The sequence below is a fragment of the Malania oleifera genome, chromosome 13, assembly GCF_029873635.1.
Source record: "Malania oleifera isolate guangnan ecotype guangnan chromosome 13, ASM2987363v1, whole genome shotgun sequence".
Taxonomy (NCBI): Eukaryota; Viridiplantae; Streptophyta; class Magnoliopsida; order Santalales; family Ximeniaceae; genus Malania; species Malania oleifera.
This window is the reverse complement of record NC_080429.1, coordinates 28,145,901-28,264,406: the sequence shown is the minus strand read 5'-3', so window position 1 is coordinate 28,264,406 and position 118,506 is coordinate 28,145,901. Positions and strand designations below refer to the sequence as shown.

The 118,506-nt window shown below is 36.8% G+C and overlaps 1 protein-coding gene, 1 long non-coding RNA gene and 1 other non-coding gene across 10 annotated transcripts; all 3 read right to left on the bottom strand.

Moving 5' to 3' along the window:
• Positions 1-35,869: 35,869 nt before the first annotated feature.
• Positions 35,870-36,065, bottom strand: LOC131147058 (U2 spliceosomal RNA). The gene has a single exon (XR_009134588.1). It is a non-coding gene; the product is annotated as a U2 spliceosomal RNA (small nuclear RNA).
• A 1,191-nt stretch (positions 36,066-37,256) lies between these two features.
• LOC131146296 (uncharacterized) lies at positions 37,257-64,193 on the bottom strand. 5 transcript variants are annotated; one of them, XM_058095790.1, is made up of 14 exons: positions 64,039-64,182; positions 63,491-63,596; positions 63,176-63,320; positions 62,301-62,358; positions 62,075-62,193; positions 61,896-61,988; positions 61,525-61,785; positions 60,146-60,372; positions 59,120-59,335; positions 58,667-58,826; positions 57,760-58,311; positions 57,559-57,665; positions 37,693-38,018; positions 37,257-37,619 (listed from the first exon to the last, which is right to left on the bottom strand). In XM_058095790.1, exons 1-10 carry the CDS (start codon positions 64,131-64,133, stop codon positions 58,716-58,718), a joined length of 1,431 nt encoding a protein of 476 aa, XP_057951773.1. In that variant the 5' UTR covers positions 64,134-64,182; the 3' UTR covers positions 37,257-37,619; positions 37,693-38,018; positions 57,559-57,665; positions 57,760-58,311; positions 58,667-58,715. The 5 variants fall into 5 exon arrangements, with proteins under 5 accessions (XP_057951773.1, XP_057951770.1, XP_057951775.1 ...); XM_058095787.1 differs by having other exon boundaries at positions 37,257-38,018; positions 57,559-58,009; positions 58,192-58,311; XM_058095792.1 differs by lacking the exon at positions 57,559-57,665 and having other exon boundaries at positions 37,693-38,770; positions 58,192-58,311.
• Positions 64,194-81,306: 17,113 nt separating this feature from the next.
• LOC131146307 (uncharacterized) lies at positions 81,307-90,152 on the bottom strand. 4 transcript variants are annotated; one of them, XR_009134300.1, is made up of 3 exons: positions 89,717-90,152; positions 83,613-83,676; positions 81,307-81,712 (listed from the first exon to the last, which is right to left on the bottom strand). It is a non-coding gene; the product is annotated as an uncharacterized LOC131146307 (long non-coding RNA). The 4 variants fall into 4 exon arrangements; XR_009134301.1 differs by lacking the exon at positions 89,717-90,152 and adding an exon at positions 84,703-84,739 and having other exon boundaries at positions 83,568-83,676; XR_009134302.1 differs by lacking the exon at positions 81,307-81,712 and adding an exon at positions 82,795-83,263 and having other exon boundaries at positions 83,568-83,676.
• Positions 90,153-118,506: the final 28,354 nt, after the last annotated feature.

Genomic DNA, 118,506 nt, shown 5'->3' with positions numbered 1-118,506 from the left:
AGGATCTCGCCAAGGATCATGAAAGAAGAGGAACAGGGGCTCGGGTTATCGTCAGAATACCGAGCATCAGGGTTCTCAGATGAGTCAGTCAGGTGATCGTTGTATCAGGTGCCACAAATGGCATAGCGGTGAATGCTAGCCGTTTGGAGTTAACTGCTACAACTGTGGCCAGTCAGGTCACATGACTCGGGATTGTCACACACCAAAGAGGGGGTACGCCTTCTTTGAGTCAGAATCGGGGAAGTAATCAAGTATTCCGGGGAACATATGAGGCAAACACAACTCCGACAAGGGTGTACTCGCTTATTCCAATGGAAGCTGAGCATGCGGGGAATGTGGTGACAGATACTATGATGTTACTTTTAAATAGAGTTGTGATTTTATTTGATTCGAGTGTGACCCACTCCTTTATATCTGTTAATTTTGTGAAATTGTGTGGGGTGGAGACCCAAGTCATGGACGAAGAATTGTCTGTAGCTACACCATCTGGGAGTGTATCCTTCTGTATGAGGATGTTAGAAGACTGCCCTATGGTAATTCAGGGAAAACTGCTACCGGTGAATCTTATGGTATACGATATGTTGGGGTTTGATGTCATATTGGGGATGGATTGGTTATTCTCCAGTTATGCTGTGATCAATTGTCGTAGAAGGGTGGTAGTGTTCAGACCCCCTGGGGAGCAGGAGTACGAGTTTATGGGATCGTTTGTGCGTTCGACGCCACAAGTTCTATCGGCACTACGAGCGAGAAAGTTACTCTTGGACGAATGTCAAGGTTACCTGGCTTGCGTGAGGGAACCATCGCAGGATGAGTTGAGGCTCGAGGATATTCGAGTGGTTAGCGAGTTCCCGGATGTGTTTCTAAAAAATTTGCCCCATTTACCTCCGAATCGTGAGGTGGAGTTCGCGATAGAGTTGCTGCTTGGTAAAGCACCGATCTCTAAAGCTCCGTACTGGATAGCTCCAGCAGAATTTCAAGAGTTGAAAGAGCAGTTGCAGGAATTACTGGACAGGGGCTTCATTCGACCTAGTTTTTTGCCCTGGGAAACTTCGGTTCTATTTGTGAAGAAGAACGATGGGTCGATGCGCATGTGCATTGATTATAGTGAGATCAACAAGGTAACTGTGAAGAACCGTTACCCTTTGCTTCGTATCGATGATCTCTTTGACCAGCTGCAGAGGACGCAAGTCTTTTCGAAAATTGGCCTACGGTTAAGGTATCATCAGGTGAGGTTCGATCTGAAGATGTTAGGAATACTGCTTTCCAAACCAGGTACGACCACTACGAGTTCTTGGTCATGCCTTTTGGGTTAACGAATGCTCCAGCAGTGTTCATGGATCTTATGAACATGGTTTTTCATGAGTACCTAGATCAGTTTGTAGTGGTGTTTATTGATGATATTCTGGTATACTCGAGGAGTTCGGAAGAGCATGAAAGTCATATGAGGTTAGTACTACAGATTCTGCGGAAGAAGAAGCTGTATGCTATACTGAAGAAGTTTGAATTCTAGTTGAATAAGGTTGCATTCTTAGGCCATGTGGTGTCTAAGGACGGTATCTCAGTTGATCCTAGTAAGATTGAAACTGTGGTCAACTGGGTGAGGCCGAAGAATGTGCAGGAGGTTTGGAGTTTTCTAGGATTAGCGGGCTATTATCGTCAGTTTGTGGAAGGGTTCTCTAAGTTTTTTGGGCCTCTGACTTGATTGACCAAGAAGGGGGTGAAATTTGAATGGACCGGTGAGTGTGAGCAGTGTTTTCAAGAGTTGAAGCACCGGCTGGTTACTACTCTAGTTTGGATCATTCCTTCTGGGGATGGCGGTTTTGTGATTTATAGCGATGCGTCTCTAAAGGGCCTGAGATGTGTGCTTATGTAGTAGGGTAAGGTGTAAGAACCCGAACCATGATATATGAGTTTAAATAAATAAGAGAGGGGCAAATTGAAAATTTAGCATATTTTGTTGACAAATCCAGGATTCGTCAACGAAGTCCATGTAAGTCTCGTCGACGAAGTTCAGAGGCTCGTCAACAAGGAGAAGCTGAGATATTTCAGGAAACCGGTGATATCAAGATTCATTGATGAATCGACTATCTCGTTGATGAGCTGTCTATATGACCTCGTCGATGAGGACGCCCGAGTCAAAGGGCTATAAATAGAAGTTTTATTACTTCCAAGCTAAGAAAACTCAAATATCTTCTCTCTATCTCTCTAGAACTCTCCCTACTCTCCATCTCTCTAGATTTCTTCGCCGGTCATCGCGATAATCGTAAATCTGAAGTTATCACGAGGATCGTGAAAGGATTCTCTACAAAACCTACGGATCAGAATCTTGTTTCAGAGATTTTCGAGTTTCGACTTAAAATCGAGGTAAGGCTCGGTTTTCTTTTCTAATTCGATAGTTTGGTAGAGGATGAGGTTGTGAGTATCTTCTATACTATGATTTATAGGTTTTGGAACTCGATTCACTATTTAGGGGCCTTAGAGTTTGGGATTTGTTATTTGGGGGAAAGGTAAGGGGAATTGTGTTTATATCGGTTATTTTTTAAATCGGACTCAGTAGAACTGCGGTTCACAGTCCTGTGTGTGTTTTGGCTACTCATTTGGGGGAATCTAACGGGGGGAAACTATGGGTTCTTCATGATTACAGTTTTGGGAAAAAGGGGGCAACGAGCTGCATCCTTAGTTTTGTTGAAAACCAAATATATATGTTGATTTATACTGTGTTATAAGGATGGCCGTGCCTTGACTTGTTTTAAACTGTATGTGTTTGAAAAACCATGATTTGAGATTAGCAAATGGGTGTGGTTTGTTTGGTTATATAAGCATGCATGTGTGTGATTGGTTGAAATGCTAGTAGGAACGTGGTTCCGAATTGTTCCAGGTACTGAGAGTGTCCGGCTCTATATCCGAGGGCGTATGAAATCGCTGGCCATAGATTGGCAGAGTGTCTGGCTCTATATCCAAGGGCATGAGCTTATTCTGGCAGATCAGGCCGAAGGGTGTGGATCCACCAGTTTAGCGCCGGTACAATACCATGGGAGTTAGGGACTAGCCATGTGCCGGTGGCGCTGTATGCGAGTTGGCTATGGGCCAACGCTGTATGTCGCGGGCTGGCTTCGGGCCAATGGGCCTGACAACATCGGGATTGCTGATCATGTATGTGTGTGCGTGTTTGCATTGTTGTGAAATTAGTACTAGAACTGCATTTAACTGTGTGTATATTGCATCATGATAACACTCAAATGCCACACACCGATATAAGTTGTATTCTTCCTTACTGAGAGGTGTCTCACCCCTACTGTATGTACATTTTTACAGGTCCTTTGAGTAATTGGAACTAGCGTCCTTGTGTCAGGAGCGTAGTGGCCGGTGTACTGCGGATAGCGCTTAGGTAAGTGCTAGGATTTTTATTTTGTGGGTTGCCAGTTTGGGATATGTTGGGCACCCGTTTGTACGTTATTGATGGAACCTTGATTCTGTCCTTGTATAGACTCTGATGTGGCAGTGTATGTATATAGAATGACCGTATTTACGTTGCATATATTCTGTTGTATTTGGATGTGTATAGGGTGCCTGGAAACCCCATGGGGTTGGACAACCCTCATCCTTGTTCTGTATCTTGGATGTCCTGTATGATACAAGAACTGTTTGGTTTATATTTTCACCCCTAGATCCCATACCTAAGTTCGGGGCGTGACAGCCTGGTATTAGAGCAAACCAGGTTGTTAGGTCTTGTAGACTTGGTTAAGCTTAGTTGTGAGTACATACCAGAGTATAGGATGTTGGATATGGGTAGAGTTGGTTGAGGGTTGTTTGGTTGCTAGACCGAGATTTTTCGACGGTATTCTGTGTTTTTCCTAGGATGACGATTCCAGTAAAAGTAGGGTAGATCATTGATGACTTCCATGTTGGTGCGATAGGACAACCTGGATCGGGCAGGGAATAGTTAACACGATTAGTTGTTGATCATTGTGTTAATGGTACGTGTTGTAGGGGGTACTGATAGATTTCTATTGTGCTGCAGAATGGAGCCCAAGGATAATGACTTGGGAAGTGGCTCCGAGGAGATTGCGAGTGATGAGTCTCCTTCTATGCCTCGAGGTTTGACGAGGCAAGTGTTACGGGAGATAGAGCGAAGTGTGAGGAGACGCGAGTCTCTCCTATTGCTGCGGGGTGCATCATTGAGAGGTTCACATGCATGCATCCTCCGACGTTCTCTGGAGGACCTGACCCAGCGATAACAGATGATTGGGTGGAGAAGACTGAGAGGATCTTGGAGGTCCTGCACTGCACGGATAAGCAGCGAGTCCTCTATGCTAGGGCGGCGGGTCAATGGTGGACTACAGTGAATCTTCTGGAGAAGCAGAGGGGTGGTCCTAAGGTGATGTCATGGAGCCGTTTTAAGGAGGTGTTCTTCGACAGATACTTCCCGGCTTCTGTATGTGATGCGAAGGTGGATGAGTTTTCTACTCTCACTCAGGGGAGTATGATGGTGCAGGGGCATGCGGCTCGGTATATAGAGCTATCCCAGTTTGCACCGTGTTTGATCTCGAGCGAGTATGAGAAGACTCGGAGGTTCGAGAAGGGCTTGAGGAAGGATATCCGCAGATTGGTGGGTATGCTTCATATCCGCGAGTTCTCGGTGTTGGTAGATAAAGCCACGGTGATTGAGACCGGTATCCAAGAAGACGAGGTGGATCAGGAATTGAGGAAGAGGACAGTACCTTCTAGTTCTCAGACAGGATCTCGTCAGGGATCGTAGAAGAAGAGGAACAAGGGCTCAGGCTACCGTCAGAATATCGAGCGCAAGGGTTCTCAAGGGAGCCAGACTAGTGGTCATTGTACCAGATACCACAGATGGCACGAGGGTGAGTGCTGGTCATTTGGGGGTAACTGTTACAACTGTGGCCAGCCAGGTCACATGTTTCGTGATTGCGTGCACCGAAGCGAGACGTGCCTGCATCCAGTGTGAACCGAGGGAGCAATCAGATACCTTGGGGAACCATTCAGATGAATATAGCTCCAGCCAGGGTATACTCTCTTACTCCAGCGGATGCTGAGCATGCAGGGAATGTAGTGATAGGTACCTTATTATTGCTTTCAAATAAGGCTTATGTTTTTTTTTATTCAGGTGCAACCCATTCTTTTGTATCTGTGAATTTTGTGGGACGGTGTGGGGTTGAGACCCGAGACATGAATGAGGTGTTATCTGTTACTACGCCATCTGGGAGTGTATCTTTCTGTAGGAAGATGTTGGTAGACTATCTAATAATAATTCAGGGGAAGCTGCTACCGGTGAATCTTGTGGTATACGACATGTCAGGGTTTGATGTTATACTAGGGATGGATTGATTGTTTCCCAGTTATGCAATGATCGACTGTCGTAGGAAGGTGGTAGTTTTTGGACCTCTTGGGGAGCAGGGGTATGAATTCATGGGATCGTGTGTGCGTCAAGCACCACAGATTTTGTTGGCACAATGGGCGAGGGGGTTACTCTTGGACGGGTGTCAGGGGTACCTAGCTTATGTGGAGGAACCAATGCGGGATGAGTTGAGACTCGAGGATATTCGGGTAGTCAGCGAGTTCCCGAATATGTTTCCTGATGATTTACCCGGTTTACCTCTGGATCGTGAGGTGGAGTTTGCGATAGAGTTGCTGCCTGGCAAGGCATCGATCTCTAAAGCTCCGTACTGGATGGCTCCAGCAGAACTTTAGGAATTGAAGGAACAGTTGCAGGAATTACTGGACAGGGATTTCATTCGACCTAGTGTTTCATCTTGGGGAGCTCCAATATTGTTTGTGAAGAAGAAGGACGGCTCGATGCGGATGTGCGTTGATTATCGTGAGATTAACAAGGTGACTGTGAAGAATGGCTATCCTTTACCTCGTATAGATGATCTCTTTGACCAGTTGCGGGGGACGCGGGTCTTTTCGAAGATCGACTTGTGGTTAGGGTATCATTAGGTGAGGGTCAGATCGGAGGATGTGGCAAAGACTGTTTTCCGAACCAGATACGACCACTATGAGTTCTTGGTCATGCCATTTGGGTTGATGAATGCTCCGGCGGTGTTCATGGATTTGATGAACAAGGTTTTCTATGAGTACTTGGATCGATTTGTGGTGGTATTCATTGACGATATTCTGGTATACTCGAGGAGTTCGGAAGAGCATGAGAATCATTTGAGGTTAGTATTACAGATTCTGAGGAAGAAGAAGCTGTATGCTAAACTGAAGAAGTGTGAATTTTGGTTGAGTTAGATTGCATTCTTAGGCCATATGGTGATTGTTGATAGTATATCAGTTGATCCTAGCAAGATTGAAGTTGGGGTCGACTGGGTGAGGCTGAAGAATGTGCAGGAGGTTCGGAATTTTCTAGGACTGGCAGGTTATTATCGTCGGTTCGTGGATGGGTTCTCTAAACTGTTTGGGGCTCTAACACGATTGACCAGGAAGGGGGTGCAGTTTGAGTGGACCAGTGATTGCGAGCAGTGCTTTCAAGAGTTGAAGCACCGGCTGGTTACCGCTCCAATTTTGACCATTCCTTTGGGGGATGGTGGGTTTGTGATTTATAGCGACGAGTCTCTAAAGGGTTTGGGATGTGTGCTTATGCAACAGGGTAAGGTGGTAGCGTATGCTTCTCGGCAATTGAAAGAGTATGAGAAGAATTACCTATGCGCGATTTGGAATTGGCTGCTATTGTATATGCACTGAAGATCTGACGATATTATCTGTACGGGGTGTAGTGTGAGATCTTCACCGACTATAAGAGCCTCAGGTATTTCTTCACACAGAAGGAGTTGAATATGAGGTAGAGACGGTGCCTTGAGTTGATTAAGGACTACGATTGTACGATTAGTTACCACCCAAGGAAGACTAATGTGGTATCTGATGCGTTAGGTCGGAAGTTAGAGCCTGCGGCTGTATCGGCAATTGTAGCTCAACATCATACCAATTGGGATCTGGAAAGCCTTGGCGTGGAGTTGGTGTCTGGTGATCATCATGCTTTCATTGCTAGCTTGGTGATCCAGCCGACTTTGTTTGAGCGTATAAAGGCCGCGCAGGCTAGTGATGCAGAGTTGGCAGAGGTTATGGAAAAGGTACAATAGGGACTGGCTACAGAGTTTAACATCTCTGAGGGAGATGTGTTGAGATTTGGGACTAGGTTATGTGTTCCAAAAGACGATGAAATCAGAAAGACGATTCTGAAAGAAGCGCATCGAGCAAAATATATACGGTACATCTTGGTAGTACAAAGATGTATCAGGACTTGTGCGAGACCTTCTAGTGGTCTGGTATGAAGAGGCAGATTGCTCAGTTCGTGGAACAGTGTTTGACGTGTCAGCAGGTGAAAGCTGAACATTAGAGACCAGCAAGGTCGTTGTAGCCTTTGCCTATTTCGGTGTGGAAATGGGAGCATATTTTCATGGATTTTGTGACCGGATTGCTGCCAGCACTTCATGGCCAGAATGCTATTTGGGTGATCGTGGATAGATTGACGAAATCTTCTCATTTCATACCGATGAAGGTGGGCTATCCTTTGAGTAGGTTAGTAGATATGTACGTGCATGATATTATGAGAATGCACAAGGTACCGGTGTCCATTGTGTCAAATCGGGATCTGAGGTTTACTTCTCGATTCTGGACGAGCTTGTAAGAGGCGTTGGGGACGAAGCTTAATTTTAGTACAACGCTCAACCCCCAGACTGATGGACAGTCGGAGAGGACGATACAGATCTTGGATGATATGTTTCGATCTTGTGTGTTAGATTTTGGTTGTAGCTGAATACAGTTTATGCCACTAGTAGAGTTCGCTTATAATAACAACTTCCAGACTAGTATCGGGATGGCACCATTCGAGGCTTTGTATGGTCGGAGATGTCGATATCCTTTGTGTTGGGATAAGGTTGGTGAACGTCAGGTGTTAGGACCTGAACTCGTGCAGCAGGTGTCTGAGAAGGTGGGTTTGATCCGGGAGAGAATTAGAGTGGCTCAGAGTCAGCAGAAGTGTTACACAAATGTTCGCCGCCGTGATTTAGAGTTCGAGGTGGGGGGTAAGGTATTTTTGTGTATCGCTCCGATGAAAGGGGTGATGAGATTTGGGAGGAAAGGCAAACTGAGCTCGAGGTATATCGAACCATTCGAGGTACTTGAGCGAGTAGGTCCGATAGCCTATAGGATTGCACTACCCCCAGCACTCTCGAGGGTCCACGATGTGTTTCACGTATCCATGTTGAGAAGGTACGTGTTGGACCCATCATATGTTATTAGCTATGATGAGTTGGAAATTGGGGATACTTTAACATATGAGGAGAAACCTGTTCAGGTTCTAGACCATAAAATTCAGAAGTTTAGTACCAAAGAGATACCGTTAGTGAAGGTATTATGGCAAAACCATGACGTTGAGGAAGCTTCTTGGGAACTGGAAACGGAAATACGCCGGAAGTATCCACAGTTGTTTTAAGTATTGGTACATATCCTACTTTGGGTTGGGATAGATGGTTAGTTGTCGGGAGTGTGAATATTGTGAACTCCTAAGATAGTTTATGTTGTAACCACGGTATTCCTTCGCCATAAGTGAGGGTGTGTATGTATGTGTATAATGGGACTACATTGTAGTGGTCGCCAGTTTTCTCTGGAATTGTATGTATGTGTTCAGTTATATGTATGAGTTGTGAATGAGAGATGACAAATTTCGAGGACGAAATTTTTGTAAGGGGAGACTGTAAGAACCCGAAATAAATAAGAGAGGGGCAAATTGGAAATTTAAAAGATTTCGTCAATGAAGCCAGGATTCGTCGACGAAGTCCATGTAAGTCTCGTCGACAAAGTTCAGAGGCTCGTCGACGAGGAGAAGCTGAGAGATTTAGGGAAACCGGTGATATCAGGATTCGTCGACGAATCAACTATCTTGTCGATGAGCTGTCTATATGACCTCGTCGACAAGGACGCCATTTCGTCGATGAGGATGCCCGAGTCAAAGGGCTATAAATAGAAGTTTCATTACTTCCAAGCTAAGAAAACTCAAATATCTTCTCTCTATCTCCCTAGAACTCTCCCTACTCTCCATCTCTCTAGATTTCTTCGTCGGTCGTCGCGAGAATCGTAAATCTGAAGTTACCACAAGGATCGTGGAAGGATTCTCTACAAAACCTACGGATTAGAATCTTGTTTCAGAGATTTTCAGGGTTCGACATAAAATCGAGGTAAGGCTCGGTTTTCTTTTCTGATCCGGTAGTTTGGTAGAGAATGGGGTTGTGAGTATCTTATGTACTATGATTTGTAGGTTTTGGAACTCGGTTCACTGTTTAGGGGCCTTAAAGTTTGGAATTTGCTATTTGGGGGAAAGGTAAGGGGAATTGTGTTTATATCGGTTATTTTTGAAATTGAACTCGGTAGAAATATGGTTCACGGTCCTGTGTGTGCTTTGACTACTCATTTGGGGGAATCTAACGGGGGAAAACTATGGATTTTTCATGATTACAGTTTTGGGGAAAAGGGGGCGACGAGCTGCATCCCTAGTTTTGTTGAAAACCAAATGTATATGTTGATTTATACTGTGTTATAGGAATGGTCATGCCTTGAATTGTTTTAAACTGTATGTGTTTGAAAAACCATGATTTTAGATTACCAAATGAGTGTAGTTTGTTTGGTTATATGAGCATGCATGTGTGTGTGATTGGTTGAAATGCTAGTAGGAACGCGGTTCCGAATTGTTCCAGGTACTGAGAGTGTTCGGCTCTATATCTGAGGGCGTGAGCCTATTCCAGTTGATTAGGCCGAAGGGTGTGAATCCACCAGTTTAGCACTAGTACATGCCATGGGAGTCGGGGACTAGCCATGTGCTGGTGGCACCGTGTTACGCTGGGTGGCTACAGGCCAACGCCATATGTCACGGGCTGGCATCGAGCCGATCGGTGTGACGACACTGGGATTGCTGATCATGTGTGTGTGTGCATGTATGCACTATTGTCAAATTAGTACTGGAATTGCATTTAACTGCGTGTATGTTGCATCATGATAACACTCAAATGCCACACACCGATATAAGCTGTATTCTTCCTTACTGAGAGGTGTCTCACCCCTACTGTACTTACATTTTTACAGGTCCTTTGAGTAACTGGAACTAGCGTCCTTGTGTTAGGAGCGTAGTGGTCGGTATACTACGGATAGCGCTTGGGTAAGTGCTAGGATTTGTATTTTGTGGGTTGCCATTTTGGGATATGTTAGGCACCCGTTTGTACGTTATTAATGGAACCTTGATTCTATCCTTGTATAGACTCTTGTGTGGTACTGTATGTATATAGAATGACCGTATTTCCACTGCGTATATTTTGTTGTGTTTGGATGTGTATAGGGTGCCTGGGAACCCCACGGGGTCGGAGCCTCATCCTTGTTCTGTATCTTGGATGTCTTGTATGATATAGGAACTGTTTGGTTTACATTTTCACCCCTGGATCCCATACCCGGGTTCGGGGCTTGACATAAGGTAATAGCATATGCTTCTCGGCAACTAAAGGAATACGAGAAGAATTACCCTACGCATGATCTAGAATTAGCTGCTATTGTATATGCACTGAAGATCTAGCGACACTACTTGTATGGTGTACAATGCGAGATTTTACTGATCACAAAAGCCTCAGGTACTTTTTCATGCAGAAGGAGTTGAATATGAGGTAAAGACGATGGCTTGAACTGATCAAGGACTACGATTGCACCATCAGTTATCCCTCAGGGAAAGCTAATTTGGTAGCGGATGCGTTGAATCGAAAGTTGGAACATGCGATAGTATCTGCAGTTGTAGCTCAGCACCACATCGGACGAGATCTAAAAAGTTTGAGTAAAGAGTTGGTGTCTGGTGATCATCAGGATTTTATTGCTTGTTTGGTGATCTAGCCGACTTTGTTCGAGCGTATTAAAGTCGCGCAAGCTAATGATGCAGAGTTAGCTGAGATTGTGGAGAAAGTGCAGCAAGGATTAGCTGCGGATTTTAACATCTCTGAGGGAGGTGTGTTGAGGTTTGGGACCATATTATGTGTTCCGAACGACGATGAGATCAGAAAGACGATTTTGGAGGAAGCACATCGTTCGTTATATACAGTACATCCGGGTAGTACGAAGATGTATTAGGATTTGCACAAGACCTTTTGGTGGAGTGGTATGAAAAGGAAGATTGCTTAGTTCGTGGAGCAGTGTCTGACGTGTCAGCAGGTGAAGGCTGAACATCAGAGGATAACAGGGCCGTTACAACCCTTAGCTATTCCAGAATGGAAATAGGAGCATATTTCCATGGATTTTGTGACCGGATTGCCGCCAACACTTCATGGGCAGAATGTTATTTGGGTGATTGTGGACAGGTTGATGTAATCTACTCACTTCTTACCGATGAAGGTTAGCTACCCTTTGAGTAGGCTAGCAGACATGTACGTGCATGAGATAGTTAGGATGCACGGGGTACCGGTGTCCATTGTGTTAGATTGAGACCCGAGATTTACTTCTCGATTTTGAACGAGCTTGCAGGAAGCACTGGGGACGAAGCTTACTTTCAGTACAGTGTTCCACCCCCAGACTAATGGACAGTCAGAGAGGACGATACAGATCTTAGAGGATATGTTACAGGCTTGTGTGTTAGACTTCGATGGTAGCTAGATATAGTTTATGCCACTAGTAGAGTTTGCCTATAACAATAGCTTCTAGGCTAGTATCGAGATGGTACCGTTAGAGGCTTTGTATGGTCGGAGGTGTCGATCTCCTCTTTATTAGGATGAGGTTGGTGAACGTCAGGTGTTAGGACTTGAACTTATGTAGCAGGCATCTGAGAAGGTGGGTTTGATATGGGACAGGATTAGATCGGCTCAAAGTAGGCAGAAGAGTTACGCGGATGTTTGCTGCCGTGAGTTAGAATTCGAAGTGGGGGGTAAGGAATTTTTGAGAATCGCTCTGATGAAAGGGGTGGTGAGATTTGGGAAGAAGGGCAAGCTAAGCCCGAGGTATATCGGACCATTCGAGGTTCTTAAGCGAGTGGGTCCGATAGCCTACAGGATTGCACTACCCCCAGCACTCTCGAGGATCCACAATGTGTTTCGTGTATCCATATTGAGGAGGTACGTGTTGGATCCTTCTCATGTTGTGAGTTATGAGGACTTGGAGATTGGGGATACTTTAGCGTACGAGGAGGTACCTATTCAGATTCTAGATCGTAAAGTTTAAAATCTTCGTACTAAAGACATACCGTTAGTGAAGGTATTGTGGCAGAATCATGAGGTTGAAGAAACTTCTTAGGAACTGGAAACATAGATACGCCGGAAGTATCAACAATTGTTTTGAGTATGTGTGTGCATTACCCTACTTTGTATTGGGATAGGTAGTTAGTCATTGGGAGTGTGTATTATTGTGAACTCCTGAGACGGTTTATGTATGTAACCACGGTATTCCTCCGCCATAAGTGAGGGTATGTATATATTGTGATGAGGTTGCGTTTTAGTAGTCGCCGGTTCTTTTTAGAGTCGAGTATTTGAGTTCGATTTTGTGAATGAGTTCGTGAATGAGAGATTGCAAATTTCAAGAACAAAATTTTTTGTAAGGATGGGAGGTTGTAAGAACCTGAATCGTGATATATGGATTTAATTAATTAAGAGAAGAATGGTAAATTGAACAGGCTTCATTGATGAAGCTAGGGTTCATCGAAGAAGGCCTTATGTTGCTTGGCGACGAAATGCAGGGGCTCGTCAACGACAAGAAGTTGAGGGGTTTTAGGAATCCGAAAATCTCAGGCTCGTCGACGAGGTCACTGTCTCGTCAAAGAATTATCTTCAATGCCTCATCAACGAAGATGTCATCTCGTCGATGAGGGCGGTCGAGTTAAAGGGCTATAAATATCCATTTTCATTACTTCTCAGCTAAGAAATCTCAAATCCTCTCTTTATCTCTCTAAGAACTCGAAATACTCTCTCTCTCTAGATTTCTTCGTCGTACGTTGCGAGAATCATAGATCCGACGTTACCACGAGGATCAGGGAAGGATTCTCTACAAAATTTACGGATCGGATTTTCATTTAAGGAGTTTTCGGGTTTTGGCTCGAAATTGAGGTAAGGCTCGGTTTTCAATTCTGTTTCAGTAGTTCTGTAAAGAATGGAGTTGTGAGCATATTATGTACTGTGGTTTATAGGTTTTGGGAACTCAGGTCACTGTTTAGGGGCCATTTAGTTTGGGATTTGTCATTTGAGGAAAGGTAAGGGATTTAGTTTATGTCAATTATTTTTTAAATCGGACTCGGTAGAACTGTGGTTCACGGTCCTGTGTGCGTTTTGGTTACTCATTTGGGGGAATCTAACAAGTAAAAATTATGGATTTTTCATGTTACAGTTTTGGGAAAAAGGGGGCGATGAGCTGCATCCCTGGTTTTGTTGGAAAACCCTAAATATATTGTGATATAATATTGTGTTATAGGGATGGTCGTGCCTTGACTTTTTTAAACTATATATGTTTGAAAAATCATGATTTTAGATTACCAAATAGGTGTGGTTTGTTTGGTTATATAAGCGTGCATGGTTGTGTTTTGTTGAAATGCAATAGAAACTGAGTTCCAAATTGTTCTAGGTGCTAAAAAAGTATCCAGCTCTATATCTGAGGGCGTGAGTAATCGCCTGCCATGTTTGGCAAGAGTGTCCGACTCTATATCCGAGGGCGTGAGCCTTACCGGCTGATCACCGAAGGGTGTGGATCCATTAGTTGTACCGGTACTATGTCATGCCCCAAACCCGCAGGTGGGTCTTAGGTGTGAATTTAGTAACCTAACCTGTCTCTGTATTAATTTAAAACATACATGATACAGTACAAATGGAGGGTCCGACCCCGTGGGGTGAACGGATGCCCACATACATACACACAACCATCCATACTCATCCAAAATACGCAGCGAAATACGGTCTTTTATACATAAATAGTATCATACCAAAGTCTATACAAACTAGGATATACATTCCCATAATACAAACATACCCTAGGTGTCTACAAAACCATCCCGACAACCTGGATACCAAAACTCATACCTAACAGGTACTAGCAGTAGTTTCGGCTACCCGAAGGACTTGAAAAACATTTATATATATTCGAGGTAAGACACCTCTCAGTGAGGGAGAAAACAAGTTATATCAGTGTGTGGCATACCAGTGTTATTTTATATACTTCATAACACTATAACATACGATACAGTTTGAAACATTTCCATACAGTTTATACATATACATACAGTTCTATACAGTTCCAGTATTTTCACAAAAAACCATTCCAGTACGTGCGATACCCAAAACATACGATCAGTGTTGTCACACTAGTTCGCAACTACACAAGGTCACCTTATCTCATAGCGATTACATTGCTACATACGCAACTACGCTGTGACGACCGAGGTCCAATAGTGATTACATTGCTCCATACGCAACTACACAAGGTCACCTAGTCTCACATCGATTACATTGCTACATACGCAACTACAATGCGATGACTCAAGCCCACAGTGATTACATTGCCACATACGCAACTACACAAGGTCACCCAGTCTCACCACAATTACATTGCCACATGCACAACTACGCTGTGACGACTTAGGCCCACAGAGATTACATTGCTACATACGGTGTAGAACACACCCTTCGGTGACCAGCCGGAACATACTGGTGATATTTCACACCCCAGATATGGAGCCGGCCACTCTCGTCCACGATAGTTAACCGATACATGGCTGTTTTACAAATCTCTAGAATCATTTTGGAACTCACGTTCCTATACATTTCAGCGTACAGTAATTAGCCGCCCCATAGCTATTTTATAAATACCTGGAACAAATACATACAACCATACATAACACACTTATTTGATTTACGAAAAATCATTTCGTTTACAATTTCAAGTATACAGTTTATGCAAATATGGATTACGGTCACCTCAATAATACATTTTTAATGTAACAAACAGTTTTCCGAACAAAGCAAAGATGATACCCAAAATCCCCAATTTTTCCCGAAAACTATAACCCAAAAATCCCACATTTTTACCTGATAGATTTTCCTAAATAAGTAGCCAAAACATACATACGATCGTAGCCTACAAGCTTAGCGATCCTGATTTCAAAAATAAACTGATATAAACAAAATCCCCTTACCTTAACTCGAATTCCAATTACAAACTTTATGGTCCCCAAAACTACGAACCGAGACTCCAAAACCTACAAATCATAGTATAGTACATGCTTACAATCCATACTACTACACATATACGAAATCAGAAATGAAAACCGAGTCTTACCTCGATTTTAGCCCGAAACTCGAAATCCCTCAAAATGAGATTTCGATCCACTAGAAACGTAGAGAATCTTTCACTGATCCTCGCAGTAACGTTGGATTTGCGATTCAGGTGACAAACAACGAAGAAAACTAAAGAGAGAGAGTGTAAGGAGAGTTCTAGAGAGAGGGAGAGAGTGCTTGGGGAAACTTAGCCCCAAAGCAACCCAAAATATCCTTTATAACACCTTTGACCCGAGGGGATTTATCGATGAATTGGTGTCCTCGTCGATGAATTCTTCACTAGCCTTGTCGACGAATAGCAGCCTCATTTGAGCCAAATATTCCAAATTTTCCTGGGCCGGCATTTACTCGTCGACGGGCTTCTGAATTTCGTCAATGAGAAGCCTTCAGTCTTTGTCGATGAATTACGGCCTCGTCAACGAAGTCTGTGAAATTTCATTTTTACCCCTCTTTTACATAAAAAATTCATATATCACGGTTCGGGTTCTTACATACTATGCCATGGGAGTCTAAGACTACGCCATGTGTCAGGGACGCCGTGTAATGCGGGCCAGCTTCGAGTCGAAGGGTGTGATGACACCGGGTTACTTGATCATGTGTGTGTGTGTGTGTGTGAAAGCACTGTACAGGAACTGTTTTGTGAAAATACTTGAATTGCATTGAATTGTGTATGATTTGTGTCATGATAACACTCAAATGCCACACACTGATATAACATGTATCTACCTTACTGAGAGGTGTCTCACCCCTTTTATACGTATATATTTTTCAAGTCCTTCGAGTAACCAAAACTAGTGTCCTTGTCTGGGAGTGTAGTGTTCGGTGTACTGCGGACAGTACTTGGGTAAGTACGAGGACTGTGTTGGTTGTCTTTTGTGGTTCTGGTTGACACCCAGGTTGTATTTTGTATTATGGAACTCTGACTCCTTTTGTATAGACTCTGGTATGGTACGAAGTATGTATAGAATAACCTCTTTCCGCTGTGTATATGCTTTGTATATGGATGTGTGTAGGGTGCCTGGGAACCCCACGGGGTCAGACCCTCATTCATGTGTGGAGTATCATGGTTGTTGTATGATACAGGGATAGGTTAAATTACTTATTCACCCCTGGGTCCCATTTTCGGGTTCGGGGCGTGACAGGGTCAATTGGACTTGGGCGACATGTCATCTCCGGGTAGGGATATGTGACCTATAAATATATATATATATCTTCTCATTAAAGTCTGCAAAAGGTGGCGTCAAGATGATGCATGGAGGCCACATGTAGGCCATCGAGTGGGATGTTCCTATATGGCCTGGATCATTGACGTGGCACAATATTTGCTTCTCAATCAAGCATATTTGTACCAGTAACAATCAATGCACGCCAATAATGTAAGAACAATAAACTCAATGCTATATGTGTGCAATCAACACTCAACAGTAATGACTATATACAATCAAGCACAAAAGTGTATCAACAAGCTAATCTTTGAAACTATGTATAGATGTAATTCTCAATCACAGTTTAGGGTTTCAAATATTTTTACCAAGAGTATTCTAAATATTTCTAAAAAATATTTTCTCAATATTCAATCACAAGAGATATTCGAAAAATGAGCTTGTGAAAAGATTTTTGCACACTCAAAAATACAAGCTCAATGACTCTTACAATAACAATGCAAAGACTCACTAGCTACAATGTAAGAACCCGACCCATGATAAATGGAATAAATAAATAAGAAAAGGGTAAAATAGTAAATTGAGCAAGCTTCGTCAACGAAGCCATATTTTCGTCGACGAAGGCCCTTCCATTGTTTAGCAACGAAATGTAGAGGTTCGTTGATGAGAAGAAACCGAGAGATTTTGGGAAATCCTAAAATCTCAGGCTCGTCGACGAGGCCATCGCAACGTCAACAAAGACGCCGCCTCGTCGACGAGGTTGGTCAGGTCAAAGGCTATATAAATATCTTTTTCTCTGCTTCTTGGCTAAGATATCAAAATACTCTCTCTCTCTCTCTCTCTCTCTCTCTCTCTCTCTCTCTCTCTAAAACTTGAAGCTCCTCTCTCTCTCTCTCTCTCTCCTTCTCTCTATAGATTTCTTCGTCATTCGTCATTAGAATCGACGATCCGACGTTACTGCAAGGATCGAGGAAGGAATCTCTACTTGTTCTGTGGGATGGATCTTCGTTTTGAGGTCTTCGGGTTTTGACCCAAAAATCGAGGTAATACTCAGTTTTCATTTTCATTTCGGTAGATTTGTAGAGAGTAAGATTGTTAGTAATTATCGTACTATGATTTATAGGTTTTGGGAACTCAGTTTGTTGTTTAGGAGTCATAGAGTTTGTGTTGGATTTTCCGGGAAAGGTAAGGGGATTTTGTTTATATCGGTTATTTTTGAAATCGGATTTGGTAGAACTGTGGTTCACGATCCTGTGTGTGTTTTGACTATTTATTTAAGGAAATCTAACGGGTAAAATACAGGATTTTCACGTTACAATTTTGGGAAAAGGGGGGTGTTGGGTTACATCTCTAGTTTCGTTGGAAAACTGTGGATATATTGTTGAATATATTGTGTTATGGAGATGGTTGTGCCTTGACTTGTTTTAAACTGTATTTTGAAAATCATGATTTTGTGATTACCAAATGAGTGTAGAATGAACTGTTATATGAATATGCATTGAGTTGCGATTTACTGAAATGAGATATAGGAACGTGTGTTTAAAATTTTTCCAGGTTGTGAAAGAGTGTCCGGCTCTATGTAAAGACCCGAAAAATTAAAATGATTAAGATAATTAGAAAAAATAATAATAAATAAACAAGTAAAAAGAAATAGTATAAAAAATAAATAATAAAATAAAATAAAATAAAATAAATTATTCATAAATTAAATATTAGTTAATTGAATTAATAAATTAATTAAACGTTATTTAATTGAATTAATTAAGTAAATTATATGATGGGTATATATATATATATAAGGATAAGGTATATATATATGGTTAAAGTAATAAGTACATATGTATAATATAAAATAATGTAAAGATAGAATTAAATGAATTGGATTTCAATTTGAAATCCAATTCAATTGGAAACCTCCAGAGCCTTTCACGCTTCACTTCTCTTAGGCTCTCTTTAGTCTCTCAGTTTCTCTCACTCCTCCATCTACCTCCTCTCTCTCCTCGATTTCGTTGGCCTAACGAGTGCTGATTGGAAAACGAAAGGTGTCATTGGATTCCTAACTCCGCTACCGACATTTCTACTGGAGTAGATTTGTCGTGGGAGCGACGTAGGCACCACTCTTGAGGAAAGGTATATTTCCTCTAAATCCTTAATTTTTCCTTAGATCTTTAGTCAAATCGAAGATCAGGCACCACCATGGGGTCCTAGTCGTGATCACCGTCATTTTGGCGTGAGTAAATTTTCAATTGGGGTTTTCTAGGCCCCACTTTAAAGTGAGAGTGGGATTTGGGGAATTAGGTGAATTGGTTATATTTGAGGGTATAATTATTTATTTAGAATCTATAGGCCTAGAAAATATTAAAATAATAATTTATTTAGGGTTAATTTAATGAAATTAGAATTTTTGATTTAGGGCTCGGGTGAGCGCCGCATGTATTTTTCGGGGTCCCTGTTGGCATAGTTCAAGAAATCAGGTAAGGGAAAAAATATATATTAAATCAGAATTTTTATGAATTTAATGAAAAATGAATTGTGTTATATATACATGTATATGTTTCGATATGGGTTTAAAATGCCAACCTTTTAAATTATGTTTTCCGAGCTTAGGGCTATTTATTATATACGTATATGCGAAAATGAATTAATGAAAGTGAAAGACATTTTCAGGATAATTATATAAGAAATGAAAGGTATTTTCAGTATATAAACGTTAAATGTTGGTTGGCTTATTTTACAGGTAATGTATGAATTTTATTACTAAATTGTGTGACATGAGTAAATGTAAGTTTTGTGCAAATATATGTTAAATGTATGAGATGCAGACTAAGTAAGTAATGCATTGAGAATGAAATATGATATGAACTATACTGCTTGTGTATGTTAATGCAACCATGTAAGTGTAAGACAACTGAAAAGAGTCGTGTTAGTAGATTCTAGCACATTTCTATGTGGACTAACTGATGACAGCTAAAAGGAGTTATGTTAGCAGATTCTAGCTCATTTCTATGTGGACTAACTGATGACGGCTAAAAAGCGGTTGTAGTATGAATGAATGAAATGAAAATGGAATGAAATGTGAAATGTGAACGATTTAAATGGGAAAGAGTCACTTAAAGTGAAATGCAATGCAATGTTTAAGTTGTGAACATGAACAAATGTGAATGGTTGAATAATGACAGAAAAAATAATGTATTATGATATTAGAAGTATCTATGCTCGTAGAACATGCTATGATTGGGCGGGGCGTACTCTTTGCCTAAGGACTTGCTAAGAAAGACGAGTGCGCTAGTAATTTCAGATATGGCAGTAGCTGCATAACGTACTAGAGCAGAGGGAACCTACTTGTATGAGCGGGTAGATTTCCCTATCCTTGGGGCCTTCACTGGTAAATCTTTGTTTGAATTGTGTGAGTACGAAATCAATCTAATACTTGAAGGCTTACTAAATAAGGTGAGTGCCCTGGTATGCTTCAGCAGCAACCCTAGGGTTGCCTAAGTATTAAAGCAGATGGGTGCTACTTGTATAAGTAGGTAATTACCCCTATCCTTGGGTAATCTTGTGAGTTAAATCTTTTGCATGTGATTGATTAAGTTCAGAGAATGATTTCAGAAATTATGTTAATGATTTTCAAATGTTAAATATTATGTTGTTATATAAACTCATGTTAGCCACACGCTATTTTAATATATTGTTTCTTCCCTTACTGAAATGTATCTCACCCGAATATGAATTCATTTTTTCCAACTCTTTCACGTGATCGAATTTATAGAGTTTAAGTTTATTATAATATTTTTTTGAGTTATAGAAATAAAGGGTATAATGTTGATGATATTTTGGGATGTATAAAATTTATGTTTTATGTTTTATGTTTTATCTCTTATGTTTTAAGTTTTTTGAGGAAATGGTTAGTTGTGAATATTGGTATTTTTGAATACTGAATGTTTTTGGAGATATGTATATATGTGAGTACAGGTGGTGAATAGTTAATTTGGATTATGGATAGGAATAGTAAACTCTGGTATTTTATGATTGAGGATTGTATTTATGTTTTCTGCTACGTACATGATGTTAGAATGTAGATTATTAGGTAAATGAGTGGATTAGTAGCACTCTGGGCCCGTATAGGGGGTTGGGGCATTACAGATGGTATCAAAGCAATGTCTAGCCGGAGGTGTGATTAATTTCACATCGCCTGGATATGAAAATGTTAGTATTAGGTTATGAATGATTTATACCAGAATATATGATTGAGTTGCGATAAGGATAGAGATGGGTAAATTAAGATACCGTTAGGAATTCTGAGTTGTGTTTCTAAAGCTTGGGGGGCAGAAATCCCTTGATGGTCTTCTGTGTTTTTCTGAAGAAGTAGCTAGTTTCATAAAATCATGGTAAATCCATTAATGGTGATGTTTCCAAGTAGAGAAATTAGAACTTGGAATTTCAACTCGAAGGTTAAGTTGGTTGATTTAGAAAAAAAAAAATTTTTTGAAGGAGAATAATTTAGGTGATGTGATTTAATTGTTTGTGGTCAAGTTGGGTGTTTGATATTTAAATTGGAGTATATGAAAATGTGTGGTATGAGGTTGGTTAGTTGATTTTAGAGGTTATGGTATCGGAGGGAAACTGACAAGTACCTCTAGGTAGAGGTGGACCAGCACGTGTTTATACGATAATCCTCGACGAGACAGATAAAGCTAAGGGGGCATGTATGAATTTATGTTTGAGATAATGATCTTATTTTATTTTAGATGATATAGAAGTTTATTTGGTGATGTTTACTGAACTGCATGAGTTGATAAATTTTAGTGATGTGAAAGGATGATTAGTAAGTAAAATTTTGAGGACGAAATTTCTTAAGGAGGGGAAAATGTAAAGACCCAAAAAATTAAAATGATTAAGATAATTAGAAAAATAAATAAAAAATAAAAAGAAATAGTATAAAAAATAAATATAAATAAATAAAATAAAATAAAATATTAATTGATTAAATATTTGTTAATTGAATTAATAAATTAATTAAACGTTATTTAATTTAATTAATTAAGTAAATTATATGATGGGTGTATATATATATATATATATATATATATATATATATATATATGGTTATAGTAATAAGTATATATATAATATAATATAAAATAATGTAAAAATAGAATTAAATGAATTGGATTTCAATTTGAAATCCAATTCAATTGGAAACCTCCAGAGCCTTTCACGCTTCACTTCTCTCAAGCTCTCTTCAGCCTCTCAGTTTCTCTCACTCCTCCAACCTCCTCATCCTCTCTCTTCTCGATTCCGTCGGCCTAACGAGCGTCGATCAAAAAACGGAAGGTGTCGTTGAATTCCTTACTTCGTCATCGACATTTCTACTGGAGCAGATTTGTCGTGAGAGCGACGTAGGCACCACTCTTATGGAAAGGTATATTTCCTTTAAATCCTTAATTTCTCCTTAGATTTTCAGTCAGATCGATGATCAGACACCACCATGGGGTCCTAGTTGTGATCATCATCATTTTGGCGTGAGTAAATTTCCAATTAGAGTTTTCTAAACCCCACTCCAAAACGAGAGTGGGATTTTGGGAATTAGGTGAATTGGTTATATTTGAGGGTATAATTATTTATTTGAAATTTATGAGCTTAGGAAATATTAAAATGGTATTTTATTTAAAATTAATTTAATCAAATTAGGATTTTTGATTCAGGGCTCGGGTGAGCACCGCAGGTATTTTTCGGGGTCCCTGTTGGCGTAGTTCAAGAAATCAGGTAAGAGAAAAAATATATATTAAACCATAATTTTTATGAATTTAATGGAAAATGAATTATGTTATATATACGTGTATATGTTTCGGTATGGGTTTAAAATGTTAATCATTTAAATTATATTTTCTGAATTTAGGGCTATTTATTGGATACGTATATGCGAAAATGAACTGATGAAAGTGAAAGATATTTTCAGAATAATTATGTAAGAAATGAAAGGTATTTTCAATATATAAACGTTGAATGTTGGTTGGCTTATTTTACAAGTAATGTATGAATTTTATTTTTAAATTGTGTGGCATGAATAAATGTAAGTTTTGTACAAATATATGTTAAATGTATGATATGCAGGTTAAATAATGCATTGAAAATGAAATATGATATGAACTATGCTGCTTGTATATGTTAATGCAACCATGTAAATGTAAGACAGCTGAAAAGAGTTATGTTAGCAGATTCTAGTACATTTTTATGTGAACTAACTAATGATAGTTAAAAGGAGTTGTGTTAACAGATTCTAGCTCATTTCTATGTGGACTAACCGATGACGGCTAAAGAGCGGTTGTAGTATGAATGAATGAAATGTTAAATGTGAAATGTGAAAGATGTAAATGGAAAATAGTCACTTAAAGTGAAATGCAATGCAATGTTTAAACTATAAACATGAACATATGTGAATAATTGAATAATGATAGAAAGAATAATGTATTATGATATTAGAAGTATCTATGCTCGTAAAACATGTTACGATTGGGCGGGACGAACTCTTCGCCTGAGGGCTTGCTGAGAAAGGCGAGTGCGCTAGTAACTTCAAATGTGGCAGTAGCTGCATAACGTACTAGGGCAGAGGGAACCTACTTATATAGGCAGGTAGATTTCCCTATCCTTGTGACCTTCGCTAGTAAACCTTTATTTGAATTGTGTGACTACGAGATCAATCTAACACTTGAGGGCTTACTAAGTAAGGTGAGTGCCAGCAGCGACCCTAGGGTTGCCTAAGTATTAGAGCAGAGGGGTGCTATTTGTATGGGCGAGTAATCACCCCTATCCTTGGGTAATCATGTGGGTTAAATCTTTTGTATGTAATTGATTAGGTTTAGAGAATGATTTCAGAAATTCTGTTAACGATTTTCAAATGTTAAATATTATGTTGTTATATAAACTCATGTTAGCCACATGCTGTTTTAATATATTATTTCTTCCCTTATTGAGATATGTCTCACCCGAATGTGAATTCATCTTTTTCAGGTCTTCCACATGATCGAGCTTAGAGAGCTCGAGGTTATTATAACATTTTTTTTGAGTTATAGAAATAAAGGGTATAATGTTGATGATATTTTGGGATGTATAAAATTTATGTTTTATGTCTTATGTTTTAAGTCTTTTGAGGAAATGGTTAGTTGTGAATACTAGTGTTTGTGAATACTGAATGTTTTTGGAGATATGTATATATGTGAGTACAGGTGGTGAATAGTTAATTTGGATTATGGATAGGAATAGTAAACTCTGATATTTTATGATTGGGGATTATATTTATGTTTTCCGCTGCATATATGATGTTAGAATGTGGATTATCAGGTAAATGAATGGATTAGTAGCACTCTGGGCCCATGTTAGGGGTCGGGGTGTTACACTCTATATCCTAGAGCGTGAAATATTGCCTCTTACCGACTGATCACCAAAGGGTGTGGATCCACCAGATGTACCAGTACGATGCCATGGGAGGTTAGGGCTACGCCATATGCCGGGGACGCTGTGTAATGCGGACTGATTTCGTGCCAAAGGGTGTGACGACACCGGGTTGATTGATCATGAGCGTGTTGAGAACTATACTGGAACTATTTTGTGGAAATACTAGAACTGAACTGTCTATGTTTTATGTCATGATAACACTCATATGTCACACACCGATATAACCTAATTCTGCCTTACTGATATGTGTCTCACCCCTATCGTACGTACATGTTTTCAGGTCTTTCGAGTAATTGGAACTAGCGTCCTAGTGTTAGGAGTGTGGTGGTCGGTTTACTACATAGAGTACTTGTGTAAGTACTTGGATTGTAACAGGGTTGTCGTTTTGGGTATTACTGGCACCCTGGGTTATGTTTTGTATTATGGAGCTTAGACTCTATTTGTATAGACTCTGGTATGGTACTATGTATGTATGGAATGAAATTTTTCGCTGCGTATATGTCTTGTGTGTGAATGTGTATAGGGTGTAAGGGAACCCCACGGGGTCGGACCCTTATTCATTACAGTATCATATGTGTTTTGTATGATACAGGGACAAGTTAGGTTACTACATTATACCTTGGGTACCATTACCAGGTTCGGGGCATCACAGCTTGGTATCAGAGCTAACCAGGTTGTTAAGTCTTATAGACTTGCTTAGGCGTAGTTATGTGTACATACCAAAGTATAAGATGTAGGAAATTGGTAGAATAGATCAAGGGTTGTTTTGTTGCTAGACAGGAACTCGTTGGCGGTGTTTCGTGTTTTTCTTGGAGTGACGATTTTAGTAAAATCACGGCAAACCATTGATGGTTTCGTGTCGGTGTGATAGGACAGACCTGGACTCATGAGATTGGTAGTTAACATGATTAGATGTCAATGATTGTGTAAATTGTATATGACATAAGAATTCTAACTAATTCCTATTCTATGTTTCAGAATGAAGCCCAAAGATAACAACTTGGATAGTGGCTCCGAGGAGACTGCGAGTGATGAGTCTCCTTCAGTGCCTCGAGGGTTGACGAGGTAGGTTATGCGGAGATCGGGTGGAGTGCTAGGAGGCGTGAACATTCTCCTACTACTGCAGGGTGTACCATCGAGAGGTTTACACGTATGCACCCTTTGACGTTTTCAGGAGGACCCGATCTGGTGATAGGGGAGGACTGGGTCAAGAAGACCGAAAGGATTCTAGAGGTCCTACACTACATAGATAAGTAGAGAGTCCTTTACGCTACCTTCCAGCTATCTGGGGAGGCTAAACGATGGTGGATTGCGGTGAGTCTGTTGAAGAAGCAGAGAGTCGGTCCAATAGAGATGACATGGAGCCGCTTCAAGGAAGTGTTCTTTTAGAGATACTTCCCGACCTCCACACGTGATGCTAAGGCGGATGAGTTCTCTATTCTGACACAGGGAGATATGATGGTACAGGGGTATGCTGCTCAGTATATAGAACTATCCTGTTTTGTGCCGTGCTTGACCTCGAACGAGTACGAGAAGACTCGGAGGTTTGAGAAGAGCCTGAGGAAAGACATCCGTAGATTAGTGGGTATGCTATAGATCCATGAGTTTTCAGTTTTGGTGGATAAGGCCACTCTGATTGAGACTGGCATCCGAGAGGATGAGGTGGATCAGGAACCAAAGAAGAGGCCAGTGCCATCAGGTTCTAGTTAGGGATCATGGAAGAAGAAGAACAAGAGCTCGGGTTACTGCCATAATACCGAGCGTCAGGGCGCTTAGGTGGATCAGTCGCACGATCGTTGTCTTAGGTGCCACAGATGGCATAAAGGTGAGTGCTAGTCATTTAGGGGTAACTGTTACAGTTGTCACAAGCGAAGCCACATAGCTCGTGATTGCCGCATATCGAAGAGAGACAAGCCTACATCCAGTGTGAATCAGGGTAGCAATCAAATACCTCGGGGAACCAGCCAGGCGAACACAGCTTCAGAGAGGGTATATTCTCTTACTTTAGCGGATGCTGATCGTGCGGGGAATATAGTGACAGGTACCTTATTATTGCTTTCAAATAAAGCTATTGTTTTATTTGATTCGGGTGCAACCCATTCTTTTGTATCTATGAACTTCATAAAGCTGTGTGGGGTTGAAACCCAAGTTATAAATAAGGGGTTATCTGTAGTTACACCGTATGGAAGTGTAACGTCCTGTAGGAGGATGTTGGGAGGTTGCCCAGTGGAAATTAAGGGAAGGCTGCTACTGGTGAATCTTGTGGTATACGATATGTCTAATTTTTATGTCATACTAGGGATGGATTGGTTATCCTCCAGTTATACTTTAATCGACTGTTGTGGAAAGGTGGTAGTGTTCAGACCTCCTGATGAGTAAGAGTATGAGTTTGTAGGATCGTGTGTGTGTTCAACGGCACAAATTCTATCGACATTATAGGCGAGGAGGCTACTATTGGACGGATGTCAGGGGTACCTAGCTTGCGTGAAGGAACCACCACGGGATGAGTTGAAGTTCGAGGATATTCGAGTGGTTAACGAGTTCCCGAATGTGTTTCCAAAAGACTTCCCCAGTTTACCTCCGGATCGTGACATGGAGTTTTCGATAGAGTTTCTACTTGGCAAGGCACCGATCTTTAAAGCTCTATACCGAATGGTCCCAGCAGAACTTCAGGGGTTGAAGGAGCAGTTGCAGGAATTATTGGACAAGGGCTTTATTCAACCTAGTGTTTCGCCCTAGGAAGCTCCAGTTTTGTTTGTAAAGAAGAAGGACGGGTCGATGCGTATGTGTATTGATTACCATGAGATCAATAAGGTAATTGTGAATAACCGTTACCCGTTGCCTCAAATCGATGATCTCTTTGACCAGCTATGGAGGATGCAGGTCTTTTTGAAGATTGACCTACGGTCAGGGTATCATCAAGTAAGGGTTAGATTTGAAGATGTTGCGAAGATTGCTTTTCGAACCAAATACAACCACTATGAGTTCTTAGTCATGCCTTTTGGGTTGACGAATGCTCCAGCAATGTTCATGGATCTGAGGAATAGGGTTTTCCATGAGTACTTGGACCAGTTTGTAGTAGTGTTTATCGATGATATTCTGGTATACTCGAGGAGTCTGGAAGAGCATAAAAACCATCTAAGGCTGGTGCTACAGATCTTGCAAGAGAGCAAGTTGTATGCCAAGCTAAAGAAATGTGGGTTCTGATTGAATCAGGTCGCATTTTTAGGTCATGTGGTGTCTAAGGGTGGTATCTCAGTTGACCTGACAAGATTGAAGTTGTGATTGACTGGGTGAGACTAAAGAGTGTGCAGGAGGTTTGGAGTTTTTTAGGACTGGCGAGTTATTATCATCGGGATTCTCTAAGTTGTTTGCGCCTCTGACGCGATTGACTAGGAAGGGTGTGAAGTTTGATTGGACCGAAGATTGCGAGCGATGTTTCCAGGAGTTGAAATAGTGACTGGTTACTGCTCCAATTTTGACCAATTCTTATGGGGATGACGGTTTTGTGATCTATAGTGACGCATCTCGGAAGGGTTTGGGATGTGTGCTTATGCAACAGGGTAAGGTAATAGCTTATATTTCTCAATAACTTAAGGAATATGAGAAGAATTATCCTACGTATGGTCTAGAATTGGCTACTGTAGTTTAAGCACTGAAGATCTAGCGACAGTATGGTGTTCAGTGCTATATTTTCACTAACCATAAAAGCCTCAGATACTTTTTCACACAAAAGGAGTTGAACATGAGGCAGAGAAGGTGGCTTGAGCTGATCAAAGACTATGATTGCACCATTAGTTAACACCTGGGGAAAGCTAATGTGGTAAATGATGCGTTGAGTTAGAAGTCGAAGCATGCGGCATTATCTGCAGTTGTAGCTCAGCATCATATCATATAGGGTCTGGAAAGCCTTGGCATAGAGTTGGTGGTCGGAGATCATCAGGATTTCATTGCCAGCTTGGTGATCCAGCCGACGTTGTTTGAGCGTATTAAAGTCGCGCAAGCTAGTAATGCGGAGTTAGTTGAGATTGTGGAGAAAGTGCAGCAGGGGTTGGCTGCAGATTTTAACATCTCTGAAGGAGGTGTGTCGAGGTTTGGAACTAGGCTATGTGTTCCAAACGATGATAAGATTAGAAGGACGATTCTAGAAGAAGTGCATCGTTCTTTGTATATGGTACATCTTGGTAGCATGAAGATGTATTAGGATTTGCACAAGTCCTTCTAGTGGAGTGGTATGAAAAGGGAGATTGCTTGGTTCGTGGAGCAGGGTATGACGTGTCAGCAGGTGAAAGCTGAACATTAGAGGTCGGCAGGGCCGTTACAGCCCTTAGCTATTTCAGAATGGAAATGGGAGTACATTTCCATGGACTTTGTTACCAGATTGTCGCCAGCGCTTCACGGGCAGAATGACATTTTGGTAATCGTGGACAGGTTGACGAAATATGCTCACTTTGTACTGATGAATGTTAGCTACCCTTTGAGTAAGCTAGCAGACCTATACGTGCATAAGATAGTCAGAATGCATGGGGTACCAGTGTCCATTGTGTCAGATCGAGACTCAAGGTTTACCTCTCGATTCTAGAAAGACTTGCAAGAAGCCCTGGGAATGAAGCTTACTTTCATTACAGCATTCCACCCCAAGACTGATGGACAATCGGAGAGAACAATACAAATCTTGGAGGATATGTTACGGGCTTGCGTGTTAGACTTCGGTGGTGGTTGGATGCAATTTTTTCCACTAATAGAGTTTGCCTATAATAATAGCTTCAAAGCTAGTATCGGGATGACACCATTCGAGGCTCTGTATGGTCATAGATGTTGGTCTCGTCTGTATTGGAATGAGGTTGGTGAACGTCAGGTTTTAGGACCTGAACTCGTGCAGCAGGCGTTTGAGAAGGTGGGTTTGATTCAGGATAGGATTAAATTAGCTCAGAGTTGACAGAAAAGTTACACAGATGTTCGCCGCCGTGAATTGGAATTTGAGGTGGGGGGTAAGATATTCTCGAGAATCGCTCCAATGAAAGGGGTGATGAGATTCGGAAAGAAGGGCAAGCTGAGCGCAAGGTATATCGGACCATTCGAGGTTCTTGAGCGAGTGGGTCTGGTAGCCTATAGGATTGCACTACCCCCAGCGCTCTCGAGGATCCACGACGTGTTCCATGTATCCATGTTGAGGAGGTATATGTTGGATCCGTTGCATGTTATTAGTTATGAGAATTTGGAAATTGGGGATGCTTTAGCGTATGAGGAAGTACCCGTTCGAGTTCTGGATCGTAAAGTTCAGAAGTTACATACCAAGGATATACCATTAGTGAAGGTATTGTGGTAGAATCATGGGGTTGAGGAAGCTTCTTGGGAATTGGAAGCGCAGATACGCCAAAAGTATCCAAAGTTGTTTGGTAGTAGAGTTAGTTGAGTACGTGTGAATAATGCTGCTATTGTATTGTGATAGGTGGTTAGTCTCTGGGAGTATGTGTTATTGTGAACTCTCGAGATGGTATATGTATGTAACCACGATATTCCTCTGCCATAAGCGAGGGTATGTATGTATTGTGATGGGGTTGCGTTATAAGTGGCCACCAGCTCTTCCAAGAGTCAAATATGTGTATTCGGTTATGTGGATGAGTTCGTAAATGAGAGATTACAAATTTTGAGGACGAAATTTTTGTAAGGTGGGAAGGTTGTAAGAACCCAACCCGTGATAAATAGAATAAATAAATAAGAAAAGGGTAAAACAGTAAATTGAGCAGGCTTCATTGACAAAGCCATAGTTTCGTCGACGAAAGCCCTTCTATTGTTTGGCGACAAAATGCAGAGGTTTGTCAAAGAGGAGAAGTCGAGAGATTTCGGGAAATCCTGAAATCTCAAGCTCATCGACAAGGCCACCGCGACGTTGATGAATTTCCTTTGCTAGCTCATCGACGAAAATGCCGCCTCGTTGACGAGGTTGACCAGGTCAAAAGCTCTATAAATATCTTTTTCTCTACTTCTTGGCTAATATAACAAATAACTCTCTCTCTCTCTCTCTCTTTTTAGATTTTTTCACCATTCGTCGTTCGAATCGACGATCCGACATTACTGCGAGGATCCGTTCCACAGAACACGTAGAGATTCCTTCCCTGATCCTCGCAGTAATGTCGAATCTTCGATTCTAACAACGAACGGTGAAGAAATCTAGAGAGAGAGGGAGAGAGAGTGGAGCTTCGATTTCTAAAGAGAGAGATAGTATTTTGATATCTTAGCCAAGATATCATGTGTGTGTTGAGAACTATACTGGAACTATTTTTTGGAAATACTAGAACTGAACTGTGTATGTTTTATGTCATGATAACACTCATATGCCACACACCGATATAACCTGATTCTGCCTTGCTGAGATGTGTCTCACCCCTATCGTACGTACATGTTTTCAGGTCCTTCGAGTAACTAGAACTAGCATCCTAGTGTTGGGAGCGTGGTGGTCGGTTTACTACGTAGAGTACTTGTGTAAGTACTTTGATTGTAACAGGGTTGTTGTTTTGGGTATTGCTGGAACCCTGAGTTATGTTTTATATTATGGAACTTAGACTCTATTTGTATAGACTCTGGTATGGTACTATGTATGTATGGAATGAACTTTTCGCTACGTATATGTCGTGTGTGTGAATGTGTATAGGGTGTACAGGAACCCCAATGGTTCGGGCCCTCATTCATTACAGTATCATGTATGTTTTGTATGATACAGGGACAGGTTAGGTTACTACATCACACTCTGGGTCCCATTGCCGGGTTCGAGGCATGACATACAAGATTTTTCCCACACACAGATTTATTAAATAAAATCGAGGGAAAAATATTTGCTCAACTCTCAATCTGAAAATCAAATAACAACAAATACAATTAGAGTTTCTAGTAAAATAGAACAATGTATAATCACTCAAAGAGCTCTCACAAAGATTGATTTAGCAAAGGAATGATTGTGTGAGAGAGTATAGGGTTTGTATGAAAAATAGGCTTTGAAAAATATTAGAGGATTTTGCTACTAATCAAAATGTTAATCAATGCTTAATCTAAGCAAATGAACTTGTATTTATAGACTTGGCCAATTTTATAACCATTGGGGATACATAGGGAATTATTAAATTTGTTTTAAAAAGAGTTTAAGAAAATTAACCCTGTTTAACCCCATTTAACCTTAGTAAAAATTAGGCCAACTTGATAGTTTCGATCGACCGAATCATAGGTTCGGTCGCCCGAACAGACAACAAAAAAAGTAAATTTTGAATGTTCAGGTGCCTAAATAAGGATTCGGTTTGCTGACCAAATTGATTTTCCAATCTATTCGAGATTCAGTTGCCCGGTCTCAAGTTTGGTTTACCAAACTTGTATGTTCGGTCGCCCGAGGGTGATTTGAACGCTAATATTCGGATGCCCGAGTTGTTGGAAAAAGTTAAGGTTCGAGTTTGGTTGACCGTGGACACTCAGTTCATTCTGAGTTTGGTCACCCGAAGTTAGATCAACATGCTGACTATTCAATGGTTCGACCGATCAAGGTGTTTTGAACACCAAGGTTCCGTCACCCGAAACCTCACTATTCTAGTCCTTTAAGTCCTGTTTCAATTCAATAGGTTCCCTTAATAGCATATGTGATTTCTTGATGGCCTACATGCGGCCTCCATGCGTCATCCTGACGCCACCCTTTGCAGGCTTTAATGAGAAGATTTATATATATATATATATATATATTTATTTATAGGCCATGTATCCTTACCCGGAGATGACACGTGGCCTAATTCCAATTGACCAGGTCTGTTCCTGTTGTGACCCGAAGAATAATAGTATTTAAATAATAACGAGGGAGAGAAATGGAAACAGTAATAGAAGGTGACAGCTGACTTCGTCAACGACATTGCATTTTGGAAAGAATAACTTGAAAGATCTTCCACAGGGCCTCGTCGACAAACACGGGGAGTTCATCGACGAGTGCATAAGGAGACCTTGTCGACGAAAAGATACCGAGAGAAGAATTTGGGCTACTCTGAATTTCGTTGACGAAGGGTAAGGTTCGTCAACGAAATTACTTAATGACTCGTTGACGAGATGACGTGGCCCGTCGATGAAGCCCGCAGTATAAATAGCCCTAAACTAATTTTAATCGCAGAAATTTTCCGCAGTCTCTCTCTCTCTCTCTCTCTCTCTCTCTCTCTCTACCCCTACGGCTCCTACCTCTTCTTCCTTCGATTTCAGCCCCGACAGTCGCCAGATTAACGATTTGAGGCCACCACGACGCTCCTAGCGAAGTTCTCTGCAAGTTTGCCGGAACAAATCGTCGGTGGGACGAAGTTGGAATTCATCCCAAATCCATGGTAAGGTCTTTTATTCAAAATTTGGATTTATAGTAGTTGTGAGAAATGTAATAAACGTAGAAATAGTAATGTTTTGTTCTGGGATTTATGATTTTTAGGGTGTTGAGTGGAGAACCCTGCGGGTGTAGGACCTGTTACAGTAGGAAGGTTTTAGCAGAAATCAAGTAAGGAAAATATGCTATGCTAGAAATTTGTATAATGTTATCAAAGATTTTACACATATGTACATACCAGTTTATTACCCAATTTTATAGAATATGAGTTTTAAATACTTGTGTGGCCTGAATAAATATTTATGTGATGAAGAACTTATATAGTTTTTACAGTATATCATACTATACTGATTACACAGATATAGACAGTATATTACAGATATTTTACCTAGAACAATATATTACAGTTTTACTTAGATCAGTATATATTACAGCTTTATACATAATAGTGTATATAATATTTATAATTTGTCATGTTTCCTATTACCATAACATTCAGAGCATACAGACAGAGTATATAGACATATTATATAGACAGATATACAGAGATAGAATCAAGATGCTATAGATATATGATACAAAGATTACAGGATTTACAATATAAAAAGATAGCGTTATGGTAATTTTGGAAACACAATGAAAACAGTAAAAGAGCATATATATATGTATATATATATAGTATCAGATCCCTCAGGAATGATTACAGACAGATGCAGATAAAGAATACAGAGCACGGTGCCATTGCTTGATATAGATAGAGTGCAACCACATATCTCAGATAGTGTGTGGTTACCATCAGCCGTGCTTGGGGAGTATGCAGCTCCCCAGTTCGCTGGGTTGAGGGGGCCGGTTTGACGAGGTAGTAGCCAGTCCCGCGCCTAAGAGAGTATGCAGTTTGGCCAGACTGACGTAGTGTAGAGTATAGTGACTGACCTGGAGGGCCGACCAGGTTAACTCCTGCCTACGGGCCGCACAACCCTATCATGAGGGGTCAAATCATGACATACAGGGTCCCAGGGAAAGGACACAGTTATGTATACGTATACAGTTTTACAGCTTTTATTGTATATAGTATGATGTAACACTATGAATGATAGAAAATTCAGATGATACAAATGTTTTAAGATATTATACATGTGTTGTACAAAATTGCCAGATTATGTAGTTTTTAAATACTATTATTATAATTTTATGACTCGGTCGCCACACACTAGTAATAGAATATTTTCACTTACTGAGCGTCAACTCACCCCATTACTTTAACATTTTTCAGGTGAGCTAGTTAGGCGAGCAGATCAGGCTCGCGGATAGAGATCACTTGGTCACCCTAGTTATAGGGTAAGTTTTGTGTAGGGTTTTGTATTTTGGGTAGTTGACACTGAAGAGAGAGATGTATTATGTAGCTATGGTTGAAAATACTGAATTCTAGTATTGTATATATACGTATATGTGGTTATGTGATTTATGTTTTTCCGCTGCATAGGGGTGCCCATTACATACAGGTATTGGAGTAATTTATTATTATAAAAAAAAAATGGTGAAAATTTTGAAGATGTTACAGTTCCTCTACGAACCAGTTGACCCACTGAATTGGTTTTGAACGAGTATCGTGTATTTTCTTATTTATTTGAAAATTTAAGAAAAGTATGGAAAAATCACAAAAAATCAAAACAAATTAGGAAAAATTTTGAAAAATAATTTTAATGTCAGGAAATTATTTTTACACACTTCATCCAAAAAGATAGAGAATGGTTCCCAAAATCTCCTAAAAAATTTTGAAATTATTGTTTAATATTTGAAAAAATTCTACAAATTGTTTGAAATAAATCTGGGAGTTATTTTCATAAAATATTTTCTCGATTTTTATCCCTATAATTTCAAAAAAAGGACATGGGCTTGTCAAGTTTCACGTGTCCTAGTTCTGAGGGATGTTTTATTATAAATATACTATGTAAAAATGAGAATATTTGTGTGGTTTATTGGCATGTACTTTAGTATTTTGTAAATTTACAAATGGAGTAAAATAAAATTCTATCAAATTTAATTTGGGATAATTTTTAATTAATTAGGTATCGTTCGTATAACGGGTGTGTAGGGGATGCTAGTACCTTCCCCTCACATAATCAAACTCTCGATCCCAATCATGGTAGCGCAAACCAATTCTACCCCTAATTGGGTGGTAATAATGTGTTCTAATCACATTCTAAAAGGTTAGTGACAATTCCAATTCCAATTTTTTTTTCGAAAATTATATCATCATTTTTTATTCACCCACCCCAAGGCACCCTCGCTACAGAGATGTCACGACACATCCTTCTATATATGTACATATTTTAATGAACAAAATTTCTATACTTCCGCTTCTCAAATCCATAGACTTGATTAAATTGGTTGTTAAGGATTACAAGTTTTTAGTGAAAAACATATCGTAAACATCAATCCTAAGCACTTTGCATTTTTTTTCTTATTCAGAAGTGCTCAAATTCTCTCTTGCTCTCTAATCTTGTTTGATTCACTTACTTGAGAGAATAGTGCGAGGATTGTTTTGTACTTGATATCAGCTCATTTGAGGAACTTCATTTTGTAATTCATCTTCCTCTTGTAAAAGGTTTTTTGTGAACCAATTGGTGAAAATACAAATAGCTTTTTAGTTTTCAATGTTTATATTTTAAAATATTTATATTTTTTGTAATCTTTTTGAAAATTTGTACGAGGGTATATTTACAATAGACTTTTATGAATCGATTAAATTTGTATGAATTTTTATATAATTTACACAAACTGAAGTAAAGAAACTAAATTTCGTGCTCCCAGATGAAAACTAAGAAGTCATACATGGAAAATATTTTTAAAATATTTTTTAATTTTTTTATTCAAATATGTAAAATTTAAAAATAAGATATCATTTTAAAATTAGAAATGAAGAATAAAACTATTTTGCAAGCAAAGAATTTAATCTATTTTTTATTCACCCACCCAAGGCACCCTTGCTTCCGGGATGTCGCGACACATCCATCTATATATGTACATATTTTTACGAACAAAACTTCTGTACTTCGGCTTCTACACAAGTACCTAATTTGACAATTAGCTATTATAATTAATTTTGCATATGTAAATGCACCTTCAAGCACTCAATTCCCAATGATTTGTGAAAAATCAAACCCTATAGTTTCTTAAATAACTTGTATTAACATCACGGCTTGAGAAAGAAAGTAATCATGATAATGGGAAGTCAAGAATGAAAAGAAAAGATAAAAAAAAAAATACTTGGGCCCCTGGTCCGTCGCTGAGGATGCTTCTATAGATTACAACACAAATATGGCGAAAAGAATTATGATTGGAAAAATAGAGACATGAAAATGGAAAATTAAAAATTGAAATAGAGGGATTTGTTTTCTAAACCTTAGCGATTAGATGAAAACAAGACAAAGTAATTAATTTCATATTTTCCTTCTTAAAAAGGCCAAGTGGTCCATCTCTATTCTAATAAAAAGATGAGAATAGAGACGTCCTGGCATTGAAGGATTCTCTGACTTCTCACGTAATTTATTTAAAAGAGATGGCATCCATTTTCCTTGGGAGGAAGAAATTATAAGTTTAGCCTAGCATTGGTGGGGCGCGCCAGGCCAAAGCTGCAGTGCAGCGCTAAGGCGACGCAAGAGAGCCTCAATAGCAAGCTACTGTGATAGACTCTCCCCTTTAAAAAATTAATTTAATATCATGTGGACTAGTAGCCCACGTATCAGATATTAAACTGATAAGAACAGATACTACACTTGATCTTAGCCAAAAGGCCGAGAAAGGTATGCTTTGCCAACGAATCCGCATTCCGTTTTATCTGAGAGCTACGCTTCTTCCCATCTGTTGCGCTCCCAATGTGGGACGTAAAAGCAGCTCCGATCTCTTACGCTCAACTCCGGCTCCGTCAAACACAGATTCAGTAGGCATACATATCAACCACCGCCAGAAGAAGGAGAAGGAGAAGGAGAAGGAGTTGGAGAATGAGCTCTCTCTCTATCTCCTACACTTGCCTCCGGCTCCGTCAAACACAGATTCAGTAAGCATATATACCAGCCGCTGCCAGAGGAAGAAGACGAAGAATGTTTTGGGCTTTGTAACGTAAGAGCAGCAGCCAGCTAGCGCCTGAGAAAGCTACTGCGTTGACGATGTAGAAAGGATACTCTTGATCCTGAGCTCCAGCCTCCGTGCATGTTGGGGATATCTCTCGCATATATGGGCGGCTGCTGCGCTGCTGCCCTCAACTCCGGAGCCGCATTGCATTGCTTTCAAATTACAAATTATAGCCTTATTCTGTTTTTCTGTTGATTTCAAACTTCCAAAGGGCAGTCGATGATGATGATGGTGACGCTGAGTGATCCTAATATTTATGTAGCAACTTCTGTTCCATCTGGTGGGGGATCCAGAAATTCCAGAGGAGAAAAGGAAAACTTTGTATGTATGTATGTTATGCAGTATGTGCACCAACTTCATCAGGGGCAGGAGGTCTGGGATGGAATTCGCGTATTTTATTGTCAGTTTTAACGATGGCCTTCACTCATGAAACATATCAGATTTCGGGATTCTGGCTACTGAAACCTCCTCCATTACAGTCTTTAATTGGGCCAACTTATGCAAAAATTCCCCCCTACATTTTTCCGAACATATTCGCCAGCATCCTAGGGATGGAAACTCCAAAGGCATTTCATTCTCATGAACTTTAATCAACAAACCTTCTCAAGAAGGCTAGGGAAGACATGTTTTTTTTTTTTCATTAAATCTATGCCGTTTATGGATTTGGAAGTAGTGGAGGTGGACATTTTACTAAATCCATTTATAGAAACGAGACTTTTCAAACCATAATTCCAAGTGACCCCAGAATAATAATCTCAAATCGGCCAGTAAGCTCATCTGAGAATTGGACGCATCGTGCCCCTCGTGTCGTCTGTTCTTCTGATTGAAAAATCCATGCATCTGCCATTACCCAATATTAAACTGTTCTTCTGGAAATTGATCAATTATGAATTTTATTCCAATCGAGTGCACACTCCACAAAACTAATGATGCATCATATGTCCCTTATGCTCTCCGTTTGAACGAGATATATATACCAATCATTTGTTTATTTAACGTACGCAAGAAAAACGAAAAACAGTTTTCAGTTAAAAAACTCCAGTCAGTTCCCAGCTTCAGCCGCAGATATCATTATTGTAAAGAAGACATTATTAACTTTCTTATTAGAAGCTGAATCTGTTTTTCACCCTTCACTAGGGCTCTTCTTCTGCTGTACAGCTCACGCCTCAGCAGCATTCCGATCTCAGAATCCCTCTCGCCCACCCGCTCCAGACCAGTAAGATCACGCACCTGCTCCCATTGATTTTCCATTAGTTTGGGAATACATCAACTAAGTCTATTACAGGAACTCAAAACTCGTTACCGCGCTAGAAAACATTAATCCGTTTAACAGAATTAGAGGCTGGATCAGCGTCACAAAGTGAAGACAGACTTGAACCCTAGGGTAGTTAAACCACTGGGGCTGCAACTTCTGCAGTTTCCCATTGTTCTCCATTTGGCGGTTCTGTCGACTATCTGCATAAATTAAGTCTTGCAACAGTACCACCATTTCACGATAAAATAGTCGCAGCCGCAAAATCAGAAAATTTAACCTTGTTTTTGTCTACTTAGCCAGCCAAGAGGAACATTGATCTCTCTGAACACTTGAACCATAGTGATAGCATGCGTCACTCCAAACAAACTACAAAACTACAGATACCATAACATAATAAAAGAGGCATGGATAGATGAATCATTTGATTTTTCCATCGCTTGTTAATTATGACGCCCAGCATGTGGCGACACATAAAAGATCCAACTCACATGTGAACCAACACTACAATTACAAGGAAAACATAGTATGTTAATGTTTCAGGTTGAGACAGCATAACCCAACTAATCATGTATTCTGACACCACAGACAGGAATTTGGCTACAGCATTGTAGCAATTGCAATTTCAATTCCAATTCTACAATTTAATTAATCAATTGAAATTGTGGTAAATTTTAAATTCAACCAATTGAATGAAAAATGAATAAATTCTGATTTTAAAAAATCATAAATTTATTCTGGTCATTGCAGAATGCAGACAAATACAATGCATCTTCATAAGAGAATAACATCTGTCAATCATTTCCACCCAAAAAAAGAAAAAAAACACCAACAGCAACAGCAGAAGCATTCTGGTCATAGCAGAGAATGACATATTGTTTCTATATCAGAGAGTTGACTGATCATGTGACACATTGAATCTTCATTGGAGCAAGGACAGATAATTGGAAGTACAACTCTAAAACCGTGGCAATTAACTAGAATGATTTCTAATCGATGCAATATTATTGGAAATATATTTGACTGCTGATTTACCACATGTGGTAAGCCTAACTGGATTAAAAAAACCCAACAGAAAGCCGCAATCAGAATATCTGACTCTAAGGACCTCCTCCATCAATCAGCATATCTGCCAGAAGAAGAAGAAGATGCGTTAGGCTTTTAACATACAGCCTATGGGAAAGCTACTGGGTCGGCGATGAGCTACACGTTGTGGATATGGGCTCGTCTTGGGCCCATGGATGTATACAGATTTGCAATAGAGAACAATTTATTATTAATTAGGTGCCTGCCCTCCTGCCCAAGGAAAGTATCCCCTTCCAATAAAAAGGTGCCACATCACGTTAAGTTTGCACTAGGTCATAGTATTGGAATTAGTGTATTCCCGAGGGGGGGTGAATTGGAATTTTAAAAACTTTTTCTAGGTTAAGTTCAAATTTACAAGCAGTATATTGCAACCTAGGGTCTGTCTAAGTATATCCCAATATCACAAATATTCTACTGAGCAGATATTTAAACATATAAAGCAAACTCAGTAAATAAATCAATCAGAGCAATAAATAATAACATATATGTGCAGTAAATAAAGTGCGGAAATTAAAGAGTATGCATAATATATGTTATCGGGGTTCGGCCAATACTACTTACGTCCCTGCCTCAAGCTCACAAGCAAGAGGATTCCACTAATGTTCACTTGCGGGTGGAACAACACCGATTACAACACTTTATAGGATGGTGCACCTAGTTCTCCTAACCAGGTCTGAACCAGTCCGGTGCTCACCTAACCGAGTCTGAGTAATTCGGGACTATTCACAGGGCTAGTCTCCCTCTTCCAACCACACGTCGGGAATACAACAGATATCAATATTCTTGTACAAATGTAATGCTTCTAATACAAGCAGATGATGTACAACAATATACTCAATACACTCACGTATGATAAGGATTTATGCTCAAGTAAGATTAGGTGAAAACAATATATCAACTCACAATAATATGTGCATCTGATATGTATATGTGTGAGTCAATGAGATCTTTGAATCAAAATGGTATGATCACAATATGAATACTCAAAGATTCTCTACAACCTTAAGCAAATATCTCAATGAAATTTTTCAAATATTTAGCACAATAGATATTAGGGTTTATGGCTCAAAAAATATTTTTGCAAATACAAGCAAGTGAGCCTTTGAATCTTGCAATGGATGTGCAAGGTTCACAAGCAAGAAATAGTTTTTCTCCAAGGATATTTATCAATGAGAATATATGGAGAAAACTTAGGATTTACTCTCAAGATAATGATCTGAAAAATGAATGGGATATGAGAGTATAAACAATATGATTTGTAAAAAATAAAAATGCCCAAGATAAGGAATGCTCTCTTGAAAATGATTTCTTAAATAAATAACAAAAAGAGGATGAAAAACTAGCTTGAAAGAGTAAAAATAAGATATAAAAAATTTGGAGGATTTTCTAGCTAATCATCATACTAATTATGAATTATGAAGGAGTATATATAGAGTTGAGTGAAAATATGACCGTTGGGAACATATTGGGGATTTTGAAAAAGTTTGATTTAAGTTTAATAAGAATGAACTCCTGTTTAACCTCGGTAAAAATTGGCCAACCCGAGAGGTTCGGTCGACCAAGGATAAGGTTCGGTCAACCACTTTTATAAGTTCAGTCGACCGAGGAAAATTTGAACTACAGGTTTGGTCGACCATATCAGGGTGTTTCTGAACCCTTCATGGGTTCAGTTGACCAAGGCAAAGGTTGGTTGACCATTCATAAAGATTCGGTCGACCAAGGCCAATTTAAACTATAAGGTTTGGTTGACCAAGTAGTTGAGGTGTCAATGGTTAATGGTTCGGTCGATCGAGGACAGTGCGTTCAATTTATTAAAGGTTTATTTTATAATACAAATTTTATTCGACATAACAATAAAAAAATAGTAAAATAGTTTGTAATTGGCGTTATTATGATTATTATTTGAAAATTATGTATATTTTTATTTTAATTATACTTTAATTCATATGATCATTTATTTTAATTTTATTTTTAAAATGTACAAATGAATAATTTAATCCAAAAGAACCATTTTTGGATATTAAAATTCTTGGCAACAAGTTGCCAAAACAACTGAAAACCATAAAATATGGGTTTTAATTTCAAACACCTGAAAACCGAAAATAGAAATAGACATAAACAAACTCATTTTTATAATCTGTTTTTTCACTGTAGAGAAATAGAAATAGAAAACAAAAAATAGCAACGACACCAAACAGACCCTCAATTAATGCAGTTAAGTATCTAAAGGCTTGAATATGCACATTAACTGAAAAGAATTTCTTGAAAGAATCTTATCTTTTTTAATTTTTTTTTTTTAAAAAGAAGAATAAGACAATATTATCACCTACGAATCAGCGCACAAGGCATAGAGGACATGGAGTCCTCCCCAAAAAAGAAAGCAAAAGAAACTATAATACAGCAAAGAAAGAACAAGAAAATAGAAAAAACAATATAAATATCCATTACAAAAGCGTCCCCCTCCAATCTCTTATGAGGTTGGACATAAAAGACCCTAAAAATATCCAAAACAAGCTCCAACAAGGAGGCTATGAAATTCGCTCTATCCCAAAAAAGTTGTGTCCTAGGCATTCCTCTATCCACAAGGCCTAGAGGATGATGAGAACAGCCGCACTCCAAATAGCTGGTTTTCTGTTCTTTCCAAAATCCCTAAAGTTAACCAATTGCCAGTCTCCCACCTTTCCCAGAGCCACCCACTCCTTCCCCGGCAGTGAAAAATGGGTATGAGCTGCGATGCCACATTGCAATGCATGAAACAGATGGGCACTCAAGTTGTTGCTTTCACAACACATGAAACAGAGATAGAGAGCCTTATAGAGCCTTCTCCACTTAAACAAATCATGCATGCTAATACTTTCCAGGATCATGGTCCAGACAAAAGCCTGAACATTGCTCATGGAAGGAATCTCAGTGTCGTCACAACAATCACAATATGCAGCCTTCGGTGTTCTCTTCCGTTATTTTTATAACTTTTTTGCCAATATACTCAATCAGTTTGATTCGGTTGGTTTGCACAATAAACCCATCATTGGACCCTATCGTTTGATTTATATATATGGAGTTTCGATCCACTTCCCAACCCAAAAACTTCTGAAACCATTGGGTTAGGTTAGCGAGCTCTATAAACACCCCTAAAAGAGCAACTTACAATACCATTCAAAAGGGGTGAATGTATCACTGCAAATGTCCTGAGTTTGATAACGAGTCTCCAGCTATCAACCTTAGCTTAAAAATATAATAAAGGTCAAAATACAATCTGAGTTGTTAATCTAAAAACAGGTGCACATATGAGGATATCCAAATTCAAATCTACTTGGTACGCAATTTGTTATGTACAAGGGTCCAATCAATAGAGGTAAGAGGCCAAGGCAGACAAATTTAATTTTAAAATATTTCTTCACAAAAAAAAAACTTTAATTTACCTATTTTCTAACGCCAACAAAAATTCTACAACTACAGAGTTTTAACATAACACAATGGGGCAAAGCTTCAGACAGACATCTTAGGCAATGATTTGGAAGTAGTCATATGATGAAGGATGACTGCAGAACAGTGAGCAAAATTTAATTTTCTTTTTTAAAAAAGAAATATTGCAGTTCTTAGAACTGGGAAGGGACCACAATTCCGAAAAAAAAACAAAACAAAACAAAAAACTGAGCTCCATCTCATTCTTCGAAATATTTTATACCATAGGAGTAAAACAAAAGTAATATGCCTAAAATCTTGTGCTTCGTAAAACTTTTCCTCAAGCATTGTAGAGGGGGGGAAAAGTCAACAACTGTTTAGCTTCTAACACAGGAATTCAAAACTCATTTTCTTCATTAAACTCAAAAAAAGAGCATTTAATTTTAGAGTACTGCACTAGAGCATTAATTCGTTTGAATTAGGCTGGATCATCATCACTAGGCCTCCCAAGTACCAATTTAAAATGAAAAAAAGGCATAAACACACAATTACTTAAAGAAAAAAATTCAGGACAGGTGAATACAGACTTGAACCTTAGGGTAGTTAAACCACTAGGGCTGCAGCTTAAGTGGTTTCCCATTATTCTCCATTCGATTTTGAAGACTATCAGCAAAAATGAAGTCTTGCAACTGGACTACTATTTCAGGTTCAAATAGTAGCAACAGCAAAATCAGAAAATTTCACCCTTTTTTTGTCTGCTTAGCCAGTGAAGAGAAGCATTAATATCTAAACACTTAAAAGCCATAATGATAACATGCTTCACTCCAAATAAACTACAAAACAGGTACTAAACATAATACAAGAGGCATGGATAGATGAAAACCATTTCATTTGACTTTTCCATATCACTTGTTATGAAACCCTGAATGCGACGCAGAGAAGATCAAACTTGCATGAACCAATACTACAACTACAAGGAAAATATAGTATGTTGCATGAAGACTATTAGTTGATGCAACAAGAGTGTAAGGGAGGGAACAACAGTGAAACAAGATTGGCTGGAAAATGTGAAGTAACAATATTTAAGATTCCCCGAGAGATGAAAAGTCTAAACTTGATCATTTAACCTTTAGTCCTTGATAAACAGAGGATAAAGGATAACTAATATTAAAATTTAAAACCAACGATGTTATTAACAATATGTTTCAGGTTGAACAGCATAACCTGATTAATCATGAATTTAGACACCACAGACAGGAATTTAGCTACAGCATTGCAATTGCAATTTCAGTTCCAATTCTACTATTAAATTAATCAATTGAGATTGTGGTAAATTTTAAATTCAAGCAATTGAGTGACAAATTAATAAAATTTGATTTTCAAAGAGCAAGGATAGATCATTGAAATTACAACTCTAAAACTGTGGTAATTAACTAGAATGATTTTTAATTGATACAATATTATTGGAAAAATATTTGGCTTCCTCAGCTTGCCGATTTACCACATGTGGTAAGGCCTAACTGGATTAAAAACCCCAACAGAAACCCACAATCAGAATATCAGACTCTGACATGTGGGTCAATCAGCATATCTGCCAAAAGAAGAAGATGAGTTAGGCTTTTAACATACAGTCCATGGGAAACCTACTGTGCCGATGATGAGCTACACGTTGTGGATATGGGTTCATCTTGGGCCTGAGGATGTATACAGATTTGCAATCGAGAACAATTTATTATTATTAGGTGCCTGCCCTCCTGCCCAAGGAAAGTGTCCCCTTCCAATAAAAAGGTGCCACATCATGTTAAGTTTGCACGAGGTCGTAGTACTTGCATGTATGGTACTATTTTATTGAAAGTGTTCCCTCCCAATAAAAAGGTGCCAGTGAGCCACTAGGGGTGTAATTGGTTTTATTTGGTTTGATTTTGGGCAAAACCGATAACCGAACCGATCTAATCAGTTTTTAAATTTTCAAACCGAAACCAAACCGTAAAGCAACGGCTCAATTAAAGTGTAAACTAAAAATTTCTGGTGCAGTTTGGTTTTAATCGGTTACTATTGCGTACTTCTACAAAAACTAAGCCAGCTCCCTTGATGCCTTAAATTATTAATACATTTTCTTTTTGTTGATCCAGAAAAAAATAAAAATAAAAATACTAAGCCCAGCTCAAGTGTATAGGGCCAACTTAAAAATTTTAAACACCAAAAAACATATGGGCTTTGGAGCCCTGCTGTTATTAATAGCCTTGGGCAATGGGTTGTACAGCCTTCTATGGCCCAATCAATTAATTAGACGGGCATCAGTGAGGCCAAATGCCAGCACATGCAAAAATGCTTTGAGTGAGGTGTGCGATTCGTATTTGTAGGAGGGGGAAGGGTCTTCCCTTCTTCCTCTGGTCAATGTGGGACAATTAGTTCCCAGCAGCAATGCCCAGCACCTTGGCAGCTCTTTGATAAGACCCTAGGGTTTTATTGTGGAGAAATTGGGGAAATTTTAAGAAGGGAAAATAGTAAGAGAAAATAGGGCTTCACCACTTCGAGGAGATCTGCCTCCAAATTAGCCAAAGGCTATGAATTATATTATTGCTTGGATGGAAAAGCCCCGTAGGGTTACATAAGTATAGAGTAGGGAAACTTCCTCCTATTAGGAATGTAAAATATCCCAATCCAAGTCCTTAATGGATTCAATCCCAATTAATTTGGGAATCCTAGCACATTAAATAAAAATCCCAACATTAAATAATCCTAACATTAAATAGAATTCATTGAGAATCATAATAGATTAATCATAAATCCCAATTGATTTTGGAATCCTATCATTAAATAGAAAATCCTAATTGAATTGGGAATCCTAACATTCTCGCCTCCTTCAAATCAGCCATGTCCTCAAGGCTGAACGGCAGTAAACTTTGGGAATCTCTCCTCCAAGGATTGATAAGTTTCCCAAGTTGCATCTTCAGATGGTGAAACCAGTGAAATAAAACTTCTATGATGTCTCAACTTCTAGATTCGACCACCCAATGATCCAAAATTGCTTATGGCTGCACTCACCCATAGATGCAACATTAGGCAAGTGGTACTACACAGTAACTTGCTCCCTTAACTTCTTTTTTAGGCAAGAGACATGAAAAACTGGACGTACCTTAGAACCTATTGGTAAGTCAAGACAATAAGTATAACAAGACCTATACGTTTTAGGATCTTATACAGCTCGTAGAATCAAGGAGACGACTTCATTGAAGAATGAACAATCACAGATATCTGTCTATAGGGCTATAGCCTGAGAAATACACAATCTCCCACTAAGAATTCCCTTTCACTATGGTGCTTATCAGCTTGCTCTTTCATACAAGCTTGAGCTGCAATAAGATTTTCCTTATGGAGCTGAAGCACTTTGTCTCGATCATGTAACTCCTTGTAAACTTGATCAACTCTGGATGATCCAACTTAATACATAACAAGAATAGGAGGAGCTCGACCATAAATAGCCTCGAATAAGGTCAACATGATGGAGGAATGATAATTGGTATTATACCACAATTCTGCCCATGGGAGCCATCACACCCAATCCTTTGGTTTGTCGCTAGCAAAGCAACAAAGATAGGTCTCCAAGCACTTGTTAACAACTTCGGTTTTTGCCCATCTTATTGTGGATGATATGCAATGCTCAAATTCAATTGTGTTCCTTGACAACAGAAAAGTTCCTTCCAAAATTTGCTGATAAATACTTTGTCACAATCAGTGACAATAGACTGAGAAATTACATGCAACTTGACAATATTATCAACGATAGTACAAGCAACACTTATAGCAGTATAAGGGTGAGTTATGGCACAAAAATGAGCATATTTTGTGAGACGGTCCGCAACAACAAAAATAATAGGCTTACCATGACAAGATGGTAGTCCCTGGATGAAATCCATGGAGATTGTTGAATAATTGGGTAAAATGGAAGACCTAAACTCAATGATAGGTCTCTCCCTCTATTTATAATATATGTGAAGTACAATTGTAATGACCATAATACCCTTACTAATTCACACTTATTACTAACTAAACTCTGACACATAATAATAATAATGCTAAATGACTAAATAACCATTAACAACCCCTCAAGCTGGAGCATATGCTCCTAGCTTGTTACAAATGAATCTCACAAGAGCACCTCCCAAGCTTTAGTGAACAAATCAACAAGCTAAAACTCATATTTCACATGAGTGGTTGTAATGAGCTTCTGTACAAGTTTCACCCAAATAAAGCAGCAATCAACTTTAACGTGCTTTGCCCGCTCACAAAAAACCGAGTTGTAGGCAATATGAATAACAACTCAATTATCACACATCAACTCCATAGGTTGAGAATGTGGAAGACCTAGTTCTTTCAACATGTTCTTTAACCAAACAAGTTCACATGTAGTGTGTCATAGCCCTATACATTGACTCAACACTTGACCTGACTACCACAGTTTGTTTCTTACTTTTTCAGGACACCAAATTACCACCGACAAAGATACAATACCCGGTTGTGGATCTTCAATCGGAAGGTGACCCAAACCAATCTACATTTGTATATCCTAAATATGAGTGTGACCCTGATCCTGACATAAGAGACCTCTCCCTAGTGCACCTTTGAGATATCTCAAAATGCTAATTACTGCATCCCAGTGGCTTGTTCTTAGGGAATTGAGAAACTGCCTCACAACACTTGTTGCAAAGGATATATTTAGTCGAGTGACTGTGAGATAATTCAACTTTCCAACAAGTCTCCGATACCGACCTGGGTTAGGGAACAAATCACCCTATCTAGCACTAACTTACTATTGGGATCCATAAGTGTATCAACAGGTTTGGGTCCCAATAGCCTTGTCTCATCTAAAAGATCGAGAACATCCTTCCTCTTTAACAAAATAGTTCCCATATGATATCTCGATAATCCAAAAAGTAAAAGTTGCCGAGATGAGAATGCTTAGATGGATGAGTAGTATAACATTGAAAGATAAATTAAGGAATGAACATATTCATGGTAAGTTAGGTGTAGCTCCTATAGAAGATAAGATAAAGGAGGGACAACTTAGATGGTATGGACACTTGCAACGTAGGCCACATAGTGCACCTGTGAGGAAGAGTGACTTAGTAACTATGGGGGGCAGTAGAAGGGGTAGGGGTAGCGGTAGGGGTAGGGGTAGACCTAAAATAACTTGGGAGGAGATAGTGAGTAAGGATTTAATATCCTTGAATCTATCAAAAGAAATGGTCCACAATCGCATAAATTGGCGGAAAACGATTCATATAGCCGACCCCACTTAGTGGGACTAAGGCTTGGTTTTATTGTTATTGTTGTTGTTTTATATGATATCTCGATACATCTATATCCAAGAAGTACTTCAATGGTCCCAAGTCCTTGGTATGCAACTTACTTTGTAGGAAAAAGCTTTAGGTGCTGAATGCCTTGATCATCATCACCAATGATCACAATGTTATCCTACCAAATGGAGTATGACAATAAAATATTGAATGATCTACTGCACACCGATGGAGGCCAAACTCAAGTACTACAACACTAAAATGGCCAAACCATGCTCTTGGAAATTGTTTTAATCCATACAATGATTTCGTAAGTTGACATACTGAGCCTGACTCCCCCTAAACAACAAACCCAAGTGGTTGCTCCATATAGACCTCCTCATGAAGATCACCATGTAGGAAAGCATTCTTTACATCTAACTGATGAAGAGGCCAATGACAAGTGGTGGCTAAAGAAATAAACAAACGTACTAAGGCAAGTTTAGCGACCAGAGAGTATGTGTCTGAATAATCCAAACCATACACCTGAGTATACCCTTAGCAATAAGGCGGGCCTTCAAACGAGTCGCAGAACCATCAGGATTGACTTTCACATTGTATACCCCAATGACAACCAACCACAGACTTATCAGGAGGAAGAGATACCATATCCAAAGTATTATTATCATGTAGAGCACGCATCTCTTCAACCATTGTCATCCTCCACCCAGAATGAGATAGGGCTTTAGAAATAGATATTGGAAGAGCCACAGAAGAGAAAGTACTAACAAAATAGTAATACAAGGATGACAAGAAATCATAACAAACAAAATTAAAATTGGATGTTGGGTACAAGTGCATTTACCTTTCCGAACAGCTATAGGAGGATCAACATCATGGGAAATAAGATCATTCAACGACAAAACTAGAGGCACAATAGTAGAAACTAGAGGAGGCACTTCCCCCTTGAGTCGCCATCTGTATACCTGCAAATTGGGATGATCCAAGCGACGAGAAAGACTCAAACTAAATGAAGACGTACGCAGATTGAGCACAGAAAATAGGTTTGGATCTAAGAGGCAAGGTAGAGGAAGGGTCATCAAGGGCAAAAGAACTCAAGGAACCAAAGTAGTATGGTGTAGTATTAAAAAAGGTGACATCAACAAAGACAAAAATCGATGTAAAGTAGGACTACAGCATTGATACCCCTTTTTAAGTACAGGAAAAGCCCAGAAATACATTTGATAGCACAAGGATCCAACTTATCCATTCCTAGAGTTAATTGATGGACAGAGGACACACAACCACATATATGAGGAGGAAGGGAGAACAAAGGAGCCTTAGGGAAGATAACTAAAAATGGGATTTTACCATCAAGGACAGGCTGTCATTTTATTGGATGAGGGAGCAAGCTATGAGCACAATATGACTCTAAAAAACTTCGGGGATATTCATTTGATACAATAGGGTACAATTGCAATTTCAATTGTGGTAAATTTTAAATTCAAGCAATTGAATGACAAATTAATAAAATTTGATTTTCAAAAATGACAAAATTATTCTAGACATTACAGAATGCAGACAATTACAATGCATCTTCATTAGAGAGTAACATCTGTCATCATTTCAAAAAAAAAATAAAAGAAAAAAAAAACAACAACAGAAGTATTATGGTCATAGCAGACAATAACATATTGCATCTTTATTAGAGAGTGGACTGATCATGTGACACATTGAATCTTTATTGGAGCAAGGCTAGATAATTGGAAGTACAACTCTAAAACTGAAGAAATTAACCAGAATGATTTCTAATCGATACAATATTATTGGGAAAAATTTGACTCCCTCAACATGCCCAATTACCACATGCGGCCAGGCCTAACTAGATTTAAAAACCCAACAAAAAGCCACAATCAAAATTTCCAACTTTGACACTAAGCACCCCTCAAGCACTGTCAGAAAAACAAGATTTGTTGGGCTTTTAGCATACACCCCTTGGGGAAGCTACTGTGCCGATGATGACCTGCACGTTGTGGATGTGAGCTAGTCTTGGGGCCAAGGATGTATATAGATTCGCAATCAAGAACAATTTATTATTAATTAGGTGCTTGCCCTCCCACCCAAGGAAAGTGTTCCTTTCCAATAAAAAGGTGCACATCACGTTAAGTTTGCACCAAGTCATGCTACTTAAATGTATGGCACTATTTATTGGATCAAGAATGTCACACGCCATTTATCTTGCATTATTGCAGACGACTCCACATATTAATCAATTCATTTGGTGTAATTGTTCTGCTCCTACGACACCAAAATAATATCAATGCATGAAACAACATAAAAGGGAAACATGTGTAGGATAGTAATAAAATTGTGAGGTCCTAATTCTCAATTCTTGACTCCATGGGACACCAAAAAACCTTTGCCCCACTGTCACAATCCCACATCAAATGTATACTAATAAAATATTGGGCTTCTAAGGATGATTTGGACTCCAACTATATAAGGCCCCTTTTCTAGGTTAAACCCATGATGCCAGTGAGTCAAAACAAACAATACCTCACCAAAGTCAGACCCAACACTGTTACATTTGATATCAAAGCCACATTGGGCGTAATATCATATGGGACCTTGCTTGGAGGCACTCTGACAGGGACATCAAAGACTAAATAGGGGAGAATGTCATAGTCCCAAAAGATGTGTACTAAGGACATCTTAGGCTTGCAAGGATGGTTTGATGTCCAACTATATGAGACGCTTTTTTATATGACAAACACGTGACACCAGTGGGTCAAAGCGGACAATACCTCGTCGGAGTTTGACCCAAGACCCTGACACCTAGTGACTTCTAAGGCATGGAAGTGCAAAGCTTCTAATTTTTTCAAGTTACCAAAGAGTTGCCTAGATAGGGCCAAGCCCACACACACACACACACACACACACACACATATATATATAGAGAGAGAGAGAGAGATCTTCCTCTTACTCCCCTAAAAAATTATTAATAACTTAGGTTCCTCACAAGAGCGACACATTAATCCTAGTCAAAGTTGATATCCATGCTTTTCTCTTTTTGGTCCATGGAAGGCCCACACCGACTCTAAGCTACAAAATGGTAGACATATACACCATCTCTCATCCCACATACATATTCCTTCCCACCCCTCCAAAGATCCGAACCTAACCATAGTGGATGCAATTTGGTTGTCGAATGGGTTGGAACTTGGGTCATCTAGTGGTTCAGTTTTATTTATTATTTTTTAAAGAAACAGCTAATACAAGAGAGCATGAGCAAGATTTGAATTTTGCAAAATATATGCAAGACCTACAGAAAATACAAAGTAAAATTTGACCAATGAATGTTGTTGTCAATCAAGGAATCAATAGGCTAAGTTGTCAAAGGTAATGATGCAAGGAGTGCAAATAATCCTAACTATTTCTAACCCAATCTCCAAGTACCTGGCTTAAAAACAAGTATGACAAACTCAAGGACCATTTGGTATCACTAACAAAAATTACAGAAAAGAAAACCAAAAATGAAAAACCAAAAACCAGAAACAACAACCTATTTGGTTAATATTTATAAAACTAAAATAAATTAAAAACTTAATGAAAAATGCTTATTTTCGTCTTTGAATCAAATAATATTATAAAAATGTGATTAAAATAAAAAATTTGCAAACTAATACACATTAATAAATATTATAATAAAAATAAAAATTATTATAATTATTTTACTTAATTATTATACTTTCAAATTTTACTTTATAATAAAAATTTTGTTGGACATGGCAATTGAAAAATAGTAAAAATAATTTATTATTATTATTATTTGAAATTTATGTATATTTTTATTTTAATTATATTTAAATTCATAAGATCATCTTATTTTAATTTTATTTTAAAGTGTATAAATCAATAATTTAATCCAAAAGAACTATTTCTAGATATTAAAATTTCTGGCAACAAGTTGCCAAAACAACTAAACATTATAAAATTTTGTTTTCAAAATTTTTCGCAAACAACTGAAAACCAAAAACAAAAATAGAAAACTGGCAACATAAAAAAACGCATTTTTATAAATTATTTCTTCATTGTGCAGAAATAGAAATAAAAAACAAAAGACAGTAACAATACCAATAGGCACTCAATTAATGGAGTTAAGTATCTAATGGCTCAAAATATGCACATTAACTAGAAAGAATTTCTCGAAGGAATCTTTTCTTATTTAATCCTTTTTTTTTCAAAAGAAGAATAAGACAATATTATTAAACCTGAGAATCAGAGCACCACATATAAAGGACTTGGGAGTCCTTCCCGAAAAGGAGAGCAGAAGAAAATAGAATACAACAAAGAAAGAACAAGAAAATAGAAAAAACAAAACAAATATCCATTACAAAAGTGTTGCCCTCCAATCTCTTATGAGGTCGGACAATGAAAGACCCTAAAAAATCCAAAAGAGTGCTCCAACAAGGAGGCTATGAAAGTCGCTTTATCCTATAAAAGTCGTATATTAGGCATTCCTCTCTACAAGGTCCAAAGGATGATGAGAACAGCCGCACTCCAAAATGGCTCTACCATTTCTATTCTTTCCGAAGCCCCTGAAGTTAACCATCTCCCACCTTTCCCGGACCCACCCACTCCTCCCCTGGCAATGAAAAAGGGCATACTAGAGCTATGACGCCACATTGCAATGCACGAAAAGATGGGCATTAAGCTTGTTGCTTTCACAACACATAAAACACACTAGGAGTTAAAGCCTTATTGGGCCTTCTCCTCTGAAGCAAATCATGCATGTTAATCCTTTCTAGGATCATGGTCAAGACAAAAGCCCAAATATTGCCCATCAAAGGAATGTTAATCTCATCACAGCAATCACAATATGCAGCCTTTGGTGTTTTCTTCCTTTATTTTTTTAACCTTTTTGCCAATGTATTCAATCAGTTTGATACGAGTGGTTTGCACAATAAACCCACCACCCGACCCAAACGTTTGATTTATATATATGGAGTTTTGATCCACTAACCAACCCAAACACTTCCAAAACCATTGGGTTAGGTTAGCTAGCTCTATAAACACCCCTAAAAGAGCAACTTACAATATCATAATCCAAATCTCACATCATTAACAAACTCCCTATCCCGTTATGTTTGTTCCCTAATTAATGCTTTTAGTCCGTGCACCCATGACTCATTTTGTTTTTCACCATGCCCAAGGAGACCACCATGCATGATGCGAAGTTGCCAATTTACCACCTCTATTTTACAACTAGTTCACCAAATATAGAGAAATTATGATAAAATATGTGACAAGTGATCGTGCTACATAACATATTTCTATTTACGACTAATTTAGGGGTATCACACTCATGCACCATCCACTTATCTATTGGAATTGTCAAGATGTGTAACAAACACTCCAAATGAACAATTTAAAATTACATCAAAATGAAGATGAGCCCAATTGAGACAAGAAAATTAAAATTGTCCGTTCTTATTCTTGTGATCACAAGAAAATGATATGGCAATCATCTGAAACCACCAAACATCATTTCTCTACCTGCAATTTCATGAGAATCCTAATCCCCAATAGCTAGATACAAATTTCAACCATAGTCTTGGCTTTATAAAACTCATTTGCATTATTTCTCTCCTAAAGCCTTTCTATTTTTATTCCCATACATTTTCCTCCTTATTTTCCATTCATGTGCATTCATTTGTAAAAATCTATACTTGGCCTTGTATTTGACGGAATTTTATCTCATTTCCATCCTTGCTCTCCTGAAACCCTTATTTTATTCCCATATATCCATACATGTGAATTCATTTGTACAAACCTAAATGTGACCTCATATCAACTAAACAGGATTTTTTTTAGCCGGTTGGATGAGCCTGGTCTATATTGTCAAAGGTAGTCCCTCCTTCCATCTTATATCCCACCTCACTTCAAAGGCTTTGAACCCAAGACCTTTAATGTGAAAGCCACCAAGCTTTAACCACTTAGATGCCTCCTAGGGGATATTTAAATAACAGGAATGAGCCATGGTGTTTTGCTAGGTATCTAGTATTAAATATTTGAGCGTCTACGTATTCTCGTGTCCAATATTGTCTTATCAAATGTTCATTAGCTCATCGCCTTATCTTCCATCTTGTATTTCCCATTGATTGCTTTATGATAACCAATCATTTGTTCTTAAGCCCATTTCTGATAAAACTCACTAGCTATTGTCAACATGTTTAGCCTACTTACCTCCCTCGCTAAACACACATTGTTAACGGAGGTATTGATAATGAATTACATTGCTTCCATGTTTATTGCTAAAGTGTCATTGCTTTTATGAGTTGCTTGTTGCTTCCACTTATATATACCTAAATAGCATTGAAAGTGTTTTGCTTGTGAATTGTGGTAAATGCTAGGCTATGGAATTTTATCTCATTTCCATCCTCGCTCTCCTAAAACCCTTATTTTATTCCCATATATCCATACATGTGAATTCATTTCTACAAACCTAAATGTGACCTCATATCAATAAATGGGATTTTTTTTGGCCGATTGGATGAGCCTGGTCTATATAGTCAAAGGTAGTCCTTCTTCCATCTTATATCCCATGTCACTCCAAAGGCTTTGAACCCAAGACCATTAATGTGAAAGCCACCAGCTTTAACAACTTAGATGTCTCCTAGGGGATATTTATATAGTGGGAATGAGCCATGGTGTTTTACTAGGTATCTAGTATTAAATATTTGAGCGAATATGGATTCTCTTGCGTCCAATATTGTCTTATCAATTGATCATGTGCTAGGTATCTAGTATTAAATATTTGAGCGCCTATGTATTCTCTTGCGTCCAATATTGTCTTATCAAATGTTCCTTAGCTCATCACCTCATCTTGCATCTTGTATTTCCCATTGATTGCTTTATGATAACTAGTCATTTGTTCTTAAGCCCATTTCCGAAAAAAATAATTACAAACAATTAATATTACATGCAATTAAGATCGTCAAATATTTATTTTAAAATTACTATGAGGAAAAATTAAAATATAAATATTTTAGTTAAGCATATTTTTATTATTTTTTTAAAATAAGAAGCATTTGGACTTAATTATTATTGATATGTGGTACTTATAAATGTCTATTAATATAACTCCAGCAGGCATATCAAACACAATATTAAATCACAAAACACTTAACATATAAATAAAAAATGTTAAATAAACTCATATGAAAAATAATAATAGAAAAATACCCTAAAATTATCAACAAAAAAAACTCCTAATTTCAATACGCTTTTAGAAAATGCATTTTTTCATCATTTTACTCAATAAATTAAATCTGCAAGTATTTCTTGTACTTATTTCAGCTTTTTACTTGATTGATTTATTTTAGCATGACTGAAATTTTCTTTCTTATCACAATGATACTTTCTTATATTTACAGAAAATGCAAGTAGGGAAAGGATAAAAACTACACACATACATCTATATCCATATTACCATATTCAGTTATTTGACATATTATTCATCATAAAATATTATAACACATTAATATAACAGCACAATAATATAATATTAAAGTAAATATCTTTATACATTATTAAATTTATTTCTACACTATTAATTAATCATATAAACATCCGGTATTTTCATATAAATTATTATTATGACTACTATTGCTATTAACATTGTAATGATATTACTAGTCAAATCAGTACCACTTTTAACTGCAATTACAAACAATACTTTTCAAATTTTTTTTTTCTCATTCATAATAATCAGTAATTAGCCACAAGCAGAACCAAAAATTGAAAAATTCTATTGCACTAATTGTTAAGTTATAAATATATAAAGTTTTTCTAGCAAACTAACAATTAATAAATCAAAACTACACAGGTTAAAGAATTATATTCTATTCCAAATTTTTAAGAAATAATAAATAAAAATAAACCAAAAAAAAATTCACCTGGACAATATTAGAAGAATAATAAATTTCAATTTTAATCAAAATGATAATTGTAACATGAAATAAATTTTGGGTGCACTATTTTTCATTTTGGTAAAGTATTAGCAGAATAAGGAAAATGTTGTCTTTATTCTTCCCCACTAAAGAGAATGGAATACTATCTAAAGAGAACAAGAGATGTAATTATCCTCACAGCCTCTGCCCAAGTGGGGAGTCCTCTACCAATTTGTACTGCCACAAGAGTTTCAATTATTGACTCAACTAAAAACAAATTTAATATAATTCTCAAATTAATGTTTAATGTAAGAAAGAAAAAGATAAGACATAAGATTTGTTAGAGTCACTAATGAATTGAATATTTTATATATATATATATATATATTGGTAGTTTACCACTTCACCTAAAAGCTTAAACTGTTAGGTTGTAAGCCAACAATGTACATCAAGCTTTAATACCACCACCTCCGGCATGTGCAGCCCAACAGCACATGGAAAGATAAACACACAATAGATAACACTCGTTATAGGGATTACACAAGTTCACAACACCACACCAAAAACACAGGCAACAAGATGAGAACTGAAGACCTCCTGGTAACCAGCTCTGATATCATGTTAGATTACCACTTTACTAAAAAGCTTAAGCTGCTAGGCTGTGGGCTAAAAATGTATATCAAGCTTTAACATTATATTTGTAATGATTTGCGCATGTGAACTAAAGATGGGTTTGATTTTGCGGGAATCAGCCGAAGTTCAATTAATCAAAGTTATCAAGAGTCTATAAGTACTTAATACATTGACAATAGTTAGTTACATGCTCTGTTTTTCTAAATGGAATTGAGATGGATGAGTGTCATGATGAAAGTAGGAAGAAAGGAGCTCATAATACGATTTTCAATGATTCTGCTACCCATATCAATTCTGGCAGGCAGTGAAGGGCAAGACACAAGTGCAAAACACGTTATCTCTTGCTTGATGATGCAATCCTTGACTTCATTCCCAATAAATAGTGTGCCTCCTAGTAGACCTTAAGATGAACAATTTAGAATTTGGTTGACTGGCTTTGTCTTCTACAGAATAGAGTTGACAAGTCAAGTTATCATGTGTTCAAGGGTATTATATTCTGTACAAAAATGATACACATACATAAAATGAAAATTCATTATAACCAATCTAAGGCCTAATTTTGGGATACGTATATGTAATGATACACATGCATCTCATCACATCACCAGGAGATAACTTTGTCCGCATACTTTACTTGTCAACTCTATTACCACCACGGAAGATAAAACCAATTGATCAAGTTTTGAATTGCTCGTCTTGAGGTCAACCTAGAGGCATGCTGTTACTTGGAATGAAGTTGAGGATTTCATCATCTCTTACATGCTTTGCACTTCTTGCCCTTCACAAACCATTTAAAAAAAATCAAGTACCAGTATCATTAAAATCCAATTACAAACGCTTTTTTTCCTATTTTCATCAGGACATCTAATATTCATCTCAACTCCGTTTAGAAACACAAAGCATGTAACCAACTACCATTACCGTATCAGGTATTTCTAGAATATGATAACTTTGATTAATTAGACTTCGGCTGATTCACTTTTTCTGGGATATTATTGTTTCTAAATATGGGGTTGAGCATAATGTTTGGACAACACACAACAGTAGGGGACCCTATGGAGTGTAAGTTTGGAAATTCATCAGGAAAGGATGAGAATTTTTTTCCCAATTCATGACATTTCAAGAGGGAAATGGGGCCAATGTTTGCTTCTGGCATGATGTGGCATGAGAACAGTAATCTTAGAGCTGTCTTTCTTTCCATCTACAGCTCGGCTTGTCACAAAAACGCCCTCATCAGTCATCATCTCCAAATCACTGATCAAAAATTTTCTGGAATATTTCTTTTACGAAATATATGGCAGATTGGGAACTTCATGCACTCAATTCTCTATAATTTCTGTTACCAAAACATCCCCAATGAACCAAAATGGGCTTTGGACAAAAATGGTGTTTTCATATTAAATCTTTCTACAAGAAGCTCTCCTCGATGGGGAAAAATTGCAAAAACTCCCCTTGGATTCACATTTGGAGGACACCAGCCCCTTTAAACGTAGCCTGTTTTGTTTTGGAGTTCACACATGGAAATATTTTAATCCTTGACAATCTGCAAAAAGAGGGCTTACAGTCACAAATAGGTGTTTTCTTTATATGGCTGATGCAGAATCAGTCAACCACACTCTTCTCCACTGCCCCTGGACAACGAACTTGTGGAATTTGGTTCTATCGTTCACTGGACAGAAGTAGATTACAGAAAATTCAGTTGGAGGGGAGATTTGTCTTGGAAAGGCATCAGAGGCACCAAGGAGAAGCGAAAGGCCTCAAACCTCATCCCTCTTGCCATCCTTTGGTGTGCTTGGAAAGAAAGAAATAAGAGAGCCTTCAAAGATACAACTACTCCACTTCAGATTTGCAAAGAGCAGCAGTTTGCTGTTGTTTCCAGCTGGCTTGATGGGCAAATTGTTAATAATAATCATAATGTAATCCTTGATGTTTGCAACGCTCTACAGACTGGCTGATGTTTTGTACCATGGATTGGCATCCCCTTGATACCTTGCTAATATAAATTTCTCTTTACTGAACAAAAAATAATAATAATTCATCAATGACTCAAATAAAATCTTATGTCTTAATTTTCTATCTTCCATTCATGTAACAAGTATTAACTCACTAAAAAAGTGTAACATAATTCTCAGATTCGTTTAGTTCAGTTAAACTTTAGTTCCCAGCTTCAGCAGATATCATAACTTCATCGCTACCTTTCTTATCAGAAGCTGAATCTGTTTTTCCTCTTCACTTGCACTCTTCTATTGAAGGTCATGCTTCAGCCTTCTAATCTTAGAATCCCTCTCTTCTAGCGGCTCCTGTAATATCAGCACCTGCACCATTGAGTTTCCATTAGGGAATATCACAACTACAATTAAGTTATAAATGTGCACACAATGATTTTCAACCATTTATCTTGCCAGACACATCGTAAAAAATTTATGCACGCTGGCTCAATATCACCTCTACAATCCTGGTCCTGAGATCATCAAGTTCAACCACCAAAGCCAAGGAAGTAGAGGCCTCAAAAACAAAATAAAACTATAAATGTCCAAACTTCAAGGAGAGTCATCAATTTAACTCGGTAATTTTTGCCATTTTGTAATAATAGAATGCTTTATGCTCAAACAATGTAAGAAAGTGACACTACAGCAATAGGACATCAGCTCCAAGCAGTAGAAATCCTACTAAATTTAATGACGACAACAGCTCAGAGAAGTCTAGCATTGCCTTTGTTTCACTGATACTTTGTCAGGCCTTGACCCCATCCCAATCCAGCATTGCCTTTGTTTCCAACTGCTTGTAATGGCTCCAACAACCCCTTTGAGGTCTTGCCAAGAGCCTCCCCCTGCACAAATACCAAAACTGAGAGTTTTGAATGGAAAACAAAAAGGGTGTCACAATGTATGTCCCCTTCACACCAACCATTAAATTGGAAGTTGCAAGTATCCAATCCATCTTACTGCTAGTCATGCTCAAAACATACTTATAAATCCAAGGCCCTTTTGATGCAACCCCATTTTTCCAAAGATTCTGGCTGATTTACTAGATCTAATCACATATCATACTTTTTCTAATGTTTCTTTTGCTTTGGTCATCCCTAAACAGAGTTCAATAAAACTTCAAAATGTGTCACGATACCTCTTTCCAACCCATGTTTTCAAGAATTTTTCTGGCGTAACTCCCAGCTCCAAACGACATGTTCAAGGCTTCAGCTCCAGCCTCTTCCGTACGCACAGAGAGAGGAGGTGATGCACTACCATCAACAGCCAATTTCTTTTGACCTGGACCCTCACCAAAACCACCATGCAAGGCTCTTCTTTCAGCAGCTCTATCTCGATATGCACCGTTTATATGCTGCCAAAAGACAAGTAACAAGGGAAACAAAAGAAGATAATAAGTACATGGCCCATTCAATCAAATGAAATCTGGCTATACTAACGGTTTTTCATTGTATTTTTAATCATTTCAAGATAGCAGTCAACTACCTAAAATCACGACTGCAGAACTGTTGCACCATCCTAAAAGTACAGTAGGCAAAGTCCAAACCAATCCTGCTAACTCATCATCAGACCTGGCTTTAAAAAGGTTTAGATGTGGATTTTTTCCCCGTGTGTGTGTGTATATTGGGTTGGGGGGGGGGGGGGGGGGGGGGAGGGGTGTTGGGCACTGGTTTTGTAGCTTTGTACTTGCTAAATTATAATATTTTCCAAAAGAAAAGCTGGAATTTTAATTGACTACTACTTTGTGCAAACAAATCAAGCCAATGGCTCACTTAGTATTCAACCACATCCACTGAATTGTCTCAATACCAAGTCCAGTCTAATAGTAACATCATCCCGTCGACATAAAGACAAAGGATATCTAAAATGCCTGCACAGATGCAATAAGACGGAAACTTGGGATGGCATAAAGATTGTTAACACAAAACTTGTAACTGTAAGGATGAAGTTACATATTAGCATAGTAACTCATGACCAGCTTCCGATAAATGTTGACAGCAACTGTTCAGCACAACCATATAACTTCTTTAGAAGCATTATATCTTCTAGAGGCATCATAATAAAATTTATTAACCATTAACACCAAATAACAATATTTTTTTAAAGAACAGTTTTTAACTTCATAACCACATCGATATAGATATGGTGCTCATGTGCAAGTTACCTTTTCAGATGAAGAGACTTGATCTAATAGAATAGAGAAATCCTCGTCAACTGGGACCTTTTCTGGTGTTCCAAGTTTGCAGTTTCGGATGGAATTATATTGGGGAAGTACTTGCTTATGAATCGACAATTCAGGGAAGCCCCAATCTTTCGTTGGATTGGAGGAATCATAAATTGATAATGAAGCTATATATTTTGCACTAGGACTTCTCAATTTATATACCTGCCCTGGAAAAGCAGGAAAAAAATCAGCAGAAGTATTAGACACTCCACATATAAACATTATAACATGCATATGCTCATACTTCATCAATATGTCCTTACAGGTTTCTCCCATCCTTATAAAGAATAAAATACAGGAAGATCTAACTGCAGAAAACATAAATTCATATAGCATAAAAACCCAAGCTTAACTTCAAAAATATATTTGCTAAGATTTGATACAAATACTAAAAGAGATGAAACATAAAACTCAACAAATCTCAAAATGGAACTCCAACGGTCCAACTGGAACAACTCATGTAGGCGTGCAATACAAACATTTGGGCGGGGGGGGGGGGGGGGGGGAAGAGGGGGGAGAATACAAAAGAATAAAAGAGGATAGAGATGTGAAAGCAGAAACAAATATAGATAGAAAGAAAAGAGAGGAAGAAGCGTTCAGGCAAGACTGAAAGATTTAGACTATTAGACATGCTTGGAGTTTTTTCTTCTGATTCCTTTTATTCTCAGTTCATCCATGGTCTTAATTCCAATTCCTTCCCTTCCGCGGCACTAATTTGGAAAGCATTCCATCCAAGATTACCATATCTAAAATTCTTAATAAGATCAACACCAATAATTTGTTGTATAAAAGGAATAAGGCTGTATCCCGTGTTTTGTGGTTTTGTGTCATCAAAAAGGGAGATGCATATTATTTGCAGTGTCCCATTTTTCTAGCAGCATATAGAATGATGTGCTTGGAATTTTGAAATCCAAGCAGTTTCCTCCATTGGGGTTTTTTTTTTATTTCAAAGGTTAGGGACTTTGGAAGAAGTAAGGTAGGAAAGGCATCCTGGTGCGATTCTTTGGTGTTCAAATGGAATGTAATGATAGGCTTTTAAAAGCCAAGTAATTTCTTCTAATCCGGTGGTACAGTATGGTTTTAGTAGCAGTTCTGTGATGCACTGCTTATGGTTCTTTTAAGGGAGTGTAACCTATAAGCATAGGAACAATTGCTTCACAAGTCCATCTTTCTTCATATATAATTTTGAGCCAAAAAAAAGAGGCAAACTTTTCACAAAATCCCAATAAATGGTCATTCCTAGTAAAGACCTTATACAATCATCACTGCAAATACAATGCACCATGATAATTCCACATTAATTGAGAGCAACAACAAACCTGATGTGACTCGTACCAGATCAAGATATACTTCACAAATAGGAGCAGTTTTGTAAAGGCCACAACTAGAAGGCAGAGAGGGATGAAGCTTAGTAGACCATCTCATCAGTCGCCCAACCAGCCTGACCACTTCAAACTTTCTATGCTTCTTGGTTTCTGTGACCACTGTCCAGTCCCATAAATCCACAACTGGGAAAGTTGACATTGACTCTTCTTGAGGCTGACTGACTTGACCATATTGAGCTCGCCAAGCCTGCACATCTAGGAACAAGAATGGCAACAAATAGACCAAATGAAACCAACACAGGTTACTTTAGATATCAAAAATAATTTTTTATTGAAAGCTGCAACTAACAATAGAAGAACCAAACCTTCATCTATGTCACTTTCACTTGTCTCTATGGCACCATGAGCATCCTCAGGTATCCATTCTCCCTCTTCAAGTTCACAGGTATCATCATTTCCTGCACTCCAATGAACAGACCCGTTTAAATCCTGGTCTAACAATCTTATCTTTTAAAATAGCTAAATTAAAAAAATTGTGAAATACCATCATCTAACAAGTTGGCGTCATTCTCTATTTCCAAAGGAATCCTCACATTATCAACGGCACCAATTTCTGGATTGGAATAGCCTGATAAATAAAGATTAATAAGTGTTTCTTCTAACCTGAAAACAATAATTCAACATCAGTAAAAAAGATATTAGACATCAGTAACAAAGAGATTAGATCAATGAATTGGATAATGAAAGAGAACAGAATGGCTGAGGCTTACCATTCTGATGGCGGAGTTGGATTTTCATTCCCATGACTGCTAATGCACTCCATCAGTCCTGCTTAATACTTTATCAGTTCATTGCATAAAAAGTTTAAGAAAATTGCACGTACTAGGTCCCAAAAATAGAGATGCCTGAAGCTTGGTGAAATTGAGTTGTTTTACACTCAGTGTTACAGGAACTAGTTGAGAGAGCATGCACAATTGAGGTGCATATACCAACAGAGGTAGTGCTGGAGATAAAGGTGGTGTCTGGTGGAAGCAGGGGGGCAAGTGTAGTGACTGTGGTCATCATCGTGCATTTGCCATGGGTACACCTCGTGTGCCAATCAGGGGCAGAGATACATAAAAAACACCACACCTAAAAAATGCGAAATCATTTTCTGACCCTTATTTTGTTTTTTTTTTTTAACACTTGTATATGTAGGCAGCACTCTCAAATTTTATTCAAATCATATACTAAATCCCCCTCCCCCAGGCGTTGCAATTATTCTTGTATTCCAGTATAATTTCTTCTTTTATCCAATATATACACACATGCATACATGCTGCACTACATTGGCCCCTACAACCTATCAATTCTAGCTCCAATCCTGATGCTAATGGTAGCACCAGCAATGAAGCAGTGACATGAGTTTTTGAAGAAATCAAATCAGAATCACCTGCACAGATTAAGTCCTTTAGATGATCTAGAAGGAGCCTGTAGTTGTCAAGAAACAAAGTACACACCCAATGCCCATGCATGTACCCCATGTGCAGTTGGCAAGCTATGAATCTTATACATGATATTTTCTGTGTTTGGTTCAAGTTTCGTAATGGAGGCCGCACAGTACATGAGAATCATCAAGATTGATACGTAACACACTATATCTTACCTACAGTGGGTTCCTTGGAAGTAGTTCCTACAGATTGATAGGCTTCAGATCCATCTTTATGAGAACACTCGTGCATAAATGACTCATCTTCATTGTCCTTATCAGGAAAGGTCTGCTTGCTCTGGTTCATTTCAGATTCATCACCCTGCAACAGTTAAAAAATTGAGAAATGACTCAACCAAAAATAAATATCAGCAGAATCCAAAAAAAAAAAAAATGAAAAACAGTAGTAAAGATCCACAATGGTATTTGAAAAAAAAAAAAAAAAAAAAGGGCAACAACAACAACAAATACAAACAAACAACTCAATGTTACCTTGTAAGACTCCAAAAGCACGTAATTCCCATTCTCAAATTTATAATAGAGACCATCTCTACTGCTATAGTACCAGCCCGCACTGGGGTCGTGATAAAATCCAGTGCTGCAGCGAATTAACGCAAAAGGCGTCACACAATAATTAGTAAGCAGCAAAATATTATAAAAGAAAATACTGATTCATCCCAAAAAAATAATAATAATAACAAAAATAATAATAAAATATTCCAAGCCAATGAATCAAATTTTAAAGTTCTTATTTTGATCCTGATAGACTCCCTAACTTATCATCAATATAAAAAATTGAGTCGGATCCAGATGAATGCATCCAAGAACAAACAGAAGAACGTGGGTCCTTGAGTAACCCATTCAAAATTAACTAGGATTTTTTATGTTTTCATTCGAATAAAAGATGAGGATTCAGCTCGCCGAATCACTTCTGGTGTCAATTCAGATTGCTAGGAATATAGAAAACCCTAATTCAATATTTTTTGAAAAAAAAAAGGATGAAATTGAAGATGGTAGATAGGGCAGTGGAAGCGAGGGACCTGGCATGGAAATATAGCTGAGATGCTTCGTCCCATTCAAAGGAGCATTCGTTTCCCTGTTCAACTTCAGGATTGGGTTCCATGTTTCCCGTCATCTCTGATTCCCTCCCCCTCCAAAGCCTATGGGCTGAATGAAGGAGAAAATTTTAGTTATTACCAGTGGCTACCTCAACTGCAAGGTAGTCATCTTTGTTTCGTTCAAATACTGACACGTGTGGGTGAACTCGAGTTTTTTCAGGTTTTAATTTATTAAGAAAAGATTGGGGAACTTTATTTCCCAATATCCAAAAAGACGCTAGATCATTTAAAGTCTTTTAATCAATGTGAGTTTACCGCCAACAAACACGATGACCAAAACGTGCTAGATAGTCCGGCATTTTTTAATTTCCCAATATCCTAAAAAACGCTAGATCATTTAAAGTCTTTTAATCAAGGTGAGCTCACCACCCACCAACACGATGACCAAAACACGCTAGATAGTTCAGCATTTTTTAAATAAATTTATTTAAGAAATCGCTTCATTAACTAGCTTTTTTTTTTTCTCTTCTCTTCCTCCCTTCCCTTCCCCTATTTTAACTTCATTTTTATGGCATTAAATTGGTTTTTACTAGCCACCTAATTTTTTTTTTTAATTTTTGGATACATCGTGTTTTCTAGGCTTACGCACTAGACTAATCTCACGTCTACGTCAGTCGTGCCCATAACCAACACATAGGAGGTAAATCCGGATGTATGGCACAAGCAGTAGGTTTCGAACCCCAGATGCACCATTGCAAACGGCCTTCTAGGACAAGTCTTTTCCACCTAATTTCTCTTGCCTTGATCTATGTTTGATATGGTTGATAAGGTTGAATTTCTAAAATATGAGCCTCATGCCTCTAGGATTTAGGCTTTTTATGAACCTGAAATGTTTGATGTTGGATAGGCTTGGTTTATATGACTCCATGAGTTTTGCAAATGAGCCATTTCATTTGAGTGATGTTCTGATAATTTTGCAACCAAATGATGGGGATCAGCAGATCTTACCTCTTTCTTTTGCTGACATGGTGACACGTGGACGGCCTCCGGATGTACTATTTTGCAGGAACCCATGAATTGATGTGCAAATTTTTCAATCAAAACCTTCCCATCTTCAAATGGATTAAACACAAAAGTTGTGGGAAATTTTGTTAGCTTTCTTTTGATACTAAGATCACTTTATTTGGAGTTTTCTAGTAGAAGTTATGCCCCAAACACTAAATGGTGTTTGTGACTGAAATTATCCATCAGCAGTTCATAGATTTTCCTTAGAGTCTCGACCAGGACGCGACCAGGACACCATGAGGTGCGACCAAGTTGCCTGCACACTGAGAAAATCTTGAGAACTTCGACCAAAAGTGCAACCAAGAGCCTTGGGGGTGCGACCTAGTCAAAAATATCGTCGTCTGAACACCAAAACAAGGGAGCTCGAGTCCCAGATGGACCCACACGGATTAAGCTTCTTTTTTACTTTATTTAATGTGTAATATTGCAACCAAGCTTGCAAGTATATGTGTAAGAGTCTAGTAATTTGTGAGTCAATGTGTTTGTAAGTTGTGAGCATTTATATCTTGTGTCTCCCATGCTTATATGGGAAGTGCAAGTTTGTTTAGTGTCTTGTCTCTTTATACTAAGTTTATATATATCCATTGTAAAAGCTGGAACAGTAGCTAAGAACTTGATATTGAATATAGAAAAGTAATTTCCTTTGCTAAAGCTATTAAACTTTGTTCCAATCCTTGAGATTGAGTGGCAAGAGGCTACGACGTTCTCCTCGAAGATCAAGTGGTGTGAGACCACTAGTTATCCAGCACTTCTTCACCATCTCTTACCTTCTCACACCATTTCGTACACATACAGCAGCAACACCTTCACTTATTCAAGTCATTTCAAGGATTTTTTTGTTGTGATTCGATTCGTGGTGACAATAGTAAGTTATCTAGTGATTTTCCCACAGTAAGATTGTTCTTAATCAACCCTTAAATTGCTTGAGAACCTTGCTTAAAGTTCCCTAAATCTTGGTTAATAAATTTCTTTGAATATCAGCATATTTCTTCAAACCCATAAAAGAACAGGCGACTGACCTTTAATGCCAATCAACTAAAGTCGCCCAAAACTCAAAATTTTTAACATTTATGCACTTACTTGCTTGTCAATTGTGGGAATATTATTGTGATAACACAGACTTATCTTCTTGAATGATTGAATAGCATCTTCATAGCATATTACTTGATTCCTTATGAAAGAACCTTAGACATTGGATTACGAATCAAATTATACACCTTTTCAAAATCCTTGGACACGTGAAATAAAGCATGATTTATTTTTTTCAAGTTTGGTTGGTTAAATTCTCAGTTCAAAGTGTTTATTATGTATGTGATGATTGAGGGTTGAAAGCGTAGGACTAGGCCACCCTTTACCGTCCTACATCATCTTGGTATCAGAGCCTAGGTTAGATCGTAGGATTAGTTAGGCTAAACCCTCAAACCCCTATTCTCGTTTGGCTGAATTGATCTCCCCAAAATTCCATTCCCTAGTTGTGAGTTAGCTACCCTTGTGGTTGTGTTTTGATGGAAACTAGAGCTGGGAACCATTGTCAAGGTCGTAGGACTAACATAGACCATGATACCCTTCAAGATAAACCTCAACCTAAAGTTCAAGTCTTAACTCAAGACTTAACTCATGCCCTTGCTAGGATAGAAAGGCTAGACACTAATTTAGTTCCTGACCCACCTCTAGACAATCCCGGACAGCCTCGTAAGATTGAATATAAACTTGCTTCCCACCACTCTAGGTAAACAAACAATCCCCCAAGAGAAAGGACACCACCCTTAGAAAGACCTCCTGTTCATCCCCCACCAAGACCATATGCTCCTAGAAGATTTCAATGTCACGAGCCTTATATTCCACATTGGAATGAAGAGGATTATGATGAAGAGGAATTCCAACCTAGGAGACATTTTCGTAGGGACAATCATGATCCGGAAATGGATGTCATGAAGAGAGTAAAACTTGAAGCCCTTACTTATAATGGTCAAATGGATCCATAGATTTTTTAGGATTGGTTAGTTGAAATGAATTCATATTTTGATTGGTATAAGATGCATGAACCACACCGAGTGAGGTTTGCAAAAATCAGACTAACTGGGCTAGTTAAGCTTCGTTGGGTAAATGTGGAGAGATAAGAAGCCCGCCTAAGTCATAGACCCATAGAACATTGGGACTAGATGAAGGAAAGACTGACAGAAAAATATGTCCCAATTTCTTATAGGGAACATCTTATGGATCAGCTCTATAGCCTTAGACAAGGTAGTATGAGTGTGATTGAGTACATGAGCAAGTTTGATGAGCTATCCATTAGATGCGGGGTAGAATAAAGCATTAGCCAACAAATTTCTAGGTTTAGGATTGGCTTGAAACCTGAACTTAGGAAAGAGTTGTTTCCTCATCACATTGACTCCCCTGAGCATGTCTTTAACTTGGCACATGTTTATGAGCAGATGAGTGAAGCTCAATTGGGTAGGAAATTTGGAAACACCTCCAATGACACTAACAAAAGAAAAGCGCATCTTATGTGAAGACTGGACCTACCAACACGAGTCAAGTTACCTCAAGAGGTAGCAATCCCACTATCCAGCAGCCTATGGACAAAGAGAAGGCTCCTATGAATGGGTCCTCCAAACAAATGTCTGGAAGTGATGTGTGCTTTAAGTGTCATAAAAAAGGCCACTTTGCTAAGCAATGACCCACTAGGAATTTAGCCATTGAAAGAGAGGAATAAGAAGAAGAAGAAGAGTCGGGAAAGGAAAATCTTTATGTACTCGAAGAAGTAGCTAGTGAGGATGAATTATCCATAGAAGAAGAAGAAGAAAATGGTACTGTGTAGTGATCCAAAAAAATAAATAAATAATAAATAAATAAAATTAAAATTTTAATCCAGAGGTTGCCACCCCCCCTGCAAATTTACTGCGCTCTAGGTCCTTCCATCTTCGTCTCTCTTCCTCTCTCAATTTCTCGATGGATTTGCGGCAAATAGGGAAACGGAAGGTGTCGTTAGATACTTAGTTCCGCTGCCGACATTTCTACTAGAGCAGATTTGTCGTGGGAGCGGCTTAGGCCCTATTCCTGGGGTAAGGCAACTTTTTCCTAATTTCTCAATTTCGCTTTAAATTTGTCGTTAAATCGACGATCAGGCACCACCACGTGGTCCTAGTCGCGATTGTCGTCATTTTGGCGTAAGTAAATTTCCAATTGGGGTTTTCTAGATCCCACTCCAAAGCGAGAGTGGGATTTGGAAAATTAGATAAACTGACTATATTTGAGGGCATAATTATTGATTTGGAATTCATGGGCCTAGAAAATATTAAAATAATATTGTATTTAGGGTTAATTTGATGGAACTAGAATTTTTAATTTCAGGGTCCAGGTGAGCGCCGCAGACATCTTTTCGGGGTCCCTGTTGGCGTAGTGCAAGAAATCAGGTAAGGGAAAAAATATATTTTAAACCAGAATTTTTATGAATTTAATGGAAAAATAAATTGTGTTATATATACATGTATATGTTTTGGTATGGGTTTAAAAGTGCCAACCATTTAAATTACGTTTTCCGAGCTTAGGGCTATTTATTATATACGTATATGCGAAAATGAATTAATGAAAGTGAAAGATATTTTCAGGATAATTATGTAAAAAATGAAAGGTATATTTTCAGCATATAAATGTTAAATATAGGTTGACTTAGTTTATAAGAAATATATATATGTTGGTCTAACAAGGCTTACAATTCTTATTTTGATGATAACAAATCATGATATGTTTAATATGGTTTGTCTCAAGTGAAAGTCTTTCAGGAAGAAGGCAAAGCTTAAAGATAGTTCAAAATTCAAAAGGATGATAAAGCTTATGATGAAAGTACTATTCAAAAAGATCAAGAAAGAAAGATGATCAGAAGCTCAAAGATGATAGACGAGCAAGGATTTACTTGAAATAGTTTAAGAATGTTTGAATGTAAGTACTTCATGTAAACTTCAAATATAAAATGAATTGAAGCTCTTATAAAACAAAAAAAACTTAGAAATGTAATGTTAGAAAAACCTTAAAGAATGTTTTAAAATCAAAGTAAATAAGGGTTCAAAAGAAGAAAGATTTTTTGTGAAAGCTGATGGGCCAGGCGACTACCTACTTGTGGCAGGTGACTGCCTAAGTTAGAAGAGTTTTTTAAAAAACAGGCAGTAGGGTGTCAGGCGACTGCTTGAGAACAGCCAGGTGTCTGGGTGGTCAAACCAAGCGACTGCCTGGGTTCTGATAGGCGACTGCCAGTGTTCTGTGTGTTGAGTTTTCTCTTTGGTAGGCGACTACCAGATCGTGACAAATTTTTAAAATATCCAATGGGAAGATTTTTTAAATGGATTTCTTGGGCACTACTCTTTTGAAAAACTTGGGGATTACTCCAAGTAAACTTGGAGAGCAAGGAATTACTTTTAAAATATCTATAAATAGCCCCAAACTTCAAAGTTTTCAAATCACCAAGAAATTTTCTAGCAATCAAAGTTCTCTAAAAACTCTCAAACTCTCTTGTGTTCACCCTTCTTCAACTACTGAATTGCTGCTGATACAAATTTCAAAGTAGAGCTTTCAAAGTCTGAATCTTTCAATACTTGGAAGATATATGTGGTGATCTAAATTCAGTTTGAGCTTCAATCTTTTTATATTTGATTTACTTTGAAGTATACTTGTGTTGAATCTTGTACTTTTCTACTTTGCTGTGAGAGTGTCTCTTGTACACAAATATTTCTTTATCTTGTTTCTTGTTTATAAACGATTCAAGGTTGTAGAATCGTTGGACTAAATGAGAGAATATCGTTTAGAGAGGCAGGCTCTAACCTAAAGGAAGGAGTGATTGTAATCGGTATTATTCCACCCGTCAACGAAACTGAACCAGTGAATCCTTTGGTGGTTTGCCAAAGGCGAGGACGTAGGCTGGGTATAAGTCGAACCTCGTAAAACCTTATGACTCTCTTTTCTTCCTTACTCTTTATTTTTCAGCAAAATTTACAACCTACGTGTATGCTATAAATTGTCAAATTTTGAGTGTATGGTTGTTAAATAGACCGAAAGATAATTTGTTTTGGTTTGATCAGCATTGATTGCGGAAACCGAAAGGGACTATGTTGGTTGATCATCCTAAACTTATTAAATCGAAAGTTTGTTTAATAACTAAACACTAGGAAGAAGTGTGATTGTGAAATAACATAAGGCTTATATAAATTCAGCATGCTTTATACTTTGATACAGGGCTATTGATATAAAGATCAAGATATTGATTATTTTGTTGATTGGTTGTGGTTGACTTGATTTTGTGATTACTTGTTGTGATTGTTGATATAATACAAAGCATTAAAAAGGAGATAATTTTAAAAACCAAATTCACCCCCCTCTTGGGAAGCTATTCTAATTTCAATATATATATATATATATATATATGAATTTTACTGCTAAATAGTGTGGCATGAGTAAAATAGAATTCTGTGTAAAATTATGTTATATGTATGAGATGCAGGATATACAGGAAATTAACTGAATATGAAAACAATATATGAAATATGTTGCTTGTGAGTGTTAATGTAACGACCCGGAGAATAATGCTATTTAAATAATAAAGAGAAAAGGAGATGGGAATAAAAAACAGAATGAGGCAGTAGACTTCGTCGACGAGGGTACAAGAGGGTCTCGTCAACAATGGCATGTTTCGTCGACGAGAAGATACCGAGAGAATGTTTTGGGCGATTCTGAATTTCGTCGACGAAGGGAGAGCTCGTTGACAAATTTCCTATTAGACTCGTCGACAAGATGACGTAGCTTATTGACGAAGGCCACAGTATAAATAGCCCTAAACTCAGTTTAATCGCAGAAATCCAACGCAATTCTTCCTCTCTCTCTCTCTCTCTCTCTCTCTCTCTCTCTCTCTCTCTCTCTCTCTCTCTCTCTCTCTCTCTCTCTCTTTCTCTTACGGCCTCTCCTCCATCTCTCTTTGATTTCGGCCTCGTTAGTCGCTGAATCGAAGAACTGAGGCCACCACGACGCTCTTGGCGGAGTACTCTTCAAGTCTGCTGGGGCGGATCGTTGGTGGTTTCAAGTCGAATTTCTTCCCAAAATCAGTGTAAGACCTTTTATTCAGTTTTGGCCTTCTAGCAATTGTCGAAATGATGGAGACAAAAAAATAATGACATTATGTTCTAGCGAATGTTGTTTTCAAGGTGTTGAATAGGAAGCCCAGCGGGTGTTGGACTAGTATACCATAGGGGCTTTCCAGTAGTCAAGTAAGGGAAACATGCTATGTTAGGAAACTCTTTTATGATTTCAGCATGAAATATATATATTTTTATCAAATTATTATTCAGATTATATATATATATATATATATATATTTATAGTTTCCAAAACCTGATAATATTAATATTTATTTGTGTGGCTTGAGTTGATAACAGAACAGTACTATATTTATAGAATTTGTGAATACCATGTTTATAGTTATTAACAGAAATACCATGATATTTGCATGTTTATCGAATGACGAATTTTTCAGTGTACAGTATACTTAGAAATATACATTTTTCAGTAATTTCAGAATAATATGTTTATTAGTACCATAACGCCCCAATAAACAAATATTCAGATAGCAGTTCAGTTATACAGAAATCAGAATTTCAGTAAGTTTATTTAGAATTTCAGATAAATTTTATGAGGTTATGATTATTTTAGAAATCACAGTAAAAATAGTATATTACAGATATTAGTTACCTATATAGTATCTGACCAAGATGGATCAGACAGCAGAATACAGTACCGTAGCTACAGATATTCAATTTAGAGTGCAACCACTTTACTCAGATAGTAAGTGGTATGAGGTCGATTGTGCCCACATCGGGACAGGCTCTCCATCAAATATGGATTAAGGGGGCCGATCAGGCTGTCGGAGTTCAGTTGACTTACCCTGATCGGCTAGTCAAGATAGGTCCCGCCTTCAGGCCGCACAACCCTGTCATGAGGGGTTAAATCATAACATACAACCATCCAGGAAAATTTTCTCAAATATTATAAGTATAAGTAGATTTTTCAAAAATAGTACTATTAATATGAAAAGTAGTTTCATACAGATTGGCATATTAAATAATATAGTTAATGGTTTTATTATACGTTATGTAATATCAGTATTTTCAGATTCAATTATTCATTTATTCCAAAATTAGATTATTTTTACCAAACTATAGCTCAGTGGCCACATACTAGTAATAGCATGTTTCGTCTTACTGAGCGTTGGCCCATCCTAGTGTTGAATTATTTTTTAGGTGAACCAGCTAGGCGAGTGGAGCAGGCTCGCAGGTAGAGGGGCTGTAGTACTACCCTTTTTGAGAGTGAGTATTATTTTTGGGTTGTATGTTTTGTAAACCCTTGGTAATAGTGAGGGTGGCTTCGAGAGAACAGTGATGTTTGTATATTGTGGTATGATTTGACACTCTAGTATTGTATTATGTGTGGTTTTATTTTATATGACTGACTTCCCGCTGTTTAGGTTAATGTTTGATATTAAAATAGGGGAAAATATTTTATTTTATTAGCAAATCGTTTTAGTTAATGTAACCATGGAAACAAAAACAGTTGAAAGATATTGGGACTAATACAAAAACAGCTGAAAGATGCTGCGACTAACATAAAAATAGTTCAAAGATGCTGGATAGCATACTAGACCATTTTTATGTGGAATAACACAAAAATAGCTGAAAGATTCTGGGACTAACACAAAAATAGCTGAAAAATGCTGGGTAGCAGATTAGCGCATTTCTATGTGGACTAACAAAAAAATAGTTAAAAGATGCTGGGACTAACACAAAAAAAGTTGAAAGATGCTGGGACTAACATAAAAATAGCTAAAAGATGCTAGGTAGCAAATTAGAGCATTTCTATGTGAACTAATACAAAAACAGCTAAAAGATGTTGTGACTAATACAAAAACAGTTGAAAGATGCTGGGTATATTATGAAATGAAATGAAACTGAGAATGAAATGGAAATAAATGAAATGGAATTAAAATGTCAAATTTGAACGATGTGAAATGGGAAAGAGCCACATAAAGTGAAATATTACGAAATGTTAAAGCTGAGAACATGAACAGATGAGAATTACATAATAATGACAGACCAAATGATGTATTATGGTAGCATCATTATTTATGCTTGTAGAATATGTTACGTTTGGATGGGGCAAACTCTTCGCCTGAGGGTTTGTTGAGAAAGGCAAGTGCCCTAGTTAGTATCAGGTGTAGCAGTGGGTTGCATAACGTACTAGAGTAAAGGGAAACTACTTGTATGGGTGGGTAAATTTCCCTATTCTTGGGAGCCTTCACTGGTAAAGCTTTGCATGAACTGTGTGAGTACGAGATTACTTCTTCACCTGAGGCCTTACTGAGTAAGGTGAGAGTCTTGGTATGCTTCAGTTGTGACCTTCGGGTTGCCTAAAGTATCAGAGTAGAGGGGTGCTACTTGTATGAGCGAGTAATCACCCTTATCCTTAGGTTTTTCTCGTAAGTAAAATATCTTGCATATGATTGATTAAGTTCATAAAATGCTTTCAGAAATTATGTTAGAGATCTGCAAATGTTGAATATTATGTTGATTATAATCTTTTGTTGGCCACATGCTGATTTAATATATTGTTTCTTCCTTTACTAAGATGTGTCTCACCCGAATACGAACTTATCTTTTTCAAGACCTCCACGAGATCGAGCTTAAAGGGCTTGAGTTGTTGTAGTACTTTTGAGAAAAAAGGTATAATTTTGATAATATTTTGGGATGTAAATATTTTATATTTTGTGTTTTGTGTTTTAAGTCTTATGAGAAATGGATGGTTGTGAAACATACTGGTGGATGTGAATACTGGAAGTGTAGGTTATGTTTTGGAGATATGTATATATGTGAATATGGGTGGATGTATGATTTATGTTAGAATGTAGATGGATGTAGAAAACTCTGGTATTATATTTGTTGGAAGATTATAATTATGTTTTTCGTTGCTTAAACGATATTAGAATGTGGATTATCAGGTAAATGAATGGATTAGTAGCACTCTGGACCCACTTAGGGGGTCGGGGCATTACACTGTGAATGTTATGAGATGTATCATGGTGAAACCTAGAGAACAAGAGGATTGGCGTCGAACTTCTATTTTTCATACTTATATCCTGTGTGGAAATAACAGTTGCAAAATGATCATCGATAGTGGAAGTTGTATGAATGTGATTTCAAAAGCAGCTTCAGAAAAATTAGGATTGAAAGCTCGTCCCAACCCATATAAAGTTGTTTGGGTGAAAGCAGCAACCATGCCCGTAAGCCATAGGTGTCTAGTCCCTATTAAAATTGCGGACTATGAAGACGAAATCTGGTGCGACGTCCTTCCTATAGATGTTGTCCACATTCTTTTAGGCAGACCCTGGTTGATTTAGATGTCTTACACAATGGTAGAACCAACACCTATACTTTTAGGTGCAAAGGAAAGAAGATTGTCTTGAGTCCCCTAGAGCCCAAAAGGGACAAACAAGGCAAGGAAAAGAAAAGTTTGAAAAGAAAAGAGAAAGTTGGAACTTCTTTGCATATTCTAAGCAAGAAGCAATTTGAGCAAGAAAGTAAAGAGACACAGGTTGTCTATGTCATGGTAAACTAGGAAAATGACTCCTCTACTCTTGAATAGGAGACACCACATGAAGTGTCACCTATACTTGTTGAATTTAGTGATATTATCTCTTAATCTCCAAATGAATTACCCTCGACGAGAGATATTCAACATGCTATAGATCTTGTTTCATCTTTACTCCAAAGAAAGATGAAACTTGGAAAATGTGCATTGACAGTAGATTCATTAACAAAATCACAGTCAAATATATGTTTCCCATACCTAGGTTAGATGACATGTTAGATCAAATGGTTGATTCCAAGATCTTTTCCAAAATTGATCTTAAAAGTGAATACCACCAAATTAGAATCATCATACCTGGAGATGAATGGAAGACTACATTTAAGACTAAAGATGGCTTGTACGAATGGTTAGTGATGCCATTTGGTCTTATTAATGCACCAAGCACCTTCATGAAAGTGATGACTTAGATTTTGAGACCCTTCATTGGGCATTTCCTTGTTGTTTACTTTGACGACATCTTGATTTATAGTCAAACAAGGAGAGAGCACCTAGATCACTTAAGAAGAGTGTTTGAAGTTCTAAGAGAGCAAAACATGTATGCAAATCTGAAAAGTGCACCTTTATGACTCCTTAGATAATCTTCCTAGGATATGTTGTATCTGAGAGCGGAGTTTCTGTTGACCCTGAGAAGGTCAAGGCTATCCAAAATTGGCCTACTCCAAGAAATATTCATGAAGCTTGAAGTTTCCATGGGTTAACCACATTCTATAGAAGATTCATTAGGAATTTCAGTACCATCATGGCACTCATTACCAATTGTCTAAAGAAAAGAGAGTTTGTGTGGCCTAAGGCTACAACCAAAGCCTTCTTAGACATTGAGAACTGGATGACCAAAGCCCCTAAGCTACACCTCCCGAATTTTCAAAAACTGTTTGAAGTAGCTTGTGATGCTTCCAATGTTGGCATAGGAGGAGTGTTGAGTCAAGAGGGTTATCCTGTTGCCTTCTATAGAGAAAATTTGAATGATGCTAAGCAGCGTTACTCTTCCTATGTTAAGGAATTCTATGTTATGGTCCAATCCTTAAGGCACTGGAGACATTATTTACTCCCTTAGGAGTTTGTTCTCTTTTCTGATCACCAGGCCCTTAGGTACCTAAGCACTCAAGAGAAACTAAATCATAGGCATGTAAAGTGGATTGAGTATATTCAGTAGTACACCTTTGTGCTTAAACACCGCGCCGGTGTTGAAAATAAAGCTACTGATGCTTTAAGCCGAGTAGTGGCCACTTTACAAACTTTGGAAGTGAGAGTAATAAGCTTCGAAAGCATCAAGAAGGAATGTTCTCAATGTTCGAATTTCTATGACATCTTCTTTGATTTGTTACAAGAACTACCCAGATCCCATCCAGACTATGTGATCCATGGAGGATTCCTATTAAAAGGAACTAGCTTGTGTATCCCCTCTACGTGACCAGTTAATATGGGATTGCACGCAGGCGGTGCTGCAGGTCACTTTAGTAGGGATAAAACCATTGCTATGGTAAAGGATAGGTTCTTTTGGCCTAGTCTCAAGAGGGATGTCGCTAGAGTTGTTTCTCATTGTGAAACATGTTAATCTGCAAAGGGTAGAAAGCAGAATAGTAGTTTATACACTCCTTTATCGGTAACCCATACTCCTTGGCAAGATATTAGCATGGATTTTGTTTTAGGACTCCCTAGGACTGTAAGGAAAAATGATTCTGTGTTTGTTGTTGTGGACATATTTTTCAAAATGTCTCATTTTATTCCATGTAACAAAACACATGATGCCTCAAAAATTGCATCCATCTTTTTCGAGGAAGTTGTAAGATTGCATGGTCTACCCAAGACCATTGTTTCTAATCGGGATGTAAAGTTTGTCAATTACTTCTGGAAAACTTTGTGGTCAATGTTAGGTACTAAACTTTAGTCTTCTAGTGCTTATCATCCCCAAACTGATGACCAAACCAAGGTAGTTAATAGGAGTTTAGGAGACCTATTAAGATGCCTTGTAGGTAATAACAAAGGTTCATGAGATTTATGTCTTCCGATGACTAAATTTGCGTTCAATAGCTCAATGAATAGAACCACAGGTCTCAACCCATTTCAAGTTGTCACTGGTTATTAACATAGGAAGCCGATAGATCTTGTCCCATTACCTCCTCAAGTTAGAGTGAGCAAACAAGCCGATGCTTTTGCTAAACACATACATGACCTACACTCTAAAATTAGAATGAAGATCAACTTGAACAATAAACGTTATAAATCTAGTACTGATATTCATGGTAGGTTACAAGAATTTTCAGAGAGTGATATGGTTATGATCCGTATTCATCCCGAATGGATTCCGATAGGAAAGGTAAGAAAGTTATATGTTAAAAAAATGAGTCCTTTCAATATTTTAAAGAAAATTAGTTCTAATGCTTATGTGATTGATATTCCCATCGAATTTGGAATTAGTAATATGTTTAATGTTGAAGACTTAACCCCATTTCATGAAGCATCTACTTTTGTGGAGCCCTTTAGTTCTAACCCTACACGTGATCCAACTCCGTTCACCACTCGTCATGAACCTGAACCACAGAAATTGCCTTTGACTCCATCATTACCTATACCCAAGAACCGTGATGATTTTAAGGAAATCCTGGATGATAAAACAACGTTCACATGAGCAAGATCATATCAGAAATTCTTGGTCAAGTGGAAAGGTAAACTAATTTCTGAGCGTAGCTGGATTTTGAAAGAAGATCTACTTCGTCTCAACCTAAAACTATACTCCTAGTATTTTACTTCTCATTATTCGGAGAAGAATCTTTTGGGCCTGGGAGAGATGATGGGGATCAACATGCCTTACCCTTTTCCTTTGTCGACATAGCACGTGGACGACCTCCGGATGTACTATTTTTGCAGGAACCCATGAATTGATGTGCAAATTTCTTTATCAAAACCTTCCCATCTTCAAATGGGTTGAACACAAAGGTTGTGGGAAATTTTTTTAGCCTTCTTTTGATACCAAGATCGCATTATTTGTAGTTTTTTAGTAGAATTTATGCTCCAAATACTGAAGGGTGTTTGTGGCTGAAATTATCCATCAGCAATTCACATATTTTTCTTGAGAGTCTCGACTAGGTCGCGACCAGGACACCATGAGGTGTGACCAGGTCGCCTGCACACTGAGAAAATCGCGAGAACGTTCAAGATTTAGCACTTTCTAAAATATAAACACAATTCACTCAATCTCAAGTTTTATACCATACAATCACAATATATTAATGGTATAGACCTAGTCGAAAATACCATTGTCTGAACACCAAAACAAGCTTGATCAAGTCCCAGATGGCCCCACACGGATTAAGCTTCATTTTTACTTTATTTAATGTGTGATATTGCAACCAAGCTTGCAAGTATATGTGTAAGAGTCTAGTAAGTTGTGTGAGTTAATGTGTTTGTAAGTTGTGAGCATTTAAATCTTGTGTCTTCCATGCTTGTATGGGAAGTGCAAGTGAGTTTAGTGTCTTGTCTCTTTATACTAAGTTTATATATCTCCACTGTAAGAGCTAGAACAGTAGTTAAGAATTGATATTGAATATAGAAAATAAATTTCCTTTGTTGAAGCTATTAAGCGTTGTTCAGATCCTTGAGATTGAGTGGCGAGAGGTTACAGTGTTTTCCTTGGAGTTTAGGTGGGGTGAGACCACTAGTTATCTGACACTTCTTCAACATCTCTTACCTTCTCACGCCATTCCATACACATACAGCAACAGTACCTTCACTTATTCAAGTCATTTCAAGGATTTTTCTGTTGTGATTCAAATTCGTGGTGAACAATAGTAAGTTATCCAGTTATTTTCCCACGATAAGATTGTTCTTAATCAACCCTTAAATTGCTTGAGAACCTTGCTTAAAGTTCCCTAAATCTTGGTTGATAAATTTCTTTGAATCCTAGAATATTTCTTCAAACCCATAAGAGAACAAGTGACTGACCTTTAATGCCGATCAACTAAAGTCACCTGAAACTTAAAATTTTCAGCATTTATACACTTACTTGCTTGTCAATTGTGGGAATATTACTATGATAACATAGACTTATATTCCTGAATGATTGAATATCATCTTCATAGAATATTACTTGATTCTTTATGAAAGAACCTTTGAGATTGAATTATGGATCAAATTATATACCTTTTCAAAATCCTTGGACATGTGAGATAAAGCATGATTTATTTTTTTTAAGTTTGGTGGGTTAAATTTTTAGTTCAAAGTGCTAATTATGTATGTGTTGATTGAGGGTTGAAATCGTAGGACTAGGCCACCATTTCCCGTCCTACATCACCAAATCTTGTGGTTAGGTTTTCTTGAACTCTCTTAATCATGGAGGGGGAATCTTCATGGATCAGCCACTGCATTAATAACCCTGCCAAAGATATTATTATTTGGGAGTTTGATTCATTCTTAGACATTGGTGATGATAGCAATAAAATGCTGATAAAGTTTCTTTGGATCTAATCCTGCATGATGAGTTTTTGGAACGAATCATGGCATGTCTTCCCATTGCTAGCATTTTTAGGGTAGGTTCTGTCGTTATGGGGCTGTGAGGCCCTTTCTAGCTTTGAATTTCTCCTCCTCCGACACTAGTGACTCCCAAACGTCGTCGGAGTGGGCCAACACGTCGGGTAGCGAGGGCAGTATTCGAGCGGCAGAAGGCAGAACGTCTGTAGCGGGGCTGGGGCTCCGGCAAACGTCCAGGATGGAGGTGGCTAAACCGGGGGAAGGAAAGGGAGGAAGAGGAGCAGAAAAAAAAGAAGAAAATGATAGTTGATGTAGCGTTTAAAAAAAAAAGAAAATTAAAACGGCTAGACCATCCAACGTCTTTTGTTTAAAAAATGTTAAATGGTCCAACATTTTTTAGGACGCATCAAATGGGAAAATAAAGTTTCCAAAACCTTTCTTAAATATTTTTAAATAAATAAAAACCAAATTTGAAAAAAACTCAGGTGAACTCCATTTCTTTGACTAGCCATAAGAAATTTTCAAGAAAGATAAGTTAAAATACGAAGTCAAACTTTTAAGATACACATGTTTGCAATCTAGTAGAATAAGCACCATTTAATAGGTTGAGTTAGTAATTTATGACTAAACCAAATGAGCAAAATAAAACTCAATGAAAATGCATATTTTGAGTCTACAAAAATTACTCCTCTTTTTTAAAAAAAATATTATTATAGTGCACGTGTTACAACCGTCTGCGAACAAAAGTGTGGAAGATATGTAACCTCATTCATGGACAATGTTGAAGTGTATCTAGCATCAAAGTTTACGAGGATGTCGACCACATAAGTAGGGGAGCATCACGAGCCAAGCTGGTTCAGGGTGTTATGCTTGCCTATGACCGCTTTTCTCGTGCGTTTAAGATGAGTTTCCATAATTTAAATACTAGTATAGGGTTGTTTTTCAAAAATATTCTTTCATTAGACTAAAAAGGGGAGTTCTTTATCATAGGGCAATTACTCTCTCCCCAAAAAGGTACCTCATTAGGGTGTGCAGTGCCTACGCTTATAAACCCTCAAGATCTCCCAACCATTTTCGATATGGAATAGAAGCAACTTGCCTACCCTTTGGCGCTTAGCGAGACACCATGCCTACTCCTCCTAGGTGCTGGGCGTGTCACCTTACATCCCCCCTAGGTGCTTGGCATGACATTCTCCCCCGCCCAATCTAGCGACTCCCTCATCGCCGATGGCCACCCTGCCTACCCCCTTGGGCGCTTGGCATCAGTCGAATCAAGTCGAATTGGCTCTAGTACCACTTTATCACAGGATCATTACCCTTTCCCCAAAAATGTACCTTACTAGGGCATGCAACGCGCACGCTTATAAACCCTTAAGATCTCCCAACTATTTTCAATATGGGACAAAAGCACCCTGCCTATCCTATGGCGCTTGACAAGACACCCTGCCTACTCCTTCTAGGTGTTGGTGTGTCACCCTGCCTACCCTCTTGGGCGCTTGGCATGACATTCTCCCCCACCCAATCCAGTGACGCCCTCATTGTCGATGGCCACCCTACCTTTCCCTTTAGGGGCTTGGCGTGAGTCGAATCAAGTCACTTGCCCATTACCCTTGACTATCCTTTCATCGGATAATTTATTTCACTCGTAAAGATATTAGATGAAACAATTACGATCAAGTTCTTGGCTATGCTTTTCCATAGATGGAAAAAATCTTTTTATTTTAGATTTTTCATGATAACATAAAACTGGCTTTTAAAAATGCAAAGAGATTTTCAAGATGAAGCCATCAAGGTCTTAACCTAAACTCAGCTTTTTTTGTCAATGAAGTAAAGGTAGAGCAATGGCCATATTGCACAAAACAGTTTCTATTGGGTTTTATTATTCAATTATTTCAAAGTACAAATTAGAAGATTTAATAATAACCAAATTCTGCTGCTAGTCAACTTTTCCATCTCAAGTACCTTCAATAAAACTAAAAACCAAAAAACCAAAAAGTAGCATAGAATCATGACAAAGGCAAGGATATACAATCATATGAACAAGTCGCATATTTCTATTTATGGCCTTAAAAAACATTTAAGGGTTCCAATTTATATCTAGGATTTCAAAATTTCCAACCAGAGTTTTTTTTGCCTGGACAACCTTCCTTGCCTTGCTCTATAAAGAATAAAGTATGCTACAATCAAATTCCAATAGAAATAACAAGGATACATAGACAATTAGAAAATGTAAATAGAAAACCAATAATGAGCAATTGAATGGAAAATAAATCTCTTTCATATTGGGTAAAAATTCTGAAATTCTTCACCCCAAGGAGTTGGCCAATCCCAGAGCTTCATTAGGACAAACCAATGACCACTACCCATTCCTTTGGACCCTCTCTATAAAGATATTAGGTACTCAAAGGGCATAGAATAGTTCTCTGGTCCTATGTTGTTCCTGCATGAATTAGAAATTACACATTAACAATAGCAGTACACAATAATTTGAAGCCAAAGGGCATATCAAAAGAATAAAAACAATTGAAGCCAAAAGGACACATTAAAAGAATAATAACATTATGCAAATTGCTACCATCCGACCATATCTTTCTATGATTTTATTGAGATCTAGAATTAAAATTATATGAGCATGCCATGGATCCAAGTACACAGCAAAAACACCTCTATGCAAATTAAGTTCTATGATAGAAAAAATTCCAACCAAACATTATGTAACATTGCAAACAACACATGGCAGTTTAAACCTAAAATACACCAACACTTCCATGTCCACAATGCATGTTAGATGGATCATTTTTTATCTACACTATTGTCAACAATAAATTATTCATTAAAAAATAGGTGCTGAAAATTAGGTTAGCGTGGCTACCAAAAATTCATCAGCACGTTCAAATTGTTTTTTGTGCATTCCAATGTTTGTTTCCTGTAAATTTGAAAATTTTGAAGGATTTCTTTAAGATACATCTTGATTAAACAAGTAAAATTCCAATAGGCTTAACCAAATACCAAATGATAAAATCCAAATGACTCAGCTAAGTATATATATAATGAAATTTAACAATAAACTTGACCAAACCTAAAATTTTCTTACCTACATTTTTCATTTTCACAATGCACAGCACATGGATTATTTTTATTTACACTATTGGCAGTAAACTTACTAATATAAAAAACAACAGAGAAAAATTGGTGTATGTGACTTAAATTTTCAGCAACATCTACCCTTTTTTTGTGCAGTTCATAGTTTTTTACTAACAAATTAAAATTTTTTTAACTGATTACCATATTCATACAATAATTTTTAATTGCAATTGTGCATATTTCAATTGAGTAAAAAAATGAATGGAAAAAGAAGGTAATCCTCCAAAGCTTTTGTCCAGATGAAGAAGCATATTTCATACTAAAGTTTCATTGGTTTCTCATGGAATTTAATTAAATAAAAATAAGTAATAATATAATAATTTCCATGAGAAAGAAGAATGATACATACTAAGCAAAACAATAGAAGTCATTCCTTAATATATAAAGTGAAAATAAATTGAAATTTAATAGAAGTAACTAAATTACTTCTAAACACCGTTTTCACCTTCACAAACATGGAGTGTAAGTAACTTATCTTCAAATTATGAAACTAAATTGTATCAGAATTCTACAAAAAATTTAGTTGAAACCAATACAAAGGGGATCAAATCCTCTATTTGACATGACTAAGATATAGCAATTGACAATCATTGTTGTGCATGCATATCCTTGATTTGCCTCTGAAAATCATAAATGCCAAAACATATGCAGCCAAATAAAGAACAAAACTGAAAAACAAACAAAATGCAGCAGATCAGAACCAACTGCTCCATGATGCTTTAACCACTGGTTTAGGCCTCTCAAAATCGTCAGGAATAAAAAGATTGTCGCATAAGAAGTCTCCTGGAACTACCATATTGAATCCAGCTACTGCAGTTTGTCCGCTAGCTTCCTTCATTGTAGATTGCTGTTATTGGTCCACGAGTATTTACGATTATATAGGAAAATGTAATGTAGTGATGAGGTACATACTGCTAGCTTACTTAGAATTAAACATCAAATTTTACTGTAGTGTTTAAACCAAGGCTCTAAAGCAAGAGAAGTTTTTCAATTGAAGATATAGTTATCCACTTATCCCATGCCAGTCATCAAATATTAAAGAGGACCCATAGAAATTAAACACAGCTTGATGAATTATATATGCCTCTTTCTAACAAATGGCAAATTGCATAAGCTATACGGGAATGAAAAATATTCAGAAAGAGACTAACAATATCAATAAGGATGATCCACTGGAGACGATAGATCAACATTACGTGCTAAAATGGGGTCTATTTCCTCCCACCATCTCTGACTTTCTCCTACACGGCTACACAACACCTAGTAAAGCAAAAAATTGGAAAGTCTATTTAGTTTCCTTCTATATGCTTTCTTTGATGGAGTAACATGTCAAAATCAAGCTACTGAAAGTTATCAAAGGGGGAAAATTAGTTCAAGTAAAACAAATTTCATAAGGTAAAACAAATTTCATAAGTAAGTGCAATATATGTCATCTACAGGAAAATAAAAAGAAAAAGATTATACAAAAGAGCTAACCCTTCCTAGCCAATATTTTCTAGTAACTATTGTATGTATAACATCTTAATCTTGTTTATAAATCAACATATTTCCTCATAGATTTGGTGAAGTTTGTTTTCACATCAAAGGACACATTTAGTCATATTTGAAGAATTCCCAATCATAAACTAAACTGGGTAATACTTACAAACCCACCAATCAATGTCACTTAATATTCCCAAAATTGAGCTCAATGAACCAAATGGAAGATCAATTTTAGCAACATGTATATAATACCATTAGCCCATGTACAAAACTATGAAATTCAACCAAATTTTTTTTAAAAATTAAAAAAATAAAAAACAATAATTTGTGTATTTTTCAAAACCATACAAATCCAAATGCAAGATCCAAAATCCATGTTACCAAACACAATCAAGGAGATTTGAATGGTTGAATGAATTTGCTAGACTCTTATAAAATGTGATTTTATAGGAACACCAATAGTGATCCAATGACTTCCTACAGTGCACATGTTTATCATTCTTTTTTTTTTTTGGGGGAATTGATTTCATACTTCGTAAATTACTAACTGATTTCCTATTGTAGCAGTTATAGATGGTGAGACAGAAAGTGATGCATATGATGCAATGGAGGGGTTTTTGTGTATAAAAATATTAATGAGCAAGGCCAGAACTGTACACTATGCAAAGATAAAAACAACTCATCCCAACTCCCCATATCTCCTTTGATGATAAGTTTAGTGATCACTCTACAGATTCTACATCAAACAAGAAAAATATAGTATTATTACTACTGCTCTAGATATCAAGAAGAACATTCACTTACCAAATGAGTTTTGTACTTTTTTTCGTAATGGTTTGACATTGTTCCTAGACCTATACCTATGAACAAGTGGGATACAATAACAAAAAACAAAATGTCCAATTAAATGAAAAACATGAATCAATAAACAATTACAAATTACTTATTGCCGGAAATTACCAAAATCAAAAATATAACAATTACCAATTACACTTAAAATGCAGATCACACCCAAATTTTTTTCCCAAGGTATAGAATGTCAAATTTTTTTAAAAAAATTAAACTCAAGAAGTTAAAAATAAAAATGCAGCAGAATAGATAATCCAACACTAATAACAGCAATACAAAACAAGTATAAAATGGTTTAATTTTGATAAATTTGTCCTGCTAACTTTGTTCATTTTTGAGCTAGTGTTTAATCACCATCTATGCAGCAAAGAATTCATACGATATATTTTTCATCAACATAATTGGGTTTTGCCAGCTCCTTTGTTTAGCAATCCAGCATTTTCCCTCCTTTGAACAAGGTTTTGTCTTATTGCATAAAATTATATTTTTATTTGCAAAATTTAATTTTGATATACGAATTATTCAGCAACGGATTGAAGAGATACAAGAGGGGGATGGCATTGTTTTCATTGAGATGAAAACTTGATAGAAATGGTGAATCCTCGTAGAAGGTAGATTTAAAATAACAGGAACATGTGAAATTTAAGTTAGATTTAAGTGCAAAAATTACACGCACTAAAAACTTAAAGGCTACATTTAGTTGGGATTAAATTATAAAAAATCAAAAGATAGCATATATATATAAATCTGAACTAAATATTGTTGTAGTTTGAACACGCACTAATTAGAAACAAATGCTGCAATTCAAATTACTCAGCAATCCTCAGTGATGTTGACTAATTTGTGTTTTTTTTTTTCAACTGCATTTTGAATAAAACACACTATACTAAAGTAATATTTAATAGCACAGTACTAGCATTTATATTAAATGAAAAGAGCAAAAGAGTAAATAAAAAAATCTCTCACAAGCATTTCATCAAACAATATATATATATTTCCTCATAAAATAATAATAATATACACATAAGTATATTTAGTGTTCAACTACAACTGCAACAAGGTTTAATTTTATGGAGAATTTCTTCTAAGGAAATATTTTTCAATAAAAATCTTCAAGCTGTGATGTGTGAACACATTCCACGTTCTCAAATTTTCCTGCAGTTTCCAATAAATTGTATAATCCAGTGACTTACTTGACAAATAGGGGAAATCCATCCAACAAAAGGACAATGAGGAAGAGAAAAATCATAATGGTTGTAACCTTCATATTCCTTTTAAAAGCAAAAGGTCATGAAATTATCGAGAAAAATGAAAAAATAGAAAAGGACAAACTAATCTCCACGAAACAATAAAAATTTATTAAGTGAAAAAATGAGGCTAAATGATTCTTGCCTGCACAGGTTGCTAGCTCCAAGTACACTACAACTTTCATCATCACTCCTTCCTGCCCAAGCAATTGCATAAGAATATCATATTCTATGCTTCGAACTTAAAATATTTCTTCTCAGTGACGCCAACTATTAGTAAAACACATGGGCTTATTATTTTCTAACAAGAAGACAAGAACTCACATGTATCATTCTGCTTTGTGTAGTATATTATCTTCCATGAATCAAAACTAATCTAAATTAGAAAAATAGGAGCTACTCAGCATAAACACATACAGAGAAGAGACCAAGCTATGCTTGATGGGCTTTACTATTACCATGATCAGTTGTCCGTTTCATCCATTTCTTCGCTTGTCTATGATTATGCACCAAACTTTCTCCTAATGAGTAACATAGTGAAGTATTATATAAAAACTCACATGTACCCACCTTCTGCTGCAGCTCTTAAATACCATCTTGTGTGTTGTAAGAAAAAATAATCAAAAGAAATTATATGAAAATGCTAAAGCAACTACTAACATAATTGGTAATTGGTAGGAATACATATTTATTCAATATAGTTGATTGCGCTTTTGATCCCATGCAGAAAAAACATGGTCAAAATATAATCAAAGATTCAAATTCAAACATAAAGATCAAAGGTGGATTCTATAATAATATTGTAATGGATGGCATAACCATGGCATCTACTGTAGACCAAGCTAAGATGGCGGCTTATTAACAAGTATTAAGAAAGGAACCTTTTTTTTAAAGGGAAAAAAAGCTCAGAAACCAATAAAAACAGTTAAATATGTATATTAAAATTTAAAATAATTAACTAAAGGTAAAAAAAAAAAAAAAAAAACTTAAAAGTGATGAATGCACTGGCACATAAGTAATTTTTTATTTTATATAATTATAAACTATCAAATAATTCAGTTTCTGCATATTCACCACTTTATTATCAAATTTGGATATCATATGCATATAGAAAAAACGGTATAATCCTATGTCCCAAAATTATGCCAGGCAGACACAAGCCCAAAGTATCGAGTTCATCCTAATGTGTCTAGTAGAGCAATCTTGAGACATAGGATGCACCCAAAAAAAAAAGACTTGCGAGTGTAACTAAAATTAAAAAGGAAACCAATAAAAAACAGTGGGCAAAAAAAGAAAGCACACACTCCCATTTGTTTGAAGGGGGGGAGGCGGGGAACAGGGGACTATGCCCAAGAAAAGGAAATCAAAGCAGCCAACAAATTAGCTAGGAACAAAATCAGATTAAGTTCCTAAAACAAAATTTATTAATTAGCAAAACTCTTCTTCAATTAAAAAAAAAATTAACTGAATAAGATCAAATTGAAATTTAAAATTTTTAAATTTCATATTTTTAGTTTGAATCTTAAGAAAGGTTTGAAAATATATGGAATGGAGAGAGAAATTATTTGCTATTATTTAGTCCAAGTCCAGGTGAATCAGAGGATCCACGATCACAGCAATGAAAGCCTTATCCGACAGTTCTGGCTGCCCTCACATTTTAATTCTCTTTCATAAGAATTTTATCAAACGCATTGTGGGCATCATTGTGGGTTTTATTTTCTTGTGGGGATCAGTTTATAGCATGCAATGGGAGTAAATCGGTGATGTTCAAAGCATTGTAAACACAGATTAAACATTAAAAAAGCTCATATTCGAAATATATAGAAAACTTAAAATAATTAAGTAAAGGTAAATATATATTTCTTTTAAAGTGACGAATGCACCTGGTACGTAAGTAATTTTTTATTTTATATAATAATAAACTATCAAATAATTCAGTTTCTGCATATTCACCACTTTATTATCAAATTTGGATATCATTTGCAAGTAAAAAAAAAGGTATTATTATCCTATGTCCCAAAATTATGCTAGGCAAACACAAGTCCAAAGTATCGAGTTCATCCTAATGTGTCTACACAAAGCAATCCTGAGACATAGGATGCACCGAAAAAAAAGGACTTGTGAGTGTAACTAAAGTTAAGAAGCAAATCAATAAAAACAGTGGGCGAAAAAAGATAAGAGCACACTCCCATTTGTTTGAGTGGGTGGGGTGGGGGGGAACAGGGGACTATGCCCAAGAAAAGAAAATCAAAGCAGCCAACAAATTAGCTAGGAACAAAATCAGATTAAGTTCCTAAAACAAAATTTATAATTAGCAAAACTCTTCTTCAATTAAAAAAAATATTAATTGAATTAAGTTCAAATTTAAAAATTTTATATTTCATATTTTCAGTTTAAATCTTAAGAAAAGTTTGAAATATTCGGAATGGAGAGATAATTTATTTGCTATTATTTAGTCTAAGTCCAAGGTGAATCAGAGGATCCATGATCACAACAATGAAAGCCTTATCCTACAGTTCTTGCTGCTCTAACATTTTAATTCTCTTTCATAAGCATTTTATCAAATACATCACGGGCATCATTGTGGGTATATTTTCTTGTCGGGATCAGTTTATAGTATGCAATGGGAATAAATCCAGGATGTTCAAAGCATTGTAAACACAGATTAAACGTAAAAAGAATTCATATTCGAAATATATAATTATATATACATTAAAAGTTAAAATAATTAACTAAAGGTAAATATATTTTTTTTAAAAGTGATGAATTCCCTGACACATAAGTAATTTTTCATTTTATATAATTAATAATTATAAACTATCAAATAATTCAGTTTCTGCTTATTCACCACTTTATCATTAAATTTGGATATCATATATATATATATATATAGAAAAATGATATTATCTTATGTCCCGAAATTATGCCATGTAGACACAAGTTCGAAGTATCAAGTTCATCCTAATGTGTCTACCCAGAGTACTCTTAAGACATAGGATGCACCCAAAAAAAAAAGGACTTGCGAGTGTAACTAAAATTAAGAAGGAAACCAATATAAAAAATGGGCGAAAAAAGATAAGAGCACACTCCCATTTGTTTGAGGGGGTGGGGGAGAAAAGGGGGTATGCCCAAGAAAAGAAAATCAAGCTAGGAACAAAATCAGATTAAATTCCTAAAACAAAATATATTAATTGGCAAAACTCTTCTTCAATTAAAAAAGTATTAACTGAATAAGATCAAGTTCAAATTTAAAATTTTTATATTTCATATTTTCAGTTTGAATCTTGAGAAAAGTTTGAAAATATACTGAATGGAGAGATTATTTGCTATTATTTATTCTAAGTCCAAGGTGAATCAAAGGATCCATGATCACAGCAATGAAGGCCTTATCCTACTGTTCTTGCTGCCCTAACATTTTAATTCTCTTTTATAAGCATTTTATCAAACATATCACGGGCTTTATTGAGGGGATCAGTTTATAGTATGCAATGGGAGTAAATCAGGGATCTTCAAAGCATTGTAAACAAAGATCAAACATAAAAAACTCATATTCTCGTAGTCACTTGAGTCAAATAATTCAAAAGTTCATATAAAATTCTCATAAGCATTTTATCAAACACATCATGTGCATCATTGTGGGTTTTTCTTGTGGGATCAGATCATAGTATGCAGTGGGATTAAATCAGGTTGTTCAAAGCATTGTAAGCATAGTTTTGACTGACCTGAGAGATGAAATTAGGAGCTTAGAAATCCTTGGTTGTTGTTGTCTTCCAGGGAAACCCGTATTCGGAAAGAAGAAATCCAAAAACGTTGGTTGGAAAATCGGAGCGGTAATTGGATTGTCAAACTCTTCAGTGTCAATATCAATTCAGGTGGAAATATTTGGGTGGGGGAGGGAGAGTGGGGGGAGTTTATATTTATAAAGCATTGTGGAAGTATCCGAAGGGGCGATTTCAGCAAGGGGGATGATGATGCAACAGCGGAAAAGTGCGATTATGGGCAGCTAGAACATTGATTCGTTCAGTAACAAACGATGGTGGCCGGCGGGACGCATGGTTTGGCTGTAACGCACTCTGCGTTAATGGCTTTTGGGGTGAGAAACGCAGCTGAAGGGGCGATTTCAGGAGGGGGATGGTGATGCACCGGCCGGAAGGTGGAGTTTTTTTTCCCGATTTATCCTTTTTAAAACAAATATATATATATTAAATAATACCTTTTTTTTGAGAAAATAATTTCTGGAATGACTTGACCTAATATCGCTTCTTGAAGTAGCGATATTTGTAAAAGTCAATTCAAAAATTAGTTTTTCAAAAATGATATTATTTAATATATTTTTAAAAAAAATGATACATCAAAAAATAAATTTTTTTATGTAATAAATCGAAAAATAAATTATTTTAATATATATATTTTAAAAAATGATAAATCGATAAATAAATTTTTCTGCATAATAATTTCTTCTACATAATAAATCGGGAAACAAATTTTTTTATGATAGCGAGATTTGTCATATGTCATTCTGGGAATTATTTATCTAAAAAAGATATTATTTAATATATTTTTTATAAAAAATGATAAATCGAGAAATAAATTTTTCTACCTAATAAATTGGAAAATAATTTTTTTTAATATAGTTTTTAAAAAAATGATAAATCGTGAAATAAATTCTTCTGTGTAATAAATCGGTAAATAAATTCTTTTATGGTATCGAGATTTGTCACGTGTCATTCCGGAAATATCATTAGAAGAATTTATTACACATTAGTTTGCCACAATCAGTCATGGGTAAAAATGCATTAGTTTGTCTGCTGAATTTGGTTGTCTCCATGAAGGATAATGGTATTCCTAGTACATAAAGGAAATGAAACAAAAATAACATTGATTGGCTCACATTCAAATTGAATTATACTTTTTTAGCCTTGCTTAAGAGTCACATAAGACTACTACGAATATGTATAACAGATAATTTAGTGGTGTTATTCACAAGCTTGGTTAACATAGTGAACTGATTTTATTTCGGCAGCTATTCACCATTCACTTCAATAATGAATGGACTTTGAATATCAAATTTTATGTATAAAAGATTAACATTCAAACACTCTGTAAACAAATTCTGCACAATCATTTGCATAATTTGTCTGATATCAATTCAATGACGGTCATATTCTCATATTTCATCATTATTCTTATTCGCTCTTTCATGCAGAGTATTCCCCTCACCGCCCCTCAAGAGCAAATATGTATTACAACAACAAAACTAAGCCATAACTCCCACTCCCTGAGGAGTTTGTTTTGTGGCGAGTGATTGATCGCAAAAGAGACCATTTCGGATAATGTTGGAGTGGATTAATTAATTTTCTTGAGCCGTTTGAAGTCGGAGCAGTATCTTAATTTGGATCAGTAAGGCGAGAGATGCTTCTTGAGAATGTATGGATACGCCCAAAATAATCTAGTCAATGAGAGCAGGTCAACACCTGTCTCGTGCCTTCTCCGGGTCAGACACTCTGACGAGTAATCATCTCAAACCTAATAAAGAGGAGGAGTGATCCACCCCAGCAACTTAAATAGCTGAGTGATGGGCGCAAGCACTTTATGACAGGGGAGTAATTCACGCCCTCGCACAATAAAGACGAACCAACCAAGGGTCAACTCGAACCCCTATAAGAAGGGATGAAGAGGCCAAGATAAGTCATTCAACCTATTCTACTGTTGCATTCAACCTCTCTAAAGCATTCCTCTTACTTAGGCATCGGAGTGATCCCCCGGAATACACCCCGGGTCCTCCAAGCCTTTCTTTTATTCCCTTTTCAGGTCAGCGGAAGTTGAAAAAACAACCCTGCTAATTTTACCCCGCAATAGGTGCGAAGCCTATGTGTGGAGGTTAGGAATGGGGCTGAGGTCGTCGTCCTCGGAAGAGCATCGACGTGCCACCAGCTTCGGGGTTTCCACCACAGTCATCAAGTGTCAACCTTTAACCATCACATTATCCGGAAGAAAAAAACGCGAGAGAGAGAGAGAGAGAGAGAGAGAGAGAGAGAGAGAGAGAGAGAGAGAGAGAGAGAGAGAACTCACTAATTGATTTATATACTCGTAAAAACTGTCCATGGTTTGTGAGATGATACAATTAAAAAAATGTCAAATATAAGTCAAAACATAATGAATGAATTTGAGTTTTAAACTTTGATAATAGATGATGATTATAAGATAATTCAAATATTAAGATCAATTATAACAATACAAAATTAAAATAATATATTATTTTAATATGAAACTAAATATAAATACAACCCTATTATTAATAAAAAAAGGTGCATAGGAAAATCATATTTGGAATTTACTATTTCATTAAACATTGCCATTAAAACATATAATATAAATAATATTTTGGTGTAACTTTTTTATGTATTTTTACTAAGATTAATTGTCATCCATATGTAGTTCAATGATTAGTTTTAACAATAATATCACAATTTAGTACATTATCTTATATTATTTGTTCAGTATAATTGACAACTATTGACAAATTCATATGAATAATATAATATTTATAAAAATTGCATATTGTATGGAAAAATTCAATAATATTATGAACAAGTACATATGATATAAATTTATTTGTGACTAAAAAATAATAACTTACTCATAATATATGTAAACAAAAATATAACACCGTATATAAATTTCTATAATTTTGATAAATATCAATTAAAATTAATTCTATGATTCTCGTGGAGAAAAATTATATTGTATAGTATATATTTATTAAATTTTAAAAATAATTTCAATCATTTTTACTCATGACTGATTGTTGGGGTAATAAATTCTTCTAATGGTATTCTCGGAATGACACGTGACAAATCTCGTTACCATAAAAGAATTGATTTTCCGATTTATTACACAGAAGAATTCATTTCTCTATTTATTATTTTTTAAAAAATATATTAAAAGAATTTATTTCTCGATTTATTACGCAGAAGAATTTATTTCCCGATTTATCATTTGTAAAAAATATATATTAGATAATATCTTTTTTGGAAAAATAATTCCCGGAATGACACGTGACAAATCTCATTACTTCAAGTAGTGAAATTACGTTAAAGTCATTTCGGGAATTATTTTCCCAAAAAAAATATTATTTAATTTATTTTTAAAGGAAAAGGATAAATCGGGAAAAAACTCATGGAAGGTGTGATGATAGATGGTTGGAACATTGATTCGTCGAGTAACTAACTAACGATGGTTGCCAACGGAACGTATGGTTTGGGCGGAATGCATAGTTTTTTGCTTTTTATTTTATACTAAAATATTTAATAAAGGTTCAATGCAACTTTATTGAGTTTTTTCCATTTTTATAATTAAAATAAAATAAAATATTAAATAATACTCTTTTTGAGAAAAAATTTCTTAAAATAATGCTGACGTAATCTCACAGCTTGGTGCTACGAGATTTGTTGACGAATGGGAAGCCGACGTGTGCATGGGCGGGAGTTTGAGATTTAAAACTGCGAGATTTAAAGCTCATGAACGAAAGGAAAGTTTCAGAAACAAATCTCGTAGGTTAGTTCTGCGAGATTTGCATGGCTGCTTCCGGCCTTCCTCCTCTGCCGGCGGTTGCACCAGTTTCTAGTATTCTCATTACTCTTCTACCTTCTTCCCGCCGAAAATTAATTAATAAAGTCAGATACTTCCATAGCTGCATTGATTATTGAATACTACTGTAGGAGTAAGCAGCGTGGAATCACTAACCACGCCAGCAGCTCCCCCCTCTCCGCAGCTCTCTCCCATATCCCAAGCCTCGGCCACAACCACCTGCTCCATACCAGAAATCCTCCACACCATTCCAGCAGCCAAGACCCTTCTGCCTCTCGGATTCCACTCAAACTCTCCCAACCAACCACAAATCCACCCCGTTCCTTCACCTGCAGATCTACAGCACCACCATCATCTCCTTCACCACGCCAACCCGAAAGCTATCCTCTTTGCCCTCGCGTTCGGGTCCACTGTGTTCGAAGTTTTTTTTTATTTCCTCCATCTGGGTAAGTTAGTTGGTTTTATTTTTATTTCTGATCATGAGGCTCAGTTAAAATGGTTTGCAGCTGGGTGGTTGTGAATGGATTTTTCTATAAAAAAATCTACCCTATGCACTGCTGTGATTCAAAAGCACCCACCACCTATTTGATAAAATGCCCAAATTAGTGCCTATCCCTGCGCATGTGCTGAAAGGCCAACGTATCGGCGTCGTCCAGCTCCATTTTTTTCTTCACTGGGTGACTTTATTAATTAATTTCCGGCCGGAAGAAGGGTAAATTTTCAGCCGGAAGAAGGCAGCAATGGCCAGAATATCAGAAGCTGGTGCAAACAGCCAGCAGAGCAGGAAGGCTCGGAGAGAAGCAGCCATGCAAATCTCGCAGTGTTTCTCAAACTCCTGCACCACGCGTGACCTTCCCATTCGTCCATGAGTTTTAAATCTCGCATTTATTTAAATCTCAAACTCCTGCTCGTGCCATGCGTCACCTTCCCACTCGTCCATCAACTTTAAATCTCGCAACTTTGTGCTGTGAGATTACGTGAGCATTAGTTTTGGAAATTTTTTCCCAAATAAAGTATTATTTTATATTTTATTTTGTTTTAATTATAAAACAAGAAAAAACTCCAACTTTATTTATCCCTTTGATGCATTCTTGCAATCGACACCGAAAGGCAAGGAAGTAAAAGTAAAAGGAATGATTGGTCACGGGAGACATGACACTTTTATATACATGTAAATCAGATATAATATAAAGATTAAACATGTGAGATATGACATTTTTGTATATATGTAAATAAAATATAATATAAAATTATATTAATTTTTTAAAAATATATATATAAAATTAAGTTTAAATATTAAAATTTATACTTGTAAATATTATATTAAATTTTTTGTAATAAATTTTAAAATCTAAATTAATAAAAATTTGAATTTCGTATTATATAAAATTGTATTAAAACTTTTTCAAATTTGCACGAATTTAAATTCAAAATTTTAAATTTATATTACTAAATACAGGTAAATTAGGATCCTAAAATTATAAATAATGTGTTAGGATAAAAGATACTGAACTTCTCTTAAATTTTAAAATTTTCCTAATTCTATTTTGAGATTTTAAAAATCTTACAAACTTTCATACATATGCAAATTTTGTAAGGTTTGTGAAACTTGTAAAGTCTCAAAAAGAATTTTTATGATTTTTAAAATCTAAAAAATATTATATATATATATATATATATATATATATATATGTTAAATTTCAAAAGAGGTCTACTAAGATCAATATCTTTTATCCTAATATAATATTTATAATAATCATCATTTCCAGGCTATTCTATATACTTTCTTTATATTTGTTCTTGTCATTCTAATGTGAAGTTATGATGATTCCAGCTTATTTTTTAGTCTATTTTGCAACCATTTTATAATAAAATATTAAAAAAATAATTATTTTTTGGCATAATGCACTTGTCGACAATAGTCTTTATTTTTCATTTTCAATTAATTACAAAAACTGATATCTTGTTTTTCAATTTTTTAAATTTTCAAAGGTGCTATAGGTTTGAAAGATTAGAGAATGCTCATGGGGGTGAAATGGTGGTGGAAGTCTCACAAAATTTGAGACTTTACAAATTTTACGGACCTCACAAAATTTTTCAAAAAGAAAAATACTTTATTTTATATTTACTAAAAATAAAATAAAATTCTTGAGTGTTATAAGAGTTTCAAAACTTAATGTGTACGGAAGTTTGTAAGATTTTTAAAATCTCAAAAGAGATATAGGAAATTTTAAAAATCTAAGAGAAGATCAATAACTTTTATCCTAATATAACATTTATAATTTTGAGATTCTAATTATATTTTTAATTTTTTTTTATATTTAACTGTGTTTAGCAATATAAATTTTGAATTTTGAATTTTGAATTTAAATTTGTGTAAAGTTGAATAAGTTTCATTACAATTTTATATAACACGAAATTAAAATTTTAAAATTTCTCACAAAAAAATTAATATAGTATTTGCAAGTATAAATCTTAGTATTTAAATTTAATTTTGCGTACATTTTTTTTTCAAAAATTAATATAATTTTATATTGTATTTTATTTACATATATACAAAAGTGTCATATCTTCCATGTCCAATCATCTTTTTCACTTTTGCTTGCTTACCTCTCTCTCTCTCTCTCTCTCACCTTGCAAAATTCACTAGACCATCAAGTGAGTTTTTGCTTAAGAATCGTTCAATCATTCGTTGAGTTTTAGAAGACATTAAAGTGAGAAATAAAGTTTCCACCGAACATTAATTTAAATATTTTAATATAAAATAAAATCAAAAAAGAAAAAAAAATCGAGAAACGTAACCTTCATTTGGGACATATGAGGTTTTATTTTTTATTTTTTAAGCACAACATACATGGGCCATTTTGGAATAGTTATAAATAGTTATAAGAGCATTTTGGGATAATTATGAGTAATTATAGAGGTAAATTTGATATTATTATAAGGTTATTTTGGGATAATTGTGGATAGTTAAATGATTATTTTGAAATAATTATTGATAGTTATAGAGATAGATTTGACATTTTTGAAAGATGATACCAAATAAGAGAATTGTACAACTCGATTTTTCATACAATTTTTTTTCACATATAAATAATACATATACCACATATCGGTCACGTCAACCACTAATATCATAATACATAACTCGACTCGACCCGAAAGTGGGTACCGGATATACAATCATACTCATACACAACCCTAACAGCGGAAGTCATTTCATATGTATATATATATACACGCGCGCATACACACACATACACATATATACATCCATACCATAACGAATACACATACCACAGTATTACCATTCATAAACACAAATCAACCATAGAACTCTAGGGGAATCAAACCTCCCTAGTACAAAATACTCACCGTAACTACTCAGGGTATCTGCTTCCCTCTACCTCGGAGCTCACCGGGTCAAGCTCAATTTCCTGAAATATTTAAATGATTGGGTAAGACACATCTCAGTAAGATGGAATAAATTATTTACAGTGTGTGGCAGTATGAGATTCATTATGTCATAACATATATTTGTTCAGTAACAATATCTTCTGAGAAAATATACAATTTCCACAATCATAATCATATAAATATACAATACAAGCTTTCATAAGCTTTTACTTCCATTTCTAAAATCATTCATTCATAACCCAAGTTTACTAGCAAAGTTCCAGAGAATAGGGAAGCTTACCCGCTCACACAAGTAGTTTCCCTCTGCCTTAATATTGTTTGCAGCCTAACCCGATTAACTCGGGTTCAACTACAACTGATACTTATCAGAGCACTCACCTTACTTAGTAAGTCCTCAGGTGGTGTGTTTACCTTGCTTTAATTATTTATTAACTCACGCAATTTCATTTCTCATTTTCTTTCTTGTTTCCATTCTCATTTCATTTCAATTTTCATTTCATTTCCATTTTCATTTCACTTCCATCATCATTTCCTTTTTATTTCCATTTCCATTTCAAGCTTATGAGTACCACCATAACCGATATATCTGTGTTTGTACTCATGGCTGCCCTGAGGATATTTCTCTACGTCATGCTTTCCCCCATGAATAGGGTGGTGCAGCCCGAAGGATAGACCTAACTACAGTTGGTCGATCCGATTAGGCCAAATATCATCATATATCCCGTGTCTATAGTACGATTGGCCGGTCAAAGCCCTGATTCGGACTCAAGGGACACAACAACTCGGCTATACAACTCAGTCTACTATCACGCTACACACTCCACGAGTCCGTGTGGTTGCACTAACACCACTAGTAACGGTATCGTGCTCTCAATATCACAACCCACCATTAGGGTTTCCATATCCATCCATCAGGGTTATCACTGTCACATACGAGCAATCATTATGTGGTATTGGAATTTCATCAATCATATGTCTGTATTCCCCTTTCGGAATTTCACATTTCATTTCTCACAATTTAATATTCATATTACAGAATTAACGGTACAATATTCACATTTCACATATTCACATTTTCCATAATCATATCTCATTTTCATATTGCAGAATTAACATTGCAATATTTTCATTTCACATATTCACATTTCTCATAATCATATTTCTCATATTCACATTTCTCATTTTCATATTACAGAATTAACATTGCAATATTTTCATTTCACATATTCACATTTCAATATCAGTATTCTCAACACATTTCATCATTTCAATGATATTTTCTCAGTTCATAATTCATCTCATCTTATACTATCATATACATATCTTATTTCACAATTACTCAATATTTCTCAAAACACGTTTCCATATTTCACCTTTCTTCATTTTCTCAGAGGATACATGTAACGACCTGCTTAATTTTCACACATTTTTTTTAAATAATACAAATCAGTAAATAATCCAGCAGATCATGATCAACCTGAACTCGTGGGTTCCAGGGATATATACCAGAAACACAAAACGGAAGCCTAAACAGTTGGAAACATAAAATTATAATATCATAAACACAAAACCATCCATCTCAATACCAGAGTTACTATGTCCACTGTATGTACATATACAAACCACCTAAAAGAATTTTAGGGTCATTTCCCACAAAAATCCATCTGACCCTATCACAAAATACATACCCTTCAGAGAGGGTAGATCAACTGTAACTATCTCAGCGGAGCTTTATTCTCTCTTCTATCCGGGGTTCCTGAAATGTTTATGAAATTTTGGGGTGAGACACCTCTCAGTAAGGGAAATAAACTAATATTAGTGTGTGGCAACATGAATATTTCCGTGTTCTATATAATATCATACATAAACATATCAGTATAACGGTTATATCATATCTGGGAAACATATATTCTCATATCATGGCAGAACATACAGGATTTTCATAAACATAATTCATTTCATATAATATAATACAAAAACAACCCTGGTAGGTTAGCTGGCTATTGTCATGTATTACCCCCACATGATTGGATTGTGTGGCCCGAATGTGAGACTTAACAATGGTTGGTCGACCACTTTCAAGTTAAAAGTACAGTCTGTAAGTCCGATGGGTCTGCTAGACTTGGTCCGTACACCAGGGGCGCTCACACTTCTTAAAACCACATTAACCATCCAACCTAACGCCACTTCGTACAACAGCGTTAACACAAATATCATGATGAATCATTAACACATAGCATCGGTACCGTACAAGTACTAGCCTAGACCAAGCCAACTAGGTTCTGATAACATATAGCATATAATCAAATTGTGTTACATGGATATTTCATACTATAGTTACCAAATCAATATCATCGCATCATTTTGCATATTTATACATATATCATGAAAATCATCGGTCCGTACTTTGGTATTTCATATTTTACCATAACTCGGCCTGTACACCCGCACATCATATCCATAGCATGGCCCGTACGCCAACAAATCATATACATAGCACGGCCTGTACACTGACAAATCATATCCATAGCACGGCCCGTACGCCGACAAATCATATACTTAGCACGGCCCGTACGCAGGCAAATCGTATCGATAGCATGGCTCATACGCCGAAAAATCATATCCATAGCACGACCCGTACGCCGGCAAATCATATCCATAGCATTATCATATTCCCAAAAAACAATATTTCATTGTAAATTCTACTCATGCCACACAAAATAGGTTTTTCGTATATTGAACATATCATCATTTTCAACAGTATTTCCCAAATATAAAACATATATATATATATATATATATATATATTCCTGAAATCAGATACATTTCCATAAAATATCTAACTTATTTTATCCCCTTACCTGAATCCTAAAAAGCCCCTATAATAACTAGTCCCACACTAGCAGGGTTTCCAGTCCAACACCCTGAAAACGACATTTCTCAGAACTAAACTTCAGTATTTCTATGCATACTACGCTTTCTACAACTATCAAGAAGTCAAATACTGAGTAGAAAGCCTTACCCTGAATTTGGGATGGATTCCGAACTAGCCCCACCAACGATCCACTCTAGTAGATTTGTAGAGAACTTTCCCAGGAGTGTCATGGTGGCTTCAGATCATCAAATCGGCGAAAATTCGACCCAAAAATTAAGAGAGAAGAGAGGGAAACCGAAGGGAGGAGAGAGAGGAAGTTTTTGCGACCAATTTACGCTGAAAAATCGCATTTAACATTGTTTATACACTAGCCTTCGTTGACGAGCCACATCACCTCGTTAACGAGGCCATGAAGACAACTCGTCTACGAACTCTCCCCTCGTCGATGAAATTCATAATCACCCAAAACCTCTTTCAGTATTTTCTCATCGATGAAACACACCTTCATTGACAAGCCGAAGTACCACCTCATCGACGAAAGCTTCGAGTTCATTGATGAGGACCTGTTATGCCCCCTTTTTAATTTCCTTTTTCTCCCTTCATTTTTATTATTTAAATATTATAAATTCTTTGGGTCACTACATTCTCCCCTCCTAATAAAATTTCGTCCTCGAAATTTACTGTTCACGTAACTCATCATCCCTTAAAAGAAAAAGGGTATACTTATTTTATTACTTACCATTACTTATGATGGAGAAATACTGTGGTTACATTCCAAGTCCTGGGAGATTACATATACAAAAGAAAATTCTCGCAAAACTAAAAGGCTACTTACTAACTAAACTTTACATGTACCTGCAAAAGAAATATTACCTATTACTTACATTTTACTTGTCAAATCTCTTTGAATAAATGTGGATACTTCTGTTCCATCTGCTCCTCGGACTCCCAAGAAGCCTCTTCCATTGCATGATTCCTCTACAAAACTTTTACTAAAGGAATCTTCTTATTACTTAACTCCTACACTTTCCTATCCAAAATCTGTACTACTACCTTCTCATACACCAGTGAATCACTGAGTTCTAATTCACCATAACTGATAATATGAAAAGGGTCTAAGACGTACTTCCTCAATATAGCAACATGGAATACGTCGTGGATCCTAGACAACATAGGTGGCAAAGCTAACCTGTAGGCAACCGACCCCACTTTATTTAGAATCTCAAACGGATCAATAAACCTAGGGATAAATTTATCTTTCCTTCCAAATCTCATAACCCCTTTCAACGAAGCTATCTTCAGAAAAACATAATCCTCGATGTCAGACTCCAATTTCCTGCGGCAGGTATCAGCGTAGTTTTTCTGTTAGCTCTGAGCTACACTGATTCTGTCTCTGATAAGCCGAACCTCATCACATGCTTGCTGACCAAGCTCTTGTCCCACAACTCGCCGCTCACCCACTTCTTCCCTAAATAAAGGAGAACGACATCTCTTACTGTACAATGCTTCAAACAGTGCCATGCCAATACTGGTCTGATAACTATTATTATACGCAAATTCTACCAGTGGCATGAACTGAGTCCAACTACCCCCGAAATCTAATACACATTCCTGAAGCATATCCTCCAGTATCTGTATCGTCCTCTTAGTCTACCTATTTGACTGAGGATGGAATGTCGTGTTAAACGATAACTGAAACCCTAGAGCTTCCTACAAACTCTTCCAAAATGTGAGGTAAAGCGTGGGTCTTGATCTGACACAATAGATACTGGCACCCCATGTGAACAAACTATCTCCTGAATGTAAATCTCCGTCAAACGGTTAAGGGAGTAGCTGATCTTGATAAGTAAAAAGTGAGCAGTCTTAGTCAAATGATCAACAATCACCCAAATGACATTCTGACCGTGTAACGCCATCGGAAGTCTTGACATGAAATCCATAGATATATGATCCCATTTCCACTATGGGATAAATAATAGCTGCAACTGTCCTGCCAGTCTCTGGTGCTCAGCTTTTACCTACTGACACGTCAAACGCTAAACTACATACTCAGCAATCTCTTTCATACCATTCCACCAGAACAACTCTTGCAGCTCTCTATGCATCTTCGTACTACTAGGATGAACTGTATACAAAGATCTATGAGCCTCCTCTAGAATGGTCCTCCTAATATCCACATCGGTAGGAACACATAATCTGGAACGGAACTGCAAAGCTTCGTCATCTGCAACACTGAATTCCTCCCCCTGACCACTCTGCACTCTGTCCATCACCTCTACTAATTCTGGGTCTTCTCTCTGAGCAGCTTTAATCCTCTCTTATAGAGTAGGCTGCACTACTAAACTGGCAATGTGATCCTGAGAAGGACTTTCAACTAATTCAATGTCGAGTCTCTCCAGATCCATCACGATCGGATACTGGATCTCCATAACTGCCAACATTGATTCTCTAGATTTCCTACTCAACGCATCAGCTACCACATTAGCCTTCTCTGGGTTGTAACTGATAGTGCAGTCAAAATCCTTAATTAACTCCAACCACCTTCTCTGCCTTATATTCAGTTTCTTCTAAGTGAAAAAGTACTTTAAAATTTTATGGTCAGAGAAGATCTCACACCGCTCACCATACAGGTAATGCCTCCAAATCTTCAATGCGTGTACTACTGCAGCCAATTTAAGATCATGAGTAGGGTAATTTTTTTCATACTCTTTCAACTATCTGAACGCATACACTACCACCCTGTCATGCTGCATCAATACACAACTAAGTCCTTTCAAGGACGCATCACTATAAATGACATAACCCTCACCTCTTGACAGAATGACCAATACTGGTGCTGAGACCAGCTCTACTTCAATTCTGGAAAACTCTGCTCATAACTGTCGTCCCATTCAAATTTGGCATTCTTCCTAGTCAGTCGTGTTAGAGGCCTTAATAATGCTAAGAATCCCTTTACAAAATGACGGTAATACCCAGCTAACCCCGAGAAACTCCTAATCTCCTAGACGTTCCTCGGTCTAACCCAATTCACTACTGCTTCAATTTTACTGGGATCCACAAAAATACCATCTCTTGAGATAACTTGCCCCAAAAACACAACCCAAAAACACAACTTTCTCAAGTCAGAAGTCACATTTACTGAACTTAGCGTACAACATCTTTTCCCGTAGTGTCTGCAAATCCTGCCTCAAATGTGTCTCATGCTCCTCATAGCTCCTTGAATAGACCAGTACATCATCAATAAAGACAACAACGAACTGATCTAGGTATTGGTGGAAGACTCTGTTCATCAAGTCCATAAATACTGCAGGAGCATTTGTTAAACCAAACGACATAACAAGGAATTCGTAATGCCCGTACTTGGTCTTGAAGGCTATCTTCGAGACATCTTCTGTTTTCACTTTCACTTGATGTTAAGCAGATCTGAGGTCAATCTTCGAATACACCCATGTACTCTAGAGCTAGTCAAACAAATCATCTATATGGGGTAGAGGATATTTGTTCTTGATTGTCACTTTATTAATCTCCCTGTAATCTATGCACATCCTCATAGACCCGTCTTTCTTCTTCACAAATAGAAATAGAGCTCCCCACGGAGATACACTAGGTCGTATGAAGCCCTTATCCAACAAATCTTGCAGCTGAATTTTCAATTCTATCAATTCCGCTGGCGCCATTTGGTAAGATACTTTAGAAATCGACGCTGTACTTGGAAATAGATCAATAGGAAAATCTGCCTCACGATCGAGTGGCAAGCCTGGTAACTCATTTGGAAAAACATCTATAAATTCTTTTACTACAAGCGTGTTAGTAAGTTTCAATTCATTCTCTGACATCTCCTTCACAACTGCCACAAACCCTTGACAACCATTCAGCAGTAGTCTCTTGGCTTGAATAGCTGAAACTAGCTGAGGCGGGGATTGCACTCGCGACCCTACAAACCTGAATTCTGCTCCTCTTGGAGGTCTGAATATCACTTCCCATGCATGGGAATCTGTGCTGGTAAAATTAGCTGCTAGCTAATCCATACCCAATATTACATCGAATCCATGCATATCCAGCATTATTAAATCGGCAGCCAAGATTTCCCCCTAGATATTCACTAAACAAACCCAGAGCACCCTACTAAACCTCACCGCTGACCCAGTCGGTGTAGGTACCAACAGCTCAGTATCTAACAATTGTGTTTTTGCCCCACATAGTCTAATGCACTCCAAAGACACAAAAACGTGTGTAACTCCTGAATCAAACAATGCAATAACTTTAAAAGAAAACATACTAACCATACCTGTCACCACGTTATCCGCTATCTCAACATCACCTGGCATCAGAGTGAACACTCTAACTGGAGCCGTATTCCTCTACTGGCCCCCACATTGCGCTTGATAACCTCCTCGGTATGGTCTGGGAGCAGGAGTTGCATCTGGTGGTATAGGGCAGTCTCTCACCATATGTCCCGGTCTACCGCAGCGATAGCAGACCACCCCACCTACTCAACACTCTGCCCAGTGTCTCCTACCACAAGTCAGACAGATAAGAGGACCCTATACTTCCTGAACCTCACGTCTCCCAATCTCCTGCCTCCGTCCTCTGCCATGGTTTCCTCTCCTCTACTGATTCTATCTAGGACCCTACTGGTAGCCCGAAGATGCAAATCTCTTCCTCTGTCCTTACTCCTCTGCATCTAGCTGCTCACCAACCTTTGCCAAGGTTGTTTTATCGACTAGCTCAACAAAATCCTGGATTTATAGCACCACCACCTACTTGAATATACTCTGCCTCAAGCCTCTCTCAAACTGCCTCACTTTCTTCACCTCATTAGGGACAATGTACGAGGGGAAACGAGAGAGCTCGATGAAACACATCGCATACTGCTGGATTGATAACTGTCCCTGCTTCAGACTTAGGAACTCCTCCACTTTAGCCTCTCTGACAGTGGCTGGAAAATATCTATCAAAGAACAATTCCCTAAACCGATCCTAATTCATGGCTATCGGTGTAGTCCTCTGCTACTCCAAAAGCCTCACAGCAGTCCACCATCTCTTAGCCTCTCCTATCAGTCTATAGGTGGCAAAGAGGACTCTCTGTTCCTTGGTACACTGCAACACAGCCAAGACTTTCTCGGTCTCCTGCATCCAGTTTTCAGCGGCTGCAGGATTGACTCCTCCCGAAAAGGTTGGAGGATTCATCTTCGTAAACTTCTCGATAGTGCATTCATTGCCAACCGACAGACCACCCTGCTCCCTAAAGCTCCTAGCGATCTCAGCCATAACTTGCTGAGCCACGCTACGTAATACCGCGTCAGAGTCTGTCCCGCCTGCACCTAATGGCCCTGCTCCATCACTGCCACTCGCATGGGCACTACCTCCTCCTGGATCCATCCTGAAAAATAACAATTGCAACTCAGTAATCCTATCCTTATATTTTACCTGCTAAACTTAACCTCCTATCCCAACACTCTCAACTCATTTCTAACCCCAGTCCTACATTCTAGAAACATAACCCTATAATAGTTTACTATGGTTTTCCTGAAATCTTCACTCTAGGAAAAATATAGAAACCACCACAGAAGTCCTGCCTCTAGACTGTAGAACAAAACCTTAAATCTTTTCCTACACTCTGGTATCATTTCCGCTGCATTCTAGAGTTTACAAAACCTAGCAACCTAGGCTCTAATACCAAACTGTAACGACCTGTTTAATTTTCACACATTTTTTAAATAATACAAATCAGTAAATAATCCAGCAGATCATGATCAACCTGAACCCGTGGGTACCAAGATATACTAGAAACACAAAACGGAAGTCTAAGCAATAGGAAACATAAAATCATAATATCATAAACAAAAAACCATCCATCTCAATACCAGAGTTACTATGTCCACTATATTTACATAGACAAACCACCCAAAAGAGTTCTAGGGTTATTTCCCACAAAAATTCATCTGACCATATCACAAAATACATACCCTTCAGAGAAGGCAGATCAACCGTAACTATCTCAGCGGAGCTTTATCTGCTCTTCTATCCGAGGTTCCTGAAATGTTTATAAAATTTTGGGGTGAGACACCTCTCAGTAAGGGAAATAAACTAATACTAGTGTGTGACAATATGAGTATTTATGTGTTCTATATAAAATCATACATAAACATATCAGTATAACGGTCTGTATCATATATGGGAAACATATATTCTCATATCATGGCAGAACATACAAGATTTTCATAAACATAAGTTATCTCATATAATATAATACAAAAACAACCCTGGTAGGTTAGCTGACTATTGTCATGTATTACCCCCACATGATTGGGTTGTGTGGCTCGAAGGTGAGACGTAACAATGGTTGGCCGACCACTGCCAAGTCAAAAGTATTGTCTGTAAGTCCGATGGGTTTGCCAGACCTAGTCCGTACACCAGGGGCACTCACACTTCTTAAAACTACATCGACCATCCAACCTCACGTCACTCCGTACAACAACATTAACACAAATATCATGATGAATCATTAACACATAGCATCGGTACCGTGCAAGTGCTAACCTAGACCAAGCTAACTAGGCTCTGATAACATATAGCATATAATCAAATTGTGATACATGGATATTTCATACTATAATTGCCAAATCAATATCATTGCATCATTTTGCATCTTTATACATATATTATGAAAATCATCGGCCTGTATGTTGGTATTTCATATTTTACCATAGCTCAGCCCGTATGTCGGCACATCATATCCATAGCACGGCCCATACACTAGAAAATCATATACATAGCACAACACGTACAACGGCAAATCATATCCATAGCACGGCCCGTACACCGGCAAATCATATACTTAACACGGCCCGTACGCCGACAAATCATATCCATAGCATGACTCGTATGCCAAAAAATCATATCCATAGCATTATCATATTCCCAAAAAATAATATTTCATTATAAATTATACTCATGCCACACAAAATAGGTTTTTCGTATATTTAACATACCATCATTTTTAGCAGTATTTCCCAAATATAAATATATATAGTTATTTATTTATTTTCCTAAAATCATATGTTGTAATAACATACATACATTTCCATAAAATATCTAACTTAGTTTATCCCCTTACCTAAGTCCTGAAAAGCCACTACCAGTCCTATACCCGCAGGCCTCTCGGTCCAACACCCTGAAAACGACATTTTCTAGAAATAAATTTCAGTATTTCTATGCATACTATGCTTTCTACAACTGTCAAGAAGTCAAATACTGAGTAGAAAGCCTTACCTTGAATTTGGGATGGATTCCGAACTAGCCCCACTAACGATCCACTCCAGTAGATTTGCAGAAAACTTTCCAAAGAGTGTCATGGTGGCTTTAGATCGTCGAACCGCAAGAATCCAGCCCAAAAATTAAGAGAGAAGAGAGGGAAACTGAAGGGAGGAGAGAGAGGAAGTTTCTGCGGCCAATTTACGCTAAAAAATCGCGTTTAACACTATTTATACACTGGCCTTCGTTGACGAGCCACGTCACCTCGTCGACAAGGCCATGAAGACAACTCGTCGACAAACTCTCCCCTTGTCGACAAAATTCAGAATCATCCAAAACCTCTCTCGGTATTTTCTCGTCGATGAAACACACCTTCGTCGACGAGCCCAAGTACCACCTCGTCGACGAGGACCTGTTGTGCCCCCTTTTTAATTTCCTTTCCTTCCTTCCTTTTTTTATTATTTAAATATTATAAATTCTTTGGGTGACTACAATACATTTCCTACACATTTCACTTTCATCATTTTCCCATATTTCATTTCTTATATTAAAACACATTTTTAGTATCACATATTTCACAGGGTAAGTCGTTTAACCTAGTTTAAACATTTCTCAAAATAAATCATATGCCACATAAGTTTCATTTGATATTTATATCATAATAAATTTCAGATAAAATAACATAAGTCATTTTCACATATTTTTTGACCCATAATTTTTATAAAAAGACTGTTATAATTTATTCCCCTTACCTGACTTACTGAGATTCCACTAAACACCCAAATTTTTACCCCCTTCGGTGTTCGTGGTCCAAAAACCTGCAACTCACATTTACCCCAAATTATTCAACACAACTCCCAAAATAATCTCCATTTAACATTTCCTATATTTCATATACTCTAAATTAACTTAAAAACCCAGAAATACATCACTTACCCTGGTTTTAGGATGGTACCCCCGACACCTCAACTTGAAAATCTACTCTGTGTACGTTGCAGAGAATTTTCCCAAGAACCCCGTGGTGGTACCTAATCATTAATCTGGGCTTTAACGGAGTCGGAATCGAAGAGAGAAGGAGGGAGCTTCGTAGGTTTGCATGAGTGAGAGAGAGAGAGAGAGAGAGAGATTTAGTGTGATTTTTAACTAAAATGCTCACAGGATCTTTCATATAACCCTCACTACAGAGAAAACCGTCACCGATTTTCTATTTAACTAGCCCGATTTTATCCGTTTACCTGTTACCGCTCCACGGTAAAACCAAAATCGTCGCCGATTTTCTTCCTCCTTCAAAAAATCATCACCAGTTTTCTCCTTCCTTAGACAAAAATCCTTTTTTACCAATTTATTTTATTATTTTATTTTCCTGGATCTCTATATTCTCCCATTCTTATAAAATTTCGTCCTCAAAATTTGTCATCCTCCACATTTCCACTCTTAAAGAAAACACTATCATTTTTATTAATTACCCTCACTTATGGTGAAAGAATATCGTGGTTACAAATGGGTTTTAGGAGATTGCAACTGTTAAAAGAAAATTCTCCCTAAAACCATTAAAACCAAAATACTACCTATATTATACAAATCAAAACACAAACCTTAACCCTGGTTCCCACCAAACAGATATGGGTATCTATGGCACATCTGCTCCTCTAATTCCCAAGAGACTTCCTCCACTGCATGGTTGCACCAAAAAAATTTTACCAGTGGTATGCTTTTCATACGCAGTTCTTGTTCTTTCCAATCCAAACTCTACACTGACATTTCCTCATAAGACAGAGCATCACTAAACTCTGGTGCCTGATATCTGATCACATGGGAGGGATTTGGGATGCATTTCCTTAATGTTAATGCATGCTAATATGAGTCTATATAAGTATTTTGACAACATGTTTACGTTACTCACAATATTTTAACATTTTAATGTTATAAAGTATTTTTGATTTTAATCACCAATGTGATTGAATCATTAAGTAAAGTACTCATATGTTTGATGCTAGAATAATATTAAATTATTAAAAGATATCTAGAATCACCCAAAGGTTGATTAATTGTTCTTATGATATAAGGATAATGTTTTGGTAATATTATTATTATTATTATTATTTTATCTATTTATCCAAAGATAATAGAAACTTATAATTAGTGCATATAATGTTACCAAAGTAATGTTAAAATTAAAAATTTAATTAGCCTCATTTCAAAGCTCTTTGCATTAGTGCTTTTCCCAAAGGAAAACATTAATATATTTATGTTTGTGATCTTATAAATGTTTCATTCAAAACATTAAGTATGGTTAATTTTTGCAGTACCTGTGTTCGGATCGTTACACTTGCATGTTTTATCTGTTCCAATGTTTAATGGGTTGAATTTTTCTGATTGGAGTGAACAAGTTCAATTTCACCTCGTTGTATTGGATCTTCATTTGACACTCTTAAGTGATCAGTTTGCTGTTATTACTGATTATAACAGTGCTGAAGAAATAAACTATTGCAATAATTGGGAAAGATCAAACAGGTTAAGTAAAACATTAATATATATATGATTCTGATCTTATAAATGTTTCATTCAAAGCATTAAGTATAGTTAATTTTTGCAATACCTATGTCTGGATCGTTACACTTGCATGCTTCATTTGTTCCAATGTTTAATGGGTTGAATTTTGCTGTTTGGAGTGAACAAGTTCAATTTCACCTCGGTGTATTGGATCTTGATTTGGCACTCTTAAGTGATCAGCCTGTTGCTATTACTGATTCTAGAAGTGCTGAAGAAATAACCTATTACAATAATTGGAAAAGATCAAATATGTTAAGTTTGATGTTTATGCGAATGAGTGTTGCAAATAACATCAAGACAGCTATTCCCAAAAATGAAAGTGCTATAGAGTTTTTAAAGTTTGTGGGAGAGCATTCCCAAACATAAGATAAGTCTCTTGCTAGGGCATTAATGGGTACGTTAACCACCATGAAGTTTGATGGTTCACATACTGTGCATGAGCAGGTTGTTGAAATGACAAATATTGCAGCAATACTTAAGACTGTGGGAATGGATGTGAATGAAAATTTTCTTATTCAGTTCATTTTAAACTCATTACCAACTGAGTATGGACCGTTTCAAATGAGCTATAACACCATGAAAGATAAATGGAATATGCATAAGTTGCACAGTATGCTAGTTTCAGAGAAAACACGACTGAACAATAAAGGAATTCACTCTATTCATTATGTGAACAATCAAGGAGTTGAAAAGAAAAGAAGCATGGAAAGGGGAAAGGATCTTTAAAGGATAATGAATCCTCTTCTCATATCCAGAAGAAGGTATCAAGTAAGGACAAATGTCATTTCTGTGGAAAACTTGGACATTACCAGAAATACTGCTTGAAATAATAAGCTTGGTTCAAAAGGAAGGGTAAGCCTAGTGCTTATGTATGTTTCGAATCAAATTTAGCTGAAGTTCCTTATAATACTTGGTGGATTGATTCTAGATGTACAACTCATGTTTCTAATATGATGCATTGATTTATTACAATCCGGAACATAAACCTAAATAAGAAGTTTATCTTCATGGGGAATAGAAAAAAAAGTGTCAGTTGAAGCTGACGAGACTTATCGTTTAATCCTAGACATTGGTTATTGTTAGGATTTATATGAGACTTTTTATGTTCCTAGTATTTCTAGGAATTTAGTTTCATTATCTAAATTGGATGTTTCGGGGTACACTTGTAATTTTAATAAAGGTTTTTTCAGTTTATTTAAGGATACTTGTATGGTTGGTTGTGGTATGCTTTGTGATGGATTATATAAGTTAAAACTTGACAATCATTATGTTGAAACTCTTTTAACCTCACATCATATTATTAGCACTAAACGAAGTTTAGTGAATGAACGCTCTGCTTACTTGTGGCATAAATAGTTAGGCCATATTTCCAAAGAAAGTCTGGAAAGATTAGTAAAGAGTGAAATACTTCCAGATTTGGATTTCATTGACTTTGAAATTTGTGTAGATTGTATTAAAGGAAAGCAGACAAGACACACAAAGAAAGGAGCCACAAGGAGCACTCAGCTTCAAGAAATTATACACACTGATATATGTGGACCCTTTGACGTAAATACCTTCAGTAATGATAGTTATTTCATCATTTTTATTGATGATTTTTCACATTACGGATACGTCTACTTGCTACATGATAAATTTCAAGCGGTAAATGCTTTGGAAATTCATGTAAATGAAGATGAAAGGCAGTTAGACAGAAAGGTGAAGACTGTTAGATCTGATAGAGGAAATGAATATTATGGAAGGTATAAAGAAATTGGACAACTACCTGGTCCATTTGCTAAATTCCTTGAAAAATATGGTATTTGTGCTTAATACACAATGCCAGGTACACCAGAACAATATGGTGTATCAGAAAGGCGTAATAGGACTTTGATGGATATGGTTACGAGCATGATAAGTATAAAGTCTTTACCCAATTCATTGTGGATGTATGCTTTAAAAACTGTCATGTATGTATTAAACTGTGTTCCTAGTAAGGCAGATCCAAAGACCCAAAGACACCATTTGAGCTTTGGATTAACAGGAAACCAAGTTTGCGACACTTGCATATTTGGGGTTGTTAGGCAGAAATTAAAGTTTATAATCCACAAGAAAAGAAGCTGGATGCAAGAAAATCAGTGATAATTTCATTGGTTATCCAGAAAAATCGAAAGGGTATATATTTTATTGTCTAAATCATGTCACAAGAATAGTTGAAATTGGAAATGCTAGGTTTATTGAGAATGATGAAACTAGTGGGAGTATGGTTTCATTAAATGTGGAAATTAAGGAAATTACAACTCCCGCTTTTCAAAGTAAACCTATTATAGAAAAACAATAAGAGGTTGCGTTAAGGCGATCTCAAAGAGAAAAGAGATCTGCTATCTCAGATGATTATGTGGTTTATCTTTAAGAGTTAGACTTTGACTTAGGAATTGCAGATGGTCCAGTTTTGTTTTCACAGACCATTAGCTATGATTATTCTGATAAATGGATGGATGCCATGAAAGAAGAGTTAAAGTTTATGGAACAAAGTGAAGTCTGGTCTTGTAGAATTGCCAGAAGGTTGCAAGACAGTTGGATGTAAATGGGTTTTTAAAACCAAACGAGACTCTCATGGTAACCTTGAATGTTACAAGGCTAGACTTGTTGCTAAAGGCTTTACTTAGAAAAATGGTATTGATTATAAAGAGACCTTTTCACTGGTTTCTAAGAAAGATTCTTTCAGAATCATTATGACTTTAGTAGCTCATTACGATTTAGAGTTACATCAAATGGATGTGAAAACTGCCTTTCTAAATGGAAATTTAGATGAAAATGTTTATATGGATCAACCATTGGGTTTTATAGTTGAAGGGAAAGAAAATTTAGTGTGTAAACTTGAGAAGTCAATATACGGACTTAACAAACTTCCCGACAGTGGTATCTTAAGTTTAATAATACCATTGGTTCCTTTGGATTTAAAGAAAACACTGTTGATCAGTGTATTTATTTGAAGATTAGTAGGAGTAAGTTTATATTCCTAATTCTATATGTTGATGACATTTTGCTTGCAACTAATAATCTTGGTTTATTACATGAGACTAAAGAATTTCTCTCTAAAAACTTTGAAATGAAAGATATGGGAGAGGCAAAGTATGTGATCGGAATATAAATATTTCGAGATCGGTCCCAAGGACAGTTTCGTTTTTCTCAAAAAGGTTATATAAAGGAGATAAGTTCAGTCTTGTGCAATGTCCTAAAAATGATATGGAACAGAGGCAAATGAAGGGTGTACCTTATGCATATGTTGTTGGGAGCTTGATGTACACTCAAACGTACGTGCACAAGGCCTGACATTAGCTTTGCAGTTAGAATGCTCAAGAAGATATCAAAGTAATCCAGGAATGTTTCACTAGAAGGCTGCAAAGAAAGTTCTAAGATACTTACAAGGAACGAAAGATTACAAGCTTATGTATCAAAGGTCTGATCATCTTGAGGTGGTTGGATATTCAGATTCTGATTTTGCCAGGTGTGTGGATACAAGGAAGTTCACATTTGGCTATGTATACTTGCTAGCTGGAGGAGCAATTTCATGAAAGAGTGCGAAGCAGTCAATAATTGCTGCATCCACTATGGAAGCTGAATTTTTAGCTTGCTTTGAGACTACAGTTCAGGCTAACTGGTTGTGGAATTTTATTTCAGGAGTTGGAATAGTCGACAGTATCGCCAAGCCGCTAAAAATTTATTGTGATAATTTTGTAGCTGTCTTCTTCTCTAAGAATGATAAGTATTCTAAGGGTGCTAAGCATATGGAATTGAAATACTTTGTATTTAAAGAAGACATACAGAAACAAAAAGTGTCAATTGAACATATTAGCACCGATTGTATAATAGCATATCCTTTGACAAAAGGATTGTTGCCCAAAACATTTATTGGTCATGTTAAAAAGATGAGCATTATTGAATCTTAATGTATGTTGTCCAATTGATATTTGAGCTCGATAATGAAAATGTTTATGTTATTTCTGTTTTCCATTTTGTATACATAATTGTTATGGAATAATGATAACATGATTAAAGTTGGACCTAATGTATGCCCCTCAGCTGAAAAAAAAAAAAAAAAGAGAAGCATTATACGTAGTGGAATTTGTATTATAGTGCATGGAAGAAACTATGTTAATAAAGATGATATAGAACCGCCATGACTCCTACATGTTTTCTACATATTAATGATAACTAATGTATGTGCGTTATTATCAACTATGTTAAGCAATTTCACTTGAGTCAAGTGGGAGAATGTAAGACATAAATAAATTGCCTCAAATTAAATTATGATTATATTTATTAAAGTAATATGAAAGGTTTTAAATTACGATTATATTTATTTACATGATATGAAAAGTTTTTTAAATATAATAATGTTATAATAATATTGGTTTCCCAAATATGAAAAAGTCTATTGACAATAATGACTTCGAATGACTTCTCAGAATTTGAGGAGTCATAATTATGATAAGTTATGAATGTTAATTAATCACTTGATGTAAGTGATTAGTATATAAAGATGGTTGGGGCTGGTCCTATCTCATCCTAGGAAGCTTGTGCTACTTTTCCATCAAATTAAGAAAAACACAAGGAAACGTAGGGTTATGAGATAGAAACACAGTCCAAGGATATTCACTAGGAAGTATGGATCAAGGTACGAGTTTCTTGTTTGTTGTATAAAATTATGAGTTTCAAAGATCCAATGATTAAATCATGTTTATATTAAACTTACAATATTAACTTTTAAAAAAGAACCTTATTATACAATTTATTGAATTAGCATATATGGTGCGATGAATGTATTCTAAATTAATATAAAAATAAAAATATCCAACTCATTTGACATGTCAAATATCAATTTACATGTCACTATTATAATGAGGTGAGGTTATTTATTGTAGTAATGTAAATTGCATACACATTTCTAGAAAGTTTTGAATGGAAAGTATGGGATTCATTTTCTTAGGTAGGAAAAATCATTAGCCCTTTAAAATTTGGATTAAGTTTTTTATGGAGAAGAAAGAAAATGATATCAAGGACAACGTATGTAACAAAGTTTAAATTAAAGTCATTAATTATGTTTTTGATTTTGTACCATTTTTGTTTTAGTTTTTATGTAGCTAAATAAACATCAAGCTGGCTAATTATATAATGGTAGATCGGTAGTGGTCATATCTTGATATATTTATGCTATTGTTGTGGAAGTATAAGTATGTTTAATTAATAGGTCTGTTTTTTAACCTATTTTCCTATTCACATTTGGGTCGTTCATGGAGTTTGTAGCCTGCTTAATTTAGGTTTTTGCTAGCATGAAAATGACAATCTTTAGTCAACAAATTTGTCTAAGGACCTACGACTCTTGCAATTGCAAATAATTGAACTCCTATTTTGAAACTTTTGAGTTTGAATTGACAATCCAAATTAGGTTGTTTTATCATCTAGTTAAGCATTGACATGAGTAGAGTAATGGATGCCAACTATCGATCATTTTCCTTCAAACATATATAGGTGAACAAAGGAATGCTAGGATTAGGCACATGCTCACCTAACTACTAGGAACGAGGTGCCTAATCCACCCACCCAACTATTGGGTTACATGACAAATTGTGTTCTTTCCATATATTCCATCTAACTTCTCTCTCTCTCTCTCTCTTGATTGTGTTTAACAACGATTTAGATTTTAGTTTTATTGAGAATAGGATGGTGGTAACAACAACAATTTAGGTTTCATTGAGGAGAGAATGGTGGTGACAATGACGATTTAAGTTTTATTATGAGTTATGCTATGTGTTATGGGGCTATAATGATATAAGCCCATGTGGCAGGGATTCACTAGTAAAGTAGCATGGGCCTCATACTATACCTAGCGAAGCCTTGCCACATGGGCATGCATCATCATGGGCCCGTGGCACTAAGCATTTTCCTTTTATTATAAATAGTGGTGACAATGACAATTTAGGTTTTATTGAGCATAGGATGGTGGTGAAAAATAGTGATTTAGGTTAAGGATGGTGGTGATAACGATGATTTAGGTCTTATTTTATTGAGGGTAGGGTGGTGGAGACAATGTCAATTTTATGTTTTATTAATTCGAATGTGGTAACAATGACGATTTAGATACTATAGGACGGAGGAGACAATGAGTCAATGACGATTTAGGTTTTGTTGAGTAGAAGATGGAAGATGGTGACGATGGTGACTTAAGTTTCATTGAGGATGGGATGGTGGTGATAAGATTAATTGGGGGAGCATGGTGATGATAGTATTGTTAGGTCTCATAGTTGCAGTGGTGATGACCCTTTCCTTATTTTCATAAAGTGAGTGAAGGATCCGGAATGTCCTTTTTGTTTATTATTATTGAAAAATGATGGATGGTGGGCAGAGGTGGAGAGGGGCAGTGCACGTTGAGAGGCCAGGGAATATCATAAAAATTTGGGGTACAAAAGAATAAAAGATGGAAGATCAGAAAAGTTGGTCAATGGTTATATGTACCATGCCATGCGACCGTATATAAAAGCTGAGCATCCATTTTGTGCAACCCTCTTCTCTGCAATGATTTTTTTTTTTCTTTATTTTGTTGGAGGGCGGATTCTTCTTGGGACACGCTAATATTGCAGCGTGTTGGGAAATCTTAAGCTGGTGATTCGTGGGGCCACTATTCAAAATATCTTCTTCTTCTTCTTTTAGTTTGATATTGTGGAGATGTAGCTGGATATTTCCTTCCTATTAATCCTATTGGTGCACCATTTTCTTCTTCTTTCTTCCTCTTTTCTTAAATATTTATCATTCGAAATTTAATATATATATATATATATATATATATATAGATGTACAAAAATTAACGAAAAACCGAAAACTGAATCAAAACCGCACCGAAACCATTAACGGTTCGATTTTTCGATTTTCGATTTCGGTTGCGATTTACAAAAATAAAAATATTTGATTTCAGTGTCGGTTTTGGTTTTATGTTGAAACCGAACCGAAAAAACCAAAAAACCAACTTATATAAGAGAGATATATATATATATATACACACACGCACACACACACACACACAGTAACACACGTGCTTAGGGTTTTAACTTTTAACTATTCATTTTCACTTTTCACCTTTTCAGTTTTCAATCAATTTCCCGCAGCCTTCCCCCTCCTGCCTCCTCCTCTTCCTTCTTCTTCCTCAATCTTCAGTTCCTCACTTCCTCAGGTCTCTATAGGGAACTTCACTGTGAGCGGCGTGCGCACGCAGCGGCTGCCGGCCAACGTGCCTCCCCCCTCCACCTCCTCCTCCTCCTCCTCCTCCTCCTTCCTCATTTTTCTTCTTCTCTTCACATCTTCTCGGCTCTCGCTGTGAGTCTGTGACTCTGTTAGTCTATTGTGTGCCATCCGCCGTGCGTGCCTCCCGCTTCCTCCTCCTCCTTCCTCATTTTTCTTCTTCTCTTCTCGGCTTTCGCTATGAGTCTGTGATTCCATTGCATCGTGCGTCCGTTGTCACCCGTCCAGCCTCGTCTAAGTCATCTCTCAGACTCTCACTCATCACTCTCATAGACTCACTCTCTCGTCTTTGTTGCGCCGTGCGTCTACCGTGCGCCCGCAGCTCTACCTCCCTCTCGGCTCCTGTGTCTTCAGTTCTTCGGAGCACCACTTGCATCCTGCTGTAGTTTGTAAGCCTGTAAATTTTATATGTTTTCTTTGTTTTATATTTTCTGCTTTTATTTCTATGTGGAGAAGAATACAATGCAGTGATTGGATGAATGCACTTGTTTATATTACTAATTTACTACTTACTTACTTTATTTTTTTAAACAATAACTGTTTTTAAAAAAATTGAAAACCAGAGTTGATGCCTAGTTTTTTGGTTTCTGAAAGTAATTTTGTGGATCAAATTATTTATATTTATATGTAAATTAAAATCAAAATTAAAGTAAAATAGCTATGTGAATTTAAAATATAAGAAACAAAAAATTTTCATAAATTTTCTAATTTTTTCAAGAGAGAATAAATAATATATAGAAAGTGTTTTAAATATTTTTTCGTTGTCATGTATGATAAAATTGCTCTTGTTTTTAAACTATAGTAATTAAGTAAATTACTTATAATAATTTTTATTTTTTATAATAATATTTTAAATTTTATTATTTTATTCATATGTATTAATTGTTATTTGATTTATAGACAAAAATAAGCATATAATTAATTAATTTTTTGTTTTATCGTTTTAAACATATCTCATCTAATGAATTTGCACTTATGTACGATTTTTATAGATATATGAATTTGGGGACAACGCAAGTCTTAATACAACTCATTGTCCAAGCTCATGCCCAAGTCCAAGTCCAAGCATGAATACATAATCACTAAATAATGTTGTTGCAGGAACAGAATTGGGTGAGAAGAAGAAATTTAAATCAAGATCAGAGGTACGAGATCATTTTACTAGATTATGTGTTGATAACACTGCAGAGGTTAAAGCTCAGTGTAAATATTGTCCTAAAGTATTTTATGCTGATTCAAGAAGGAATAGAACACGAGTTTTGTAGAATTACTTGAATTTATGTGATAAGTATCCTTATAAGAGACCTCATGATCGTAATCAATCCCAAATCAACTTCAAACCAGAGACAAAAATGGAAGAAAAACAGTTAACATGTCAACAGTATGATGCTAATATTCTTAGAAAAACTTTAGCATATATGGTGGTGCATGAACTACCATTCAGATTTATGGAGGGACAAGGTTTTAAATATTTTTGTAGCCTCATAGAACCTAGATTTAAGGTTCCATCACGAGTGACAATGGCAAGGGATTGTCTTCTTTT

Bases quoted from the DNA above. Each gene is read 5' to 3' on its own strand.
- LOC131146296 (XM_058095788.1), bottom strand. From the start codon at position 64,133: ATGACGGGAAACATGGAACCCAATCCTGAAGTTGAACAGGGAAACGAA. The intron at 61,989-62,074 runs GTATTTCACAAT...ATTGGAGTGCAG, and splicing joins CGCCAACTTGTTAGATGATG to GAAATGATGATACCTGTGAA. The intron at 60,373-61,524 runs GTTTGTTGTTGC...CTGCTTTTCCAG, and splicing joins TCTGGTACGAGTCACATCAG to GGCAGGTATATAAATTGAGA.